The sequence below is a fragment of the Gallinula chloropus genome (genome assembly GCF_964237585.1).
Source record: "Gallinula chloropus genome assembly, chromosome: 4".
Classification (NCBI taxonomy): Eukaryota; Metazoa; Chordata; class Aves; order Gruiformes; family Rallidae; genus Gallinula; species Gallinula chloropus.
In genome coordinates this window covers 62,189,492-62,333,670 of record NC_140088.1, presented here as the reverse complement: position 1 = coordinate 62,333,670, position 144,179 = coordinate 62,189,492, and the positions used below count along the sequence as shown (strand labels likewise).

Genomic DNA, 144,179 nt, shown 5'->3' with positions numbered 1-144,179 from the left:
AGCAGGCAAAGGAAGAAGCAAAACACTTGTACCAAAAAACTTCAAGATGCACTTTAAGCACAGAGAATGAGATTACTGCTGAGTAGTATATGAAGCACACAATGAAGTCTTAGAGAAAAAATATCCCACATACCAGAGAGGACTCTGCAGAATTCCATGTAGGTCAGAAAGTAACTAACTCAAGTAAAACCTCACATGCCAGGGCACTGTGAGCAGATGTTTACAGACCCCTTTTTTTTTAGTTCTGGTCTCCTTGACCTCTCTCTCCGCAACTTAATAGGGGCTATCCCGTGGGCTACACTGTTTGAAGGAATGGGAGCCTGTGAGAGCTGGCTAACATTTAAACAGCACTTCTTCCAAGCACAGGAAGTAAGAAATCGGGAAAGAGAGGCAGAAGACCTGCATGGATGAACACAAAGCTATTGAGTAAACTCAAAGAGAAGCAGAAGATCTATGAATTGTGGAAAAAGGTTCTGAGCACCTGGGGAGAATACAGGAATGTGGTCAGAGCCTGTAGGGATGCAACTAGGAAGGCTAAAGCCCTCTTGGAAATGAAGCTGGCAAGGGACATAAAGGATAATAAAAAGAGTTTTTTAGATACGTTAATAGTAAGAGGATGACCAGGGATAATGTAGGACCCTTGCTGAATGAGGAGGGTGTCCTGGTAACGGGGGATGCTGAGAAGGTGGAGATACTGAATGCTGCCTTTGCTTCGGTCTTCACTTCAAAGGCCGCTCGGGACCCACAGATCCTGGATGAAAGTTGGAGTGTTGGGGAGACGAAGAATTCCCCTCTGGTTGAGGTAGGGGAGGTCCAGGAGTGGCTCAAAGGGATTAATGAACACAAATCCATGGGCCCTGATGGGTTTCATCCATGTGTGCTAAGGGAGCTGGTGGAAGTGATTGCTGAGCCTCTCTCATCTTCAACAGGTCTTGGAGGACAGGAGAAGTGCCTGAAGACTGGAGGATAGCCAATGTCACTCCAGTCTTTAAAAAGGGCAAGAAAGAGGAACCTAGTAACTATAGGCCAGTCAGCCTCACCTCTGTCCCAGGAAAGGTAACGGAACAGCTTGTTCTGGATGCCATCTCCAAGCAATTGGAAGAGAAGAAGGTCATGAGGAGTAGTCAGCATGGATTCACCAAGGGGAAATCGTGCTTGACCAATCTCATAGCCTTCTATGATGTCATCACTGGCTGGGTAGATGGAGTAAGAGCAGTGGATGTCATCTACCTTGACTTCATCAGGGCCTTTGATACTGTCTCCCATGACACCCAGATAGCCAAGCTGAGAAAGCACAGGATAGATGAGTGGATGGTGAGGTGGGTTGAGAATTGGCTGTCGGACCAAGCCCAGAGGGTTGTGATTCGAGAAGCAGAATCTGACTGGAGGCCTGTTACTAGCAGTGTTCCCCAGGGCTTGGTGTTGGGTCCAGTTCTGTTTAATATCTTCATTGACGACCTTGATGAGGGAATAGCATCCACCCTCAGCAAGTACGCCCATGATACAAAGCTGGGAGGAGCGGCTGACACTCAGGAACACTGCACTGCCATCCAGAGAGACCTGGACGGGCTGGAGAGCTGGGCAGGGAGAAACCAGATGAAGTTCAACAAAAGCAAGTGTGAAGTCTTGCACCTGGGAAGGAACAACCATTTGTATCAGTACAGGCTGGGGGATGACCTGCTGGAGAAGAGTTCAGTGGAGAAGGACCTGGGGGTCCTGGTAGATGACAGGTTGGCCATGAGCCAGCAGTGTGCCCTGGTGGCTAAGGGAGCCAATGGGATCCCGGGGTGCATCCGGAGGAGTATAGCCAGCAGGTCAAAGGAGGTGATCCTCCCCCTCTACTCTGCCCTGGTCAGGCCCCACCTGGAGTATTGTGTCCAGTTCTGGGCTCCTTGGTTTAAAAAGGACAGGGATCTCCTGGAGAGAGTCCAAAGAAGGGCCACGAAGATGATTAGGGGCCTGGAACATCTGCCCTATGAGGATAGGCTCAGTAAGCTGCGACTCTTCAGCCTTGAGAAGAGAAGACTAAGGGGGGACCTAATTAAAGTTCATAATTATCTTAAGCAGGGGATGCAGGGGGAATCAGCCAGCCCTTTTTCAGTGGTCTGTGGGGATAGGACAAAGGGCAATGGCTGCAAGTTGGAGCACAGGAAGTTCTGCACCAACATGCGGAAAAACTTTTTCACAGTGAGGGTGACAGAGCACTGGAATAGGCTGCCCAGGGAGGTGGTGGAGTCTCCTTCTCTGGAGATATTCAAGACCTGTCTGGACGCCTGAGTGATATGTCCTAGGGAGCTGCTTTGGCAGGGGGGTTGGACCCGATGATCACTTGAGGTCCCTTCCAACTCCTACAATTCTATGACTCTATGATTCTATGATAATCACATTGAGTGTTCTCCATTTAAAAAGGAAATTATTCTATCTTTAGTCTTATAAATCCTGGCTTCTGTGGTTTAGAAAACAAACAAATCACTTTGGATACCCACTGTAGAAGAATATTTAGACCAACACACTTGATCATTCTGGAAAACCCAGGTTCCTGTCACAATCATATATCCAATATAAGGTATCATGATACCACATCTACCATATATAATATCTGAAATAGCTGTTAGTTGCTTCTTTAAGTTATTTGAAAACTTACCAGTACTCCAGCAGCAGATATTAAAACATTCCTGAATAGGCATTTCCACACAGAAGTAAGTCTGACTCTGTTAATTGATATTGAAATTATTGAAATTGGAAATAAAATTCTCTATTCTTACACTTCATACTCGACTACTTCTGCAAATTTTTTTCCCAAAGAGTATAAAGAAAATTTATTCAAATAACTGCAAACAGAACTGTATAAAAGAAGTTGCATCCTTTCTGTCTACAATAAATATTTTGTCATGAATAGATACAGACTTTTGTGTAAAATATTTAATTACATACTATCCTATCAATAAGTAGAATGAATTCCTTCCATTAATTTCTCTTGTTATTAGAAGCCTAATATAACGATGCCTACTTTCCTGAAAAGAAAAAATTCTTCATACTGAAAACATTCTTACATTAACATGAATTATACTTTGTGTCAATCAGACATCTTAAACTGAATGGATATATATAATTCCTCGTAAGAAATTTGTTCTATGTTCTGAAACCACCTAGTTTCATTTAATTTTGAATTGAGCATCCTCATGTAATATACATATAATTTCAAGTTAAATCCATTTTGTAACATTTAAAATAATCAGAATAAATGATAAAATTCCAGAAAGCAAACAGCTATAGAAATTTAAGGGAAAAAGTTGCAAGCCTTTCTAATGGCAACTATCAGTACAGTTGAGATAAAACATGTACAACTTTCAACAGACTTGACTGTTTAACACAGTTGTTTTTTCATGACACATTCTGCATATTTTTTCGCCTCCTGAGAATTAACATCTTATCACATTGGAAGGCAGGGAAGCAGAGACTGAATTTGAAGAAAACTTTATTATGATCATTGTTCTAAAACTATATTTTATGTCTCCATTAGTCTCCTTTTTCTTCGTTATGAAAGGGCTGAAGTAACAAGTTTTTCAAGTGTTTTTATCCAAACCTCTTACTTTGCCCATCCTCTTAAGCTTCAAGGTTTTCTATTAATCACTCCATCACAGTAATGGCCAAAACTTGACAGATGCCATCTAACTTAATACCCGGAACATTAAAGTGAAATAAGTACATTCTTCATGCAATGCTTTCTTCAGTATCTCCCATTGTTAGATTTGCCTTTTCTGTGATAGCTCCACCTATTCTGCTATACTCATTTGTATTTGACTTCTCTTATGTGCAATACTTCCTACATATTGATATTGTATTTCTTCTTGTTGATTTCAGATATCTTCTCCAATTGATCACATCATTTCACTTGCTAATTCTACATATTTTGAATAAAATGTGCACTTATCCAGTAGCCATTCAAAACTATTTTTTTTCCACTCTCTACTTTGCTGATATTTTGGTGCATTTCAGTAAGTTTTCACTGTGCTTTCCTAAAGCCTATTAAATTCTCAGTTCATTAAATCTATCATTACTCTCACCATACATCTTTCACTGATGCAGACTTCTATTTTGTCTATTTTTTTCCCCCTCTATTTTAAGCATCTAAACATGCCACCCCAAATTATCCTCTTGATGACTAACTAGTTCAGTATTTCTCAGTATCAGCACTTCTATTTCAACACCAGGAACTAGAGTCAGTGCTGCCATTTATTTCTCAGTAAGACCCAAGGAAAGGTTCATTAACTTTGAAAACACGCTGCAGTCAGGAACCATCTTCTACCAGAAGTCTAAATTAAAAAGACTATTATGCTTAAAATAGTGAATTCCCAGAATTATTATTTGAAGTTTTATGCAAATTGCATTTATGTTTTGGGATTTTTACAGGCATATTTTTAACATCTCTAAAAGAAAACTGAGACAACCATTCCTAATACTTCTACTTCTTGTTGCTCTACATATTATTAACCTATCCCCTGCATAGTACTTCTCTCAGCACTCTAGTTTATTGTACTTTATTATTGAAGCATAATTAAAAGTAGATTATAGAAGAAACCTATGTAGCATAGTGGAATAATAATGGACTATAGACCAGATGGCATCAAGAAGTCCGGCATTAAAGGACTCCTCATTCATCAGAAAGTAACGCACATTAAGTTCTCAGTTTATTCTCTGTTTAACTCCATCTAAAATAATGTTCCTATAGCAACCCTATGACTATACTTATATGCCTAAAAGATATTTACTGGTAAGGATACTCATCTCTAAAGTGTACGTTGCTGTTTAACACTTCTTTGTGCAGGAGCTTCCATTTAGAGACTGCCAGAAAATCCCCTTATTCTTTCATTCGGGGGAATTACAGCCTCTGTACTAACATCCCAGGAGCTTTACCTATATGCACAAGCATCTCTATCTCTGCCTCACTGGGGGCAATTTAAAACCCAATCTCATCAATGTCAATTGGAAAAAACAGCAACTACTTGATCACAACATTGAAAATAAGACTTGATTACATTTTCCAAGGTCCTTAAAAGTATTTTCTTTTCAAGGAACATTTAAGATTTTAATCATGAAAATATTGTGATGGAAAAAGTGATGTTGATGGACATCAGAAATTTAATGTTTTACTTATCTTTAGGAATAATCTTCTCAAACTGAAGTAACTAGTCTTCCTTCATTTGTTCCTCAAAACATGAAGACATTGGTATTATGAGGGACTTGTGTATAATACATACAGAAACTTAGGTGGATTTATTTAAGGAAAAAAACATGGCACATATACCTAGAGGTTACAAAAGACTCTGAAGCTATCACACAATGCTTGAGTTATTTTTGTATGTAAAGAACTCGAGTATCAGCTACTATTCATAAATTGAATCAGGATGGATTGACTTTTAGAGTTTTCTCTAAAACACTGTCCAAATGACCCAAGAAAGTGACCTCTTTTCTCTGCTAAATAGGATAGTTATATTCTAGACCAGTATTAGATCAACAAAGGTATAATCTCAAACAGCAGCCTCACAAGTGAAAAAGATTTTTTGATCCATTTCTTGAGACTACTAATCCACTAAAATCGAACCCCTCAAAGTGCTCTCTGTATATTTGCAGGATCACAAGAAAATAAGTATTAAAACATGATCTTGAAGTCTCAAGAATGTTTTAGTGCCTTTTGAGGCATTCTTGCCAGCAACATAGCTCTTAGATGGCAGTTCTTGTCTTAGAAATATTTCTTTTTCTAAGCAAAACAAAATATTTTAAAGTAGCACCACCACTTACCTGCTTTTTAACAGAAATTTTATCACTTTTACACCATTATGGAAATTGGAGACAGTTAAAATAACAGTAATTATTTAAATAAGATTTAATAACCTTGTCCTCATTATGCAGAATACATACAAGTTATGTTAGTTAAGAAAAAGAAAGGCAAAGTCTGCTTCTGCAAACATTCCAGCAGACAGACAGAGAGGAGGCGGGTTATTTATAGCTTTGGTTATAGCACACTGGAATAGGGGTTATGAACAAGGCCTTCTGTCAACTACTTCTCAAAATGCTTTAGTTAATATTTAGTCAGGCATAGAGCTCCTACAGAGGGCTTTGTGAAGACTGTGGTGATGCTTCAGGTGACAGAAAAAGATAAAATACTAGCCTACAGAAATAGCACTGATAATCTTCAGTTCTAAAGTATTGAACTTTACCCTGACACACACTCCGCACTGATTTTATCCTGTTCTAGCCTCACTGATTTCAGTAGGGCTAGTCATGACTGACCCAGACAAAGTCAGGTAAAACCCAAGCATTTCACTTCATTCCATGAACCACAGAGCAAAATATCAATATTCATGATCTTCAATTTAAAATATTGAATTCAAATTTGAGAGCCAGCTGACCCTCAAAACCATGTGTATAAAGTCACAATTAAAGTACCTCATTTTGCCTCATTTTCCATTTCCCATAAAAAAGTAGAAAACTTTCTAATACAAACTGCTGATGCAAGTACCACAGGCTTCAAAACAAAATACCAATATTTTAGAACACTGCAGACGTGGTTCATGGTTATACTAGAAAACACCCTGGATCAAAGACAGAAATAACTTCTCCATCTAAGCAATTCATGCACTGCTACTTTAAAAATCTACCTAATCAATTAAGCATAAAGATCTTCAAGCTCATTAAAAGAACTCTATCCCTTAAGAATCAACAATGTTGGGTCATCCCAAACTGGGTAACAGCTTCCTGAGATGATAAATCTCTATGCTGAATACCAACTTGCATCACACACACACTACATGAAATGTGTAGTAGATGTTTGGGTTTTGTTTTTTTTTTTTAAATCAACCGATTTGAACTCATCCACTAAGTCAAGACAGAATTAAAATAATGTGTCATTTAATCAGGAGTTGTTGATCTTTCATTTTTAGGCTTTCCTGGTTTCCTTCTGTCTCTCTGGACTTCATGTTAATGTTCTAACTTGCATGAGGATTATTCAATCTTTCATCAGGCCATTAAGGCTGAGGAATTAAGTTTTACAACTCACAGCACATTTTCATCTTCAGCAAAGATTTGGATAAGAAAATCACAAAATGACCTTGTGTTTAAACAAGATGAGAAGCAATAGAGCATTTAGAATATTTCTATGCATTTTTATATTCTCTTGTGCAACCAGCCATCTGTTTCATCCTAATCCAGCTACATAAAGCAGCTATAGTCTGAAGACTGTTCCTGGAAAGGATAAGGCCTTCAGGCCAATGATACAGATTCTAGAATTATAGTCAAACAATGAAGACAAAAAGTTAGCCTGCCATATGTTATAAAGGATCTTTTCTTAGTAGAAGGTGTTCAAAGTGGTCAGGGTTTTGCTTGTGATTTTTAAACAATATTTATATGTAAGAGATATTGAAAGTAGAATATAAATTTGCTTTCTTGTGCTGGTAGTATTTGTAATTCACATTATTGAGAAAGTTATGGAGACTGATGCAGTAGACTTAGGGATGTTATGACACCATAGCATACACCTAGAAATTAAGAGACTTCATAGAAGACACCCTGCCTCATGGGAAAAAAATTTTAGAACTATTAATGCAAAGGAAAAAAATGAAAAAACACCCAGCTTGATGCAAGGACAGGTTTTGCTTAAAAGTAGTATCAAAACTCCTGAGAACACCTGTATTGAGAAGCCCCAGCAGACTTTAGGGAGCACTTTACCTTGCTCCCTTTAACACCAGCAGCAGGACTGAACACCCATCAGAAGCTTCTCCATACCTCTCTTGCAACAAAGTTTTAGAAGAATCAATTAATCTAGTGCCTATTATTTTTATTTAATGACACTGAACGCATAACAGCCTGAAAGTTGCACCTCCTGACAGCAGACTGTCAGGCCTGTGTATTCCATCAAATTCCGGGATCTGGGTGCTCAATTAGAGTTAGAGTCACCACATCAACACCTCTGATATGACTGATGTTTGGATAACTTTTTCCTTCAGATATCCATTGGGGAGTGAATTCAAAGCATCAGAATACACTGTGATGTGTTGATAGCAGTTCTATAAGCAATGCAGAGATAAAAAGAAATACTTTCAATATTTAACATTTAAACAAAATAGCTTTGCCAGTTTGGGTCAGAAATAAATAACAAACAATGATTTTGCTATTCACACACACACAAAATAATAAACATTCGCTAGTATTCACATCAGTCTACATGCTCCAAAGAATTTAAGAAGTAAATCATACCTGCTGTGTATTTCCAATTAAAATACAGATTAAGCTATTACATACACACAGATACCATAGTATGAATCACTGCATGTTAAAAACTTTTCATCTCCCTTCCTTAAAATAGCATAAATATATATCAGTATTTTCAAACAACGGATTAATTGGTCTTAGATTAAATTTCTTTCTCTAACTTTCTTAATTTCAAGATGCAATAGTAGTGGCAAATGCAAAATAGATGTACTAGGAAGGAACAAAAATATTTTAGCTTGCCTGGAAGGCAGCAGATAGTACATTAATAAACAAAAAAATTCTATCTTACTTTTGGAATAAATTTAGCTGACTACAACCAGTTAAAATTAACACGATTATTCTTTTGGGGCAAGTAGTTTCTGAAATAGGCTTTCTACTAAAAATACAACTCTGATTCAAAAGTTACTGAATTTCACTAGGGGAAAAAATTACCTCTGCACTCTGGGGCTTACAAAGTAAGCAAACATATTACTTATTTTAAAGCTGTATATTTTGACATACTCTTATTTCTATTTATTTAATGTGGAAAAAGCACGTGGCATCTAAAAACATTTCACAGGATGAACTACAACAAAGGAACTCCATTCAGTTCCAAATGCAATTCTTGCATTCATTGTCACTTGGCAGTATGAATACTTTCTGTTTACAGTACTGTTCTAGTGACAGGAATATTAATTTTCACAAACCTCCATTTAAAGAATGATGCACTTAGGATTTAAAAATCTCTGCTAATCTTTAAACTAAAACACAAGACAGAAAGCATCTTTACAAAGAGTTTTAAGTCACCTAAAAAAAGTTCATACAGCAGTAACTACAGACTATTCTCACCAGAGCTCCCTTCTTAAGGAGTGGCAGAACAAGACACTCTGAACAGCATCCCTGTTAACCCAGGGAACACCCTATAACTTGCCTACAAAGACAGTAAAGATCAGTATCTACTCTTTCCCAGAGGTTAAGGGGGATAAAAAAAACTATAAAAAAGGCTGCCTCTCTAACTCAAGGCAGGCTTCTTACCATGAGACTGTAATGATTTGTGGCTCAGACTTATAGATTGTGTAATACATAAGCAATACGCAGTCAAAAGCATATCCAATAAAGAAATTATGTGTGAAGTAAGCAGGGAGGCTAAGTTGTACCTGAATATAAAGAGGCAGAAAATAGGACTGGGAACACACTCTAAATCTCCTGACAAAAACTAGGATAAGCTTTAACTTTTCTACTCTTCTTAAAGAGGTTACAGCACTGTCTGTCTCAAAAATATTTAGAAAACCCGTGAGGTTTGCTATGCAAGTAGCTGTTGCAAATATATCTTGTTTATTCCAGAAAAAAAGGCAAGGTATGATTCAAGATAAATCATCTATCAGACTTAGTCAGATGGTTTGTGTGTGTTCAGCATGGTAGTCTCTGTATGCTCCGCTCAGAAATGACTCAGAAGCAATTTCAATATTTGTCAGTCCAAGCAAGGAATACAACAGAAATTAAAACCTCTAGAGAATGGTTGAGATAGATCTTGTGCACCTACATCTCATAAACGTAACAGAGGAGAATTTATTTTCTAGGACTTATACAATATCGTATCATAATATCCAAGCATCTGAAGGAAAACTTTTTTTTTTAAAGAAAGTTTAAAATTGCTCTGGTTACTAAGTTAAGTCATGGAAGTGTGAGTGCTCACTGGTAGTTGCTACCAAAGATTTCTGGATAAATAATTCTTTCTTCGAGGCTTGAATGGACTAGAACAAGAAAAACTACTTACACAAATAACTGCCACGTCTCCTACTTCTCACTGATTTGAGATCTGCGTGTAATTAAGTTTTCATATATTTACAGATATTTTCAATACTTTTATAAAAATTAGATTAAATAAGTCTTGGGCATCCACAAGTTACCTTTAATTTTAATTTTTAGGTACTCTATCCCATGTCTGAAAGTTAGAATCCTATGACAAGACTCCAGGGACAAAGCTAAATATTTCAAAATGTATAAAAAATATCTTGCACACCAATTAGGAAGTTATCTAGGCATAAACAACAGGAAGGATAAGAAAAGAAAACATATAAAAATCCATTGATTTCTTCCAGTAAGTAGGTGTCAGAACAAGGGTGTGAACTGCTTTTCTCTAACTAGAAGATAACAATACTGTTGTAAAATACAGAAAAGTACAATCCATGAACAATCACCTGTGAAAAAGAATATACAAATTCACTTGCCTTTTCTAGCCAAGGCAATTCAAATACAGCTTTAATGATGCACCCTTATAAAAAATTGTAGTGTGCTCTGGATGCTACACCCCACCCCAAAACTTACCAAATACTCAAAAGTTAATTCTGGTCTCTGTCCTCAGATCAATGACTCGGTTGCTATGCTTTTGATACCCTACAACCATCATCCCCTCTTGTGCTCTCCTCGGCCAAGTCAATTCAGAGTTATTTTCTGTTCTATTGCTCTTACATCCGCCCAGTGGATTGTAAAGTTACAGTTTTGAACATCAATCCCTTTCTGCCACTTCTAATATTTAAGATCCCAAACTAGCAATTAATGTCCTGCCTCACAGATTTTAATATTCTCTCACAACTTCTCCAAAGCTGATTATACAGACCACTTGGGACCTTGGGAAGTTCTATGAAGATACACATGCTGGGAACAATGACACAATATGAATTCACTAGCAGTTAGTTGGCACATTTTACAGGACATTAGACATATCCCATCCTAGCTTAACTTTTCATAGGTTCTTTCAAATACCTTTTTACTAATGAATAGAACAGCTAAGTTAAAATTCTACCAGCATCACAAAAGACAAAACCATTTGAAATAGCCCAAGTAGATCAGGCCAAAACATCTCAGTGCCTCAATATTAACCTTTAAAAAACAACCCACCAAACCAAACAAAAGCCATAAATAAAGACTTCTTTATGCAAAATGAGAAATATAACTTTCATACAATATAGCTTTATTATTTTTAAAAAAATTAGTCTGCAGTCAGGTAAGAAATGTCTGAGACCCCACTTGCCTCCTTTTAAAGGGAAAAAACCCAAACAATCCTTTGCCGTCTGCTACTTACCTAGCCCCAAGAGTGGTTCTAGATTAAACACCACTGTTATCAATTAAGCAATTTCAGGTTTCAGTAGTTTCTGGTGAGTTCTATTTGAATCTAGCAATTAGGTACTACCTCCTTTATTAAAGGCCTCTTCTAATGAGCATCTGGTGCTTTAGGGTTACTCCTCATTAGGTAGAATCTAGTTGCTATATACTGAGTAACAATGCATTCATTGGTCATAATGATTTCACTTCATGTGTTATAGCTGTATCCTTCTTGAGTTCAATTTTTGTATCTCAGTGGTCTAACAGATCCCCTCTGGTGGCATCTCCATGACTTAGAGAAGTTTTGGACGGTGTGGGGATTGGGCTGTTCAGAGCTGTTTTCATTTGATTTGAATATAGTACTGCAATATTATGACTGAGCTTGTATCTAAACAGAAAAAGAGCACAATTTTCACTTTCAAAGGTAATGTCTTTTTACTTCCAACAAGAATCTGCCTAGAGGTGTTGTGCTCTAAAAAAAAAACTATGCTATTTGTGAGCATTTTAACTATTTATTTGCCCCTTCTCATTTCATCTTTAAAAAAAATAATCTGTACGTACTACTGAACTGAAAGAATGGGTTATGCCTATGAAGATTTTTAATTTAACTACTCTTTTTATACCTGCTTCTGAAACTAGGTCTTGGGTACTGCTCAAGGCTAAAACCAAATGATACTGCAGTCCTTTTAGTTCCATTATGGCAATTTCTAAGGGCAGTCACTTATGAAAACTAAATGTCTTCATCTTCACCCATCAGAATTTTCATCCAGTCAAAATAAGCATTTCACATAAAGCCAAACATCTGCATTTCATGCTTTTTAAAAGGCCTGAATTTCTTTGCTTACAAAGTATATGTTGTATTTCGAAGCCACCAGGTATTACAGAAAGTACACTAGTGTACTTTACCTTGAGAACAAACCCTAAGACTCATACAGAATATTTTAAAGCCTTTTAGAATCAAGTAAGATTTTTAACCAATGTTTCATGTTAAATCTCTGATACAAAATGAATTAAAATATTATTAATAATCCTGTTATCAAAATCTGTTCCCATTGTTGAGGCAAAGGTTTATTTCCTCCAACCAGTAACAATCCCACGCACATCTTAGACAAAACAATATGAATACTTGGCTTGTTTAGATTAACTAAATTGCCTCAGTTTACCTAAGAGTGAAGTGTTTTATAATACAGCTCATAGCTATTTACACAGCCATTTTCAGATAAAGGATATTTCCAACTCAAGTCCACAGTTATATAGTTTCAATGGTAAATGTGTATAACTCGCCCAGCCTGTGCTAATGCTTAAGTCACCTACACCGTGTGGAAATGAAAACCTCCTTACAATGCACTACAAAATCTCATAAATTTCTGAAAGTAAGACAGTAGGTATTCTGTAACAGAAGAAATTACTTATTATAATAAACAGTATATTGCCTCTTTTCCAGAAATAGAAACATGTCTACAAGTCTCAAAAATGCCTCCTAGAAAAGAACTATAGATAGCTGTAGATAATCAGGAAGTTTTTATAAGAGTTTTGATATGATTTTAGTAACCATTATTCCAGCATTACAGCTCAGAGTTTACTTTCTATTCCTGCTGTTGACGGTTCTAATCTAAACCCCAAGAATTTGAACATAGGTATTTTAAATAATTTTTCAAAATCTTTAAAACTCAAAGCATTTAGAGTTTATTTAAAAATCCAATACCAATATAATGGTGGGTCACATAACAAGGAAAGTCACAATCAAACTTATTCTGTCTTCAGTTCAAGAACATTTGATTATCCCTAGGCACAGTCATGTTTTCATGAGGGGAGTAGGTCTGTAACCTTTATGTCACTTCACCAGAACACACCATTCTTAAGATTTTTTTTTCTTTCAAAACTGGTCTTGAACAGACTGCAATAAGCCTTTGCTGTTCAGCACCCTTTCCTACAAATCTAACAAGCACACAATCACTTAAGTGCAGCCTTAGCAAATAGGATCTCCCTTCACAGTTTTCTCATGGGTTTCATACTGCTGTTCCTTGGTAAGTGCAGGGATTTATACATACAAAATATTTGTGCAAAGAAATAGGTGAACCTGAAAACCACTCTGAAAAATCTGGATTCTATCATATACGTACAGAAATGTTGGAGAACTTTAAAAAAACCCAAACAAACAATCCTTCCCCCAAAGACAAACTAACCCACTGCCTGAGGAGAAAAAAAGCCTGGAAGTTGCACTCACTGAATAGGACACCATGTTGAATTGCCTGTGAAAAATATGTTGCAATATTTCATCAACAGATGATGTTTGTTTGAGTATCTGTTTGATGATTGTTTGAGTTGTTAAGGTATGCAAGCAGATGACCGGACTCTGGCATTGGGTTTAGATGTCTGAACACAGCATGACTATTAAACATGATATGAGAAATTGCCAGACATACTGAACAACACAGTGAGAACCTGACAGAAGTTGCAAATCTCACTGAGACGAGCAGCTAGATTTCACAGGTAGTGTCAAGGCTGAAATGGGGAAACCTCCTGGAAAATTAAAGGGGGGCAATGGGGATCATTTGGGGAGAAGACTCCTGCAAATCCAATGGTACAACTGGGACCGATGGAATAGAAGTAATTACCTGTAAGCTGTTAATTTTGGGAAGACAAATGTAGAGATAAGAAGGGATCAAGACCTATCAAGAAGGAACAAGAGCAGCAAAATGGAGGGGTCAGGGAATAAAAGAGACCTGACACATGTAAGGAAGCTACTCATCAGTATCCTCATCTGGCTCATGTTGTTCCTGTTTATGAGTGCTGTGTGTGTTTATGTAGGTGCCTGCAAAGGCTGGCTGTGCCTGTAATGTGTGTGTTTGTGTGTGTATACGTGTGCCCATGGGGAAGTAGCCTGGCTACAGGCTGCCTGGAAGCAGAGAGAAGATGCCACCTCACATCTAGAAAAGTTAATTGTATTTAGCTACCTTTAAAACTAGTTATGTTATTTTAACTTGGAACTGTCTGACACTAATTTCTTTAAGTTCACTGGCCCATTTCACACTTCCTCTATCACTAAATATGAAGAAAAATCAAAACGCATTCTCATGTGATACATCAGTTTTTGTGTCTCTCCTGGATAGTTTTTCTGCCTCCTCAGTTCACCAGACAAGCATCTAGCAATTATCTGGTTGTTTAAACATAGTAGGATAGCTACAAGGAAATAAAAGATTAAATCATCAGTATATTTAAAACAAATGGATACAAGCAGACCTCTATACTATATACATTAGGCTTGAAGAATCAGGACAGAGTAAGGTTTGAGTTGACTATTGTCCTGGTTTTCAGCTAGGATACATTTAATTTTCATAAGCTGTGAGGAGAAACAGCCTGGACAAAATAGCTAAAGGTATCTTCCATACTGTGATGTGCTGTGTCCTTCAACGAATGCCTGTACCAATGGACTTATGTCTCAACATTGCCGAAATATTCCATGAAGACATTTGTAAAGGGTAAGGAAGACTTGATAACAGGATGGTTTGAAGTGCCATAGTGGTGACCTCCCATAAACAATGCCTCGCTTGAACGACTCTGCCTCACTGATAAAGAAGAAACAGTTTTTAGATCGGATTTTGAGTGTACTAACTTCTACTGAAGTACAGTCTATTTATTGCAACGACACTATAACATTATAGGAGTGCCCAAGAGTTCTACCAAATTTAGCAGTTATTTTTTAAGTTGTGGGGCATATGTTTATTTTGCCTTTTGGGTTTTTTTTTTTTTTGCTTTTGTTTCTTATACCTTTGCTTCTTTGATCGCCAAGTCAATAGATTAGTAGCTCTACCAGTACTGGTGAAACAATTTCTTTCACAGTGCTCACAGAACTACATTATTAACCACATTAATATTTCACCTTCTTAAAGAATGATTTGCTAATGAGAAAGTGACATAGTTTTACATTTTTCACTTAAAGGCATATTCTAATTTGTTGTAATGCAGTGCAAGAAACAAGGTCCCTGATTGAAGCACACATTTCAAAATGTAAAAAAATACTTCTAAAGTGTAGTAGACCAATCATCTCATGAAGGTACATGTCTACATAACAGATCTTGGAGATTAAGGCTGAAGGTGAAACAAGACACATGTAACACAAAAAAAACCCCATGAAAACCTCAGTCTGCAAATAATTGACAAGTGAAAGGAATAATGACTACCTTACACTGAGAATTGCATCTTTTGGTGTACCTCTGAAAACTAATCCAGAAATGATTGAATTATAAACTTCTGCTACTACAGGTTCAGTAAAGGTTGGCAAAGTCTTTTAAAAACTGCAAGCATATACTATATATCACATAAAAATACAGAGGTTACTATAAAATATAGTAAGGATATTTATGGAAGAAGTAAGTGGGAGAGACACTGGATCTTCTGTCTATTCCATGATCCAAATACTGTTGAAGGGAAATATGTTTAAAAAGCTACAGAGATAAGCATAAGTTTTCCCTACTCATGAAACATAACTAATATCTGTATATAAGCAAAGTGTATTGTTTTTAAAAGTTTAAAATCCTAGATCATATTTATAAATGTGTTCAGATCCCAACTCACATTCTTTGCTCACAGAAAGACTTTTGTTGAAGTCAAAGAGATGATTAATAGAAAAAAATATTTGCTGTGTAGCAGTTAAAATTTTAAACAAGTTCTACTGAGGTAAGTTTCTCACATGGGAAGTTGAGTTTTCCCCCTAAGAGAGATCTATTATTTTCTGCTAATTAGAAGAAACTCAGAAGACCTACATTAGTGTCATCTCAGAAACAAGAGTAAAAAAAGTGCATTAATTAAGTACATTCAATAAGCCACCATTACAACAATTTGAATTATAATTATCTTTATAAGTTTATTATTATTTAAATTATCTCTTTGTATGCACCATGTTTCTTAATGCATGCTACTTACTGTTTAGGTAAGTCAATGAAACAATACAAGAGTAATAAACTTCAGAAACACTCACCACAAAGCAAACAGAAAGTCTATATTTTGCACTTAACTCCAGGTTTCGTAAATGAATGACATCTGTAGCAACAGCCCTAAAAGCGTTTTGCTTATGTATATTTTAATATTCCATATATCAAAAAAAATAAATTTTACTCTGATTCAAATCTCTGCAAATCTGCAAATGTCTACCTGCATCCTAAACATTTAATGAAAGTCAAAAAATGGGGAAAACATTTTCCTTAAGCATTCTGCTCTTATCAAACAATCACAATGCAAAAAAGTTCTGACTCTATTCATTCTACTTTACATTGCAGGAATAGATATATATTTGGAAAGATAATGTGTTAGTAAAGCCAGGGCTTCACATGTGGAAGACAGTTGAATAAGTAAACCAAGTATAAATATTATTTGACATATGAGAAGATTGTACACTAATAAGGCAAAATAATAGGACAAATGTCTGTTTCATTTAGAAAAACAAATACCAACAAACCTTGGCAATGACTTTTGACAGCACCAATCATCAGCTGCCACTGACTTTTCTACTGTTCGTGTCTAGGACTTCTTGGGAAATCCAGCCTTTACTCACGTGACCTTATCCTCCAGTCACTGCACTTGAATAACTTCTCATTGAACTATCTTTCTCCTCCACCTGCGCTCAGTTGTAGAACCTGAGTCCTGCATATTGCAAGTTATTCAGGACAAAAGATACATCCCATTCATTCTATTTATTTCAGAAGGAAAAACGTGTATTTGCCTAAGGAGCATTTAAAGCTATCACGCTGATTTCACGTAGATAAAAATTAGAGAACAAAACTGGATTGTATTGGATTCTTAGTATGACAAGTCTTTTCTGTAATAGCCACTGATCATTTACAAGTGCTATATAATTTGAAATGAATGCATCAACCTTGGGTACAATACATTCCTTGTTTAATGTGTCTCCCTTGACACAGATCTAAGCAGGTATATATTTAAAGACTTATTTTCTTTGTAATAAAACTGAACAGATTAAATATGATGTGCTAATGTGCTACTTCAGGATTTGTGGTAATAAAATGCCAAAGAACAAGCTGCAAGCTGTTTGTTACTTAAGATACTCAAAGAATTAATTTTATGCTGGCATATACTGTAATTAGAAATAGCTCTGTGCATCATGATTAAACTAGTAGCTATGGAAACCAAAGCAGACTAGAATAAGTGTAAAAGGAGAATACTGAATAAACCAATCATACAACTCCTTTAATCTGTTTATTTTTAATCTTTTTCGTGATGCAAATTGGAATACTAAGGGTAGATATTACTTTATTTTTCTTAACATTTGTACATTGGAAAAGAACAGTATTCTTTTAAAACTGCTTCCTAGGAAAGGTATCAGATTTTGTTTTTACATGAGAATTTCTCAACCCACACAATCTTAGGTGTTGAAAGCACACATTTTTAATGACCCATTTTGTATTAAATAATTGTATATATTTATCCCTTTATAAAATGAGAACCCTGCGATTTCAAGAGTCTAAAATCTCCACTGTGCTCCATCTCCTGAACAATTCTGATCCTTTTTGAACAAATTCCATCTGCTGAACATGTTCCAGTTTAGCAGTTTCCAGAGGGATTGAGAATGGACATAGCTTCATGCATTGCTCACCTGATGTGCTCTGTGCCCAATGAGGGGGAAGAATCACCACCTTTGCTACGCTGACTACACAACTATGGCCACCGAGCATGCAGGCAGCTTTCATCACACATATTTAAATTCTTTTTCAGTACTGGGGACCTTTGCTAAAGAGCTATTTTGTGGCTACTCACCAGTTTATGCTGTGGTACGGGGTTGTCCCAGCCTAGCTGCAGGACTTTTATGTCTGTTCTTACTGAATTTGACCACGCATCTTTTAGTCTACTCCTACAGCTAGTTGAGGGCCCTTTTAATGTTAACTCTTGTGTATAGCTCAGAGTATGGACTGCCTCCCTCCCTTCACCCGTTTCTATGTCATTCACTAACATAATTAGACTTCAAGCTGTTCACCTCTGCTCTTTGATACAAACAGTGCAGCTGCTTTTCCACCTTCATTGAGGCCACTAGTCTATAATGCTGTAAGAAACCATGTCAAAATACTTGATTAAGTCAAGGTAAACATTGCTGTTTACCCATTTTCCCCTTGTCCATAGAGCCAGCTGTCTCATTACAGAACGTGATCAGGTTAGTTGGACATGATTTGTCCTTGGTAAAGCCGCGCTGGGTATTCTGAGCCATCCTAATTACCTTCCTGTGCCTGGCAATGGCTTCCAGGTAGATTCCATAATATTTCCAGGAACTGAAAGGATATTGTCCTGTGTACTGTTCCCTGGATATCCTTCTTGAAAATGGGTATGTTATTTACCTTTCTCCAGTCTCCTGTAATGACCACAACCTTTCAAAAAAGATGGGAATATCCCCAACACAATAAGAGCAATACTGGATTCACATCTAACGGTCTGAGTTTGTTTACATGGACTGTAATTCAATCTTCTGCTGACATATCTGGCATTTCTCTCCCCAAAAGTCTTCCAGAAGGCTCAGAGGTCTGTGAGGCTAGTGACTAGAGGCCCAGACCTAGATTTTCAAATCTTAAAATGGAAAAACATTAGGTTTATTAGCTACTATTATTTTTTTAATTATTATTTATTAGCCATGTTACAGATTCAAAAACTATGCCTTCCTTCATATAAAGGCAATTTATGCCACTCTGTGACAATATTTGGTACATCATCAGGCCATTAGAGCACTGTTCAGAAAACATACTCTTCTTAGAAGAAAACTGTGGCAGGGTATCTGGTCACAACAGATGCCATTGTCTGCACTGTAGCAAATGATGAATAAACATTTCAGATATAATATTTTATAGCAGTACCTTCAGACAGACTTAAGAAGTCTTCCTGTACAAAAACACCTAACACTGACATGTTGAGAAAAGATTTTTTTGTTGATTGGGATCACGTTTTGAAATTTAAAAATCGTATAGAACAAACTGAAATCTTTTTTCTTGACTGACAAAATAATCAATACGAAACAGATAAATTCTCACACTTCTGAGTCTCTTTTCAAGAAAGCACACAGTCCAAAAGGTTCAATTTCATATTTCTCGAGTAAGCGCTCTCTTGTGCTACTCCTTCTGCTGCCTCCCATCACCAATGCAAATATTCACAAAACAATACATGCAGACCAACACTTTGAAGGACACTGACATCCTCCTGCTCCTACTATTTCTACCTCTCATTTTTGAGTCAAAAATGTGTCTCCTACTATTTCATCTCCTCTACTTCATAGGAGCTAACAGCTCTGTATCTCTGCTTTAAAGGAAGGAAATCTAGTTGAACCAGGTATTTTGACAGGACCCCATCAACATTCATCATACCAGCATCACTTGAGAAATGAAATCTCTCATTATAGTCATCTTAAAATTCAAAATCTGTGACCTGCACAGTGACTACATTCAACATTTTTTTCTGCATTTGTAGTCACACCTTCATTAGTAGAGGTAAGTTTTCATTCCCAACTTTGGAAAAAAAAGTTTACAAATATAAAACTGGGTTTGTGTTTGGTTTTGCAACTGTATTTGTACAACTGAAAGCAAAGAGAATGTAAAAATCCATATCCATAAACATATGCTGATTTGCCATGTTAATTTCTCACAACTTATACAATTTTTGCACTGAAAGATGAGGAAAAATCTCTAATTCATATGTTTACTATACCACTGGAATTAATAAAAGTTTATAAATCAATTGAAGAGTTATACCCCTCAGAGTACAGGGAAGTTGCCAATGAATTTAGGTGGTTTGGGGGAGAAAAGGAACAAAAGAAGCTTCAGTCAAATTAATTAGTATCCAAGATAAAGAAATTATACCTAGCTAGGATACCTGTGAAATTTTGCCTGTCTATTAATAAAAATGAGAAGTTCTAAATACACAAGTCAATAGAAAAATACCATTTCTTCCTACACCAGTATCAGTCCCTTCATTAATTTATACTATTATCATCTGCACTTTACCCATGCTAACAATGCACTGTATAAATCATTTATCAATGATTGCACTAGCTTTCCCTTAGAGCATCAAAGCATATCTGACAATACACTGAATAGTTCCACTACTAGAAGCAGGATTCTCACCAAAAGTCAAAATTACTCAAGAAGACTTCACAAAAATGGTTGTTTTGGCACATTCAAGAGCATTTATCTTTTCTAAGATCACCAAAATGTTGTACATTTTACAAGCAGCGATTTGGAATCAGCCTTCTCCAACATGCTCCCTCCCACTCACTAGTATCAATGTTTTATTTTCTTAAAAAGAAAATTGTTTACTGCAATTTTGTTGAGCCATTGCCTATCCACCTCAACAACATCTGAACCAACTTCTCAGCTGCTTCATAGACTTAGAAAGAAAGAAACCATCACCCACCAGGACTAAAAAAATATTGCTCATGGAAATAATCCAGGTGAGTTGGTGTGATGCCACTGGCGTTATTTACCTGCAGCCAGGTATCATTAATATTTACCTAGCACTATTTACCTGCCACCAGTCCTAGGCCATAATTCACAACTACCACCATTAAGATTTCCATCACGCTTACCATGGCTCTGCTTTTACTAAGACCAGTCCTGTGAGCAAAAAAATTTAATAAATAAAGGAAAAGTAATCATAGAATCATAGAATCGTAGGGGTTGGAAGGGACCTCGAGAGATCATTGGGTCCAACCCCCCTGCCAAAGCAACTCCCTGGGACATATCACTCAGATAGGCGTCCAGGCGGGTCTTGAATATCTCCAGAGAAGGAGACTCCACCACCTCCCTGTGCAGCCTGTCCCAGTGCTCTGTCGCCCTCACTGTGAAAAAGTTTTTCCGCATGTTGGTGTGGAACTTCCTGTGCTCCAACTTGCAGCCATTGCCCCTTAAATATTATATAAGTGACAATTTAAAAAACAGTGCTCTTACACAGGATTATCATCCTATATGAAGAGCATGATGATCGATAGTGAAAACATGCACAATTTGATGGAACTATGTTCAAGTTAAAAGTGCTGCTCAAATCACGTTTTTACATTTGTTCCTATGAAATACATACCAAGCTCATCCTGGCATTTTGCAATTTTCAGTGCATGCTGGCTGGCAGTAGCACAAACAGATCTACATGAAAGAAATCTGTTCATATGTCTTTAGGTGAAGAGGCAAAGAATACAATATAAGGAGATTGTACTTGACGCTAGATAAAGCCCAGATATGGCATCAGTAAAAGACTTGCTTTTCCTTCATTACAAGGAAAGGATTTCAGAACAGGAAGAGTAATGTACTATTATATGTTATTTTCTTCATAAGAGTGGCAGTTGAAGGCTCTGACTGACAGGGAGAAAAAATTTTCACTGTGCATATACATGAGCTATTCTACAGTATGATTCCAGGCTATACTTTGCTCCAGCTCACAACACAACATTTCCACAACTAACTGAAAATAAGCAGTACCTTGACCGGAAAATTAGATTGTAACATGATAAGCAATACTTACTCATTTATCAAAATTCTGTATTTTATCAAACTTGATTACCACATCACAATCTGCATCACACCCTTATGCTGTACCACAGTTAAAGTCCTGCCCTGGTTTTGGCAAGGATAGAGTTAATTTTCCTCCTAGCAGTTGGTGTAGTGCTGTGTTTTGGATTTAGGATGAGAATCAGCTCGATAACACACTGTCATTTTAGTTGTTGCCAAGCAATCAAGGACTTTTCAGCTTCTCATACTGGTCTGTCATTGAGAAGGTAAGGAGCATCCAAGAAGCTGGGAGGGGACACAGCCAGGACAGCTGATCCAAACTGGCCAAAGGGATGTTCCATACCATATGATTTCATGTTCCATTTATAACTGGGGGTGGGCTGGGGGGCTTGGCATCTCAGAGTCTTGCAGAGCATCAGCTCCAGGTGGTAGGAAATTGTGCTGTTCATTGCTTGTTTTATAATAATTATTATTATTAGTTGTTGTTGTTGTTTGGTTTGTTCTGTCCTATTAAATTTTCTTTATCTCAACCCACAAGGTTTTCTTTGCCCTTTTCCATCTTCAGTTCTGTCCCCCATCCCACTGGGAGCAGGGAGGGAGCAAATGGCAATGTTCCTGTTCAGCTGCCTGCCAGTTTAAACCACAAATCCCTAGAATAGAAATTCCTTACATTTCCCTCATATATTTCCCTACCTCTTTATGCCAAGCATGATATCATAAAGGCTTCTTTCCTGTATTTGTGTATCAGTGTGCTGACCTTAAAACCGAGAGAATAAAGCAATCTCTCCCCAAGTTTTTCAGAAGGACTGAGACTGAGAATCTGAGATGCTTCAAAAGACTTGCTGGGAAATAAAGGAAGCTGAACAGGACATAAGGACCTTGATAAGGTCTACCAAGATATAATATCCTGTTTCATAAGATCTGCAGGTTTTGGATAACAAAGCTGTACTGCAGGTCAGCAGACACCTTAGCGCAATGCAGACCTGATAAAATAAGTTCTGGATAAAAATGGGACAGAAAAACTATATAGGGATCCTCCCTTCCAGAACACATCCATCCCTTCAGACACTTTTCCATTCTTGAAACGCAGAAATTAATACAGAACTTGTAAAACAGCCAATGGTTAGAACACACAGAGGTTTATTCACAAATCCTTTGTTGATCCCTACCTATAAATCTGAACTGTATTAATCATTAGAGCATTAGAAACTCATACTGGAGCCAAAATGGAAGAAGGATGAAAGTGCTAAGCAGTGAAAGTGATGTGATAAGTTCTTTTTGATTTCCCTTCTCCTTCTGCTCCTCACCCCTGAAGTTTTACTTGGTTCTCTACCTCTAAGCAGAGATAAACGATGTGTAGAGAGCCCAGATAATTTGATTTAATTTCCCCAGTTTTTGAGAAAGTCTATGAGCCAATTCTGTTGGTGTTTTAATACAAACCCTTTGAATTTTAACTCAGCCTGTTGCAAGTAATGAAGACAATCTTAAAAATGCTTGGGCATAATTTCTTTTCAGAGGTGCTGAGAGATTGTTTTGTCCAGGTGCAGTTCCATAAAACAAGGTCAGCCAACACAGTACTCATCCCTCTCATGTGCCTTCCTGGTCCTCAATTTACATTGAGGTGTTACTCAGTATGCATCAGCTCAATACAGACTGCGCTCTTCCATGAACCAAGTCAATGCTAATCCAGCAGAATAAAGTGGCTAGTTTTATGATGGGCCAGTGACTCAAATGCAGATGGACAATTTTGACTTCAAGAAATTCCTGTCTGAGTGTAGGAACTGTGTTTCTTCTGTGTCCTCGCTCATGACATGCTCTCTGCCAGACCTTATCTCACCCTCCAGTTCTCCATCTGCAGGTAGGCAGGCGCACCCACATTCAGCATGTTCTGCTGCAAGAGAAACAGCATCAACCTGGCTTCCCTCTCCTCCTCAAAGGAAAAGGATTTCCACTCGCTTTCAAAACAGGTGACGTAGTCATTCCTGCCTTTTATAGAACAGAAGTAACTGCCACAGGCTACTGGAAAGGGAAAGACAGGATTAAATATAGCCAAGAAAAAGCAGAGTTCTCACTTTCCTTCTTCCTTCCACGCTTTTCAGTGCTCTTGACTGAAAACCGAACTCTCAGGGAAGGACAGTTACAGCGAAGAGGAGACACGCGGTGACGGGAAGGGGCTGTTCCAGCCGTGAGCAGCCTGTCAGCCCCCAGGAGCCCCGCCGCCGCCGCCAGCCTGCGGCAGCGCACCGCCCTCTGCTGGCCCGAAGAGCTGCGTAGGGGAGCCGCCGCCTCCCTGCTCCCCGCGCGTCCGTCCCCCGGCTGCTCACCTCCCTCGGCAGTGCCGAAGGGGAGACGTCACCAGCACGCTGTCCGAGTGTGAATTACCTCTGTTTCGTGCGATAAGTAAACACGACGGAAGGAGCTGCAGAGTTGAGTGTGCAGCCACCAATACTATCACACCCCCCCCCCTGGCGTTTTACACGGCCAAGTACCACTGCTCAGAAAAACACCCCAGCCCAAAGGCAACATGAGCAGCTCACCAGAAACCAACATCAGGAGAATCAAACCCAAGGAACACAACCCAAACAGCAGAAAGCAAGCAAACAAAACCTCCCGAACTAGCCCAGGGCTCTCATTGGTGTCCTGACTCCTCCAAGTCAAAACTCAGTATCTTTTCCTTTAATCTTCACGATTTCCCAGTCAAACGCTCCTGACAAGCACACCCCCCCAAAAGCCAACACTGCCATTTACTGCATGTCCCAGTGTCGAATGAAACCATCTGCCTCGACAAGCAGAGCTTGTGAGGTGAAGAGATGGGGTCTCTCAACAACAAGGCAAAAGCTTTGAGCCCATTACTGGAGACGAGTGTTCTGAAAGCCGCGAGGTTTGCTGTCAGAGAGGAAAACTCACTTGGCTTGTCTTTTTTGGGAGCTACAGGAGAAATAGCCTGGAACAAAAAAGGAAAAAAGACTGCATGAGAGAAAGAGATACAGAGATAGATAGCAAGAAATTGAAAAATATTCTGAACTACCTCAAGAGAAATAGGAAAATTATAATGTTGCCCTAATTTGCCTCTTCAGCTTCAGATATGGAGCAAAAGGGACATTATAATGATCCCAGAGTTGATAAATTATATGATACAGAGTAAGTACTATATTTGGCTTCTGTTGAAAGTAATGAAGTGTTTGGGGTTGTGTGGCAAAGTCGGGGGCGGGGGGGGGGAGGGCTGCAGAGGTGACTTTGCAAGAAGCTGATAGAAGTTCAGCCTAGGTCTGACAAAGCTAACACCAGCTGGTTCAAGGATGGACCTCCTTCTGACCAAAGCTGAGCCAGTCAGCCTCTGCAATAACATAATTAAGAGAAAAAAAAAAAAACACAAGCAGATGCTTTTTGCCACCAGAGCAGGTCAGTGAAGAAGGCAGGGGAGGAAGCACTCCAGGCACTGGAGAAGAGAATCCCCTGCAGCCCATAGAGAAACCCATGGTGGAGCAGGTTGTTCCCCTACAGCCCATGGAAGATGATGGGGAGCAGAGATCCCACCTGCAGCCCATGGAAAGGCCCCGTGCTGGGGCAGGTGCATATGTGTAAAGAACACTGTGACCTAATGGGAAGCCTGCACTGAAGCAAGCTCCTGGCAGGACCTGTAGCCCATGGAGGGGGGAGCCTACACTGGACCAGGTTTGCTGGGGGGGATTTGTGACTCTGTGAGGGATCAAGCTGGAGCAGTCTGGACCTGAAGGTCTGTACCCCATGGAAGGGAGCCACACTGGGGCAGTTCATGAAGAACTGAAGCTCCCATGGGATGAAGTCACATTTGAGAAGTCTGTGGAGGACTGTCTCCCATGGGTTGGACCCTATGCTGGAACAGGAGAAGAGTGTGAGGAGTCATCCCCTGAGAAGGAAGGAGCAGCAAAGACAACTTGTGCTGAACTGACTGAAACCCCCATTCCCCATATTCCCCATCCCCCTGTGCTGCTGAAGGGGTAGGGGAGGTGGTGTGGTGTGGGGAGAAATCATTAATGAAGTTGAGTCTGGGCAGAAGGGAGGGACTGGGGGAGGTGTTTTAAGATTTGGTTTTATTTCTCATTATTGCATTCTGTTTTGGTAATAAATTAAATGCATTTTATTCCATGTTGAGCCTGCTTTGCCCATGACGTTGATTGTGGAATGATCTCTCCCTGTCCTCAACTCCAAAGCCTCTCATTATGTATTTTCTCCCTTGTCCAACTGAAAAGGGGAGGGATAGAGCGGCTTTGGTGGGCATCTGGCCTCCATCCAGGGTCAAATCACCACTGACATTGGATTGTGCAATGTTCAACATTATGAAAGGTAAAATTAGTTATCTTGTTGAAGAGAACCTTACTCATTTAGGCAAGTCAAGCACATATATCTCACTATTTAGCAAGAGTTCGCAGACATAAAAAATTTTTGACCCTTTCTCAATACTGCATTATAACTTATGAATCATCAGCAATTAAGATATAAATCCTATTATTGGTTTTCAGACTCTTTCCTTTTATTTACACAAATACATCTTCTTGCTTATAAATTACAGAATGTAGGCACTTCCCATGATTTTTTAAACACTTCAATAAACTGAGCAAGACCCAGCCACAGAATAGAAAAGACTTCTTTAGAGCTATCAGGCTGCCAAGTGTGAGGATTAGCAATCTGTTTAGAGCATACCAGGCAAATTCAAATTTCTGTACTATTGGACAGAAAAATACTCTCATCCTTCACCAGAAATACATTAGTTTTCTAATTGCATATAAAAGCACATTTCCATTGTTACACTAACATATTTAAGATGGTAATTACTATGAAGAATTAGCATTCACCATAAGATTAACTAGATTAACTAGACTCTATAGTCCAAAACCTGATCAGATCTCCCAAAAATGTTAGTAGCCAGCAAAAAAAAAATTTTTTTTTTTCTTTTACTAAATGACAGCAGTATGTAGGTGTTATTCTTTAAACCTTCCAAGTAAGCTATCAAGATTTTACAAATACATTAGTGGAAAAAATAAGACACGCTTTCCCTAGGAACTAGTTTAGTTTCAGGGGATATTTTCCTATCAGAGATGTTCAGTTTCATCACTTGCTTCTGTCAGTGGAGAAGATGATTAAAAATTGTGTTCTGTAGGTAGTTGGAAAGTGTCTGATGAGAACTGACAGTGCCCAAGATCACTTCTTCAATTAACCCCACTGGCAGAAGACAACATGAAAGCCCAAGAACAAAACAATTGGAGCAGCTTTCTGGACCCCAGACAAATTCTTAAAGCTGCCAAAGAGTTTTTAACTACCACGGTTATACATTATCAACTGCTGGCTCTGAAATACCAATAGAAGGCAACATCTAATGCTAGTAAGATTTCTAGTGTAGTTATTATAAATTAGCACATTGATAATTTTAATGAATTATGAAATAATGTACTTTTCAAAGATAATAAATGTGTGTTAACCTTTCCTAACTGTATGTTTGATGTTTCAGTAAATTCTGAATAGTGACAGTGCCTTCAAAACAGACCTTATATCTCTGTTTCAAGTATATCCACACAAAATCTTTCCCCCCTTGAAATCAATTGCAGAATTTTGAAAGGCAGGATTCATTACCCTTGGATCTTACTTCTATAAACTTCTCTAAAAAGCAGGTTTTTTTTTTAATGTATTACTTCAATAAAAAAAAATAGTTGCAGTACTCTTTATTTTATATAGATGCTATAATTTTCCAAATTTGAAAACAATATCTCAGTTCTGGAATTTGGTCGTGTTGCAGTTACATCCACAGTTAGCTCCCAGAGATGAGTAAGCAAGCATGAAGAAATTATTCCTGCATGAAAGCACCTGACAAGAAATATGATCTCCTATTTTATTCAATAAAAACCTGGAGGGTTTGAGTGGCAACATCGGGGTCAGGGTGGGAGGATGGACGTGATGGCAGGGGCAATGAAAAAGATGGAAAGAAATGTGAATTAAGTGGAACTGTTCTTTAGTAGTACATTCTCCATATATGAAGGATTAATACTCATAACATTTTACTACAGACAACAAGAGTGTGTGAACTCCAGCTCTTTAATTCTTCAAGAGAACTGTTACAGGCTGACATCATGTTACTAAGTTACCAACCCTTACTTAAAAGCTGACAGTTGCTAAATTGTAATCAATAAGTAGGGCTAGGATAAGAGAGTTCAAAAAAAAACAAGCAAGAGAATTTCTGCCAAGGAGACGTTACAGTGACGTAGATTTAAACACTGCAAAAAGCACACTAAAGAAGGAGGGCTAGAAGCAAATAACTAGCTATGCACCTGGCCCTGAAAAGCTACTGTATCTAGACACAGCCACAGCTGTTTGAGCCTGACAGAAAGGCTTTTCTAGGGAAAGGAATTTTGGCCTTTGTGTCTCAAAGCTGGGTACTCTGTGCCAGCATGTTTCTCACTCTCTGATAATAAAACATGTGCAGGTTCAGCATTTACAAATACACCTACAGAAGCACACAGCATCCACCTTGCCTAAGTGAGTGCACATTAAGAGTAAGATTTTAAGCACACATAGGTGTCTCTGCAGCATTTTTGGTAATGGCCAGACCTTTTCTCTCGAGCCTGATGCTCAAGAGTGGTGTTTGGAGCAAATATCATTCCACTCCTATGCCAGCAACAGCCTTGCACAGCACCTTGAAGGGAGTCATGGTAATGGTCTGTAAGGGCACCGCAAGCCCTGCTCCTGCCTACCACGTCAGAGGCTTTGTCCTTGGAAGTACACAGAGGAGTTTGTCTGCCAGTGGTTCACCCACCATGATTTTTCTCTCCCCTCCGAGAATTTACACCACTGCTGGGACTTGCTCCACCTCACCAAGCATCACCACACCTCATCCTGGACTGTGGCATCTCCTTCTCTCCCATGGCATCTCAAGCCTTGTTTTCTTGTGATTCAAAGTTGGAGTTACTAAAATTAATTGTGTTAAGAGTTTGCAGCATGAATAAGTTTAAACAATGCAAAATAGTTGTAATAGAGCAGGTAATATAATCTTTCTACCAACAAAGAGTTATTGAAACTGAGCAGAAATGTTGTCTTTCATTAAAGACATGAACTTACTTCTGGTTTCTGCAATTATCTAAAACTGGAAAAACCTAGTGCCTAGTCATTAAAAGCAACACATATCACATAGCTTCTGACTCCACACAAATGTTTCTATGATTTCTTTACCAGTTCAAATCAGTGCCAAGATATTCAGAAAAAAAAAAAAAAAAGAAACCTTGTTAACAGGATTTCATTTTATGCAAAATGTAATATGAGAGTAATTGCTTCAATTTTCCTTGGAAGTGTATGAAATAAACCACTTGAGAGAGAAATATGATGGCTACCTGTGAAATAAGAAGTGTTATTAGTGGTATTGAATAACAGAATACCTTTCTCTCTCCTTATCTCTCTGAGAAGGGACATGGAGGAGAGGAAGGAAGTGAGACAAGAGGGAGAATACAATGTCTCCTTCTAAATCAATAGGTCCATCGAGTATATTTTGTAACATCCAGGAGAATTAGAAATGTTAGTTCTTGGTTTTATCGTCTTAGGGTTTTGCATTTGATATTTGATTATGCAAGATGCTGCAATGGGCTACTGCAGAACAAGGGTATAGTGATTTCAAGGAGAATCTCAATCACTTAATCATAGGCCTTGGTTGTAGAGTCCCACATGTTGGAGTGACTCCTATAGACCTGAGCACATACCATGATATTAGTATGCGCTGCTTCTGACAAAAAGACCTGTATGTACTTGTATGTACTGTTTGTAAGAGTTCATTCCTACACAGATGTGTAACAGCATAATGCTCTTAGAGAACCTCTATTAGAGTCTATAAAATTTATCTATTCTGATCTATAATAAAAGTGGTCACAAATAATGGTTGCCAGCTCTTTGTTTTTTCTATCTTGAAGGAATTCTGTCAAGTCAGCTGGAGCTACACAACAGCTGGAGAAGGAGACAAAATCAGCCCAAACAATTTTTTGATTCTAAAATATTTTTTAAAGTAACATTAATATCCCTCTAATGTTACTTTTTCCCAGTAGGCTAGAAATCCTCCAAGTATTTAAAAAAAAACCCCAAAAATCAGAAAAAAAAGGTGGTTTTGCACCAGGAGATGTTGGTCAGATTTCTGGTTAGAAGTGCTCTCAGACACTGTAAAGTATCATTTTAAAAGTTATTTATTAGAGCCAACACCACAAAGAAAGAGAGAATAGTACAGATAATGTAGCCTCCATTTAGATGCTGTGAGCCCTAAGTTATGCAGCATCAAAAGGGCCTCTGATCAGCACACAGCAAGCTGCCTGTGGAAGGGATTACCCCAAGTTGGTCATTTGAGCTACTGTAGGATTTTCATACAAGAAAACAACTTTATTCATAATTTATAATTATAAACAAGAAGGATATTCACAGAGAACTTCTTGCTGCACTAGTAGAAAGAGGGCAAAACCAGGCAGGTGGGGCAATCCCCAATACCAAGCTGGAGCAGCCCCCATGCTCCTCAGCTACAGCAAGCTGAGCATGTCCCACAGCACAGCACAGGTCTGTACCTTCTCAGGTTCAGTGTTATGTGGGCCAGGAGCTTTGCAACATGCAATGGTCTTGTGTTCACTGCTGGAAGGTGGCACTACCTGGGTTAAATATTGTCTGCTATAAATATCTGGGGAGGGATTCAGATGGCTTAAATTTAAGTTTCTAAAATTCCTTTTACAGTCAATAATGATCTAATCAATACAGACCACAGAAAACAATTCTTTTTACCTGTAACACCTAGTCTATAGTAAACTAAGCTGTTCTGTGAGAGACAGTGAAAGATCTTGTGGGCTTCCAGTGAGAGATTAATGGTAATGGCAGTTTACATAACTACTGGTCCAGCACTTCAATGCAAGTGCCCCAGTCTCAAAGTGAATCTCATCCTAATACTAGATTTTGTAACTAGAGTCTGTCTGCCAGTTCAGAGTAGTGAGTGTACTGCTAAAAAAGCTGCTTTTTGAAAACTACTGGTATTCATCAGCCAGGAAGAGTCCATCATCTTGTGCTTCATCAGGTCCCACAGAACATCTGTGCTCAAAATTCACCCAGTACAAGCCACAAAGGGCAAGTGGGCAAGTGAGATTTTCAGATTTTGTCTGATCTCATTTGCAACTAATGGATTCTGTGATAGAACTTCCATTTCCAAAAATAAATTGGAGGCAATCCTAATGCCATGACTGCCAACACTGCTGGGGTGGCAGTTCCTCCATTTAAGACAACTTATTAAAAGCAATTGACTTTAGCCACAGCAGAGACTGTATGCATCTAATAAAACAACTGCATGAGTATAATGAATGAAATGTCTTTCAAGTATTTTCTTCACTTGATACCTCTCAGTAAGGACTTCTCAGCAAGAATGGAGAAATGTAATCATCAGCCTGAGTCCTACATGAAATCTTTTGCTATATGCAATTTCACAGTTAACATGAGGTAGAAAAGCACATGATCTCTGCCAGGCAGCAGGCAAATAGTACTATAGGATCACTAGTGGGAAAATAAACATTCTTAGGGAGAAATTAAAATATTTGCTGACTCCCACCAGAGGTCAGTCACATCATAGGAATAAAATTAAAGTTACCACAATTTTAAGTACCCAGTGATTCTATTTATCATGGAGAGCAAAACTCCAATTTTAGACCAAATTTAAATTTCTACTTCTACTTGTTTCATTGTATGTATTGTGATATATATATACTGCTTAGTAATAATAATAATAATAATAATAATAATAATAATAATAAGAAGAAGAAGAAGAAGAAGAAGAAGAAGAAGAAGAATAACAACAACAGGAGAAAATACAAAACTCTGGTAAGAAGCAGAAACAACTAGTTGAATAAACTTCAGTTTAGCTTTCAGCAACTGATGAAGAATAAGAAACAATCCCCTAAAAACCTAAGGCACTGGTAGCTGTAACTTATGCTCTAGATTAGGCTGTGGATGATGAATGTGGATGGCAATAAGCTATGACATTTAACCATGGTACTCATTTCTTGAGCTGAAAGTCAGTATGTTGTGTTCCTAAGAGTGTGGTAGAGCTACACACCTTCCACAAAGGAGCTGTTACGTATGGCTAGATAAATCAAGACTCCCAGTGGTCAGTAAAAATTGTGTTACTTTTCTGAATAACTAAAATAGAACACAATAGATTGCAGTGCTAAATATAAGCTCAGAATCCAGAGAACATTACAACTTTGTACAGTCATATGTGAGTAGTCCTATTTAAATAAGAGGTTTCTATTCTTAACATGTGAAAGAGCATTAAAAGATTTATCTGTTATACATATTTAACTTTTATTCCCCTACTCAGCACATCTTACACTTGTAATACTGCATCCAGTTTTGGACCTCCAATACAAGAAACGCTTCAATAAATGGAGTAAATTCAGCAGAGGACCAACAAGATTAAGCCATGAGCAACCTGGGCTGAACTTAGCTCCCTGTGCTTTGTACAGGAGGTTTGACTAGATTGTCTGAGAAGGCTCCTTCTAATCTGAGTCATCCTCTTATACTATCTTATGATCCTATGAACCTGTCCTATGACCCACAGACCACGTCTTTTGCAGGAAACATCTTTAAGCAGTTCTAGTCATCCTATCTCAAAGACTGAAGCAGAACTAGAAAAGATAAAGGCAACAAGGATGGTGAAATGAATTTATAGATCAGGTCTTATCTAGGAAACAAAATAGGCTAGATCTCTTCAACCTGTCAGAGGGTTGGCAGAAAAGAGCTATGAAAGCATGAATGACACAGAGAAGTTTAACAGAAAATTATTTGCTACCTGTCATTAACAAGGCAGCACATGGATGTTTTAAAAGTAACAAAGGCAGATGCCCTTTCTGCTGAACTTTAAAAGTAGAATTCAGTGTGATGGGATGATTTGGAGATCAAAATTTAGAGGGATAGATAAATAGGGGGGGATGAGGGGGGCACGGGGGGAACCACAGCCGTGATCTGAATGCAACATTTAGTACAAGAACTTCATAGTTTATAATTGCTAAAAAATACCATATAAAGAGGGAGAGAATGCATTTTTTTCTTCATATTCTCTCCAAGCTCCATTTACAAGTTTTGTTGGAGATGGAATATAGTGCTTCTGGGACCTTTTGTATGACCACTTCCCTGACTCAAGACGTAAGAGGGAAAAGCTGTAGGGCTTTGTTCCTTACTTTCTCTGTGCCTAATTCTTGTACTGACTATTGCTGGACATGGAATATAGTGCTTGGGACTTCTAGTATGAACAAGTACTAATTGTGATGGTCTTCACAAGATGATATAGGTGAAAACTTAGCATAGGCTTCTAAGGAAGGAAGTCAATTGAGCAAAAATTTTTGCTGTCAGGTAACCTGTGTTGGAGATATACACTTTCTGCCCAGTAAATCCTACACAAAATGAAACCCCATCAACCTCTTTTCAGTTCCTTCCATTAAAGAAGACTGCATTGGCAAGGTCAGGAATTACATTGTGGGACAGATATCCTCAAGCAACAGGTCCTTGTCCAGAGTAAGGCAACATTTTTTCTTATTTGAGCATGCATATGTACCAGCTACTGAGGGATGAGTTTTCGTTAATGAAAGAAATCAACAGGTATCTTTGGAGTTGTAGTTCATGGAGCTACTTCCCTGTTATTTTCTTTGCACTGAACACAAACACACTAATGGTGATGTAGTGAGACAAATCTGGAATTTGTTCTGGCTGAAAAATAATCCATGGAAAACTAGATGTTTGGTTAACAATGTTCATGCTGGAGGATGGGAAAAGTAGACGAGAAAAACAAACAGCATTGTCCAATAAATGCCCGTGGATTAAAAGCTGAAGGATGTGCTGGATGACTCCAGGCTAGTAGTGTTGGACCAGAGGAATGCATTTTGCGACTCATAATTGACAGGATTAGCGTGTAACACGGTAGTCTGCAGTTCTTTCAGCACGGGGCTACGGTCTTTACAAACAAGGCGCAGCTACAGCTAAATAGCTCAAAATTTATGTCGTCTGGGGTTATGATGTCAGCGTTCCTCGGAGACCTTCGAAGAAGTAATCCGCCAGTCCCTCCGGACACGGGTTTCTGATCCCCTCACGGTAAGGGGGAAGGCGGCTTGCTACCTCTGGAAAACCCCCCCTCTACCGCTGACCTGGTCGAAAGCCGGTCGAAAGCCGCACGAAAGGGCGGGTCTGGGGCCGGGGCCGGGGCCGGAGCCGGCCCTTCAGCGCCTCCCAGGGCAAGCTGATGCTGAGGCGCGAACCGGACCGCGGCTCCGCAGAGGGCCGCTCCTCAGGGGGCCCGCAGGTAGGGTCCGCGCTTCCCTCCCCGTTGCTAAGTAACGCGGTACCCGCTTCCGCCCGCCGGCGTCTCCCTCCAATGAGCGCGCGTCGGGGGCGGGCCCGCCGGGTTGCCTGGGAGACGGGGTTGGTTTCCCCCCGGAGCGTCGGCCGTGGCGGACGCGCTGTCGGCGCTGCGGGCGGACAGGTGAGGGGCTGGCGGTCGTCACCGGGGAGCGGGCCCCGAGCCCGGTAGCCGGGTTGGGCAGAAGGTGTACGCTACGGCGTTTCTTGCCTCCACGTGTGCCGTCGGGGGCGGTCGGACTCGGGCGGCTGAACCCGGTGCGGGCCCGGCTGCCCCGCGGGCGGCGGGTCTGTGGTGCTCTGCAGGGCCGCGCCGCCCTGCGCCCACTTGCGGCCTGGGGATGGAGCGGCCCTGGAGCGCTTTCTGGGCTACAGGCGGGTCTCTGAAGTACCCAGGAGCGGGCTGGCGGTATTGTCAGGTTTTGCGTTGGTTATAGGACTTCTCTGCGCTCTGTGTATCCCTGTGCGAACGTGCTCGTGTGGGAACGTAAACTTAAACTCGAGTAAAGGCGGGGACAGCGGTCTTTGGAGGCAGCGAGCTGTGTGGAAAACACTTGCCCTCCGCAGGGAGGGAGAGCATTGGGCTTGTTTATGCTTCGAATGCTGCTCCCAGCTGGGACAAGTGTAGGAGAGGGAAGTGAGACCAAGCTTAGAAAATATAAACCATATTCAACTACAAAAGCAAGAGACAGGCTGAGAAAACCACAGTTATGAAAACAAATTTAAGACAGCAGACTCTGCAAATGAAGAAAGACATGTTTAAAGCTTTATCTGTTAAATAAATCTCTCTGATACCTTAAGAGATGTTGCCTTACATAGAAATGGTTGCGTGACAATTTGAGAAACTATTTTGGAAGGCTTGAAAATTGTAACAATCCAATCAAAGTCTGAATAAGACCTTTAATGACCTGAAATGCTATAGTAAGTGTCGTGATCCTGGATTTTAAATTTGATGAAGACCATAGTATTCTAACTTTTGGCTTAACCACTTCATGATTTAGTACATAAACACTTGGAAATCTCCCTTTCAAGCCCCCAAGCATATATATCTTTGATATATATGATACCAATTCACTCAGTCTTTCCAAAACTTCGTAGGATCTTCCTAACTAAATTTGGAGTTTAATTCCCTTATATGTTAGGAGTGTAGAACTTTCTGGTTTTATGCCTGACTTAAACATTTTTTCTGTGACATTATGCAGTTTCCCGCTATTCGTAAGAGTATTTAGAGGGAAGAATTCTGGTAATAAACACACAGAGTAAACAATAAGATGTTCTTCAAACTTTAGCAAAGTATTATTTTGCTTGTTATTCACGTTAAAGCATGTTTCCCTTTATTTAATATAAAGTTCAAGTAGCAAACCTTTGCACTTTTTTTTTTTTTTAATGGCCTTAGAATACAGGAAACTTATTTAGATTGTGCCACTTCCAAATAAATTCCTGATGAAAGGCACAACTGGATAGGTTACTTAAATATTTCAAGGTTTCTGTTAGAGAACAAGTGCCTTGCACAAATCAGTCAAGCTAACCTTGTGTTACCTTTACATTTTGTATATTGGAACTGTTCAAAGCTTCAGTTAAGACTGTAGTCATCCCTAGCTAATGTCATAACCCATATGGAGATACAGTCATCTAAAGAAATTGAAAAGGTGATACAGAGTATATGTGTAGTAATAAAGGTAACAAGATTTTTAAATATCTTGGGAGTATTGTTTTACTTAGTGATTTTTTTTTTGTTAACTTAGTAATTATTCTCCTTGACAAGATAGCTGCCATCTTCTCCCAAAAGTGGTGTTCTGTACGTTATTACACCAAATCTTTGACTCATGGAGTAGATCTGTCTGTTTAAAGGACCAAAACCACAGTGATAAACTTGTAATTGGGTCATTTGCCATGAGGAATGTTTCTACAATGCAAGAGCAACATAGGAAAGTCCTCACTGAGTTTGACTAATGGTCCATTTAACTCAGTCAGCCGATATTTTATTTCTAATACTGGTAATAGGAGATAACTTAGGGAAAGCAGTATTTCCTCTTCCTGCAGTCTGTGAGTCAGAGTTTATGTGAACGGTAAGAATTACTTCAAGTCCTGGTGAAGATTCTGTGTGACTTGCATATTTTGTTATACAAGGCAAAAGATACACAATGCAAGAAAAGTAAATATCAATATAACATTTGAATTATAGCAACTGTCTAGGAGAAGTGAGGATTCACTTGTAGGATATAGGCAATCCGGTGACACAGTGTCGTTCAGGCTAAGGGTTATTTATGGGAGCAGCTGATCTGTATTATTAGCACTGGGAGAGGACAGAAGCTTTGTGTGGTATTCTTTTCCCCATTTGCTGGTCCTATAACCAGTATGCTGTGTCTGAATCCACTGGGGCCATTTATTCCTCACCCTGGTTGCAGAATTGAATGGGATTCACTAGACTAGCAGTAAAGGCTTATGCAGTTTTGCTGACTTTATTTCCATATTGTTAATATTGTATCCTAGTTCAAGACAGTCTTACCATGAAGTGTAGGAACTCACTTCAATTCTTTATGCTATTCGGTGGTTTCATTTGTGGTCATGACCTTGGCTGAACCATCATCTCTGCTAAAGCTCCTCCTTAGGTTTATTCACTTGGGCTACTTAATACAGTTTTATATGGGAAGCTGTGTGCTTAAACAGACAAGTTGATAATTAGTAATTTCTAAAATCTTTGGGGAGGGGAGGTCTGTATATTATAGGTCATACGTTGGTGAAGCTAATACTGCCTTTTCCCTACCTAATGGTTCTTTTTCTTAATGCTTTATCTGACTAGAAATTCGCTTCCTGTACAGGAGCCTTCATCTATTTTGCAGCCTATGTGGCTAATTTGAACCCAGCTGCTTAGCCTTTATGGTACTTCTATATCACTGATAATGACCATCTCCTTCCATCACTTTTAAAACACTGTATCTAAAAGTTTAAATCCATTTATTTCAGACTCTTGAATATGCTGACCAAATAGTGCTTGAGTGCCTGGTATAATGGTGTTAAACTTCCTTCTGTGATGAAAATAGCTTTCCTAACACGTTGTACATCTCTTTTCATCACAGAATCACACAGAATCACAGAATCGTAGGGGTTGGAAGGGACCTCGAGAGATTATCGGGTGCAACCCCCCTGCCAAAGCAGCTCCCTAGCTCATATTGCACAGATAGGCATCCAGCCGGCTCTTGAATATCTCCAGAGGAGACTCCACCACCTCCCTGGGCAGCCTATTCCAGTGCTTTGTCACCCTCACTGTGTAAAAGTTCTACCACATGTTGGTGCGGAACTTCCTGTGTTCCAACTTGCAGCCATTGCCCCTTGTCCTATCCCCACAGACCACTGAAAAGGGGCTGGCTGATTCCCCCTGCATCCCATACTTAAGATATTTATAAAAATTAATTAGGTCCCCCCTTGGTCTTCTTTTCTCAAGGCTGAACAGTTCCAGCTCACTCAGCCTTTTCTCATAGGAGAGATATTCCAGGCCCTTCATCATCTTTGTAGCCCTTCTCTGGACATTCTCCAGGAGATCCCTGTCTTTTTTATACCAGGGAGCCCAGAACTGGACACAATACTCCAGGTGGGGCCTGACTAGGGCAGAGTAGAGGGGGACGATCACCTCCTTAGACCTGCTGGACATACTGTTCCTGATGCATCCCAGGATCCCATTGGCTCTCTTAGCCACCAGGGCACACTGCTGGCTCGTGGCCAACCTGTCATCAACCAGGACCCTCAGGTCCTTCTCCACAGATCTCTTCTCCAGCAGGTCATCCCCCAGACTGTACTGATACAAGTAGTTATTCCTCCCTAGGTGCAAGACTCTACACTTGCTTTTGTTGAATCTCATCTGGTTCATTCCTGCCCAGCTCTCCAGCCTGTCCATATCTCACTGAATGGCAGCGCAGTGTTCCTGCGTGTCAGCCACTCCTCCCAGCTTTGCATCATCGGCGTACTTGCTGAGGGTGGATGCTATTCCCTCATCAAGGTCATCAATGAAGATATTAAACAGAACTGGACCCAACACCGAGCCCTGGGGAACACGACTAGTAACAGGTCTCCAGTCAGATTCTGCTCCACTGATCACCACCCTCTGAGCTCGATCCAACAGACAGTTCTCAACCCACCTCACTGTCTACTCATCTATCCCGTGCTCTCTCAGCTTTGTTATCAGGATGTCATGGAAGACTATCAAAAGCCTTGCTGAAGTCAAGGTAGATGACATCCATTGCTCTTCCTTCATCTACCCAGCCAGTGATGAGATCATAGAAGGCTATGAGATTGGTCGAGCACGATCTTCCCTTGGTGAATCCATGCTGACTACTCCTCATGACCTTCTTCTCTTCCAGTTGCTTGGTGATGGCATCCAGAACAAGCTGTTCCATCACCTTTCCAGGGACAGAAGCGAGGCTGACTGGCCTATAGTTGCTAGGATCCTCCTTCTTATACTTTTTAAAGATTGGAGTGACATTGGCTATCCTCCAGTCTTCAGGCACTTCTCCTGTCCTCCAAGACCTGTTGAAGATGATAGAGAGCGGCTCAGCAATCACTTCCCCCAGCTCCCTCAGCACACGTGGATGTATCCCATCTGGGCCCATGGATTTGTGTGCATTAATCCCTTTGAGCCGCTCCTGGACCACCCAGACCTCAACTAGAGAGAAGCTCTTTATTCCCCAAACACTCCTACTTTCATCCAGGATCTGTGGGTCCCAAGGGGCCTTTGGAGTGAATGCAAAGAAGGCATTCAGTATCTCCACCTTCTCATCATCACCCACCTCCTTCAGCAAGGGACCTACATTATCCCTGGTCATCCTCTTACTATTCACGTGTCTGTAAAAACTCTTTTTATTATCCTTTATGTCCCTTGCCAGCTTCATTTCCAAGAGGGCTTTAGCCTTCCTAGTTGCGTCCCTACAGGCCCTGACAACATTCTTATATTCTTCCCAGGTGCTCACTCTGTGTTTCCACAGTTCATAAACCTTCTGCTTCCCTTTGAGTTTACTCATTAGCTCCCTGCTCATCCACGTAGGTCACCTGCCTTTCTTTCCCGATTTCTTACTCAGAGGGAGGCACCGGTTCTGTGCTTGGAAGAATTGCTGTTTAAATGCTACCCAGCTCTCACAGGGTCCCATTCCTTCCAACAGCGTAGCCCACGGGACAGGTCCTATTAGGTTGCGGAAGAGATCAAAGTTTGCTCTTCCAAAATTCAGGGTAGCTATCCTGCTTTTTTTTCTTGCTTCTTCCACTCAGGATCTTGACCTCTACCATTTCATGGTCGCTTTGTCCTAAGCTGTCCCCGACCTTTACCTCCCTAATGAGCCCGTCCTTGTTAGTAAGAACAAGGTCCAGCACCCGCCCTCCCCTTGTAGGTTCCTGCACCATCTGTAGCAGGAAATTCTCTTCAACATACTGCAGAAATTGCCTAGACTGCATATGACTGGCCATATTGCTTGCCCAGCAAATATCTGGGTAATTGAAGTCTCCCACAAGGACCAGCGCCTGGGATCTCGAGGCTACCTCGCTGCTTATAGAAAGCGCTGTCAGCCTGCTCCTCTTGGTCAGGGGACCTATAGTACACACCCACAACAGTGTCACTCATACTAGCGTGACCCTTGAGTCTTACCCACAAGCACTCGACTGATGGTTCATCTTTCCCCAGGTGGAATTCAATACATTCTACCTGCTCTCTAACATAAAGAGTAACTCCTCCACCTCGCCTCCCTGGCTTGTCTTTCCTGAAAAGCACATAGCCATCCATGACAGCATGCCAGTCATGCAGGCTGTCCCACCACGTCTCTACTGCATTCTGTTGATGACTCATATTTTCCCATGGCTTATCATGTCCAATGTTTGATTTCTGTTTTCCTCTCCTTTTGTTGTACCCTACTTATGTGTAATTTTTACTATTTGCATTTACTTGTGTGTACTGGGCTCGGCTGGGATAAAGTTAATTTTCTTTGTAGTAGATAGTGAAGTTATAGATAACTCGGTTATGTTTTGGATTTGTGCTGGAAACAGGGTTGATAATAGAGATAGTTTTGTTATTGCTGAGCAGTGCTTACACAGGGACAAGGCTTTTTCTGCTTCTTACACCACCCCACCTGTGGGTAGGCAGTGGGTGCACTAGAAGTGGAGTGAACCCCTGCCCACCAATGGGAACTGGTGAATGAATTCCTTATTTAGCTAGAGTTGTTGCGTTGGGTTTTTTGTTGGGTTGTTGTTAGGGGCTTTTTTCAACGTAGGCAAATTAAGGTCTAAGGACACTAATTAATATAACTGTTTTCATTGTCATAACTTCCTTTTCAAATTGTACTGGCTGAAAATGCCTGTAGTTGGAGAAGAATGATGGTAGAATGAATCTGTCAGATACTGGAGATCAGTTTCAGACATAAGTTTAAATGCTAAGAAAGGCTTCCACTTAGAAGTGTGAGGTTAGTGTTGAAGAGTTCTGTAATCATTTGTTACTAACTTATAGGATGTTTTTATACTTAACCTGCTGGCTACGAGCATACACACAGTGGTATCCCCTTCAGATTTCCAGAGAATGGAGTGCAGTCCTGTTGCAGTTAGAGGTGTCCTTTTTCGAGATGGTTGTAGTTTATGTTTATCCAGGGTTTTTTGCTTTTGTACTTATCAAAGCCCAAGTGGCCCCTGAATTCAGTGTCTGAACAGAAAGGTTAAATTGCCTGCTCTGTAAAAATCCTAGGGCAGAAAAATCTCTATGCTTTAAAATATTACCTTGGAGACAAACTTTTCAAGAGTTGATACGCTTCTCCAGTAAAATCTTGCCTGAGTCCACCTTTAGCTAGTTTTCCAAATTTGGAAATTAGTATTAACAGATGTGCAAGAGGGCACAGTTTGTACAGGATGATACACAGCTAGATGTCATCCACACTTTGGCTATTCAACCTCTCTTAGCTCACCGGATCCATTTACAAATACAGAGATGAATAGCACAGGGACATGACCAAGATCCAAGGGATTTTAAATATTACCTTGAGGTTCACAGTTAAGAGAGAACTTGAAAGTATGCAAAAAAAAAAAAAAAGGAAAAAAAGGAAATAATTATCTACTGTGTGGGGATGTTTGTGCTTCACATGCTGAAATATTTTTCTGCTAAGGAATGTTACATGGTACATTAAGTTAAATATATTGAGGAAGAGTTTTTCTTATCTCTGCTAAAGGAATTTACTTTTGATTTCATTTATATTTATCTTAACATCCAAGTCAGCTAAATATAGTTTGAAAATTATTATTATTAAATCATTTACTTTAAAATGTGTTATCATTCCAGGCAGAAATCTGCACTATTATGGTCTAACTTGTTTCTGAAGAACATGTTAGAACGGAATGACTAGCGATCCTGCTAGACATAGATGAATCGTACAAGCATAATAAAATAATACATGCAATGTCTTTCTTGCCTTATTAACTGTCTGCTGACAGACTTCCTTTTTTAAAAAACATTATATTTTTACACAAACTGGGGCACTTCAGCATTGAGTGCGCATGGATTTTCTATGTGCAGTGATTATGAAACAGAGATAAGCATGTCAGTATAGATATAGCTTCATGGATAAGGTTATGGTTTTTTCTCCATACATATGTAGTGTGCCTTTTTGTCTCTTTTGACCAAGGAATTTGAAAATCTAAGAAGTATTTGATTTTTCCTTTTCTTAAGTGTACTATGACATCACAGAATTTGAAGGGAAGCATCTACTAAACTATAGTATTGGTGGTATTTATATTGTTATTAGATGTTTAGATTGTTTTCTTAAGAGATGCTAATGTTATTTTCCTAAAAAGAAAGAAAACCAAAGACTATAAATGCTTCAAGATCCAATTATGGAACATCCTTAGGAAGATAAATGATCAAATCCAATCCACTACTATTGTTGGCAGCTAGAGCCTAATCTCCTCCATAAACTGATAAAGCTCAATCTTAAAAGTAGCTATGTTCTTGTCCTTGTACTCCTGTGGGAAGGTTGTTCTAAAGTCTCATCCCATTGACCTGTTCTAGGGAACCTGCTTTGGCAGGGGAGTTGCACTCAATGATCTCTGGAGATCTCTTCCAACCCCTACAAATCTGTGAATCTATGAATCTGGTGATGATGATGATGGTATTGCATATCTGTTACTAACGGTTTATTTTAATTCATACATCTTGTTAGAAAAGAGCAAATAAGGAACAAAACTAGAAAGGGCAACCATTCAGAGCCCTGCTTGCATTTGTACCATTAGTAGCCTGGCAGGAATAGGGGAAATTTAATTCTCAACTGACCTCATATGTCATAGGATTACCAAGATTTAGGTCTGCTATGTCATTATTATTGCACAGCCTTACTGTAAACTTTTTTGTTTTTGATATTTAGGATCATTACATGCTTCGTATTCTCAGTGTAAAGGTTCTTAAAGCATTAATTAATAAATAAAACCTGAGGCTTTTTAGCTGATTTCTTTGCTACAGGTATTGATGTAATGAACATACATAATACCATAAAAATATGAAAATAATTAAATTTTATATCTGTGTAATTAAATAACTTTTGTACTTTTTTACTTGGAGTGTGGTTTTTTTGCTTTGTTACAAAGACATTAATTCCTGTAATAAATTTTGTGGTTTCAAAATGTATAAAAAAGAGAGAATGCAAATTTGTAGAGTGTAAGTCTTCAGCAGATAGCCATTCAGTAGATATGTTTTAGTGCTATGGTGGGGCATATTATAAAGTATCCTCTTCATGGATTTACAGAGAATTAATTTTGTCATGGAATTGGGTACAGTGAATCTGGAGACAAGTTTAATAAATACTGATTTCTATGAGATATAAATATAGTTAGTTTAAGATAATTCTTAATTTTGAAACATACCAAGTGCTACTAAATTATGGCAAGAGTACATCAAATCAAACTCATTTTAATGAATTATACAGGCAAATGTCTAAAAACGTATGTATGATTGAGGCAGAAACATAAGCACTGGTTAGAAATGTATTTGGAAAAAAAAATGCATGGTTGATTTGGCACAGTATATCAACTACAGATTATTAAAAAATAACAAATGTGGTGGCAAAAGTGGAGGATCAAGATAGGAAATGTTTCCTACCTGTCTTCCCTTCTTGAGGATATTTCTCCATAACGGAAGTATATTGCTGACTGCAGATATTGCCAGATAACATGGTAGCATAGTGTCAGATTGTTAATTCCAGTGGCATTTAGATTATTATTTTTAGGCATAATAGCTTATCCTTTGTTTTCTAGGTAAACTATATATGTATGTTATATTTGGGAATATGTTTTTGTGTGTACAGATTGAAGCCTCTATACTTTTCAGCATCTCCTTTCAGATTCTTACAAGGCCGTATCTTTGTAGAAAGCAAGACTCTCATAATAACAAAAAACCTGCAGTGAAGTGTCTATAAGACCAACATAAATATCAAATACAAATAGAAGATAAACATTGTTTTTTGTTTGGGTTTTTGTAGTTTTTGACCTGTGTAGTGATGATCTTGAACCACACATTTTAATACCACAATTTACAATACCACTTCCATTTTATCATTCTGACTGTTTTAGGGTTTTTGTGTGTATGCCTAGCCCATCTACCTTTGAAGCCAAGAATTCAGCTGTCTTATCTGCAGTATTGGAGGTTGAAACCTCTGCTAACCATCACTACTCTCTAATTACGCATCCTGCCTTATTATCATGTAAGGCAGAATCATTGAAAGCAGTTGATGAAATGCAATTACTATCTTATTCCTGCTGGATTGTATCTTAGAGGAAGTTTCATAGTGTATGGGCTTTCTGTCCCTGTCCAGTGTCCCCATTTATGTCGAAGGCTGTCACCATCAGTAAAGAAAGTCTTCACTTGGAATTAAATCCTCTCCTACCTGAAGCTAGATCTTTCTGATTGTGAAATCCTGTTGAACTTCTCAGTATTCAACTTTTTTGAGAATAATTTGGTTCAAGAGTTTATAAGGATTAAAGAACCTTGTATTAGTAGCTGGATTGATCCATTGTCACTTTAGACACTATTCTTCACACAGCAGTTCTGTGAATATGTACAATTTCTGTTACCCTTGATAGAGCATGCCCATAAACTTGAGAACAATTTTCCTCTACAGTCTCAATGTCTTTGAGATTATTCATGTTACTGACTGGTAAACCTGGAAAATTTGTTTTTTAAATGTTTAGCATAAAGTATAGACCTTTTTTCCTCAGTATCAACACCTTATATGAAGGACTCCAAAAGTTATTTATTCAGTCACTATACAGGTACATATAGCTGCTTGTGGTGGCAGATCCTAGAATTGTGCTGGCTACATGCATTAAAACTCTCATAGGGGTTGCTTGTATGTATAAGTGGAAATGCCTGACATGAACAATGCTACCTCCTGTACTCCATCGTACTCCTTCCTCTGCACAGTTTATGCTCTTCCTCTTTAGAGCAAGCTGCTTTGAATCCCTGTAATTAACAGTTTCAGAGCTCATGGCTGTGGGATCTGTTGTTTACAACCATTTATAGAGTGATCTGCTAGTGGGTCTAGCTCACTGAGCATCCAAGCAACTGTTTGTGTACTCGCAAGCTCCCTAGTCCCAGTCACTCCCCATCTCCACAGCGCAGCTTTCACTTAATGAACCATCTCTTATTCTACTTCTATCTGTTCTCCCCGCTTGAACTCACATGAGGTTGCGAAGTTGAGAAATGGTCTTCTGGAAGAATGTTTTCTGTGTTTTCCAACAGTGGAACGAAAACCTGCCAGGATGGAGGACACTAGAGATTTAGTGAGCAGAAGCATGTTCTTAGAACCCATGTCTAGCTGAATGTTAGGTTCTCAAAGGTAATTCTACCAGCAGCAGCCACTTCCCACGACTGAGTGTTACACTATGAGAAGATAAAATTGGCCACAGGCATTCAAACTGAGGCTTTTTAGATCAGAATGCCAGTGTAGTGACCTCTTGTGAACTTAAGACTGTCTGACCTGATCACGATATGGCATAGAGAGTGCTGCACCTCTGCATCTTCCATTCCACCGATGAGCAGGCTCTAATGGATCTCAGCAGCCTTTACCTCTTGCTCTGCAGTCTCCATCTGCAGGCAAGCAGTATAAAAAAGCTGCAGTGCTGAGGCTTGCAAGGTACCTTGGTTTTCTCTACAGTGTGTTCTTATAACAAAATATATTTCTCTAGAACTCTTACAGCATTAGTAGCTATTTTAATTTCCACCTCAAATGACGAGAAGTTAATGTGTTTGAGTGCTAATTAGTAACAAACCTTTTTGACTCATAACATACATTGATAACATTATTCTTCTTATATCATATATTTACATATTAGTTATAGCATAGGTATAACAACTTTAGTTTACTAAATGTAATTATTTTACCAGAATTTTTGCCTCTAGGAGTTAAGTCCTGACCCTTAAAAGCGTAAAATGATTCTATGACTCACTGAGTGTAGCTCCCAAAAAGGGAGGATTGTGAAATACCTGCAGCATAGGCTTAATCATAGGATATCTTAAGTTGGAAGAGAGCCATAATGATAGAGTCCAACTCCCTGGTTTTCATAGGACTGCCTGAAAGAAAACCCTGTGAGTAAGAGCGCTGTCCAGATGTTCCTTGACCTCTGACAGCTTGGTGCTGTGACTGCTTCTCTGGGGAGCTGGTCCACCCTCTCAGTGAAGAACCTTTTCCTTATGTCCAATTTGAAGTTTCCCTGATGCAACTTCATTCCTTTCCCTGTGTCAGCTCAAGAATTAGATAAGTGGTTCTGCGTAAAATGAATAGGATCTATTTTATCTTTTTATTGGGCAATCTCTTGTAAGCCTGTATACACCTTAATGATGTCTCTTTTGGTCTGATCTATTAAAAATCTTTATTAATATTCAGTGCTTGAACAAAAAAAAATTATTTTTTTTTTTTACTTCAACATCACAGTACAATTTGTTGTCCCTAAAACTGAGAACAAAGAACTCTTGCTAGATGTACTAACTGGTCTTAGTTCAAGTGCATAAGAAGTTATTTATAAAATATTTAATTAGGTTAACCTTAATTACAAAAATAAATAAGAGATTGAATACTTTGAGATTTTTCATGAGTATATTGTATATATTTAGTACATGGAGTTTCATTCATCTCTAACTGCTGGAAAAAACACTGTACTGTAGGTATAATATTATTCCAGTGGAGGATGAATGATGGACTAGGCAACCAAACATAATGAACCCATGATGCATTTGCAGCTACTAGTCTTTCTTATCTTTATTTTCCAAGTATAATTTAGTGCAAAGCTTTTTACTTTTTTTACAGGTAATTGTAACAGATTGTTTTTAACAGTTTAAGTTCCCATCTGCTATCGTGGAGATTTTGTGTCTGTACATTTGAGCTGATGCTATAACCAGTTTATTGAAAGGATAATACTGTATCCGTGTACCTTGATTACATGCTTCCCTGATGATGCTGACACTAAATGTGAACCACGCAGTGCTAGTCTCTCTGGAGAACCTCACTGTTCTAACAGGTTCATATTGAGACTAGAAAATTCAGTTCACATACATGGTGGCACAGCTATAGGTGTAAAACAGAAACAAGTTTGTTACTCTTGAAATACGTGGAATTCTTTGCTCAAGATTTGGAATGATGCCATGTGCCCTTGTAAAGAGACAGAGCAGTGTGAAAGCAGAAGTTGTCCTAAATGCATAAGTATTAACTTACTTGAAACTGTGATTTTGAGGTGTAACAAGCAGTAATAATGTGGCTATGATTTGTGTAGCAAGTTGTAGTATTTTTGTTGATAAAAGTGGCACATGAGTAACATTTTAACATTTAGTCATACATTGTTATTATGTTCAGGCATTTCATCAGCCATATGATCAGAGGTGTCTGAACTGATCCTGTGTTTCCCATGTAGTGTATGAGGCTGTGCAGTCCTGAGCACTTTGCATCGTTGTTGTTTGAGCCAAAGGCTTAGAGGGCAAGTAATCTGAACAACTTCATCAGTAAGGGGGAAAGGTCCTCTGTGTGTTCTCTTGTATGTATATATTTATCTGGAGGACTGTATAACCACAAAAAAAAAAAAAAAAATAGATCTGCTAATAGGGCAATGCTACTTCCCAGAAATATGGTGGGTGTTTTGATTAAAGTTTTTATTATTTTGTGTGTGTGGTTGGTTTATTTGGGGTTTTTTTTCCCCCTTGGGTGTCATAATTTCTCAGTAAGAAATTGGAAAGCAGAAGTGTTGCTGCTTTTCTTTATTTCCCTGCTGTGTATCTGAGAAAGTAGCTTGCTTATACAATAGCCTTAATGGAAATGACATGTGCTAAAATAGGACTTGTAATAACACTGAAATGCTCTTTGGAAGTGGTAAGTCTAGTTAACTACTAACTTCAGGTTAGTATGTGGTATTTCCAGCTATTCTTTTCCTACTTCGCTTTTTTTATTTCGTGATTGAACAATTGACTTCACAGTTGGCTTTTGCATTTATTATATTACCAATTTTAGGAAACAGCTTGTTCATCCAGTATAGAAGGGCATGCCTGGGTTCTAGGTTTCTTAAGAAACTGTGTGTGTGTGTGTGGGGGGGGGGGGGGGGGGGTGTCTCTAATCTCTGTTGAGGATGATAGTTCCTGCAACCATGCAGTCAGGAAGATTTGTATGGTAATGTCTCCTAACAGCCGAGCCGATGAAATGTGCTGCTGCAGTGCTGAATTGTCATGTGAGCAATACGGCTTTTATTCCTCTTTTTACCTCTTGATTTCAGTGGTACGATACACTGTGAAACTTGGGGAGCCTACAAGAAAAGGGTAACTAGCTGCAGAAGGAATAAGTACAGCCAGGTAATGTGAAATTTTCCCAAAGGAAGAAAAAACAAGCAGATGCTTTCCGATGAATTAGTGAAAAGTAGATTTTTAAAATTTTCTAGTCAGGGCTGGTGGCTGAAGCTGAGCCCTTCAGGCTCTGCTGGCTGCAAACAATGGAGAAGCAGGTCTTTTTCTTTTCTTGCCTTTAAAAAAAAAAAAATCCTAAACATAAAATGCTTGTCACTTGCGATAGCCATGGCCCCTCCTACTGTGTCAGTCGAAACCACTCCCTGCATAACCAAAACACATCACTCCCCATGACTCTGAAGGTATTTTACATTTCAACACACGCTTTTGTACACTGAACCACACTTCTTACAGACAGCGCATTTGAAAAAAACCCAGGAAAATTAATTTTTTTAGGAGACAAATAAGAATGACTCTAACAGAACCTCATTTTCAGAAGCACTGTGAAATTGAGCTTTAAACACTGAGCTGCTTTAAGTGGAGATACTGGAAAAGCTAATCTAGTAATTGTTTTAGTGTTGATTTCTGTTTTCCAGTTCAGAATCCAATACATATAGTATTTAAGTTGCTGCTAAAAAGTATTTCAGATTATATATTTATGAATGCAAAGCTTATTACTGTAGAATCATATGACAGAGTTCAGAACTGATCTTTGGAGACCGTGTTGGAGTTTTGAGTAAATTTTAGCACAGGACTTGTATTTACATGTGCTCAGGTTTTTTTATTTCAACTGTGCTTTCTGTCATGGCTTGGATGACTTACATTTCCCACTGGTTTGATGAAGATGATTGGTATGAAGGACAGCAACGAGTAAGAATTGTTTGAATTAATATTTATTCTTTCACTTCCTTTATATTTTTTCTTCTTTAAGCTGCTTTTGTTATATTCCTAGCACCAAAAGTAGTGTTTCCATAGTGGTACTAAGGAGGGATTTTTAGTAGATTTAATGAGGTCTTGAATCATAAATACATCTAAAACGATTTTTTTGAAAATTAATGTTGCTAGCTGAATAAAAGATACTGGAATTTTGGTGCCCATGTAGTTGCATGAGATAGGAATCAAGCATTTAATTTTATTTTACTAGTAGGAATGAATATACTCTGCATGGAGCAAACTAAAATAATTACAAGCAGTAATTGAGTAGAACAAAAATACTTGGGAGATACTTATTTCACCTAGGGTGATTTCCAATTTATACCTTGGATGTCTGTATATTTTTATTAACATTTTTTCCAAGGAGGAGGTGTTGTTACTATAGCAACATTTGCAGGGTATTGTGGATTTGTTTTGTTAATGTTTATTAACAGCATCCTTGGGCAAGCTTCGTTTACTGCTGCTTTCATAGATTTGTGGTGGGAGGTGATTATAGTCACATTTCTTTTAGTGTATCTGGCTCCTTTATGTAACGATGCATTTCTGTAATTTCTGTTTCTCATTTTGATAGTATATTCTCATCTATTGAATCAGAATGCTGGAGGTGCTACTGAGACATAAGGGCCAGAATCTGCTTTGATTGTGTTGTGATATATTAGTTTGCAATGGCAGTTACATGCTCACAAGTATTAGAAACTACCAGATTTTAATACTTTTCCATTGGTCTCATTTTACATATCACAGTAAGACAGTTTCAGATATGAAGTTGTCTTTCAATAGCTGCTCATCAGGGATTCAGGTGTGATAAATGTCAAGGGATAACTTTAGCTGAGAGCCAAAGTGTTGCCTTGACACTTTGCTAGCAGAAGAGCAATCTTCTGTTGATTGTGGTAGCTCCAGGTTGGAAAATGGGAGCAAAATTCTTACAGAGGCTCTTCTATGCTTTATACTTACATCAGACACGGTTGCGTATGCACTACATACTGTATCTGAAAACTGGATTTCTGGTACTGTATGATTAACTAATACTCTGTAGATGACGGTTTTAATACCACTGCTAGATATGATATCTCAGGTTGATTAGGTATGTAATTCAACATTGCTGGTGATGCATTGGTAGAAATTCCAGCATTTCTCCTGCTCTGTTTCAAACCCAAGTATTGCTCTTTATATTATCTTGCTAAGTTGCACGATAAAGAATATTCTAGTTAAACCATACAAGTAGTGTAGTTGAGACAGTCAAACACACTCCCTTTGTAAGACTTAGCCCAGGTTATGATTTTTTTTTAATGTTAAATTGTTGGCCTTGGGTTTTCTAAGTAGGGTATCTATTTTGGATTAGTGTATTTGTTTTTAACTTCAACTATGTGTTCATGTCTGTAAAGTACAGTCTCAGACAGGGATTTAAAAATCCAGACTTTTTCCAAACTTCAGCAAGAGGTCCACAACTTCACTTGTGAAGCCACAAATACTGTGGTTAAATAATTTCTTCTAGTATTTTACCTCTGAGTTTATTGTGGAAGTTCTAAATAGTTGTGAACACTAGTAGAACATTGTTCGTTTCAAGAACACTATTAATTAAAAGAGGTTTTTTCCTAGTCAGCATCCAAAGAACTGAACACACTCACTTTGAACAATGGCTAGGTTATCATAAGTTAGGAAATGGTACCTGAAATGGTGCTTACAAGAGCCTAGCCAAGGTGTCTGGTGGTTTTGAAGAATCTGGCTGAAATTCAAAGCCTTGTCCAAGGCACTATCTTCTTTCCTTCGGTAAATCTTTTGATTCTTAAGGAGCTTGAGATTGTGTGCCATGAAATGTATACAAAAGCAGAAAAAACTTTTCTAATTTTTGAAAAATAGCATACAAGCTCTGTCTATACTTCGCAGTGGTAAGTTAGCAGCCAAACCTGGTGCTTTAACAAGCAGTAATCTAGTATGTTAGATCCTTCTGGGGAGTGTGAAGGGGTTAACTTCTGCTTAGAGCAGCACGTAAACCTGTATATTTATTCTATGTTATGACCATTATGATTAATGTAGTCAGTCTTTGCTCATCTTTTACCCAGAAGCAGTTGCTAGAGGTAGTGTGTGTTCAGTCTCTGTAAGGTCTTCTAGACCTACCTTAGTAACTGCAGTCTGATTGTCTACATGAAGAACTGAAAATGTTTTATCATCTTGTGGTATTACATACAAAGTAGGAAGAATTTTTGTTTAAGGAGAGTTGCTCCGCTGATATTGATATCTTATTCTTAAGAAATTATACCTGAAATATGATGCCATCTATTTATTTGCTTCTAATCTTATTTTTTATGGATCTATTAAAGTCCATAACAGCTGATCTTTGACAACACGCATTTTGTCAAAGTTTTTGTAGTAGAAGATTTCTTCTCATCTTCTGATGTACATACATTTACTTTTGAGATTCATCAAGTAATAAATACATGTAAATGGATAGATAGAATAGAATAGAATCTAGAAAATGTCCAGAAATAGTAAAGGTTTTGGAAGTTTCATTGCTTTGTTTAGTCTTAGAAAATTTGTTTGTTGGTTTTTAAGTTGCATATGTGCCACAATATTTTCAATTACCATTTATTTCAGGTGTCTGGACATAATAATCAGAATTGAATTTCTTAAGGTGGCTGTAACATGCTTGATGTATTTCAACATCTCCCACTGGAAGAGGACTAGTACCAATTACGGTTCTGTTCTTATATCAGACTCTGCGGGGTACTACTGAGGCAGGCACAGTGGGGAAGAAATTGGTTTTTGCTGTGTCTTGCAGACACAGAGATTTCTGTGTAGGTTTGAAGGCCTTCATGTTTTTAACAAGATAAATTTATTGTCCGTTACCCAGTGCTTCAGACTGGTCCCATTGGATAGAATAATGAATTTGAAACACTGTGGTTCACAGTTCACATGTTCATCTTCAATGGATGTTCCCACAAAGATGGCTAAATATACCCAATGTCGTTAAGGAAACAGGTTTTTTTATGTGACTTTAATTATTACATTATCATTGACAAAACTGGTACCTGGGGACAGCAGTCTGGATGAGAGATCACAACTTTACATGTCAAACATACAGAACTGCCACCCAGGTTTCCACAAAAGAAAACATACAAACTAAATTGGAAAATAGTAATGACAGAATGAACAGAACAAGAGGATGCTAACACTTTACTACATATAGCTGTTCAGAAACTCACTGTTTGTATATGCAGAAGCATGTTGATTAACATAAGAATACCATCTATTCACTTCTGTCTGTATGCCATGTTGTATATGTACTCACTGGGACAGGTCATACACTGTATGGACCACAGTCACTAACAGTGTAAGCGTATGTGTGTGTGATGGTCATAAATTTATGAACACTTATAACATGCAAGTGCATCTCTTGATAATTAAAGGATGCTAAGTGATGGATTTAAAGAGCTATTTTTATTCCATAAATATCACTGTAGTACAGTTAGGAAACAGAAGAAGCAATGAAGCACAGAGTAGCTGAAGCAGAGAAAAAGGAGTTAGGTTGAAATTAAAATGGTGCCTGTTAAAGAGCTGCAGTTGCCAGGCTACTGATACTGCTGCTCTCTGTGTGTGGTGCGACACAATGCTCAGTCTTTTCTCCTGCATCCTTTAGTAACTGCATTATTCTGTGCACATCAAGGTTTAGTTCCTTCATCTGTCAAGTAAAGTGATTTCACTCTACAACCAGAGCAAGATTTTGCTTTTTTTGGGAACAGCGAGGTGTTGGAATGGACATGGAAATTCTTAAGTGGTTTACAAAAAATGGTACCTATGCTAAGGTAGGGATTATTAGGCATTTATCTTTAAGTTATTGATATATAGCCACGTCTATGTATCTAGTCCATTCAGTTGTTATTTTTAATATTAACTCTATGGTATACAGAATTTCAGTTTAATATGTTTTTTGCTATATTTAGCAACAGGGAAAGGCTTAGAATGTTGCTGCTCATGCCAATTGAAAAGAAGGGTTTGTGTTGTCCTTCCTCTTCCCTTCATCTCCTTGGAAACTGTGGGCATCTGTTGATAGCTTTCCCAGTGTGGTATATGTTTTTTACATGCACAGGTTTTTTTATTATACTTTAAGTCCAATATAATTACTTATTTTGAAATAAAATGCCTTTTTAACAAAGCATGAAAAATCTCCATGGTATAAAAAGGCAATATGTATGATGGCATACATATATATAATTATTCAGTTCTACTGCATTTTTAGTTTTCTGCCATTTTACTCAAGCTGTTCTGATGAATGCTGCTTTCTCCCTTATACTGTACAACAGAAACCTATAATGTCTGAAAAGATCTGCAGGAAACTGCTCTAATAGACAATTCTTACAAGACAGCATGCTATACAATTGTAATTTCTTCTTTTAGATACTATTGCACTGAATTTCAAAGCAAATGCTTCTTCTCAATTACAGTACTTACTGTAAACAGTATATAACTTTTAACAAGGAGCAGGAAATATTAACAAGTTTAAACCAGCAAATATTAATAAATTATTAATTCATTTCTATAACACAGAATTTTACATACATAATTTTTTAACACCTACTTTACGAAGTAAAATCTATATGAAGAATCCAACTTGAATAATGCTTCTTAAGTATGAATTATAATTCAGTAAAATAATGATGTATCAAAAAGAAGCATTTTTCATCTAAATGCTTATTTATTTAGGATATGTTTTCATTAGAATGTCAGACTTTAAGAAAAATAGTACCTTATCAAAATGTTCATTTGATTTAAAACTTAGAAAGAGGCTTCTACTGGTGAATTTCTTCCAAAACATCTTAAAGCTACCTTTTGTCTTTAATGTAAATGTAGAACAAAGAAATGACAACTGTGTTCTTCTATTTCAAATGCAGTACTTAATATGGCATATCTAGTAATGCTTAAAGACATATGTTTTGAACTAGACTGAAATAATTTCATAGACATTTGATGACAATGACTTTTGGTCATGTTTAATCTTGCCTGAATTTTAATCAGGGACACATGCCCTTGGAAACCATTAAAAAATCCTGAACTATGAAGGTGTCCTGATGACAGGGGAAAATATATACAACAGTCTGTCTATTTGTTAATCAGCTGCATGGAAAACATGGAAATAGTAGCGATAGTAGTGGAACTGTCTCCAAACCTGAAGCACTCATCTGTCTTGTGTGATCGTGGTAACTGTAAAACCAGTGTAGAGGACCTTTTTGTTCTAGATTTCAGCACTTAGGCTTGGAGTCAGCAGTCAATACAATAATATTTACCTATAGACTTGATTTCCTGTATTCAGGAATAACCTCTCTCTCCTATCAAGGCAAGATCTACTGAATTATATTAACAGATTTTTTTTTTTTTAAATATAGATTACTGCAGAATCCTACAAGATAAATCTGCTGTTACTCTGAAAGAAACATTTGTGGAACTGTGGTTTAGCATCAGTAAGATATATTAACTTTACAGAATTTAGAAATTTAAGATATTTTCTTACAGACTGAACTTCTGCAAATCAGGAACCTCTTAGCTCCCATATGAGAAGGTAAAAAAGAGGACCTTTAGAAAATGAGACAATGCTGTTATCACTGTGAAATAAATCTTTGTGTATTCAGTGTCTTACGAGATGTTTATTTTCAATCTTATGTTAATTAAGCCTAAAAACTAAACCTTTGATAATACAATATTGTGCATCTAATTCTCCTCTACTTCACCATGGCTTTTAAAATGTTCTTTATCTGTTTGCTGACATACCTAGTGCTTTAACCAGAATTTCCCCTGGAATCAATAGTGAAAACCAAGAGTTCTAGCTCTTGAAAAATGTTTGCTAATGGTAGCAGTTATTTTTTTCATTGTGACTGGGGAAAGTGTGTGTTGGAGTTCTGTATGCCTCAAATTTCTGAACATATGTGATTGGTACTTCAGTTGCTCAGAAGAGACTTCTGGAATTTGTAATTTTACTAGACATTAAAAGAATGCTAAATGGCAAAATCAGAAATTTAGAGGCTATTTTTTCTCACTTTGTGATCATGATGATTCTTTAAATAAGATATTTTATTTTTGTGGAACTGGTGTCACTTATGATTGAGGTTGATTGTGAGATGGATTGCAATGAACTGTAAGGTGATACAATGTATAGAGCTGTTCTCTCTAGAGTGTCTAATTTGTTTGGTGAAGAAGTCGGAAATATTAATTTTGTTGGCAGAGACAAAAAGGGAGCCTTATAGCCAAAGCACTAGTCTGTAGCAGGGCTGTATCTTGTAACTTGTTTTTTTGTATATTTCTGTTCTGTTGTACATTTAGAGGTTAAACATAGGTGTTTCATTTTCATTAGGTATATAGAACTCAGTCAAAACCTTTAAGCACCATAACTACAGTCAGTGGTGATGTCTTTGAGATGATGAGTACCAAACATTCAATCTGATCCTGATCTTCTGCTAAAGAAGCACCCAGAATGTCTCTCTTAATTTTGTTTTTCTTTCACACTTTCCAAAGCGAGAGAGACTTACAACCTTGTGGAGGTTGCTTCTTATATGTATTCCTTTTTATTTTTCTGACAAGTAGATACCCCAAGCAGATAAGAAAAATTGGAGATAAAGTTCATCATTCAACTTCATTTTCAGCTTTCTTTGGATTTATTTAACTTCTGTGCAGAAGCAGTGAATCCTTATTGCAGTTATTTGGACCTTGTTCTGCTGTTTGGACCACCACAGTGTTGCAGATATTGATCAATGTACTCATCCATCATCAACCTCAGTTGTTTGGCCACTGGAGCCTTCTGTAGTGGTGGTAAATCCATAATTATTTCTCTGTGTTGGTGGAGTAGGCACTGCATGAGTTGAGAGTTGGTTTAAACTTGGCGTGTTTGTGTCACAGAGAGACTAGTTTCTAAGTGAATCCAGAGCTGCTGTAAAAAACGATGGCCTTATCTACTTGTTTTCTGTAAATACAACAAGGCTCCTTTTGAACATTTTCTTAGATGGCAGAATGGTTGAGGTTAGAAGGAACCTTTGGAGGTCACCTTCTACAATCCCATCCTGGAGTTGTTTTAACAATACCTTTGGAAATTGTGAAACACTGGCACAGGTTGCCCAGAGAGGTGGTGGAGGCTCCATCCCTGGAGACATTCAAGGTCAGGTTTGATGAAGCTCTGAGCAACCTCATCTAGTTAAAGATGGCCCTGCTTAGTGAAGAGGGATGGACTACAAGATTTTGAAGGTCCCTTCCAACCTAACACATTCTGCGATTCAAATGTGTGTGTTCGTGGTTATAGTAGACTTGTAAATGGATCTCAGAGCATACGAGTTTAGCCATTTTGTCTCAGTAGCACTTTGACATCATTGTGAATTAGGTACAGGCTTGGCAGGTAATTGGTCTGGCCCAGCAAAACATCTCTTGTGTTTTTATCTTAAACTTGGTTGTTGCATCATTCTGAGCCGAGACGGTAGTTTTGAGTCTATACAGTGATGTCACAATAAGTTTTGCTTTTCATTTTCTACAGTTGCCTTCAACTTTTTTGTAAACCAGTAATTATTAAGAAAATTCAGAAAGCTTTTCCAGAAATGATGATGATAATAAATAAAGCATAGTTTTATGCAAGTGGTTTGAAGACCTTTTCAGCCATGGGCTTAACTTAAAACCATTAGACCATTAGCATATGATCAATTTTGTCCAGATATCTTTATGGGGGATGAAGTGAAGAAAAGAGCAAAGAGGCCTTTACACTGTAACATAGAAAGTGTTGAACCAGGCTGCAGAAGAAAAGGAAAGTGATTAAGAACAGCTTTAGCTAGTACAAATCAAGAACTATTCAAGTTTTCATGTGCTGTCCCCCCTTTTTTTTCCTCCCAAATGCATTCCTGTATTAGAATCCTCTTCTTCTGTAACACTGAAGCCTGTGAACATCTGCCTGGCTTTATTTCAGCTTCACTTCCTCAACACGAGATGTTGCTGTTAAAACGTACAGTCTAGCTATATTTTAAAGGTACATATGTATATGTTATTTACAGGGACAAAAATATGTTATTCTGCTCTTTAACATTTTGTTGTATTGTTATTAATGAATTTGTGTTTTAAAGGCAAAAATGTCACACGTTAAACAAGTGGGACTTTTAGCTGCTGGATGTCAGCCATGGAACAAGGATGTATGTGCTGCTAGTGGGGACAGATTTGCCTACTGTGCTACCCTTGCTATTTATATTTATCAGGTGAGATTATTTAACAGACTAGTTATATTTTTACATTCTTATCTATCTCGCTTTGAACCCTTTCACTAATTGTTTCTACAATATTTTTTAAAAATATGATTGCTGCTGAGAGCTGTCTGTGTATAGCTCAACATTCCTTTCAGGATACCCCTTCCAAATTATATTTTCTTTTTTGTTGTAACTAGTGAAAAAGATTGACATTATCTTTATATTTAGATTTGTTTGTGTCAAGAATTACGTGTATTAAACAGGCTCTTAATCCAGCAAACACTTGGTAAAATGTGGTGATATAAAAACAGGTTCTGAAAGAAAAATTAAGCAATTCCATGGTTTCATTTGAAACTGTAGTATATCAGTAGTCCTTTGAAGTAGTTTAATCAACTATGCAGAGTTGGGGATTCAGTTGCTCACCTTTCTTTGGTTTGGAACAAGTTACTACTTTCTTAATTTCTGAATTGCTGAGCATCATGCTCTTCTGAAATTCACAGTTACTGTACATCAACAGGTAACAATAAAATAGGAATTCTGTGGAGTGAAATGTTCAGACTGAGCAGTATGTCAGGAAATAAAGGATTCGCTTATTTTAGTGTCATGAGTTATACTACGAGTAGGATTAAAATAAACAAAATTTACTGTGTCAGTTTTGGGCATTTAATTTATTTATTTTTTAAAAAAATTGTACCAAGTTATTTAGAGAATTAAAAAGTATTATAAACTCATTTTCATATTCTATCCTGTTTAATACCTTGCAGATTACTAATTGTTACCATATTTATAAATAAAGCATTTTAAGGTTGTGTTTGAGTGCATTTATTAATGGAATATAATAGTTTGCAAGTGAAAAGAGGATGGACTGCTAATGCTGGTTTGGCTAATTGAGTATTTAACAACTCTTCTGTCCAAATCAAATGTATGAGAACTTATTTTATTGAGATGTCAGGTCTATTCTCTAGCCCAATAGTACTTAAAGTGAGTTAATGAAATATGTATTTCTAAAATGAATTTACTTTTTGTTTAGCTGGATCACCGATACAATGAATTCAAGCTCCGGGCAATTATGTCTGAGCATAAGAAGACAATCACAGCCATATCCTGGTGTCCTCACAATCCTGACCTGTTTGCAAGTGCCAGTGCAGATAGTTTAGTGATTATTTGGAATGTGACTGAACAGAAAGTTGTGGCCAAGCTGGACAATACAAAAGGTACTGCTGACATGGAGATCTATTTGATCCATATACCTTTTTCATCTGCTGGTATCAGAAATATTTTATATAGAGTAAATTCTAAGCAGTTGGTAGGCCAACAATTTAACAATTGCATAACGCTATTCTTGTCAGATTTGTTGTACTTCATTTTAGAAAATGATGATAGTGTATTTGAGTACATTGCTCTGAATTATCTAGTAATTGGTAAAGGTTATTCCTTCTTTTAGAGTATTCAACTGATTGATGAATTTAATTTTTCACTGATTTATGGTTGAGCAGGAAACAAAAAAGACTTTTTCCATCACCATGTGAAAGGTTAAATATATACATTTTAAACCTCGTGTGTTTTCATAACAATTCTGTGGAAGTGAAAGCAAATAAAATGTAGCCGTCAACAGACTGAAGTATAAATTATCAGTGCTTTTGAAAAACAATCTTTTTCATTTAAATACCCTAATGCTTGTCTAGCTGCATCTTCTCTCGGGACTTGAAACTGCTGAATAGGAGACTGTAGTAGAAGTTTAGGGAGTTAAAAGTCTGACCTGCCCAATTCTGATTCATTCCCTTCTGTCAAAAACAGTATCTATATTTCTCTTGTTACAGTCAATCTGTCAGGTGTCCTTGACTCCTACATTTGTATTCTTGGAAAACAGGTGCAATAATCTGGATCTTCTAAGATGCTTTGGGACTCCCTACTCTGTTCTTTCCAGAGCACTTAGGGTACCTGTGAAAATCTTCTGCCTCTTGCATATCCTGCAAAAAAAATTAGTGGGAGAAAAAAAAAAAAAACATTCTAAAAGGAATATAGTATGAAATTATAACTAATATAAAACCTGGTATTTTTTCTTATATATTTCTTTTTTTAACAAAATATTTCAGCCAATAACTGTATATGAAATAAGTGTTATTTTGATTTTTTTCTAAAAGATAATTTACTTATAGAATAATAGGATAATTCTGCTTTTTACTCTGTTTGATGCCGCCATATGCAAGTGTCTAATAACAAATAGTTTTCCATTTTGGCTTGAGGAGTTTGTTTTACTGTCACTTATTCCTTCAGACACACGCTGTTTAATTATGAAGGCTGGAGATGTTAAGATATTTAAGATGGAATGCATGCAGTTAGGTGTTTGGCAACTTACTTAACTCATATATTCAGAAATAAGTTGTCAAGAGTTCCATCTGATTACAAAGCTAGCTTTTCAGTTTTGTCACAGATACTTACCTGATAAATTTGTTAGATTTATCTCTAAATGTCAGTGTTTTGCAAAAACAGACATCCTAGTTTTCAACATTTTGCCAGCTTAATTACAAATAAATTAGAATAAAACATAATGGTGAATGGTATTATGAATGATTGAAATTGTTGTTTACTGGATCAGGCTTATCCCCTCTCATATTTGTGATTGTCTTTGGCACTAATGAAATCAAGCACAGTTATCATAAAATAATACTCAAATAATTTGGGAAATAATTCTACTTCCTGCCTATGGATATGTGTAGTTTACTTTTACACCATGAGATATTCACCCAGTTATGTAAATTTCAGTTTAATCATTGTTATGTAGAATACTTATGTTTACAGCTTTTCAAGACAATTGCTGATACTGAGTCTTGCAGTAATATACTGAATTTCATATCCCTGTTCTTATAAGATTTACCTGTATGTTCCAGGAATTCCTGCATCGCTTAGCTGGTGCTGGAATGCAGGAGATGCAGTTGCATTCGTGTCCCACAGAGGTCCGTTGTACATTTGGACTATCTCAGGACCCGACAGCGGGGTAACTGTACACAGAGAAGCACACAGTTTCTTGTCAGATATCAGTCTGTTTAGATGGCATCCAAAGAAAAAAGGAAAAGTAGTATTTGGACATACTGATGGAAGCCTGTCTATTTTTCAGCCAGGTAAAATCTGATATGCTAAAATCTTCATATATATGTGTGTGTGTATATATATATATAATCTTCTTTTATCTTTGTATATGTGTCTAATTCGACACTCTTTTCATTTAGGTTTTATAATGTATGGACACATATAAAACTTGTTCTTAGTTCACAGCATTCTTCCTCCTTCCATATTGCAAAAATATGTTTTCTTAGATAAGGAGTGCAGAACTTTTTCTTCACGTCTGCTCCCTTTTGTGATAAAAAGAACATTGTAATTGTCCCTTCCCCAAGGGAAGGGACACAAAGAATTGGTGCTCTTAAAGAAATAAGTTATTTTTTTTCACTTTGGGATCCAAGGTCGGTCCTTACCTACCTCATGTCAGAACATGTAGCATGACTTGTTATGGTACCAGAATTTAGATTGTCACCAAGTGAATTTTTTTATTCTTAGTTTTTAAATCCTATTCCTGACTTAAAGGTTTCAGTCCTTTTGTAGGACAAGTAAAATACTATCTGACAAAACACTGTCTTGGGTGAACCTGAACATCTAAAAGTTGCTGTTAATTCCTTGAAAGTTCAGTGTGATTGACTCACTGAGGGCTCTAGTCTTTCTTTTTAGGTGTGAGTAGGTTTGAGTCACTGATGCATAATTTGTAGGTGACAACCTTTTTTTATTATTGTTACCTACCTTTTCTCTCATGGCTGTATCTTCTTTAGCTCCAGACTATTTGTTAATGTAGCAGAACATTTAGTGTGGTGAAAAATATGCAAGGTTTTAAGATCCACAGCCTGTGCTAATTTACTTTTCACTTGTTCTCAAAGTAAGCCAAGCTTATTTAAATGACCTGTGACTCAGTTGCATGATTCACAGGGCTGATGTCTTCTTCAATGGAAAAAAAAATTTAATAGGTTTGACATTAGATTTGCTTCCAGACCCTAATATAGAGGAGAGGCAAAATGGGATAGCAGCTGGATATTGATTCTCCCCTGCCAGTTGATTGTGTTTCCTTGGGACTGCAATGTTTGAACATGACCGACTTTGGTCAGTTGGGGACTTTTTGCCTTTAGTTTTTGCTAAGCTAAGTAAGAATTACAGTCCTGCTATGTTGTCAGTTCTTGGGTTTCATTCAACAAAATATCTGAACCAAAGAGTAAGCAGGGAATGTTGTTGAAGGAGGTGGGAATTCCAAAGTTCTTACCAAATTTAAACCTTTTATCTGATGAAATTTCTGATGCTAATCCTGATGCTTCAAATGAGACACCTGCACCTTTACACTAGCCCTATACACAGACATAAATGGAATGGAGAAATCAGTTTATGGTATTAATTTTTGTGTGGTCTTAAATTATTTCTCATTTCTGGTAGTTACCTAGACATAATGTGCACTAATAGCAGTTTCTCTACAAAATTGACAGCTATTTTAATATTCAGAGGGTTCCCTGGTAAATAAAAATTTTTCAGTGTTTTTTTTAGTATGTATTGAAATGCATTTTGTTCTTTATCAATCTTTAACGAATATGCATAGGTCTTGGCATTTATTGTAATATGGTAAACTAATTGTATTCGTTATGGGTCCCTTCCAACTCAGTATATTTTATGATTCTATGATTATCAAAATTGAAAGTTTTTTATATATAAATGAATAGTGGAAGATATCAATTGATTATTTATAGAAAAGGGGTAAAATATTAGATTTATTTGTTTATTTAAAATACAAGATCACAACTTCAAAAATACAGATATATGTTATAAATTATTCATTTGGACTGTGCATTGTCTTATAAAACTAAATACCAGCTCTCCGTGAAAATTAAAAGTGTGAATAACCATGATGTTAAAATTGTGGTTCTCGATAATGTTGCTCATCAAGTGAAATAAGTTTTCTGTTACATGGGTGTCAAATTAGGTATTTAATGACCTGTTCTGGTTTCAAAAATCTATGAAACTTCACAATTGCACACATAGTTTTAAGGAAGGAAAAAATATCATGACCATTGATCATAAACACCTTTGAATGCTAACTTTTTTCTCCTGGTACGTACTACCTTTATTTTGTATTTGCTGTGGTATGTAAATTTACTTGTATTTTAGGCTGTGCTACAGGCCTCTACTCAATGGATATTGCTAGGACAATGTATATGGTTTAACATACTTTTCATTAGTATAAAATTACTTTATAAACCTGACAGTTGTTTCTATATTCTGCTGTATTAAAAAGAAAGTTGAATCTGAAAAAGCCAGAACTATTTTAAAGTCAAATATTGCAAAGCCAGCTTCAGGAATTTCACTGGTGGAGACAGTAGATTAATAAAATAAAAATTTCACTAATAAAAATTTCAGAGAGATGCAAAAGTGGTATTTGCAAACCTTGTAACTAATGAAAGGATACACTTGGTTTTCATTTTCAAATAATCTGTTTTCTCGTGTTCTTAAAGGTTCTAAAAATCAGAAACATGTCTTAAGACCAGAGTCTCTTGAAGGAACAGATGAAGAGGATCCAGTTACAGCTCTGGAGTGGGACCCTCTGTCAACTGACTACCTTCTTGTTGCTAATTTACATAATGGTATTCGACTAGTTGATTCTGAAACTCTGTCCTGTATCACTACTTTTAATTTTCCCAGTGCAGCAGCATCTGTTCAATGTTTAGCCTGGGTTTCTAGTGCACCTGGAATGTTCATAACTGGAGGTAAGCCTGTTATTTCTTGAGTTATACAAAGGTAACAAACGTACAACTGAGTCTTCAAAATGATTTCAAGTTTGATCTTTCAGTTTCTTAACATTTGTACAAATAAAAGCATACATGTGTTTGTACAAAAAAACCTAACATAAAATTGTACAGAACAGAAAAATACACTGAGCAGTTTTTACTTATTTTGTATTTGTTGAGCACATAAACATTGACTTCAAGCTATTTTTTAGACTAAATATTTTCCTCGTGCATTCTTTAGGAACAAATATGAGAGCTACTTTGGGAACAGGAATAAAAATGTATTGTACTAGTGGATGTCACTTCTTACTTGCTCCCAAGCTTTTCTTTCTCTATTTTTTTATATATATATAAATATATATAAATATAATTTAAATATGTATATGTTTATTTACATATATATATCAATTTCCTGCCTCTTCTACACCAAAGATGCTAGTGCTTAGGTTGAAGAACTAGTGAATAAAGGAAAGTGAGACTGTGAGAATATTTTATAATGAGAGAGAGGTTCCATAGGGTTAGTCTACTGAAATTTAAATAACTAATGCTAGTAATTATTGTTGCTAAGAGTGATACTACCATGGAGATGACAGTGCTTGTTTTTAAAGTTCTTGTTAGGATTCTAAGCTTAATTCACTGTTCTATTTTTGCTTAAATCAGTCCTTAAACTGCATACCTCTGTGTATGGTAAAAAGAAAATAATAAAGAGAAGAAATGGCTTTGTATGCTGGTTTGTTGGGTTTTTTTTGTCTTTTTTTAATTCTCAGATTCTCAGGTTGGTGTGTTACGTATTTGGAATGTTTCACGTACAACACCTATAGATAATTTTAAATTGAAGAAAACTGGTTTCCATGGTTTACATGTGCTAAATTCTCCTCCCAAAAAAAAGTGTAAGTGTTATTTGTTATTGTTATTCACTGCAGTGGCTGCAAGTTAAGATAATCGTGTTTGTGAATCTTACTGCATCTGAGTCAATCTCTCTAAGTTTGTATTTAAGAACTACAGAGCCATCAAAGTACCTCTGGTGTCAGTGGACTAGATCAATGTGTAAAAGGGTGAAGCAATTAATAAGGTCCTTCTTTAGTAGGTCAGGATTCATGAAGTAATTCTCCATTTCTTTCAGTTTTAATTTCATTGGAATATGAAGTATTTTTCACCTTATAATTGTTACTTATTATTAAATTAAAAAATCTTACCTGTTTATATATTTTGCTTTATTTTATTAAGCATCTTCATCGCAGTATCCTACTAAAAATCACCATACATCCTCAACAAGTGAGGCTGTTCCTCCTCCAACTTTAACACAAAACCAAGCATTTTCTCTTCCTCCTGGTCATGCTGTCTGTTGCTTCATGGATGGTGGAGTGGGGCTTTATGACATGGGAGCCAGAAAGTGGGATTTCCTTAGAGATTTGGTATGTTTCGTCTCTGTCTTTGGAATGAGAGTTTATGTGCTTTCTTCTAACGGGAAAAAAATGTGTTCTCAGAACTGTAAAACAGTTTCTATCATTAAAAAGATTCCAAATTACTATGAAACAAATGGGCAGTTCTGAAGTTTAAAGTAATTCTTTATTGCAAAAGACAATCCTGTTGGAAGTATTCTGACAGTTTTCACACAGAAAGGCTTTCTTTTTTGTGTGTGGTGTGTGTTTAACCTGAAATCTTTATTTAATGGCCTCCTCAGAAATATTACCTGAAGGGTTTTCTAAAAACTAGAATAAAACTACTAGTCAAATCAGAAAGAAAACATATCCAACTCATATGGTGAAGTCATTCAGTTTAAAATGACAAAGACTGAATTTTTAAGTCTTCCTCAAAGCAAAAATTCAAAACTGCGTTTGTTGGGTATTAGGTGAGCTGCTTCCCTGGGCTTTTGGTTGTTCTTCAATATGTTTCTGTTCATCCTTCTTTCCTATTCCCTTTTCATTAGAAAAACTTGAATAATTTTCAGCTGTGCTTCACACATGCTGCAATATAGGCTGCTGGTTGGTGTTCTTTTTCCATTTTTGATGGTCTTGGTATTGTAAATCAAATGAGGCAATAAAAATTTCTTACATGTTATCTGTTTCTCCTGTATGTATCAAGTTAATTCTACAAACGTCTTAGAAAACAAGCAGTTGATGTGAAATTTCTCATGGATTGAAGTTTAAATTGCAGTGGAGCATAGATTGCGTTAAAACATAGAAACCTCAATGGAATACTAGAAAATGTGTTGAACATGATCATATAGGGGTTTTTTGGGTTTTTTTCTGTTGTTTTTTTATAGCTCAAATTTTTAAATTCTGTATTTTAGCAATGCAATACCAATGGAAAACGCTAACAATTCCCTGACAATACCTCACCCTGTTGTTTCAGGATAGAATTTTTCTGTCTCTAATAATGATCTCCAAGCTATTTTATGCCTTTAAATTTTGACCGATGAGCCAGGATTTTTGAAACTCGTAATTGATCTGACTGGTTATAAATGATGTATTTTAGAGTTTGAGCTAGAGTTGGACTTCTGAATAAAAGCAAATATAATAAAAATGGATTAAATATTTGTTTCATTTAAGGGACATGTTGAGACCATCTTTGATTGCAAATTCAAACCTGATAACCCTGATCTTCTTGCTACAGCTTCATTTGATGGCACAATAAAAGTTTGGGACATAAATACTTTAACAGCGGTTTACACATCTCCTGGTAATGAGGGGGTTATTTATTCCCTTTCTTGGGCTCCAGGTAAGAATATTTTGTTTTAGATCTAAACATTCTTTGAATTAGCATTGACTAGCAGCAATTTCTGTTACAGAAGTACTACTTTTAGATAGAAGAGTATGATGTAAACTGAACTATTATCTGTGAAACCTGAAGAACTTGATGCTTTAGGCCTTGTTGAGGCTTACCCTTTTGAGGAATGATCTCAGTGTTGTATGCTGACTCAGAATGGAGGGAGGAAAATCTCTGGAGCCTTTCTAACTTTACATTATGCAGACAATGAAAGGCTTTCTTTGCATGGGAAGCAGCTGGCTAAAGGAATTCAGATGCTTTTTTGTGCTGAAAAAGTGGAATACATTATAGCTTTCCCTTCTTTGTGTAAGATTCTAATCACTCAAGTAAAATCAGAGCTCTTCAGTGATTTCTTAGAACAGGGAGCGCCTTTTCTGTAAGTCATCTACATTTTCTTAGAGATGTCACTGAAGTCAGTGGGAATTCTTAAAACTGTTCTGCAGCCCACTTAGGTGAACCTGTGGGTATGTTTCTAATAGTTACTGGTGTCAGTAGTTGATGATAGCTAGGTGTTCTTGCTGTGTTTTAATTCTTTGGACAGCAGATGCATTTTTTAGTTATTTTAAAAAAATATCAGCTGACTGCCTTTCTCTCCCATGCTTTAAAAAATTAAGAAATAATAGCTGATGAGGAAAAAATATTGTGATGGGAAGCCTCATGTAGTTTGTATATGTGAAATTAATTTATACTTTTTTCATTTAGTTTTCATTTCATTTCTTGTACCTTCGTTTCTCTTCAAGGATAATTGTTTGTTGTATTGAAATTATGGCACTGTGAAATGCCATGTTTTCTCTTGTGCTATTTTGCTTTGAGACAACAGTTAGTTCACTGGGGGGATACTTTTCAAGTCTTGTATTCAGATGTGGTGTTTTGGTTTGATTTTGTGTTTTGGTGGGGTATTTTTGTTTGGGGTGGGTTTTCTAAGTAAATTTAAGCTTATTGGAAGCACATGCGTTGATTCAGTTTCTTACCATTCTGTCCAAAAGTTCCTGTCAATCCCAGACAGAACTTTTCCTTCTTTCACATCCCTTATACCTAGAGAGTTCTCCAACTTGTACTATCATTTATCTTTGTTTCCTACCTAATAAATAATCCAATTCACACCACCGCTTATATTTGATCCTAAAAGACCTTTGAACATAGTGATAGTGCTGCAGTGGTGCAAGATTAAGAAAACAAAGTGCTGGTGTGTTCTGTCGCATTCCAACTGATTTATCTTTGTATGTAGAGAACACTAAGAGAAAATGCTTTAATTACCACAACTTTAAGCTAGAAGCATTGAGTTTGTATCTGTCTTTCAGTTTGAGTCCTATTATTTTCTTGTCACCTTAACTGCAAGACTTTCAGCAGGCATTGAGAATATGAAATCCAACAATACAACTTTTATTTTGCCCTTTTCTCAAACTAGGATTGTAGAAAAGCAGGTCAAGCTTTTGTTGAAGTTGGTATTTGTGACTTAGTATCAAATGCTGTCCTTAAGCTATGAAAAACAATATTGTGATCTTATTGTGAAATCTTACAAATATCTTTCTCTAAAGGAGACCTGAACTGCATAGCAGGTGCAACTTCCAGAAATGGTGGCTTCATCTGGGATGTCACAAAAGGGAAAATGATAACCAGATTCAGTGAGGTAAGATGAGTTTACATCTTGCTTTGTCTATGTGAAATATAAGTCAGTTGTTCCCTCTACTGCCAAGAAATAATGAGTCTAAGTTCATATGTTTTTAGAAGGTGCTATGATATAAAAATCTATAGAAAGAAATATATAGGTGCCAGTTTATCTCTGAGGCAGAAGTATTTCTACTGCCTCAGACTGGGTTTGTGACATGAGAATGATGAAGCACCGGATGGTCTCCATTATCTTAAAATTGGTCCTGTAGTGATACACAGCCAAAGCTTAGCTGATTGTTTTTTAAATGTGCAAATGTATGTGGTTATACAGATTTCAAGCTGGGTACCAAAGTGTAGAATGATGTTGTGTTTTCAAACATAAGGCCCAGAAGAAATCTTCAGTCCATAAAGGCTAGACCAATAAAGCTCCAGTTTGAAGCACACTAAACAGCATGCCTTATTCGGAGTCTTGCCTTGTATCACCTGAAATCTGTGCAGTCATTTGTGAGTCTTGAAACAGTAGCATGATTGTTACAGCAGAAGGAGCTGTTTAGTATTGTGTTGTAGTGTTCTATACTACTTTGTATATTGTGGTATATAGCTGTAATCTTCAGATTATACAGGCATAATTAACTGTGGCATTGTGTCACAGGACAACAGATGCTCTTTAAGAAGACAGATGAGGGGCGGGGGTCAGCACAGAAAACAAATATACACACATACATACATTCAAGATTTCCTGAGTTCTAACGCTTAGAATATTTGCACTTGTGGTACTAAACATTTTTTTCCAAACACTTGTCCTGATTAAATTTTCACATACCACAATTAGCTGTTCCTACTAACTTCATTATTCAAACAAGTGACTAACCTTTATTCAAGCTTCAGGTTCATATAGTTATGGGTTGCTCTTTTTCTCAATTTAGCCCACTTTTGTCTCTTGTATCATGGAGACTATGGCAGTTTTACTGCCTTTCTGTTTAGTCCCATTTTTCTTTGGACTTGGATTCTCAAGCATCCCAGCTATATTGAGGATTCTTATAATGTGATTTTGTACACTGGGAGAAAAGGGCTAAAGCCCATAAGAAAGTAAAATTAAAAAAGATGAGTCAATAGATGAGAGAAAAAAGGGGTGAATTATTTCTTATTGATAGGTATTTTGCATTTTTTGAAGCATGGAAAGAATGGAATCTTCTGCATTGCCTGGAGTCATAAAGATTCCAAAAGAATAGCAACCTGCAGCGGTGATGGATTTTGGTGAGTGTTATTGGAAGAAAAAAATAATTGCTAAATGCACTTTTCAATTCAGTGAACTTTGACTTTCCTATCAATGGTTAATTTAAAACTGTTCATACTGGATTGTATTAATCCCCTGTACTTGTTGAGATATTTTTTCATGATTTTAAATAAATAATTTTTTTAAAGTAGTAGTTTGCAAAAAGAACAGTGTCTAAGACACTTTGATAGTGAAACTGAATATTGATTTTTATGCAGATAAGAATATTCTTCTAGGTTTCTTATCTGTATATATGGAAGACACTTTTCAAAGGCTGTCCCACCGTACTTCTCTTATTTTTTTAGTTTATTTCAAGGACTAGGAATCACTGTTTTAGAACAAAGTAATTGCAATCGTACTATTACAGGAGCATAATAGTTAATTAGTAAAAACTCACAAATTCTCATTAAGAACAATTTTGCATGGATTTTGTTTCATTACATTTTTAAACCCTTGCTCATTCTTTTCCTTTCCTACCTGTTATTTCAATTCAGACATAACAAGAGCATGAATTTCAGAAAAGAATTTATTATGTTTTATTTTAAATCCCTAAAGATCTGTTTGCACTGAAAGCCATAGCTACAATTTAGACTGTAGGCTGTGACAATACTTTAAGGGAGTTAGACACCACTGTGGACATATTTACAGCCCCTCTGAAAGAATATGGACTCTGAAGTCCACTTAAATGTTTTGTTGGCAAATATGTAGTTAGTCTTGTAGTTTCTTTCCATATAGTTTTTTTTGTTATCTGGCTTATTTGCATAGAATCAAACCTGACTTTTGGATAGCCTACTCAAAATGCTTTTTCATCTTAATATTGTATTGTAATTGCTTTCAGTATTATTCGAACCATTGATGGCAAGGTTCTTCACAAGTACAAACATCCAGCAGCTGTGTTTGGCTGTGATTGGAGTCAAAACAACAAGTAAGTAAAAATTAGCTCAAAGCATTGATATTTACTATTTAAATTGATTTCCAACAAAGTAATACAAAGTTATTTAAAACATGATATTTACTGTGATTAGAGCACTGAAATTTTCTCCCACTTTCTTGTATGACCCCTTTAAGTATTGGTAGGCTGTAATTATGTCTCCCTGGAGCCTTCTACAGGGTGAACAAGCCCAACCCTTGCAGCCTGTCTTCATAGGAGATGTGCTTCAGTACACGATCATCTTCGTGGCCCTCCTGGACTCACTCCAACAATTCTGTCAGTCTTTCCTGTACTGGGGACCCCAGAGCTGGACACTGTACTCCAGGTCTCACTAGAGCAGAGTAGAGGGACAGAATCACCTCCCTTGACCTGCTGGTCACACTGTTCCTGATGCAGCCCAGGACACCGTTGACCTTCTGAGCTGCTAGTGCATACTGCCACCTTATGTTGAGCTTGTCATCGATCAACACCCCTAGGTACTTCTCAGTGCTGCTCTTAATCCATTCTCTGCCCAGCCTGTAGTTGTTCTTGGGATTGTGCTAACCCACATGCAGGATCTTGCGCTTGGCCTTGCTGAACTTCTTGCAGTTCCATGAGCCCATCTATCCAGCCTCTCAAGGTCCCGCTGGATGGCATCCCTTCCCTCCAATGTGTCAACCTCACCACACAGCTTGGTGTCACTGCCAGACTTGCTGAGGGTACACTCCATCCGACTGTCTGTGTTACCGGCAAAGATGCTGAACAGTCCTGGTCCCAATACCGACCCTTGATGAACATCCCTCATCATGGACCTCCACATGGACATTGAGGCATTGACCATAACACTTTGAGAGCAACCATTCAGCCAGTTCCTTGTCCACTGAGTGGTCCATCCATTGAATACATGTCTTTTCAATTTCGAGACAAGGATGTCATGCTGGACAGTGTTGAATGCCTTGTACAAGTCCAGGAAGATCACGCCTGTCATATTGATAGGAGGAAGAATAATTCTCTGGGTGTAATGTTGGGGAGGCAGATATTCGCTACCTGGAAAGCTGTTTTTAGAGTGGCTTCCTTTTAATGCCTGATAAGCTAAAGATAGAGCAGGAAACTAAATACACCGTGATATATAACTTTCTGTCAAAAAAACAATTATACAGTACTTCAAACTATTAATAGTTGGATTGGCTGCTTAGTCAGACTGTAGTGCAAATACTGTTCTCTTCTGTGACTACTGGGTCTTTATCAGTTTTTTCCTGATTTAGTATATTTATTAATCAATAATTACACCATAAAGGGACAAAGAAGAAGAAAAAAATAGGATATTTTTAAAGTAAATTGCCAAATACATGTAATATTTATTTTTAAAGTGAAAAAAAAAAAAGGTATTTCAATGATCCCTGTGACCAAAGACTTTTTTATTTTTATTTTGCAGAGATATGATAGCTACTGGTTGCGAGGATAAAAATGTTCGTGTTTACTACTTGGCTACCAGCTCAGATCAGCCACTGAAAGTTTTTACAGGGCATACTGCAAAGGTGTTTCATGTACGGTGGTCTCCCCTGAGAGAAGGTATCCTCTGCAGCGGCTCTGATGATGGGTGTGTATTTCTCAACTGTTAGAAAACTTAAAACCTCAAGTAGGACTAATAGAGAAACTTCAGGTCATTAGTTGTACTGGTGCTGGCACCTTCTGATACTCTGTGAATAATAAAATAATCTAATAATGCCTTGTCCAGGTTCAGACTGTAGCTTTGTTGTTAGCTTAATATATTATTTGGGTAACACAGACAGTAAGCAGTCTTTTGAGCTTATTGTACTTGGTAACACTCCTGTTCATAGTCAAACTTGGAACTATCTCAGATGACCTGTTCAGCATCTAGTCTTGAGCAGTAGCCAGGGGTCACACAATAATACATATTGTTGCAGGACAATATATACTGCTGCATCCCAATCACTGATAAATATATTGAACTAGCCTAGAATTGAACCCTGAGGAACACCGCTAGTAGACAGTTGCCAGCCAGGTGTAACCCCATTCACTATAACCCTTTGAACTCTACACTTCAGCCAATTCTTCACCCAGACCACTGTGAACCTGCTTATCTCACAGTTGGAAAACTTGTCTAGAAGGATGTGGTGAGGGACAGTATCAAAAGCCTTACTAAAATCCAGAAAAGCTTCATCCACCACTATTCAGCTAAAAGGCACGTGACCTTATCATAGATAGATATCTGGGTAAAATGTGAACCCATGTTCACTGTGCCTGATGATTGCATTATTCTTTAAATGTCTTTCAGTAATACGCAGTAGGATCTTCTCCTTAATTTTTCCAGGAAGTGAGGTTAGACTATCAGGGCTGTAGCTTCCTGGGTCTGTTAGAAGGCTGTTAAAATATAGGAAAGAGAGAACCTAAAGTTATGCTTTGTTTTCTTTCACTTTTTTCCCCATTTGAGAGTCCTGGCAGACACGTTTATTACACATACATGCACGTGGGCAAACTTCTTTTCTCTAACTGACATCTAAGATAGTGGCACATGTGAGATTTTGAAAGACTGTGGTGGATGGAATAGGTTCTTAATGTGGTGTTGCAATTTTGCGTGGCTGTGTGCTGGTGGAGAAGGAGGGGCTGCAGGACTGGCTTCTGCAAGAAGCCGCTAGAAGCTTTCTACAGGCCCAAGAGCGCAAACACCAGCCAGCTCAAGGCCGCAGTCATTGCTGACCAGTGCTGAGCCCATCAGTGATGGTCACAGCGCCTCTGGGAGTCATATTTAAGAGGAAAAAAACCTGCAAGCAGCTGCTTTTTGCCACCAGAGAAGAGAGTGAGAAGATGCAAGAAACAGTGCAGACACCAAGATCAGTGAAGAGGGGTTGAGGAGGCGCCCTCAAGGTGCTGGAGAGAAAGATTTCCCTGCAGCCCATGGAAAAGACCATGGTGGAGCAGGTGTCCCCCTGCAGCCCATGGAAAAGGCCAAGACCCCACCTGCCGCCCATGGAGAGGACCCACGCAGGAGCCAGTGGAGACATACAGGAGATGCTGTGACCCACATTGGAGCAAGCCCCTGCCAGCACTTGCAGCCCATGGACAGAGACAGAGATGAGTGAGAGAGAGATCCATGCCGGAGCAGGTTTGCTGAGGGATGGGGTGGCCCCGTGGAGGACCAGGCTGGAATAGTCTGGGCTTGACAGACTGAAACACATTTATGTCTGCACCCCACAGCAGTGACCCATGCCAGGGCAGCTGGTGAAGAGCTGAAGCCCTGTGGGAAGGGACTCATGTTGGAGTGATGGACTGTCTCCTGTGGGTGGGACCCCATGGTGCAGCAGGGGAAGGGTGTGTGGAATGCCCCCAGTCCCAGCCAAGAAAGAAACCAACTTGTGAGGAACTGACCGAAACCCCCATTCCCCCAGTACCTGCCCCTTCCTGTGCCACAGTGAGGGGGGAAGAAGGGAATGAAATCATGACTCGAGTGAAGTCTGCTAAGAAGGGAGGGGTGGGGGAGGTGCTTTAAGATCTTCTCGTGCTTCTCATTATCAGACTGGTGTCACTATGTGTGTAGTGTAATAAATTAGAGAGTTTTCTTTCCTTTATTCTGTGTTGAGTCTGTTTTGCCTGTGACGCTGATTGTGGAATGATCTCTCCCTGTCCTTATCTCGACCCCTAAGCACCTCAATAGATATTTTCTCCATTGTCCAGCTGAACAGGAGAGTGATAGAGAGACTCTGGTGGGCATCTGGCCTCCAGCCAGGGCTAAACCACCGCATGTGGTGAACTCTTTGGCATGTTTTCTGCCCCATCCTAAACATGATGGACATTGACTCCAATGTGTTCTATTACAACTTTTATAAACACATTGCAAATAAATATTCTGGTAAATCTGAGGTTTAGAATGTTGCAGACATGAAGAGATAATCATATTTCAGTAGGTGTTTTGATGGACATAAGTCTTTTTTTTATCCTGTTTCAGTACTGTTCGTATATGGGATTATACACAGGATGCTTGTATAAATGTTCTTAGTGGACATACAGCTCCAGTACGGGGACTGATGTGGAATCCTGAAATTCCTTACCTTCTAATATCTGGCAGTTGGGACTATACAATTCGAGTCTGGGACACAAGAGATGGAACATGTTTGGACACAGTTTATGATCATGGTGCAGATGTATATGGTAATTTATTTTTTACAAGTTCTATATTGAATTGCATTTTAAAATATTTTAACACTTATAAAATAATGTAATCAAATTATCAAATTAAATATAAGTATATAACTACACTTTTAAATGTCCTGTCTGCTAGGATTAACATGTCATCCTAGTCGTCCATTTACTATGGCATCTTGCTCTCGTGATTCCACTGTGAGACTCTGGTCATTGACACCTCTCATACACCCTCTACAAATAAATATTTTAGCAGATAGATGTTGGGATGACATTATTGGTAATACAGGTAAGAAAATTGTATATAACATTGTTTTAATTTTCTGTATGTTACTTTTTGTTTTGTTTTTAATCTTCATATATACATCTTTGTGTGTGTTAGATCGTGCTGTGGAATCTGGTGCTCCTCCTTTGCTGTGTGGTAAAGTTTCCAGGGATATTAAACAAGAAGTGGAAAAATTGACAGGAAATCCTCGAGGAAAAAAATTAAGGTGGTTTTCAGAATGTTTTTCAGTAAGTATTCTGCAAAGGATGTTGTCAGTGTGCATGACTCTCTTATGAAGTCAGTCTCCAAACCTCAAATTTCTTTCTTCTCGACTGTTTCTTTTCTCCCTTTCTTAGACAGCTCAGAAAATATGCAGAAATTAATTATGTCTCTTAACAGTTCTGCATGTAAAATTGTCCATGACTCAATTGTTTTAGTTGTGAACACTGATTTTTAACAAAGTGCAATAGGTGGCATAATTTAATTTTCCATAGGAAAAGTTTAGTTTAGACAGAATTTTCTATTGAAGAAAACTGAAAGATGTGTTTTATCAAACTACACTGGAGTTTTAAATTTTAGTCCACCAAAGTGACACCCTTATTAAAAATAAAGTTTGAAATGCACAAATTTCTGTACCAAAACTGCTGTATTACCTTCTAGGTGCTGTAAATCTGGATGACCCATGCTCCACTATACATCTATTGCCTTTTCTCCATTGCACAGTAGTATTTCCTATAAATCACTGCAATCTCTCTGTGCAATTGAGCTAAAAAAATAAACTCTGGGTCCCTGTGAGTGCTTACCTGCCTAGGAGCTGAACCTTAAGTATAACGACGACAGAGATAACCTAGAACTACAGCTCATGTCAAGCACTACTGTAATTTAAGTCAGTACACTGATCTACAAAGACTTAGTTTATCCAAAATATTTGTTTTGATTTCAATCTAGATTGAAGTTTATGACTTAAAAAGCTGAAACAGTATTCCTCAATTAAAAATACTAACTTTTCATGATTTATTAAAAATATTTTTTATGGAATTCCTTTTTTTATAGAATTTATACATTTGGATGTCCCATGTTGATTCAAGAGTAAAACTGTTAGTAGAATATTGAAATTTTCCAAGAACAAAAACTTTTATTCATCAGCTGTGTTTGGTGCTTTTTGAGTCCAGAAAATAGTTTTGTGCTTAAACTATGGGGACTCAGAGCATTAAGGAACTGTAAAAAGAGGGGATAGTTTGGCTTTTGTGGGTTTCTTTGTTTGTTGTGGGTTTTGTTTGGGTTTGTTTGTTCTAACAGGATCTTATGTTTTTTACCAGCACAGAAATATAATGGGACATGTAAACTTGAAATCTTATTATCCTTAGAAATGCTTCTTCAGCTTAAAGGTTTAATGATTTTTTTTAAAGCTTTTAATTACTCACTCTCTTCTAGACCTCATTGAATGTTAAAAACACTGTCCTAGTTTTACAGAAGGATTGATTAAAATGTCAGACCAATAAAAATGCTTAAAATTTATAAAAAAAAATCTCACTTTGGTAGCCTGTTAGATTTTTGTGCCTAAGCAGTGATACCATATGTGTCTGTTTCAGGATTTAATATATTGAGATAGTAAACCAGATTGTGGCAGTCAAGCCTTGAAGTTGTTTTTCACCTTGCCCACGTCTTTGCTTTACAGAAAATGTTAAACAAGTACTGGGGCAGCTCCTGCATCCCAGTAGCTGAGTGTTGTTTTATGCCAGAAGTAGCTTGTGTTTTTCTGGGAGCAATAGGGGAAAACTCTAATGGCAAGCTCTCAACTGTGTCCACATATAACCAGCTTCTTATATTTGTGGATCTTGCTGTATCTTCGTAATCTTCAAGAAGACTGAAAGAGTTGTAGTAATTTGAACTCATTCAGTAATAGTTGTAAATTATAGTAGTAAATTATAGAGTAGTAAAGCTCCTAATTATTAAAATGGTTTGAAATTGCCTTTCTTGGAATTTACTGACAAATGTTTTCCAATGTCTTTGTAAGTTCAAGTTTTTCTCTTGGATATTGCTGTAACATGTTTTTCTTCCAAACAATTTTAGCCTCCAGGAGGCAGCAAAAATTTATGGGATTTGGTTGCTGTAATAAAAGGACAGGATGACAGTTTGCTTCCACAAAACTACTGCAAAGGAATTATGCATATGAAACATCTCATTAGATTTAGAATGGTAAGTGAAGCGTGAACAGTATGTGAAATGATTGTTTATCCATGTAGTATTTCATTCTTTAAAAATAATATTTAATGCTTTGCAAAAGGGTCACAGTTTATTTCATGTCCAATGATACTTGTGCAATGTCAGTTCTATGTGCAATACTAGCCTGCTGGAACGGTAGCATCTGGTGAAGTCCCAGTGACTTCATGCATACTCAGTGTTAAAATGCTAGGTTGTGTTTTTTAACTAGAAAAGCATGTTTGAAAATAATGTAAAGAGCTTGCAAAGTGAGCATCACTGCAGCCTGAGCTGTTAAAGCAAGTTTCTCTTCCCTATTATAGACACGTCGTACTTTTATGTTCAGTACAGTCAAGTTCTTTGGTTGTATAAACATGAATTTTGTAATTCTGTTAAGATGCAGGGGAAGGGGAATTCATGACTGAAAATTGAGGAGGGTCAGCAGAAGTGTGTTCTGTAGCTGTCTGGAAGAAAGAGTGGAAAAACAAGAACCTATCATTAATACAGATAGGCAGCTTAAGAGTGACTCAGATGTGAGTGTGACATTCAAATGCTAAACCATAAATTTACTAGTAGCTGAATGTATGAATATGCAACCAGGCATACAATCTGTGCAGAATATGGGGCTACATGGTTCTGCCAGGGACTTCATAGAGATCCTAAAGGATCCCATCCTCTGACTGGATTAGAAACAGAGGAAAGACATCTAATGGTATGAATTAGGAATTGTGTCACTGCCCATCTGCAACCCCCCGGATTCAATACCTACCAGGTTTTCTGTTGTGGGCATTCTCCTTTGCAAAACCACAAGCTCTTTGAGTGTCCTGCATACCTTATGACTTTTAAGTGACAGAAGGGTTTTTATTGGTGATGTTAACTGTAATAATAGCCGTTGCTCTGATAATACTATGAAGCTTGGGGGGGGGGGGGGGTGTCCAAGCCCCATTTTTCTCAGCTAGTTAGCCAGTGATGACATTCTTGACTCAATGCAGTGCAAGCGATCTGTTTAACCCTGCAACCTGGCTCCTTGCTTCTATAACTCAGGTGACGTAGAGTAACTGCAGCAATTGCTGATCAGTCTGTACATCGGGATTAGGTGTTCACATTAATTAAAAGCATTTTCTCCCCTTTTTGCTGACTCAGAATCTTGCTTGAGAACTTTTAAGAGAAAGTAGTGATGAGGTTATGCTATCTGCTTGTGTATGGCTGCTGATACCGTTATTTTCTGAGGAAACAGCATAACACCATTGCAGTACCTAGGCATTTCAGGATGAAGTGGGGACCTAGAGCAAGTATATTTTTCTGTTTCTAGCAAAAAGAGGATACACTGCAGCCTTCAGTATGAAAATGGTGAGAAAGATAGAGGTGCCAAGTGAAAAATAATGTAGGCTGTTTTAAAAAAACATATCCTTTGCCTTTCTCAGCAGCTGCCATTGGTCTACATTGCAGTTTGCTCAGTCTGTTCTCAATCCTTTGTACATGGTACTGTAAAGCCATGAGTAGGCAAACACCATCTTGTGTGCATTGCTGAAGGAGAGTTAAGCAGAATTGTAGAAATGTGAAGCACAGCACCTATTATATATATTTTTTTAATGTTAAATGTGATCCCATTGCAGCTTGTTTCTCAAACTCTTCCAGATGGAGAAATTTAGTCTTATTTCTTCAGCTAACATTGAAGTTGCAGTGTTTGGGAATAGATGTCATTTATTGATCATGTGGTTAATTGGGTAAAACAGATCAAGACACAGATTGAGCCCATGAATTAGTATTACCTATGAGATAAAGATTAAGAAAATAATATCTAAAAGAGATTAAAGGAAGATAATCAAGGAAAAATGTATGTGCACAAAACACTAACACAGTTACTTGAACAATAGTTCTCTGCAATGGCACTGCAAACTCTTCTAATTAGTTCACTAATCTCACTGTAATCTCTTCCAATTAGCCTTTTCTCAAAAGGTGTTGTTCTTAAAGGATAAACTTTTATATATCATTGTAATGTTTGACTGTAGGTAGCTCTTAAGAAAATTTGTTTTCATTACAGAACACTCAACTTTTCTTTTTTTTAACTTTTTAAACTTTTTTAATGTTCTTCCCCCACTTCAGTCCAAGGCACAGGAACTGACAACAGTAAAAATGTCCAAGTTTGGAGGTGGTATTGGTGCACCAAGCAAAGAGGAGAGGCTTAAAGAAGCTGCAGAAATACATTTACGATTGGGACAAATTCAGCGATACTGTGAACTAATGGTAGAACTTGGAGAGGTAAAATATCAGAACATTACTGAAAAACATAAACCATGAAGTTTTCTGAAAACCAGCCATCCTAGCAAAGATGGGATGGGATCACAAAAAAAATATAAGTCCAGAAAAGAGTCATCTTGCTCCATTCATGTTATTTTCAACTATGCAGTGTAAAGTATAGCTCATTCCTTATTTAATTTCTTGATGAATCTATTTTTAATGGAAGAAACATGCAAATAGTTAAAAACATAGCTGTTTCTCTGAATAAAATGGTCAGGTTAAACATATTGCTGCTTCCTTCTAGTGGGACAAAGCGCTCTCAGTTGCACCTGGTGTATCGATGAAATATTGGAGGAAGCTAATGCAAAGGTAATAAAAATATGATGCTGCATTGTAGTTTCTGTCCACAGACAAGTAGGAAGAATGGATATCTAGGACCAGTTGTATTTGGCTTTTGTTACAGCATTCTAGTGATGCTACTTTTTGTTCAGTAAGCTTTGGAATGGAACTATTGAGGTTTTCAATGAAGATTTTGTGTACAGGAATCGAGTTAAAGGGTTGAACATAAACTGCATGCTTAACTCTTTAGTGCAGTATCTACGCTTTGCAAGTCTTCTGAGGTCTGGAAAGGCAGATGGGTTTCAGTGAACTCTACACGGCTTCATCTAACATCTGTATGATAGAGATAAGTTTAACGATCAATTATATATGTAGATCTTTCTTGTTTGTTTATTCATTTCTTTGACTAGGCGAGCTGATCAGTTAATTCAGGAAGAAAATGATGACGTCATCCCATACTGTATAGCTGTTGGAGATGTGAAGAAACTAGTTTCTTTCTTTACTTCAAGAGGCCAGCTTAAAGAGGCACTGCTTGTTGCACAGGTATTATTACATCTAACTGTGGGAGTTGTATTTAACTGTTTGTTTCTATACTCTGAAGATGACAAGCATATTTATAGGGATGGCTCTGCTTGGTTTTGCAAAATGGCTTTCCTATACTGTTGGACAAGTTTTACATAGAAATCATTAAAAGAAATCATTGTGCTTACAGATTTTTCTTCTAAATTGCAATTAAACTCACAGAATGAAAGTTGATATATTCAATTTTGGCTGAAATAGAAAAATAAACATGATTTTTAGCAGTCATTATTAGATGTCTTTGGTGTCTAAGGCATATAGGATTTCTCTTGCATTTCTACTGAGGTCTTGGTTATACTCTTCCTGTAGAATCTTTGGGTGAAACTGCTCAATTGCAGTAGTAATCAATACAGGAATTCAAACTTCTAAATGAATGCAAAAAACAGTACAAGGAATAACAAAAAGTACATCTTTTCTGCTGCAAACACAGGTTAAAGGGCATGCAATTTATATGAGACTGCTACTTGGTTTCACCCTCTCACCATTCCTTTATCCTTTTTAAGTAATTTCTGAATACATAACAGCATGTGTTAAATAAACTATCCAGATTTGTCCCTCTAATGCCAACCTGCCCTTGAATGTTCAATTGCCTCAGAGATAAGAAAATTAATAATGCATGTGAATGTCCTTTACAATTGTCTATTTGTATGTTGTTGTTCTGATAGGAGTGCACAGATTAGAACTTTGAGGTGTTCTTAATCAAGTTATAATATTTGAACCTTAAAGCTTTAGAAAGATCTTCATTTTTTTCTTGCAACAGAGACACTGCAGAGGTTGCTTTTATTAAAATTCATCGAATAGTCTGTCTTAAAGGTTTAATCAGATAGTATTAAGCAATAAAATAACTGGACATTCTTTCACTGTAACTGAGCCCTGAGTTTAATGTTGTTATCCCAGCTCCACCTTAAAGCACATGAAAGAGTTTCCTTCTAAGCCACACAGATCTCTTCTCATTTAATGTTAGAAATCACTTATTGCCAGGGACAAAAAAGGTTCAACTTATGTGCCACTATGTAAACCTTTCCAGGTTTGCTGGTATGCTGGTATACCTCCTGAGAAGTGGCTAAGGAATTCCTCCTTCACTCAGAGCCACTTGCTCCTAGGGGTGAAAAATCAAGATTGTAGTCCTCACTGTCCATTTAAAATTTATTCAAATGTTGGAAATTTCCTGTACAAAATTCATAGGCAGGAAGAGGTCTATTGCTTCTGTAGAATTTCTTGTATGGCTGGCTAAAACTAGGCTAAGATTTAGCCATGAGTAAGTTCATTGCTTTAAACATTTACTTTCTTATAAGTGGACTTTAGAAGGATTCCTACAGATCTTAGATATTTTTTGTGGTTGACAAAAAATCACATTTCACATTCATTTTTGTTGGTGCATTAATCCATTTTTTTTAATTCACTTCTAGGCAGCTTGTGAGGGAAATATACAGGTGTCGCCACTCTCCACGACAAGTGGATATTCAAATTCTGGTGGAAACAATACAGATGATTATAATGAGTAAGTTTTAGTTCATATCTACATATTTAGTGCAGAATGTAAAGCCATCAAGGGACATAAATCTGAGCAGTATCATTTGGCATCAGCAATGTAAATGTTGACAACTAAATATTACATCTTCTAGTACATAGTTGGTAGAGTTACTGACTGATGCCAAACTGAAGAATTCCCCCACTGTACCATCTCCTAGCACCAAATGGATCTTTCCATGTATCATAAATAACCTTTTCATTTTCTTAATCTTTGTGGTGCTTTTCTGTGCACTTAAATATGATTAAAGATGTAGCATATTAACTTAGGACTTTTGGTAAATTGAGAAAGGTCCAGCATTAACAAGTGTCTGTGAGACTGTTTTATGCATCTTCTCCTGAAGCTTCGCTGTTTATCATCTTTGAAGCTTCTGACAATGTACGACAACAGACCTATTTACATTGTCTATGCCCATAAAAGAAATCATTTGTCTTTCCTTGCTTAGAACCACTCAAAAACCTAAATCATATTATCAAGTTATTTGTGTAGTAATGAAAGCAACGTGGAGGCTGTGTAGTGACTTCATTTACACTTGCAGACTTTTAGCAGTGGGAGAAATACTTACGTAGGGTTTGCAGGCACAGAATGAATATTCATGTATTTGATTTTTCTTCTGTCAATCCAAAGAGACCTTTCCATCCTTATGTAGCTTTTGAGAAACTGATCCACCTAAGTATGCAGCAATATAAGTAGTGGATGAAGCTCAAACAATGTTCTGAAAACTAGTGCTGTCATTGTCTCTTAGTCAATAGATAATGTGGTGACTTGTGTATAAATCAAGAGCCAAAGAGTACCAACCTTCTAGTAACCTTGAAGAATTTGTGTTTTGTTCTTGTAGACTCCTGCACAAGGTCAGTGAAGAACTGGCAGAATGGTATTTCCAGGATGGCCATGCAGTGCTTGCAGCATGTTGCCATCTGGCTGTTGAAAATATAGAGGTAATTAATATTTTTTCCTATTTAACTATGGTAATTAACTATTTTTTTTCCTATTTAACTATATTAACTATTAATATTTTTTTCCTATTTAACTATGCTTAAACTAAAGTTTAAACAAACTTTAACTTCCTTTTTACTCCTCCACCTGTTAACTGTGTTTTTTTAAATGTGCATGCCACATTCTAAAATGCATTACTTCTACTTGGTATTTACTTTAATCCTTACAATATTGAAGATAGTAGCAAAACCCAGCACGTACTTCCTCCTCTGTCCCCATCTTAATGAGTTAACATTCCATCTTATGAATTGTTCTGAGAGAAAGCAATAATCAGTAAATGCCTATATTTCAAAATACATGTTTCAAGTGCTGTAGTCTCTTACTGTTAAGATTTTATTGTGCCAGTCAGCAAATTCAGTGGTCAAGAGAAAGTAAGAACAGGAGATCCGTCCTGATTTGGTTGTGGGGTTCTTTGAGTCCTCTTTCATTAAAACAGAGGACAAGTATATACTCTGAAAGCTGGTGTCCCTACTTAAGACTAGGAGGGATTGCTACCAATCTTTTTATGTATGTGTATTCTCTATGGTTGAGTAAAGGAAGATTCTGCTGAAGGAGATGTATTTGAGTATTTAAAAACTGATTAACACATGGTACACAATTATTGAGTCATTCAAGAGACCCAAATTATATATAAAGTTGCTTTAATTAATGCATCTTCTTTGCTTCTGTAAAAAGCAGTCTCATAAATAAATGTCATATGCTCAACATGGTGAATCCCCAAAATTGCTTGTGTCCCTTAATGATATAATTTTTTCGTTGAGCAAGCTTGCGATGGCAAACCTGATTCGTGGAAATGAACTGGAGTTGGCAATCAGTGTGGGTACTGTCTTAGGAGAAAGTGCAGCACAAGGAACACATTATGCCCTAGAATTACTAGCAAGAAAATGTATGACAGTAACAACATGGTAAGAATTTCTTAATGCAAAGAAGATTGTTTTCTTTTTCCCCTGACAAAATGCTAAACGTCTTTCATTCTGAAGCTCTTATAGACACCAAATCACCATGGGTAGGTAGAATAAGAATTGCTTCTTGAATAAGAATTGCTGTATTAAACCTTTGAAGCACAGGGCATGCAAATGTTCTGCTTTAATCTCAAAAGATATTATGTCTGTACTGCAAATGAGAGAAGAGTCATTGTCAAACAGTATGAAACCTACTGAAAAAAAACCTAGATAGGCAATAGGTAGCATAGTACTGAGTAAAAAGGATTGCTTCAGACAAAGTAAGGCTGGAATTGAATTATAAAGTCAAAAGGAGCAGAAGCTTAAGTAGGATCTCTGATTCTTTTTCTGTTTTTTTTTCAAGTACTTGCTTGAAATTATAAAAATCTAAGAGCCTGAGGAATTATTGTATATTGGTATTGGGAATACAAGACAGCTGACAAGATTTAAGGATGAAACAAGATTGCTGTTTAATCTGCAGGAGCAGGTCATTTCCCTGTTGTATTACAGAGGAAACTACTAAATTTTCTTTTCCTCCTTGTAGTGGTTTTACATTGAATGATATAATTTTGGTCTCATTTTTGTCTACCTGTAAAAGGAGAAGAGCATTTCAAGGTGTATTTGGCAGCAGTACAAGTGTTCCAGAATTAATATTTCATAGAAAATGTGTGCTTAAATAGATACTGCATTTAAGCACTAGGTTTTCTGCTACAGTTGGTATTTGCTTTAAGCATCTAAAGGTAGTTTGAGAGAAACATAGCAGAGCTCCTCTCTGCAGAGCATTTAGCCTGCCTTAGCCAATGAAGCATTGCAGAAAAAGTTAAAATAAGCAATAGATAACTTGCTGTGTTGGTTTTGCAATGATTTAGCCTTTCTCCATTGCAGCAGTTCCAACAGGGTTGTTTATATAGTCCTTTTTTTTTTTCCAGTTCCATAACAAAGGCTTGTTCTGATCTCAGTGCTGTCACAAGTACTTATAGTGGTATGGCAGGTTTTATGGCTGAGGAATTTTTAAATCAATTTTTAATTTAAGAAAAGTTAAAATTTCCTATGAAAATGAGTACATGTAAGCAACTGATCTTGAAAATAGTTTCAGAAATTGTAAATTATATTATATTCCTAAAGAGCCTTTTTGTTTCTTGGAGAAGTGGCTATCGCATGGTAACTAACAATAGAACAGATTTACCAAAGTCCTTTTGGCCTTAGCTTCTTTAGGTTATCAAAAGGCTTGGGAAGATTTATTTATTTATTTGGTTGGTTTATAAACAAATTTGGTTAGCGTGACTCCTGAATTTGCTATTGCAGTTGAATTATTTTCTGTTAGATTTTTTTCCTCTGTAAAGTAAGAATTCAAAACAAAGTTTTGTTCATTTCTGTTTTGATGTCTTCCTTTTAGCTTTCCATCACTTGGATACAGGTATTTTCCTTGTTATAGAAAGAGAGATTTGAGAAGTGTGTGACTTCACTAATGTTAAAAATAAGCTCAAACTAAGTATTACAACTTTTTGTAATTATACTCAATACTTGAAAGTGGGATAGAAAGTTGCAGATACTGGATGGTAGATTACTCAGGCATTTTTAAGGCAAGGACTGCGTTCTGAAAATCCAGGGAACTCCGGAGGGGCAAGTCAGCCTTGTGGGTCACCAAAGAAACAGAGGTGTCACAGAACAATCAAAATAATCAGTTATTAAAAGCTCAATAGAATAATTGTTTCCAAATAATTTATTTATATTTTTACATTTTTTCCCTCCAGCTGCTTTTTGTGCTAAGGACAGAGCAAAAAACAGTAAAAAGTTAGGAAAATTTCAGAAATACCAGTTTGCCAAAACACAATTTTCCTTTCAGAAGGGTCAAATAGGTACCCCATTCTTTTCTTGTATAACCTGTCTGTTGCAATGCCACAGAAGCACTAGCTATTCTTCTAACCAAGAGGTGCTTTGTGCTCATGTCATGGAGCTCTAGAAGCCTGGAAGTTTGAGGATGGTTTCATGACACAGCCACACTAATATCTTTCCTTCTTTCAAATAGGATAGGTCCTACTCCTTCCTGTCCTTGCTCACATAGTATTCCATCTCACTTTGAGGTTGTTCTCTAAACCAGGATAGTTTTAGAGACTGAGGTTCTTCTGCTCTTCTCTGGAAATAGCTTTTTGTCAGAAAAATCTGTGTTGTAAAAGGCATGTGTAAGAAGACAAGAGTTTCCTCCTATTGCAAACCAGCAAGAATAACGTGTCATCATCTTTTTATGCAGGGATTTAGCAGCTGATCTTCTTATGATGATTCCTGATAATAAACTGCAGTTAGTGAAGCTCTGTGCTTTTTATCCTGGATGCATAGCAGAAATAAATGACCTTCATGAAAAGGTACAATGAAAAATAATTTACCTGAATGCTATCAAGAGCTTATGTATTGATTTTTTTTTTTTTTTTAGTAATGTCAGAAAATTTAAGGCCAAATAGATCTTTACAATGAATTTGGCACCACCAGTCTTCTTGTATTTTACTTACTATTTTTTGCTCTTCTAGTCTTGATTGACTTTATTTTCAGTATCACACAAGAAGAACTTCAGTTCTTTAATTCTACTCTGTATTGTTTCCATGACCCAGGTTACTTCCTGATGTAGCTTATGATTTTAACAATTACCCATTCCTGTGATTGATAACCTCCTCATCACTGATGTGCAACCTAATCATGTCTTCGCAGATCAGCTGTGCTGTCCTGAATAGTTTGACATCTTATGTCTGTAATGTCCTTAAATCCTCCCTTTTCTCTTCAGCAGCAGAAGGGTCTGCTCCACTAGTTCCCTAAATGTTCAACTCTGAGTGCACATCTATTAAGCAGTAGTAAAAAGTAGTAAAAACCTTGGCAATATAAACTGATTAAAGTTACAGAACCTTCTCCCCCTGTAGTGTTCTCTGGCCTTCTTACACACATAATATCCACATGTCCTTCAGATAATGAGTCCATTTTCAGAGAGAGTATGATCTTATGTGCAAACTTGATTATCTCTTCGGATCTTAGAAAACTGCTTGAACATTGCAATGATTCTCTGGTAAAATCTTTGTTTTCCAGTGTAATCTTCCCAATGTAGAAGAATGCATGCGGTTGGCAGAGACAATTCAGACAGATGGGGATATATTCGAAACTATAAAGTACTATCTGTTAAGTGCAGAGCCTGAAAAGGCTCTCCCAATTGGCATTCAGTATGTGAAAGGTAAGTACCTGGATGAAGAAACCTTTTAAAGCATCAGTCATGTGTTATGGCTTGTCTCTTAAGATATTTTTCTTTCTGTTTTTCTAACAGAACAAATTTGTGGCTCAGATTGGACTTTAGATTCAGTCTGTCCATACCTTGATCTTCTAAGTTACATACGCACTGAACGATTAGTGTTGCATAAATGTAGTGAGTGAGTATATTTTCCTTACTTACAAAAGTGGAACTTTCATTAAAGAGAGCTTTTCAAACTTAAAAACTACATGTGCACTCTGTTAGTATGATTTTTTTGTTTACCAGAAGAGGGGTACAAAAAAAGTTGCAGCAAGCAGGCTAGATACCAATCTGGAGAATAGAATATGGAATTTTCATAAAGATATTTTACTGCTGCTTTCTCGGTGAGGCATTCACAATGGCTGAATCAATGCTGGCTCATTTGAGGAATCTCACTTTGATCAGCTCAGGCTTCAGTTTACTGAAGAGCAGTGGTACCACACATAATACGGGGTTTTATGTCCAAGTTTTAAGGAAACTTAAGCTGTCACTCACAGAATTTATTCTGAAGTATTTGGGTAACTGTGGCTCGCCTGTATGACAGGTGGTTGCAGCTAAGCCTGAGTGCCTGCACAGATAGGTGTACCTGTGAAGAACTGAGATGAGCAAAAAGCTTTGCCTGTATGGTCTGGCAGGAAACTTGGCAAAACCGAAGTCGATGCTGATATGTGGGGCAATTTTATTTACATTTAGTGTTTTTTCATGTTAAAAAATCAGAGGGATACTGTTTTTGTAACTTTACGTGATTGTGCTTAATGACTGTGTTGTACGTGGTATTTAAGATCTAATAATTGAGATCAGTGTGAAGCAGTCTGATTTTAACAATTACATCACACAGAAAGTAAGCACAATCAGCAAACGCATATTCTCTACAGAAGTTGGATGGGTAAGTTAGGTTTTAAAAGTATAATTTTAATAAGACTTTGGTTTAATGTTTTTGCAAATGTCTGTTATTGTTCATGATTAATATTTGTAGGTATCGAAATGAGTTGCTGATTTTGTGTGGTTACACTGGGGCGTTACTTGCTATCAGAAGACAGTACAATAGTATTGTACCTGCACTTTATGAGTATACAAGGTAATACTATGTTTACAGTATCACAGAGACATTCTGTTCCCTATAGTGACCTATGCCAATTCTTGATATTCCCAGGCATTGATACATTTGACCTGCCCCACTTAATCTGACCAGGCCTGGTCCTGCCCATTTGGGTCAGCACAGTCCCAACCAGTCACCTGACTTGACCTCACTAGACCAACTTGACTGACTTGAACCAGCTCAGCCTGACCCAATTGACTTGACTTGCTCTCACCCATTGATTTTACTTCACTCTCTTCATGTGACCTGTCTTGGCCGGCTTGATGTGACCAGACTTGGTTGACTTGACCCAGATCACTTGACTTGACCAGACTTGGCTTAACCCAGCAGAATCCAGCTTGGCCTGACCCACTTGATGCTACCCAGCCTGACTCCACTTGTCTCTCTTGGATTTGAACTGACCAGCTTGGATTTGAAAGGAGAAAGATTAAGATCTATAACCTTTATCTTATCTGATAAGTAAATTAGTTTGTACTCTAAGGATGGAATACCAACAATGACTGTTTAGTGTTCCTGTCTGGTTTGGTAATCCAGCTAACTTTCATTCCTCCCTCACAAATTGGGACGGTCAAATCCCCACCAAACAGGACTGCTAGAAATCTTTTTTCTTTTTCTTTTTTTTTCCCTCAGAATGCCTAATATTGTAATAGGTATTTAGATTCCAGCCCATCTTAAACTGGACTCTTATATGCTTAAACTGGATATCTTTAATGCATCCCAACACAAATGGAAGTTAGCAGAATTAATTCAGGTAGCAACTGCCCCTTGTATTATATTTTTATAAATAAAAAATGCATCCATTGCAATGGGTCTGAAGCCACAAGTAATCAGGTGAATCAAGGCTGTCCCAGAGCATGTGTTGAACCATGTTACTCTAAGTGTATTTTATTGTATCTGCTATATATAGGCAAAATGGGCCCTTAAGTTTTGTAAAGTTGTCATTGCCAAGAAATAGGAATGCATATATCCTTAAAATGCAAAGAAAAAAGTGGAGATAAAGATGAGGGAAAATAAGCAGGTGTAGATAGGGATTATTAAAATCAAACTTAAACAAAAAGGTATAATTCTACATCTAGTAATTTAATATTTTCAAGGTTTAATATTGTGATTTTCTTGAAAGATTAATTTACTTTCATAAAGCTATTTCCATATCCAATCAAAAATAATTTTATTATACTGTCTGTGGTTTTTTTTCTTTTAAGTAAGTATCCAAGGCAAGAATTAATTTGAACTTTAATTATTTGCATTCCTTTTCAGTCAGCTTTTAAAAAGACGGGAAGTATCTGTACCTTTGAAAATTGAACAGCTTTCTGAGGAACTAGATGCGTGGAGAGCTTGTACTGAATTAAACAAGTAGGTGGACAAATCTAGAATTCCCATGAATGAGACTATTAGTATTTAAATGTTTAGATGTAATGCAGTATTTATTTCCTTTGTAAAAACTGAATATGAATGTAAAAATTTAGTATTTTGTGGCTCATGATTTCTGACCCAAATTAAGATGCATAGTTGACAAACAGGTGTCTTTTGTTTATAGATCTACCAGTGACTTGTCATGCACCCCACCATCTGAGTCGCAGAGGACGGTGTATTCAACGCTGATATCACGAATACAAGAGGAACCTCTGAAAGGGATGGTTGGGCCAGACTACGTCACTGGGTCTAATCTTCCCAGTCATTCAGATGTTCACATCTCTTGTCTGACAGGACTAAGGATACAGGTATGGTTTCGGGCGCTCTTTCTGAGTGATTGCTGTGACTAGTTGTGAGGTTGCCGTGAATCAAAGGTCCTGCGCATCATTTGGGAGGAAAAATGTTTTCCCTGTTGCCACACAGTAGCAGAAGTTAAAGAGGATAAGTGCTGATACTTTCTATATAGAAAGGCTATGTAGAATTGTCGAATCAAGTATTTCCCCAATTTCCCAATCCCAATTGTTTTAATTTTCATGGGAAAGACATATTTCCTTTGTCAAATGTTCTGTCTAAAGTGCTTGTAACTTACTGCCTGCTACCTCGCCATAGCTGGAATAAAACCCAGGAAATTACTTGTTTTCAACCACATACCAACATTGTTCTGTTGCTAGTTTTTATCGTTTGGAAATGCATGCTAAAAGATGTAATTTGTGGTTAATTAAAACTTGGTATTAGAAAACTAGCCGTTCAAATACATATATTCATCACTCGGAGAGCTTCGCAGTCAAAACATACTAGTCCTTACAGCACCTTTGTGGTATAGGTGGCTGTTTCCATAAAGGGAAGACTGACAGAGCCTGAAAACCCTGCTGCCAGGCTCCTGTCTCCAGACAGTTCCTTGCTGGTGGGATTTTTGAGGTAAACAGAATTCACATGCCACTGAGGCAAGAAAAACTTGGTGCTGACACTTCCACATCAGACCAGTGGTCTTTGGCTGTGGCTATACGCTCCGAATTTGCCAACAGCCGCATATCGCTGTCATTGTTATAAACCATTCAACAAGATGAGCAAATATGGTGTCACCACCTTGCCTTATTTCTAGACTGGCAAACCCTAGGAATTCTTGCTTGAGGCATGCAGAGCAGCTCACAAATCACTCTATTAATATGGATGTACCAGAGCCTAACTGCTTGGCTTAACAAATTTTAAGTAGCAGGGTTCGGAGAGCATGACTCTTAAAGAAGGCACCTTAAACTGAATGGTAGCTTTGAGATCATACCTTGTCAAATGAAGAGAGCAGCAAATAGGTCTTGTCCTCTCAGATAAACTAGTATTATGTCCTTTGCACTCTTCACAGTGAATTATTCTGTAGGCTGCCTATAGACTCCATATTTTCAGACAGTTCACAGAGGTGTTATGCTGGTGGCTTTTACAGATTGGGAAGTGTCCACATCAGCACAGGTGATGACTGATACAGTGGAATGCATGCAGTATTCTGAAGGAAAAACATTTGTTGCCTCAGACTCTAATTCAGGCTAAACTTAACTCTGGAATAATTGACAAACATAGATAAGATACCACAATTGTTAAAAATCAAACAAAAAAAAATTAAATGTTGGGTCTCCAGATTTTCCAATGTAAGAAACTACTTATAATGTGTAACTTTTACCAAAGCGTTAAGCCAGCGGGGTACAATTTTTGCAGGACTACAGATGATAATTGTACCTGAGCCTGTGATGCACTCTGTAGCCAAACCAAACTGTGCTCTCCACACTGGCAGCCTTCACACAACACACGTGAGCTTTCTTTTTCTTTCCCTCCCCAAACATTTCTGCTGTGCAGGGTCCAGTGTTCTTCCTTGAAGATGGAAAATCTGCTATTTCGCTGAATGATGCTTTGATGTGGGCCAAAGTGAATCCTTTTTCACCGCTGGGAACAGGGATACGACTTAACCCGTTTTGATGAGCTACTTTCTTCTGTACTGTGTAGTGCTTAAAATACCCCTCTGGGGATAATATGGCTTTAACCTTGGCTGTCGCAGGACAGAAAGATGGCAGTTGATTCCTTCTGAAGGGCAATTACTTGGACTTCAAAAATTGTAAAATGAGAACAAGAAAAGGATTTCTATACAAAGGTTTGTTGATAATCCAAAGAAAAAGTTATTTGAGAATCCAAAGAAGACAAAAAAAAAGTCCTGATTTCATAGACAGCCATGTCTTTTTTTCCTTTTTTTAATAATAGTGTTGTCAGACAATGCAGACATGTCATACTCAGCTCTGTGTAATCAGACGCCTTGTAAAGGAAGTAAGAACTACCTGCGCGTTCTCAAAACACTGATAACAAACTGTGACATCCACAAACACGTTTTCAAATGCATAATAATGAAATGACTTTGTCCACAGCCGCTGCAGCCTGGTTTTAGAGTGACTGGAATCCTGCAGCTGTTTCACTCTTGTGTCCCGCTTTATAATTTGGACTAAGTTTTACACACAGGATTCTATAGCAAAAGTAGAAGTTAAAAAGTGCTGAGGTGATTTTTTTTTTTTCATCCATTAGTTATTGTGCTTTACCAGCAGTATGAAGATGTTTACTAAGTTTTGTTTAAATAGGTTTGAATATCTAGATTATAAAATTCTATTTTCTGATAAGTTCGTATTTGGCAACTGTCCCCCTTATACTGGAAGCTAAAATATATTTATACAACTTTTTTTAAAAAGAAAAAAAGAACAAAGGGTTTGTAAAGAACAAACAGCAAATGTATTGAAATTATTTAAATGTTCTGTACATTTAAAATACTTGTTTTCTTTTTACTTTTTGTATTAGTTATAAATATATACATATTGGTATGATGGACCAGGAGTAACTATTTGTGCATATATTTTATTTACTAAAGCTGGGCTAAAATGGAATGAAAATTATGGGAATAGAATACTGGGAATATTTAAGTTTTAAAGCAGTGTCTAGTATGTAATTTAATCATAATCTTGCACCCCTTCATGTTAATAATTCTTCTTACCAATAATTCTTTTAATTACCTGTAGAAAAAAATGCCTTGGTTATAAATATTCTTTATTAGCTTAATTGATGGTGCACAAGCAGAAATCTCCTTTATCTGTTATATTTTTTTGCTGCTGCTTTAGAATAAATTTTGAAATCCTGATGGTTACATAAAATGTAAAGGAGTTGGGATTACAAACTGTCAGAACTATTCCCAGAACAGCTGTTACAGGACTGGAAACAACACAAGGTCTCTCTAGGAGGCCCTGTGTCCAACAAAGACCTCACTGTAGAGGAAAGCATTGCTGTCATTTAACTAGAAATAACGTCACACTGTGGCACTGGAAAGGTGGGGTGGAGATTAGAAATCAAAAAAATGCCTCTCTTCCCCCCCCCCGTCCCCCAACTTCTTAAAAAACTTCTGCTGCTGTTTTAGGGTGTAAGAATGTGTGGGGCTGGGGGGCAAAGCTTAGCTGCTTTAGGACCTATCCAAAAACATTTCTGTACACGCTTGGATGCTGGAACAGAATGTTCTCCTTTCACAGGTGTTGTCGGGGAAATGTTTTCCTTTGTTTAACTCTGTGGAGCTTGGGGAATGAGAGTTGGATTTCAGGAATAAAACCACATGGTTTTGGAAAGAATTCTCTAGCAGTCAGTACCTGGCGGGTTGCTTCTGTCAGCTCTTTGAGCACGTGCATCGTCCAGCCTCAGATACAAATGTTGTTAATGCAGAATCAGAGAGCAAAGGCAGGAACAGCACCCGCAGCCCCATGACTGCTGGTTGGCTCAACTGCCGCTCTATTATCTTGAAACTCTTTTGCCATGTCCTAAGGATTTTTACTGAGTAAATATCTTACAATATGTAGTATAAATGCATCGATTTGTTGTGTGTAAGTTGTGCCTTAACACAGAATCTTAGATGCATCTACTGCCTCTTTAAATTAGAAAGTGAGTGCTAAGAGCTCTTTCACTGCAGAAATACAAAAATTAAGCCAAAGGGCACTTTCTATATCGGGACCCCACCGGGTAACAGTTACTGTGAATAAAACAAGGTTGCGTTTTCTTTAAGCTGGTTGTACCACATGGGGTGAGTGAGGGGAACGTGGAGAGAAGGTGTAATCATGCCTGCAACTGTCAAACTATAGATTCATAGTTTTCAAAAATAATTTCAGATTGTTTGCTAATGTGTGACTTCATTGTCTGGCACAGCTAGTCCAATACAGATACTTCCCCTTAATATTAAAGAATCCTTTGTCTTCAAATGATTGTCTGACTCTTCCTTCAAATAGAAACGACTTCTTCAGAAGAAATTTACCAGGCTACACAGCTAGTGCTTTCCAACTGCTGTTAAATCTCAGTGAGGTTTAACATCACTTCATCCCTGCAAAATCAGGTCATTGTTCTATTGAAAGAATGGGACCAACATAACTGATGTGAGTATGAGCTTCTTGGGCTGCAGGCACATGTGCAACTTTCCCAGGTGAGTTCCAAAACAGTAAGAAAATCTGACATCATTCTTATGGCAAAGCCTTTCTTGGCAAAGGAAAGTGATGCTTTGAACCCATGTAGTTGAACCCAGCAGCAGTGAATGTCCAGGCCGCCAGAGTCAAATTTCACTTTTCAATACAGTTTTTATTTACAACTCCAGTGTTTCTTGTAACTGGGGACAAGATATGAGTCTGCTGCTCTCACCTGCCAGTTGTTCCCTCCATCAGTGACCAGCTGATGTTCAGCTTCTGTTTCACAGAAAATTTCATCTAACAGGAATACAAGTTTTGTGCATGAGGTGGTGCGCAGGAGATGCCTGAATGGTTTGGGATTTCTTGTTGCCCCAAAAAAGAAATTTGACTCACCCAGTGGGGCTTTCAGGCCTAAGCCCTGATTTGTACAAGTACGCAAATAGTCCCAATGTTTCCAAACCAACAGCTTAGCCTGGCTGTGTTCATTTGATACATCTGGTTGTTGTGCAACAGGACCTCAAACTGAGAGAATTCAGGCCCATGTTGTCCCCCCTCCCCACTCCACCGGCTGTGCAAGCAGCCCTGCTGCAGCCAGGCTCATCACTGGGACCAGTGGCCGAGCTGCCTGCCCACATGCTCTGGATCTCAGCCGCCAGCCCTACAAAGACAGCTCCCTGGCCCTGTAGCAGTGCCTGGGACAGGGGCAGATGCAGAGGCTCCCCAGGCAGTGAAGCACTGAGCAGGGCAGCCCCAGATGGACCTGGTGCTGCCAACACACCCTCCCCAGCAATGGAGGGCCCCTCGGGGCTGGCAGCGGCCATCATTCTAACATTATCTTCCGATGCCTTTATTGCTAGTCTAGTAATTCATTACTAAGAGCTGCTCCAACCAATAAAGGAGGTGCCTTCCAAACCTGTTTGTCTTGAGTAGTGCTCTGACATGCTGGTCCCTACTGTTTTAACTTGACATTTCATACCAAGACCTCAACACCCCAGAGCCCTGTTGTACCACCAGTTACTAAGAAGAGGAACAAGCCTGTTTCCTTCCTTTCTGGCTAAGCAAGGGATTGGTTTTTTGGAAAGAATGTTACCAAACGTGAATGTCAGGTATTTCATTACTACGTATTTTTGGTATGTGGCATGAGAGTGGTCTGACGTTCCAGCACTTAGTCCTGCCTGGGCAGCAACGTCCTTTCCCTATTTTGTTTGTTCCCGTTACATAGTAACAGAAGTGATGCCCATCCAACTTGGCTCAGGCTGCCAAAGTGACGCTATTTTCATATAATTACCTGGTAGCAAAAGATTACAGATTTTGCTGACAACTGCATATTGCCTGAAACGGGAATCGTAGAATCCCTGTAAGCAAGTTCTGGATTACTCTTCTGGCTGGACTACTGTTCCGCAGAGGTAAGCAGACTACCTGTAAACACTTACCGTGATCTTGTTTGCTCTTTGGAGGACAGCGAGGATGAGTGGGAATGGTGGGACAAGAGGTTGCAGATGCCGTGAGGGCATGAACAGGGATGTTTGAACGAGACAACACAGGCTCTGACATGACTCAGCAGAACTTCCAACATCATCAAGTTTTGTTTCAAACGGGGTTTGGCAGAACAGCCATGCCTGCTGAAAGCTCATCTTACTGCGTAGAACATGAAGAGGGGGATAAGACACTTTACCTGAGTCAAACTTGAAGAGCTCTGTGCACACTTGAAAGTGAGGGTCTAAATCATCTTATTCCACATAGACAATAGTGCCAGGGTCGGCACACCCATGTTTCTCAGGGTAATGTGCAGCAGGTACCTGCTTTTCTGGATGAAAACCAAAAGCACCCAACTTGCTCCATTACAGAGCATGTACAGCTCCTCTTACCTGCATCTGACCTCATAGGGACCCCAGGACAGGCCCTCCCTAGAATTTTTGCAGGGAACAGAAGATAAGTAAAGATTCCAAGGGTAGGTGCCAGACAGCTGCTTTTTTATTGGGTGGATGTAATTTAGCAACTGTTTTCTTTGTGAAAACTACCCCCTACTTCCCAGCAGGAACATAAATACTGAAAGGAATCACTGAAAAGGAATGGGAGAGAGTGAATCACCCAGGCCATAGTGGTAAATTTTCAAGTGTCTTGTGATTTGTCTTGTAGGAATTGAGTATCAGTCATGGAGGAAGTAATCCGTTCTCAAAGGAAGACCAAAATGGAAAGGCTGAGAGAAGAGGGCTCTATTTCGATGCCAAAGTCAGATGACCTTTTCTGACATGACTGGCAATCATCATGATGCAAGGGCATGAGCAAGGCAGAAGCCCTTTGGCTTTTCTAATGTCTGCGCTCCTCGGGCTAGAGAGCTGAGCAAGAAAATTCCAACCTGAGGCCAGAAAAGCCTGCTAGAGCATTCTGAGATTCTGCAACTCAATTTTCAGAGCTGGGGAATCACTTACACACTAGACAACAAGAGAAAAAATGTTCTTTTCAGAGCAATACCTGTCCTGATAGAGGGAACGGATGTATTCCTAGAGCCTTGCATCCACCTCCTGAACCTGAGGGTGGAGATTTGTATCCACATCTCCCAGGCAGCGCACAACAATAGATGCCTTTCTCTGAGGCCAAGAATAACTTGATATGCCCACAAGTTGCTACAGCATTGTTATGAAGCGTATGGAAACACCCCAAAGAATTCTGGTTTACGAGAGAAATTGAAAGTATCTCTGCAATTAGGCTTCTGAGGAATATTCCTCCAGAATTTTTCGAGTTGCTAACTGTAATAATAAAGAATCTATTGACTCTGCATGTCTGAAAACCCGTGGTTATGTTCACAGCCATGTAATTCCAATTCCCAGCACAGGCAGTGTTGAGAAATTGAGCAAGTTTCTCCCTGTCATAACTGCATTGTCCGTATAAAGAAACTGAAGAGAAGTTGACATGTCTCTGATTTATTTTCATCAATATATATGGTGCACCTATCACTAGATATTTATAGGTACACCAACAATAGAAATTTAAAAACACATGAAATAATGACTCAAAAACTTAATAACAAACTTAACAAACAATAATGAAGAAACCCTTTGTGGTTCAGGTGTGTCAAACACATTTTAAAAGTATAAATACAAATAAAATTACCAGCACTAAAGCTATTTATTTATTAAGTGTTAAGCTAAAGCTATACAATCATTCCCCAGGGTATCAGCACACTTACTCAATTCAGCCTTATTAGCACCTTCATACCAGTTGCTGAACAGCTCCCAATTATCGTTATTATAACCCAACACCAGGAGTTACATGTATTTATTTTTTAATATGAAGGCTTTGTATCCGCCCAGCAGTTCTGCAGGTGAAACATAGGATAAAGAGAAGGAAGAAAAAGGACCTGCTGCTCAAGTTTCCAAAGGTCCGTTGCCACGTTATCTATACTGTAAAAAATTCTTCAGTATCGTTGGCAGCTGGAGTTGTGGGACGAGATGAAGTCTGGCTCTTCCTATGTAATTGCGGATACACAGCCGGCAGAGCTGGCACAGGGAAGCTGGTGTGGCTGCAAACAAAAAAGAAGGAAGTGCCATAACACAGCTAGGAAAGACAGGACTTCATTTTACAACAGCCTTGGGCAGTAATGAGGTTTCTAAAAAATAAATAAATGTTCAAATTTTGCAAATTTATTCTTTTCCTTCTACGCCTTTTTGCCCTCAAAGCTGAAGACTACAGCACATGGAAGTTCAATAACAATGCAGGAAATAAAAAAGCCAAGGTCAGGTCACCAAAGAATTTGTGCTTTTAAATTAAAATCCTGTTTCCAGATGCCAGCAATTTTAAAAACCCTGGTGTTGTTTCTTGGTTTTGTTTTTTTTATTCCTAGAACAGGTGAAATACCTGCTACACGGCACCACCAATGCATCACTGCGACGAGAATAAGCAGGGAAAATACCCCAAAATCCTGGGCCATGCCTAGAGGTCTTACTAGCTCACTTACCAGCCTTTGTCCCTGGGTGCCTCCCCGCTCCCTCAAACTGACCATGCTGCCACCTGTCTCCAGCATACACCTTTCCTGCCGATTCATTTTCTGGCATCTGTGCTGTGGCCTCGAAAAATCCTACCGGACTCCGTAATTTCATGATACACGACTGGTTTGAGGGGGGGGTCCCAGCATTCAAACTTGAGTTGGTGGGGCTTTTTTGGGGGGTGGGAATTATGAATAGAAGTTAACATTTGCAAAATCACGGAGGTAAAACTTACCTTCGTGGAGAAGCAGCAGCCTCTCCACCAAACTGCTTGGAGCGGCTAAGTCAACAGGCCTCTCAAAATCTGTATTTTTGGCATTGATGTCTGCCCCGAATTCAAGGAGTAAGTTTACAATCTCTGTACTAGAATGCTGGGCAGCAGCATGGAGTGGAGTTTCCAAATGCTTTCCTTTCTGGACATTGGCACCTGGTGAGCAGATGCACACACAGAGACGAAGGAAGGGATTAATTAGAGCTATGACTTAGTAAAAATGATGTTACAAACCAAACAAAAAACCCCAATGTCCTAGAATGCCACCATGAATTTGGCCACTTCATTCATTTTATGACATAGCACTACACCTCATCCTATCACAGGGCTGCATTTTTAAACCCATATGCCTATCCTAACGTTTTTTTACCTAAGCACAACTAGATTCTAAAGGAAAATAATTTCTAAAAAGAGGAAAAGAATCAAATTGGGTCATCTGAGCAGCACTGTTGCGCTAACTGGCCGTACCGGACAGTTTTGTTTAACTCTTGTATGGATTTTTTTTTTTTTCTTAAATATGAATGCATTTTTTCAAATTAATTTAGTCATTTTTAATTTAAAATATATTAGCAATTCCATATTAATATAAAAGTGTAATAATGAGAATTTCGTAGATTGGGAGAATTAACGGTCTGGGGTCTTTCCCCTGGTAATTTTAATTAATGTGGGGTATGCAGTCAAGAAAACAAAGTCCTGTACGGAAAAATTCTTGATAAAGATTGGATGGGATGAGAATCTATTTCAAACCCTTTGCCAACTTAAACATGTGAAAAGCTATAAAGCATCCAAGTTAGATTCTTTCTTGAACTGGTGTATGTACAAAAATATAAATATTGAACTTCAGTGATTCTGTTTAAAGCCTTCAGTAAGGGAAGTATATATTTTGGCTAGCTGTCCCAGTATTTTAAAAAAATGTTAAGTGCATATAAAGCATTTTATTTTGATTCTGGGCAAAAAGTACAGTAAGTTTTGTTTTCTAGATTTTCTTGAAATATCAGTACTTGAGAAATAGCAATGTTTTATTTAAACCATGACATACCGGCATAAAGGAGCTTTCGAATACAATGGATCTGCTGTGAAACGCATGCTACATACAGAGGTGTTCCTAAATGAGGAAGATCTTGGTCAACATCTATACCCCAGGATATCAGCACCTCCAGACATTCACTGTGACCTGTCAACAGAGAGTTTGCTCGACTTCAGTAAGCTGTCTCATAGACAAAACTGGACAAGTTTCTCAACACTGTTATGGAGACATTCAACACCTGCTCTGTGCTTGCTGAGCCGGTAACTTCTTACCTCTGCTGGCTGCCTCATGAGTTGGTGAGGGCAGACAGGACTCCCACTGAGCTTTGGCACCGTACTCTAGCAGGAGCTCAGCACACGCTGCGCTGCCTCTTGAGCACGCATTAAACAAAGGTGTCACTCCGTCAATTGTCGTTGCGTTTACCTGGAACACATAAAATCTGCTTAGAAGGAGCACTGAAAGAAAGGTGAATTTGTAAACAGGATGTGGTTAGAAATTGCAACGAAATAAAAAATATAAAAATTACCAGTTAGAATAACATAGCTTAACTGCTTGGTCCTTGTCCTCACCACACCTCTCAGTTGCAATCACTTTACTATTACTCTCCTTAAACTATATGGAATACACCAAGCTACTCCTGGAATACTAAAGAGCACCCATCAACATTTGGGCAGGAAGTCATTTTCTTTTCACTAGGCTTGCCTTGGGGATACAGAAAATCTACGCGTTCTCTGCCAAGAATGCAAGCTCCGTGCTAATTGGGACAATTAGTTGGAATTTTCTTCCATGGCTTTAATCTACACGTTGGAGTAGTATTTCACAGGATGGAGACAAAGCTGGTAGTAGAGGCTCGCTGGTTTAATACTGACCTCACCACCTCACTGGGTAACAGAGTATTCCCAGTGTGAGAGAATGAGGAGATAGACTGTGGAAATCTGTCAGGGCTAAAGACACCAAAGGAAGGAGCACAGGTATTTGTAGAGGGCTCCTTCCAGGGCTCTAGCCTATTCTCTTCGACGCACTCCCTAAACCCACCAAAGTCTCCAAAAGCGCTACCAAACTTCACCTAGGCAAATTAAATTTGTTCTTATGGTTTTGTCTATAGCATCTCTAGGTTTGCATCTTCAGAATCCTTGTGCTAGCTGCAATGGAGAGAAATTGTTTTTGGAAAGCTTTTACATATTTTTTCCTCTATTACATAGACATATTCTGCGTGGTTCTCAACCCTGAATTGTAAGGACAACAAATATTTCCATCACAGAGATCAGAAATTTGGGAAATGATACATCTGAACACTACTGTCAGCAGAGGTTGTAGTCAAAGTGGGCTGTGAGATCCCATGTCTGTTTTGGGATGACAGTCAGCCTCTGTCAGGAGTACAGAAATGAGCAAGTGCTTTCTTGTACTCTCATCAAAAATAACTTCAGAACACAAAGGTGCAGTGTGACCAAAGATATTCTGGAGATGAAAAGAACAGTCCCTTGCAAGCCACTCAAAGCAAGAAGAAACCAGTAAAGGGATGTGTTCTGTACTTTAGAAGAGAAATAATGTAATGAAATTCAGAGAAGAAATAAGGCTGGTGACATACTGTTCTCTCCAGTTCATTGCTCTGTCTCAGTACCTGCCCAACTCCCATCTATTTTCACTGTTACTGTTCTTCAGTTTGATAGCTCCTCTTACAGGCACAGTTATGTGAGTTGGTTTTTTTCTTTTAACCTCACATGTCTCTAATGATGTTCCTTTGACCCATCTCTTTCCTTTACTGGCTTTCAGATGGCAGCATTTTGTAACTGAGATCAACTCAACCAACAGGCAGAGGGAAATGCCAAAAAAACCCAAACCCTTCTCAGTTAAACCAAGGTTAACACTGGACTTTGTATCCAAAAAACACCCTTACATTTGCTCCTGCTTCAAGAAGGATTCTTGCACATCCCACATGATCTCCCAGGCAGGCTTCATGAAGTGGAGTTACTTGGTCAATGGTTAGTGTGTCTACATTGTACCCCTAAAATAAGACATGAATGACATATAAAGACCATGCAAAAGCTGCTAAGAACCATTTGCTCACTCTACTCTTTAAAGGAATAGTTTACAATACTCTAAATAGGCTTAAAACTCTACTTGCAATAAATCTTCAGTGAGCATAAAAAGAATCTTTCAATCAATGTATAAAACAATTAAAGTTGTCAGCTCTTCTTTATAAAAAAATTGGAGATAGGAACAGGATATGGAGAGGGACAAAGGCTGTTGCCATACGTAGTGATAGGACAAGACACATATGACACCAGTCAGAACATGGTGATGTCCAATTAGTTGTATGGGAAAATAATGTCACTGTGGGGGCTGTGAAACCCTGGAACAGGGATCCAGAGAGGCTGGGCCATCTCCACACCCCCTGTTCTCAAAACTCAACAAGGCCCTGAGTCAGAACTCTCCTGTGATTTTATCATGCTGACTTAAGGTCTGAAATATCTGAAGTCAGGAATTTCAGCAAGGAAAACACTTCTTTGATTGATAAAATCATCAAGCCCTTGAAACTTTCTGCAGTAGAGGTTGCTTGACTCTTAAGAACTGATAATTGCATCTGTTGGCTTTCACCAAACATAATCTGTAGTATAATTTTTCAGTATTGTGGTAGCTAATATGACAATACTGTAATAATAAGCAGTTTCCAGTGATTTCCTTTGGTTTTTTGTTTTGGTTTTTCTTTTTAAACCCCAGAACTTTTCAGTGACCCGCTCAACAACGATCTTCCTGACTACCTCTATTTACCTCAGAGCTTACAGCACTGGAACTACACTGACTTCTACCATGCAAGAGGGGAAGACTGATACACATTTAGGTACAGCTCTGGTAAAGAATTTTTTTTTTTTTTTAATTTGGGGAGGGAGGAAGTTTTAAAACATATAGGGGAGATACTTAAAATATTTTCTTACCATAAAAAAAATTCTTAAGTGTGTATTGCTCTGAAAGTTTCAAGTGAAAAAGCAAAGCATACTCAATCTGCATTAATAATCTATGCTGAGAAGTTAAGTAAAGTTAAAAATGAAAGCAATTTTAAGAATACAGCCTTCACCTGTGACAATAAAGTCTTTAGAGAAAGAAGACGTCCTTGACTGGCTGCCTCATGCAGAGGTGAGCGATCTGCCCAAGAACCTATATAATAACAACATTTATTGAGTAAACCATATGAATTAGAAGGATTTTGGTATGCATAGAGCAAAGCAGAAAATATAATGCACAGAATTAAGTCAACTGTCCTACGAAATTACTTTTTCCTCTTTAGAGACTGTATTTCTAAACAATAAAAATTGCTCTATTATAAACTTAACATTTATGATAAATAATAATGTGGTACAGAGAACAAATACTGATGTATTGGTTTAATAAATCCATCAATTGCTACATTTTTGCTTTTTTTTTTAATTATGTAACTTATTGTTTTGCAACTGGCATGCAGAAATGTACAGAATTCAAAAAAATGTTATTTGAATCAAAACCAGACGCAGACCTGCCTGGAAAATTCCCAAAAAAAGCTGATGCATATGAAAATCAATACAGAAATCCCTTTGCATGATGAATCTGCAGCTACTACACAAGTGCAAGGAAATACAGTGAGAATCACACTAAAAAAATTGCTACAGTAGAAATACTCCATTAAGCCTAAATTCTCATTCTAGCAGGCTATTAGGACTAAAACCAGTTAGATACGTCTAATGTAAAGGTTTGGCATTTATTTTCATTTATTTACACTCTCTGAAAGAGAAAGGGGAATAAAATAATAAAGGAACTACAACAGCCCTGCCTTCACACACATCCTCCCCCTTAACTCCCACGCAGGCCCCAGAGTCATCCCGTGGCTCCTCTCAAAGAACCAGCAGCTGCTGTTCTTCTACCCAGACAGGGCTGCAGGCAACCACTGGTGCCAATTTATTGCAGGAATTTTGCAAATCCGCTTTTGAGAGATCGTGCAGGGAAGAACCATCTTCAAAATATACTGTGAGTTACCAAGATTTATTCCTGTTAGAAGAAAATCACTGGAACTGTGAAACACTAATACAGTCACTCAGGTGAGTTAGATCAAGTCCCCCAACATCCCTGGAGAAACACAGCGAGAACCAGCCACGGACGATGAACTGGTAAACATGGCAGATGAATCTCTGGCGCGGAAACACCTTTGGCTTTGCCCACTGCAATGGACTAGGCTTGCCTGCAAAGCCAGGTACCGCACCTCAGCGACCAGGCAGCGAGGTTTAAATGAGATGGCTATTGCTCAACCACCAGCAGTGACCACTCTAAGCTCTAAGGTAACTGCTCACTAGAAAAAGACCCTGTTCCCATTTCCTACTGGACCCCTCCTGCCCACGAGCCTGTTTCAGAGTGCACCCTTTTGCTTCCAATAAACAGCCCCCTTAAATCACATGAAGAATGGCCAAAAATATTAAGACTGATCAACCTGAATAGAAATTGGGTCACAGTTAAAAACATGAAACAGCACACAATATGGGAACTGAGATGAGACCTGTTTCCCTGGAGGTGCTGGCAAATGACACTAAAACGTCCTCCAGTGTAAGTCTGCATCTTCTCACACGACATGCAACTGCACTGTGCCACTCGGCAGCACTGGGTGCTGCTGAAATCAAAAACTTCTCAAAACGAAAGCACGGCTGAGATTTTATTTAAACTACCATAAGAATGTTTAAAGCTGATCACAGAAAATAAAAAATACAGGAGACTAAAGCTCTGTAAACTTCATTTTTAAAGTGCAAGGTGATTTCCATTATGTGAGAGTATCCAGTACCTGCGAAGCTCCTTTCATCTGTGAGACAAGGACCACAGGAAAGATCCAGCTTCCAATACTCTTTCAGAATTATTTGCACTAAGCTCTGATCATCTCTGTGTCCATGTGTACGTACATGCACATACACTCATCCCTCAACCTTTTACTTGAGGTTTATTAAATGCAGTATTTTGCAATTCTTATTGCTAGTCACAATAACAGCTGAAAAAACCACACACACGAAAAGAAAGGAATTTCAAGGGGTCTTATCTTAAGATAAGATTTTTGAGCTTAGAAATCTTAAAAGTGACTTTTACAAAACATCAGTGTTTCAGGTGCTCAAATATATTTATCCTACTATAGGTTGCAAGTGTGCAATCATCATGAGATTTTTTGACCAGTGTTTTACTACTTCTGGAGTAGTATCTGAACCAGCACTCAAGTCATTTGAATTCATATTAATTAGATCCATTGAGTTCTCCTGCTGGCAGCTGCAAAACATTCCTCCAAAATAACTAAAATCTATATATAGAAGATGCTTTTGAATTTTTTCTCCCCCTGTCTCTACAGATGAGAACTTCTCTCCTGACAGTTTATCCTACTTCTAAATTAACAGGGGGAAAAAAAACCCAGACACTTATGTACTATGAAAAAAAAAATTCTAATAAAATTGTGTCATGAATTTTTTTATGCTTGTTAAATGCGCTCCCATTTTGTTCTAGGCATGGGCAACTCTAAACAGAACAAAGATTCACCTCTTTCCCTCTTGGATTGCTCAAAAGAATGTTTGTAAATGTCATTACTCCAGTCATATATCAGAATTAAACAACCTTGGATCCCACTGTGAGCTCTGTTTTGCACCTATACACAACTTTCATCTTCACATAGAGACACCCAGCAGCTAGGTGGTTCTGCTAAATCCTCTAAATACAAAATGCCTGTGTCATCTCTACATCTATAAGCAAAATGATGCAGAAAGATTTTGCAGAAACCAAGCTTGGAAAAAGCTTTCCAATTCTAACTTGATCTATTGATAAACACAGTAATTCACCATTAAAAGACCACGGAGACAAGAACACATTCAAAATAAATACCTATCCTAAGCAAACAAAGGTGTCAAAGTAAATTGTCTAGATTGCTGCCCTCTGCTAATCCAAGAACTTGCTGTGTCTCTCACTAATGAGAATATAAATGAGGGCGTTTTTCATTCATTGTTGTCTGTAAGAGCAGAATTAGCAGGCAGTCTATTCCAAAACTGTTAATGCATTAATTCCCTACTTATGTGTCTCTGACAGATGCTGAATACAGAGTATCTCTTAACTATATTTAGAAGCCGAGTTAGTTCCAAGTTCTCTGGTGTATAGTTTACCAGGAAGGGCACAGCCTACACTGCTTTGTAAACACTAACAAGAAAGAGTACATACAGTCACTGCAGTAACAGGCAGGGTTAAAAAAAGAGAACCAACAAAATGACAAAGTATCATACAATACCTAAATCTCCATCTCCCCACGGCACTTCCAGCCAATTGCAATTACAAATCCTACTCATTCCTTTCAATCTGGAAAATAAAAATAAAATTTAAAAAAAAAAACCCAAACCAAAACCCCAACCCAGCTCTGTCCTTCCCAGCTGGGCCTGTTCCCAGTCGCTGCAGCTATGTTTGGAAGGAGATCGGCAGCTCAGTGCAATATGAACTTTCACCCTTTGCTGAACACAGCCAGCGCTGAAGTGACCTGCGTCTACATGCTGCCAGCTTCTTTTCCTACACCAGAGGGCTGTGGCCCTTTTTGTTCACTTTTCACATTTCTTTTTTCATCATAACAGCTTTCCAAAGTGCTGCTATCTCTGCATTTGCCTCCCAAGACAGCTTAACTGGAATTTCAACTCAGGAGAAACTCCTAGTGAAATCCTGAGAACACTGACCTGAATACGAGTTGCAGGACAAACGCCTCCCTTTTTAACCCTTTTTTAACCTCACACAATGGGACACATTGTTTTGTATCCTCCAAAATAAGCCTGAGTACCTAGACATGTAAGGGAAGCACTGCCAAGTGTTCACAGGTTATTTTACTTACTCATAATCATTAGAAAATAAGTAAGAAAAGATATTCTGAATATGTTTCAAATGGCATTTCACCCCTATGCCAAACTGCGTTTTCCTTTTAGCACTTCTCTTCAAATAAATTCTTTGGTTGTTAAATTAGCAGTTTGATAACTATTCTGAGCAGTGAAAATCCCCAAAATTGAGGATTTTCAATTCTGGCTTTGATCCATTTCCAAGTCATTAATGTTATTTTCTTCATGCTTTCCTACAGACTTCACTCCTTGACATCTACCTGCAATTACCTGTAAGTCATTCCTACAGTTATAGCCAACATTCCCAAGAAAAAACATTTTCCTAAAAGTTTCCTAAATGTTTCCTAAAAGTATTAACTCCAGTCAGCCCATCCTTTTTATTCCTAAAATTCATGTAGACTTAAAAACAAACAAATAAACAAACAAAAGGACCCCCAAAAAACAAACCCAAAACTACTATAAAAGGTACATTAAACCACTGGATTTTCAGAACAGGGAGGACTGGGAATGAATTAAAGCTCTCTCACTGGCTTCATTGGGTTCCCATTTCAGAAGAAGCAGTAGAATCAGAGAACTGCAAACAGAAGCCTGACATGGTTCATTACTGGGAGATAAGAGACTGTTTGGAAAGTGTTGTCACTACTATTCATTTCCGCAAAACTAACGATGCTATGGATTAAGCTCATCGCTGTTACCTTTTATTCCTTAAATTGTATTCTGAGTGTTTCAGCTTGTAGCAACTGAAGCAGCACACAGGATCAATAACTCTACCAGAAAAACGGTAGTCCCCAAAATCAATGGGCTCACTGCTCTCCCATTGTTAAAACTGCCTGGTACTTTGCATTATATGCAATTAAGTTTCTTAACAGATTCTTATTGTGGCAATATACAACTACCCATTTGTCTAAAGCCCTTAAAGGATATAAAGAAGTGTGTCATCTACCTTAATTGGATGTTAAAAACTATTGAAAAACATCCTAAATCAAAGATTTAAAGTTAGGAAATGCATCTGTGGTACTTAACTACTACAATTAGAGATGACCAGCAAAGCAGATGCCACTTCTTTTTAAAAAAATGAAATTCCAACAATCAATAATGAAGAACTCTAAGAGAGTCAGAACTATTAGAATATGTCTGAGCAAGAAGATGTAGTTCAACTGGCATTTAATATTTCAAATAATCTTGGGTTTAATTTGACTGAAAATTCTCACAGAATCTCAGAATCGCTTAGTTGGAAAAGACCTTTGAGATCATAGAGTCCAGCCAGACCTGTCCTCTACTAAACTATCCCTAAGCAATGTAACAATTTATAAATATATATATATGCATACACACACATATATATATAATTTTTTATAAATATGTACACATAAATACAAAAAAAAAATTAAACTTTAATTGGTTCAAGCTAATATATATTCTCCAGTGTTTATCATCATGTAGACTTTCAAAATTCGGGGATTTCATTCCAAACACAAATGCCAATGTTTCCTACTCTTGAAAACCATACAAAGCAAATCTATTTTCCCTCACAGTTCTGTTTATGCTACACCCACATTATGTGATCACACATTCATTTTGCCATTCCACTGCGTTTAAATTACTCTGTATCTCCACATCCAGTATGATCTCTTGCTCTTTAAGACACATTATCTAAATCCCAAATTAACTTGACTATAATGTTGTTAATGTTATAGTGCCTTTTTCATTATACTCTTCCAATAACAAAAGAGTATTTCAAATCTCTTGTTGAACCCATCTTCATAACATCATCCATTTGTACTACTTCATAACTAAGGAACCAAAAATCAGAGAGCTTTAATGCTTAAATTGTAAAACCAACCCAATAGCTTATTTTTTCCAGGGTACTTAAGCATTTGAGCATACACTGAAAGCATAGTTTAATTACAGTTATGAGGGCTTTGAGCTTCTGAAATTTCAGCCTTAGATAATAATAACCATGATCAGTCAAGAAACCTTTAGGTTTGATGACTGGTCTTAAAACACACAGGTGCCACAGCTAAGACAAAGATAGTATTTGCTTTTAGACACATTAAGAAGTTAGCTCATTTTTCCTACCATTCACTAACCTTGGCAACATACAGTAAAAGGTAGGGTGCATTTTTCCTCAGTATAAACCTAATGCATTCTCAGAACATCATCCATCTTGCACAGCCAAGGAAGCAGCCTTGGTGAAGTACAGCATGTGACCACAGTGTCAAATACTGGGTTATAAGGCATTAGAGGGTCAAATCAGTGTGGCACAGACAGAACAGCTTCTAACAGTTCCTAAAATTCGAGTGCTTTGGCACTGCGATTTGACACACTTCTCACAGGGAAACATGAGCCACTAAACTCTATTAGAAATTCTAAAAAGCCAAGCTGGAAAAATCACAACAGCTTCTAAATTCCGTAATCCATTAGACCCACTTCAGATTTGACCTGAGCACGTGGAGCAGCTGGCAGCTCTCCTAGGCTGTCATCATTTCCTTGGACAAGCCACTGAAACAAAGTAAGGCTTTTCAGTGGCCTTCACAACTAGAAGCTGTTAGAAAAAGTGCAAGGATATTCTGAGCTGAGTTCAGGCTTTGGAGGACTGCCTGGAATAGTTCTGCCCCTTAAACACAGTCTCAGCCTTAATTCAGACTGCAAGCAATTTTCTCAGCACTTTTCCAGCATTCTCAGTATTTTGCCAGCCTGCAGAGAGCGAATGCAGCACGTGGTATAATCCCTAACCTTAAAGACAGTAGCCTGCTACTACAGCAAAGCTGGGACCAGTGTGCTCATTTTTGCCACATCCAGGACATTTTGGTAAAGTAGCACAGTTGTGGACCTTCATGCCAGTAGGTTGAAGTCCTCTTCCTAGCCTGACTCTATCCTTTCTCCCTTCTACTTAATCTTATCTTGATATATTCCAGTCCCTGAACCACTTTTCGTCCTTTTTTTAATCAGCACGTTTAATCACATACTGTACTGCTGTATGACTTCCTCTTCCTTTGCTCTGTGGGGGATACTTCCACGGATGGGAATAAGAGGGAAGAAAAAAGCATCCTTCAGATTTGTTACTAGACATACCCGCTATCCAAAGTGAACTGCAACAACCCTCAATTGCAAGGGAAGTCTCTCAGGGCTTCAAGATGTCCATGAATAAATATATAAACCCACTTAGGCAATGACAAAGAGGCTGTAAGCAGCTGGACCATGTTAATATGGAATCTTTGGGATAATTTACTTTCTGCATTTTACTGTGTTTTTGGAAATTTGAGTAACTGTGGCTATTTCTTTGCAAGAATGGCAAAGGAGTAACTCTGACCCACATCGAGGAGTGGCTACTGCTAACACTGATAAACTCCTGTAAAACCTCTCTTCAGTCCGAGGGAGAATGTCCCAGTTTTTGGAAATACTGACCTACCTAGCCAAAATGTTCTTAAATAAAATTTACAATTGGTCAGGAAACCTTAGTCCAAACAGTGAGCAAGAGGAGGGCAAAAGATACATTATCACCTTACAGTACCATTGCATTCCTGTATCCTCCTTTTCTTGACTATCTTATCTTCATTTTTTTCATTTGACATCATATTGCCAAGAATTTAAAGTTTTGTTTTCCTATTTTTTTGCTTCACTCTAAGCCTTATGATATGGTCAATATTAAATGAAATTATGATCCCTCTTTAAAAAAAATCCTATTAGACTCTCACAATTAGTCAGAGTTGCATTTACATACTTGTATTATGAAAAAAAAAAAAAAACAGGAAAATATGACACAGATGACAGCAGTCCTAAACACTTGTTCTCATACAGTTTGTTCCTCATTGCTGAAAATGTCAGTGTCCAGCAATTTAAATACCTCCTCAGTACTTCCCTATTTAAGCCCTCACAATTATATCCTTCTCTTTAGTATTAATACAGGACAAGAATTCTGTCACCTGTAGTTCCTCCATTGCCTCCTATTTCAGCTACCTCTAAATTTCTCTCTACATATAAAGTTATATGTGAAGTTTACTCCTCCCCCTCCTTTCATTCCCCAGTTCCCTGTTGTAAAAGATTAGGCTTCAGTATCCAGTTACCTTGTGACAGGACAGCAAAAGTCAGGGTTAGTCAAGCCTTAAACACTTGCATAAAACAAATAGGGCAGATAAACAAGAAAAGGTATTTTAGATCAGCTGATAGGAGTGCAAAAAGAACAAAAATAGCTTTGACAGCCTTGTGTTAACCCATGCAAGACTAGACAGTGCCACTAACATAAGCATGCATTTATATACAGCTAGAAAAAAACCTGAAAACAAAACAGTTTAGTGCTACAACATTGTAAATTGGGTCAGCTTAGTACACAGTTTCTGAAATGGCTGCTATACTAACCTTGGCTGGTGAGAATACCCCAGCTAGCTTTTCGTTTCGCAGGACACTCCCCTACCCTTTCTAGGCGTCTTTTGGGGAGATTCTGTCTCCTCCGAGCAGCAGTGTTTGTTGTCATGATTTGTTTCTGGAGGAAAGCCTGTCAGTCATTGGTGCAGGTACTCTGGTCTGACGAACGTCCCCAAATGGATTTCTACCTTGTCTCCTCCTTTCACTTCTCACAAAGGATCTTGCAGTACTCGCCGTAGAATGGCTACAACACTGAAATCCATTCAGTAACATTTACTAGCTTGGACTAGTGACTACACAGTGGGGGAAGGGAAGAACTGCTCTAGCATTTTCTATTTTTAAAACAGAGAAAGAATCAGCTTAGCTACAGCATGAGTCTTAACTATTTACATGATTTAAATGGGAAGAAGGTGTTAAATTTTTAATGATTTCACCAAAATAGCAGATTCTTAACATGTAAATAGTCAAAAAGAAACAGATTCTTAATGCATAAATATTCGATTTGACTAAGAATCAACCTAAAACCAGAAAAACTAAAACTGTTTTATCAAAATGGTAACTCTTTTAATAGTAGAAACAATAATTATTACTGCATTAAACCTTAATAATATGTAACTTGCTGTTAAGAGACATTTTAGAATTCAGAAGATCTAAGAAACTATGAAGCATTTCTGTCCTTTTGTGGTGTGGGTGTTTTTCTGTTGGTTTTGTTTGTGTTATTTTTATATAGGGGACATGGTGGCCTACAGATGTCAACTAGAAACGACATCCTGAATAAATAAAGGCATGGTCTGACTACCAAAAAACCCAAAAAATCATCTTACTGGTTTTGGCATTATGATCACATGATGAAAATACGGCAGTAGACTTTGTCAGAAAAAGCTGGTCTTTTTTCTTTTTTTTTTTTTGTTTTTTTTTTTTAAATAATGAAACCAAGGGCAACCAACTGCTAGTGGATTATCTTTCTGTGAGAAATAACCAATGGCAATTTCTGTACTTGCCATGGCTCTGAGGCTCATCTCAGTTTTACACTTCCTTTCCAGTTGGAGTGGAATCCCAGAACTTTCAGGAGAAGGTAGTGAGGACTGAGATCAAGCAAGCATCTGGCACTGCTAGGCAGGGATTGACTGTGGGCTGGGAAGATGAGACCTACATGTTTTTGTAGGAGTTTTGTGGGTGAGGTTGTCAGCTGAGAATGAAGCTGTGTTGTTCCAGAAGAGTGGTACAAACCTGGAAGTAGTTCACTCATCCAGAGTGGCCTAGCAAGCCACGTGCTACCAATGGAGTTAGACTACCCCAAAATCTGCCACAATCAAGCAATGGTACTAGGAAAAAACATCTCTACTCCATAGACACTTGCCACTCATTATTATTATGTTACTTGTAATTCTTTGGAGGGCATCAGAATGCAGTGCACAATAATATGCACTTTTTTCATGCTTTAAAGGCAGTAAAGCTTATCCACACCAGGACTCTAGAAGCACCTCTGCACTAAATTCTTTTAGGGACAACTATTGATCCTCCAGGCAAAAGCCATCAAAATGTCCTATTTTAAAAAAAATAAAGCTAGATTAACACCAGAAATCAACTGGAAGTATCTTAAAAATAGAACTGAGGTGTTGACATAAAGATGGGATGAACATGCAGTTAAAACTGTAGAGTAAACATGAAGAACTCACTACTTCACTTCCACCCCTGACAAGGTATTTCTATGCAGTCCTCCTCATGTCAGTCATCCCATGCACTGGGTTACATTAGCTACAAAGTAAAAATCAGTATCTCCTGACTTCATTAGGCAGTAAAACTATTAATATTTGCAAATACTTAGGTTTGGTATTCAGATTCTGCTCCTCAGATTTTTCTTTCTACAAGACACTCAAATACTCCCCAAATCCACCAGAAAACCTGGAACAGAAATCTGAGTAGATCCACAAGTATGTGGAAAACACAGTAGGCCATGCCTTTCCCTGCCTCAGTACACAAGCAATTAGGACAGTACTCACATTCCAGTTACCCAAAGAAGCAAAACAGCTACCTGCAAAAAAGCAGCCAGAAGAAGGGGCAGATGCTACAGTCTCAGAGCAAGGAGACTGGAGGATTTTACAGATAAGTTTGGAATTCTCACTTAATTCAGCAGATGAGCATTAAATAATCCACTCTGTTGCGTTTCACTAATATTTAGTTCTACTCAACTATTATAACCCAGGGGAAGAATTGTTAAAGGAAACCTTCAAGTGATTTTCATCACAATCTTTTTCCTCAGATTTTTATAAAAAGAAATGTCTGTACAGTTTCAACATTTCTGTATCAGCAAATAGCTCTGAGTTTACAGGCACAGCAGTCTCTACAGGTGGGAATAAAATGGAAAGAAATTTTTGTTCCTCCCTTTCAGTGAAGAATTCAATCTATGTTGAGGACAGTTCTTAAGGCAGTAAAGATGTACTTGTGATAACACACAAAAAACTTCCGTAAAAAAAGCCACAAAAGGACCCCCACACCTTTCAACAAGTGATGCAGCTTGATGCAGTACAGTCCAAACTCCCAATAACAACAATTTATCTTAGAAAAATGGGATAAAATTGCGCTGTTTTCGAATGTCACCCTCCTCAGGCTAGCCAACTGATGAGCCACCTTGCTTCTCAAACTGTTCTGGACTCTCAGCTTCACTCTGCTCTCATCACCAGGATTATTATGACGTCACAGTGACTGCATGGAATTTGGCACACTGAATTCTGGAACACAACTAGAATCTGCCTTTTCCTGCTGATCCACAGACTACAACCATGGAGCTGAAATGCCAGGTAAGCTCCCTGGATCTCAGTGCCAACACCCCAAGTGCTTCCTGTCATTTGGCATTGCCAGAAATGAACCAGCAGAGATCCTGCCTGCAGGAGAAGCCAAGGCAAAGCAAGTTTTAGAAATATTTACAGAAACATGATTACTGACAAAATTATATCATCCTGAGAGGCCGCAGTGGCCGCAGTTACATCCTACACTAGCAGCTCAAAGTGAAGGAAGGTAAATGCACCATAAAAGAACAGAGGCAAAGCTCTAACGGCAGGACAGAAAACGGACCGGAACAGTTTGGGTTTTGGTTTGTTTTTTTTTTTAACAAATTCTTGCATCCAGCCATACTTCATGGCTGATAAAATGATACTGTAAGCCATTAGCAGTCAATCAGAAGCTCAAGCATTACCCAGGTGTCACCGACCAGTCCTCTGTTCACATCTTGACAAATGCCAGCAGATACGCAGATAATTTTTTCAAATGTCATTAGTTATTTAAGCATAAAATGACATTTCTCTATGCCACTATAAGCAGTAGAAAAGCCTGTTACACACTCCTGCTCTTTACAGGGCATTGTTACTGTCTCTTAGCTAGAAATCTAAATTAATATTAAGGTGGCAACAGCATGGATGGCTCAAAGTTTTCATCTTTCCCTGAGATTTTTACAGTCTGGCCATGTATCCTTGGATGCTGGGAATCAGCAACACAGGTTTAAAAAAGATTTTAAATTCTGATATGATAAAGGCTCTGTCTAAGCTACCACCAAAGTCAAACATACAACAATATATTTACTACATTTCTTAGGTTATGGATTTGCAGTGTGTACCTGCCAGACATCTTCATGCAGACAGGCAGTGGTAACACAGAATATTTGCTAATATGTGGGCTGAAGAAAAACAAAGCACAGCAATTATGATGACGAGTCCAGCCAAATCATTACCAAGCAGGCCTGGGCTTCAGACATTGACAGAGAAGAAAGACACAAGGCATGGGCCCAGTAATTGGTACAGGGATGGTATAGAGCACCAGAGAGTGACTCTTCAGCCAATTACCGTAAGAAAACAGCCATAAAGGGAGAGGTCACACCTATTGCCAGAAAGACTCTAGACATAGCAGAGAATAACATCCACTAGTGCAACAGATGCAGCATGCCACAGTGGATTTATGATCAGCCAGCAAGCACTGCTGCAATCATGAACAGAGCTCAGTACTTCGGCATGCAATGCATTCCCCCAAAGCCATCATCATCTAGCCCTGGCAGAAGTTCACTCGCTGCTTGCCTGCATTGCAAATGTTTGAGAACATCCCCTACAAGAGAAGAGTGCGAATAGCAGGACCCTGGCCATAACAGGTCTATGGGTGAGGGAAGGAACATCACCTTCAGGGATACATGCTATTTTGGTCTTAGCCTGTCGCTTTACGCCCCACTGCTGCAAAAAGAAAGACCAGTGCAGATGGTATGTTAAGAGTTCGCCCCAAGCCAGTAGTGGAGTTTCCCAAAAGCTTTTCTTTTTTTAACAATAGTCCTCTTTGAGGCCTTGCAGGCAGATTGCTCCAGGATTATATTTCAGTCTTATTGCTATGTACCTTAAAAAATCCAGGTTTTAAGCTACATCAGAGCTTACGATGTTTCTTTTGTACTTGTCTGAAGTTCAAAAGTTTATCATTAATTTAATCCAGAAAAAATAATCAATTGAAAGGTATTTCCATGTGAGTTAAGACTGTGCACATCAAGCAAGCCAACAGGACCTAGGCTGGTGACAAGTTGAGGTTCATCTTGAGAAAAGACACAGTTCTAAGAGGCACACATAAATTACACTGACTATAAAATACACCTCATGGCAATGCTCTTCTCAAGGAGGTTCTGACATACAAATACAGATAGGAGTAAAAAAACCCCAACAAAATCACACAGGAATCCACATGATAGGGTATCTCAGTTCATTTCAGGGAAGCAAACATTCAAATAGGCTCCAACAGATATATTCACTAGAAGTTTCTGTACCCTCAGAGATTTTCTCCAAGGTGAGGGAAGAGTCAGTGTTTACCAACAGATGTGCTTGGGTTTCGTTGCTGCAAATAGGTCAGGGCTCTGGCCATGCCAGTCTAGTTGCATCATATAACTCTTGCCAAAACCCCTTTAAAGTAGATTATGTTCTTCAGAGAAGAATGGTTCTGGTATCTTGATGATATGTGGTGCCATTTGCTTCACTCTAAGTGTCTTCTTGAGATTTATTTTGAAGTATGACTCTTTTTTGGCAGTTACTTGTCAAAGTTGTTTAGCATATAAGAGAAGGTGCTGAGGTCCATAAAAAAAACCCCTCTCTTCTGAACTTTCAAAAAAGAACATTCCTGATATCTTAAGCATTTTTACACCATTAGCTTACGTGCTGCATATGAAAAACAAATGCTAAATGCGGTGCCTTACACCAAGTGGTATGGCGAAGAGGTATGCCATACAATATTCCTATCATTACTAAATGAATCTCTATTGTATCCAGGAAGCTAGTAGAGGTCTTCTATGGCTTTTATTAATAGAACAGTGATCTCCGTGGAATGCAAGTTGAGAAAATGCCTCGTGCCTATCTTCCCTACCTAACAACTGTTGCTGAGTGACATTATCAATTGCAACTTGTTAGAATAAAATAATAGGAAAACTGCTCTAATTATTCGCTGTAGTTCAAAATGTAATCAAGCTTTCCAAACAGCGGACCTTTAACACTGAACCACAGCTTTATTTCCTCTTTATGAGTTGTATTTAACAGACCAGTTTGTTAGGTACACTCAAGCAGCACTCCGTGTACAAGAAAAAGAAGGAAACAGAAGGCTTCAAGTTTCATAATTGTGAAAGGAGATGGGGGCCCCAGTCTTGAACTACCTTAATCCCCTGGATGGCTTAATTCAGGGTAACTAGGAATAACCAGTGCACTGGCCATTCCCACCATGCCCAGCCAAGGCAGACACAGCAAAGACAGATAGCTTAGAACTTCTATGTCCATTCAAGAGTAGACTTCTTTTTTAAACTAAGAAAACAAGGCATATTAATCTCTCCAGTTCCACAAAAACAGTATAATATATTTTGAGAAGTTATACTCAAATGCTACAGCTACAAATTCTGCTTTCAAATAACCTTCAAATATTACTTTAAAATAGTACCGTTTTCTGAAAAGACAGTTGACATGACTAAAAAAATAGGATATTAAAGAAAAAGCATTTTATGTTGCCAGAGCTACTTAGCTTATGGGTAAGACCCCTGTTATCTGTATGAGTCCATGACTAGTTGTCTGTCATTTATGCTATATTAACTTCTGCATGATTCATTCATAAGGAAGTTCCTCCATACCATCTTCTGCTTGCAGCTGCAGGCATTTTGGCAGTTACTATCACGTTTAATTTTTATAAAATAGACACTTTTTGCCTTATTAAAAAAACTTATGAATGGGAACTACCCCTCCTTCTATGCAGTTATCTGTATTACCAAAGCACAGACTCTTCTATACAAGTCAAGCTCTTACCTCTATTTGTCAGTAAAGTTTATACCTTGCAGACCCAAAACTATGGACAATGAGTTAACCCTTAAGATTTGATACACACTTACCACAGTTCTACTACCGTATCCTAAAGCAACTGAATTATAAAACTCAGCTGAAGCTCCAACTCAGTGCTTGCATATGCAGAGCACTTTTCATGATTTGACCAGCTAAGTGGTAGTGTAGCAAGAGTCTAAAGGTTGCTTTGGATCCTCCAGTTTGTATCCAGCAACAGCAGAACAAAGGGTAAGTTATTAACTCTTCACCACTCTGGAAATACAGTGGGAGAAGAAATCTTACTGTGCAGACCACTGTCATTGCAGACAGACAGCCTGCTACTGAGCTAATTAAACCCAAACTTAATTTGCAATTAAGTTCATTGTTGTAGGTCAGTTTATAGGGCACAGAATTTTAGAAGGGAATAAACAAATATGTGCTATGACTTTTTCCATAAAGAAATCAATAAAATGTTGGCTTCTGTGAATTTTCTAGCCTAATGAATAAATACATGTTCACTTCAACACAATGAAAAAGAAAAAAGCTAGGCACCACAACCTGTTTACAACACAGCCACAATCCCTAATTGCAAAGCACTTAATCTCTAAACAACCACTCAGTCCCTTTCAATTCCATGGGGCAAGTATGTAAACCTGAGTGTTTACCAAATCAGTGGTAAAGTGAAAAACAACTCAGTCAATGAGACCTTTATAACAGAAGGGATCCCTTTTTCACTTAATTCTGTTATGGTAATAATACCACTGACTTCAGTGGGGGGAAAAAAATAATTACATTCTGATAGTTTATTATGGGGTTTTAATCCACTTTAACCACATGTGAAGGACTGCAGAGTTGTGTCTTGGATTTACTGCTGTTCAAGTTTTTTAATACTGCGGATGATAGAATGTTATTATAATATCAGTAGATGACACTGAACTGCAGGTGCTGCAACTGCTCAGTGGGAAACAATTCAAAGGAGACTTGAGTAAAATGGAGACATTTTCTGATATCAAGAGCATTAATTTAGCTGAAGGCCAGTACAAAGTATTGCACTTAAGAGAGGAAAAAGCAAATGCACAGTACAGAGATTCTGTTTTAACATGGGGTTTGTAGTAGGCTACAGGCTGTATCCTTAATAATTTACTGATGCAGCAGTGGGATGGACACTGAAAAAAAATTAAATCAAACCATAATTCCAGGAGGTATTACATAGGGTATCATATATGACATCACTGTTCCACTTTTATACAACCAATGGTTTCACTAGTTTTCCACTAATAAAACCTCAGTTGGAGTATTCTGTTTAACATCAGTAAATGTCTATGAAATGTATATGAACTGGCACAAGTCCAAACAAGAGCAACCACCGTAATTCCAGGTCTAGAAAACAAGACTTAGGAGAACAGACTAAGTTAAACCCTTTTTTCATTACTGTAGAAAAAAAAATAGTAGAGATAGGAAGATGCATTACAATAGTCTTTAAATTCATTCCTTCTCACACATGGAGAAAACTGATAAATTCCCTAGTCCTATTTTATGTATTTATTTTGCAGAAATAAAAATTTAGGTAGGTCTTGGAGGGGAGTGAAAAGCATTCTAGAGATGAGAACAGAAAAAATTGTAATTGGTTGCATAAGAACACTGCTGAAATCACAAAGCATTTTAGAAACAGGTTAGATAAATACCTGCCAGACAGCCCATGTATATTTGACCCTAGGGTGTTCAAATTGCCTCTCACGGTGCATTTTGGCTGTATGGAAGAAAAATGTTACTCCAACTTCATCTCCACAAATTAACGTGACTTATAATTAATAGAGATTTTATATGCACTTTTCTGGTCTTAGCTGATGCTGAACACTGATCTAGTTCTTATATTTCAATGCCACATACACAGTAAAATAATTTCTAATTAATTATTGTGACACTATCCCTATCCAGCTGTTCAAATACACGTGAGAGCCAAAGGATAGATTTAACTCAATAGGCTCGTGACGATCCCTACGGAAGAGAACATACTCCTGAAATATTAAGGAACACAGTATGATGTGTTTCACTACTAATATCTAGCAACAAAACCACAGCAGGCAGAAGACACAGGTAAAACGGGCCACAAAACAAAGTCAATCAGCAATGAAACCTGTGATCCCTGGGCCTCAAATCCTGTACTGACCTATAAACCTTCAGCCTGATAAAAGGAGTTTCACCAAGTACTACTCGCTCATTACCTAAAATGTCCCAAATTATACAGGCTTCTTAAAAGAAAGGCTTATTTTAACTCAAGAGCTCACTTCAGTAAACATGAGATAATGCCTGTGCCTAGCAGCACAGTTTCCAAAGGCTCTTCTTTAAAACTGTAGCATTCCATCCTAGTCAAACCATTACGATAGGAAATAGTAACTTTGCAGTATTACACACAAATGGAAAATACCAGCACTAACAGGATTTTAAAAGCACAAAATCAGGTTAAAACTAGAAAATTAAAACTAACATTTCCTCCAATTAGAATCAATTATTGAAGTACTATAAACTTCAATTGGGCAATGACAGGCTATTTTTCTGTTTTAAGTTTTTTTCTTTTCTGCTGATGCTTCTGTATTATTTAATAAAACCCACAGAACAAGATCGCTTATTAGGAGGATACTCTATTTAATTTTATCATTTAATGTTACAACCTGCAGCTTCACAATATGTATTGTACGTCTTCTACATGTTACTTTGAACAGGATGTTTTGTGCACGGTAACACAAACTCTGCTGAGGTATCTCTGTACCATATTTAACAAATATAAACAAGCCAAATCTCACAACGTGGTGTGGGCTGAGGCAGTATCATGCCTGGTTGTAGTTTTGCATGGCTGGGTGCTGGTGGAGAAGGCAGGGCTGCAGGAGTGGCTTCTGCAAGAAGCAGCTAGAAGCTTTCTACAGGCCCAAGCCTGCAAACACCAGCCAGCTCAAGGCCAGAGTCATTGCTGACCAAGGCTGAGCCCATCAGTGATGGTCACAGCACCTCTGGGAATCACATTTAAGAAGAAAAAAATGTAAGCAGCCCATGGAGAAACCCATGGTGGAGCGAGAGTTCCCCTGCAGCCCATGGAAAAGGCCCCACGCTGGAGCAGGTGGAGACATACAGGAGATGCTGTGACCCACATTGGAGCAAGCCCCTGCCAGCACTTGCAGCCCATGGACAGAGACAGAGATGAGCGAGAGAGAGAGAGAGATCCATGCCGGAGCAGGTTTGCTGAGGGATGGGGTAGCCCCGTGGAGGACCAGGCTGGAATAGTCTGGGCTTGAGAGACTGAAACACATTCTGTTATTTATGTTTGCGCCCCATAGCAGTGACCCATACCAGGGCAGCTGGTGAAGAGCTGAAGCCCTGTGGGAAAGGACTCATGTTGGAGTGAAGGACTGTCTCCTGTGGGTGGGACCCCATGGTGCAGCAGGGGGAGGGTGTGTGGAATGCCCCCAGCCCCAGCCAAGAAAGAAATGAACTTGTGAGGAACTGACCGAAACCCCCATTCCCCCAGTCCCTGCCCCTTCCTGTGCCACAGTGAGGGGGGAAGAAGGGAGTGAAATCATGACTCGAGTGAAGCCTGCTAAGAAGGGAGGGGTGCGGGAGGTGCTTTAAGATCTTCTCGTGCTTCTCATTATCAGACTGGTGTCACTATGTGTGTAGTATAATAAATTAGAGAGTTTTCTTTCCTTTATTCTGTGTTGAGTCTGTTTTGCCCGTGACGCTGATTGTGGAATGATCTCTCCCTGTCCTTATCTCGACCCCTAAGCACCTCAATAGATATTTTCTCCCTTGTCCAGCTGAACAGGGGTGTGATAGAGAGACTCTGGTGGGCATCTGGCCTCCAGCCAGGGCTAAACCACCACAGCCCACTACTACAAACATAGAACAAAGGTACAGAAAAGGTAAGATAACATTGTAATTTTCAAGAACCTTATTTGCATCCCAAAGAACAAGGATTGGTCCTGTTAACAACGAAAAATGGCTTAATTAGCAGATTATGTAACATTAGCTGAACATGTACTTAGGACTGTTCCAAATCTGGGCCCAAACACTGGAAGTTGGGCAGTGAAAAATGAAGACACACTGGCACTGAGTTGTAAAAAGTACATTTTAAGAACAAAATAGTTTGTTTTCTTTTAATAAACCAAGCATAAAAATAGGAACTCTACCACATACTGTAGCCTTTAAATCAATATAAACTGCTACCTGAGCAAAACAGTAACCTGTGGGAGCAACAGATTTTCATCTTTTGCATGGGTCAGCTACTAGAATGATGAATATAAATTTGTTTAGGTATAATACTTCAGACATTTGACAAGTGACCAAAGAAAAGTCTTCTGGATTCAGCAACAGGTAGCAATGTGAAGACTATTTTATGGTCCAACCTGGTGCATGTCATTCTTTTCCCTCGTTTTTCTCAGTCTTTTTTCTTCTTTAGATTCTGTGCCAGCTGTGTCAGAATGAGCTGGCTCAGAACTAGCTAGCAGTTCTTGACAAAAAAAAATATCTTGCTTTCAAGTGAGGGGTATCACAGTCACTGCAAGTATTTCTGCCAGTGGGATAATCAGTCAGACCTTCCCATCCTACTCCAGTGAGTACACATGCACCCACCCCACCCACCACCACATACATATATAGCTGCATACATCCTCGCATGAAGCAGATATGTAATGGTTCAAATTATATTATTAACATACTCAGATGTAAAAACCCTGTGTTTCTGAACTTTCTAAACTGTGCACAGAACACATAACACAGATCCACCTCAAGTCAATCTTCTGCCAAGCAAGCTAATTCCTGCTCTTTCTGGTTTGCAAATTTAAGTACAGACACATAAAATGTCTAACTTTTGTCCTAACATTGAAGACTTGACAAGATCTTTACATTTCAAGTTTTTTCTCACTCATTTCTACACTTTCCCCCTTTGCACTTAACTGGCGTTACTTATTGTTCATGGTACCTAGGGATGAGTGAGGAAGGTGGTAAGAAGCAAGACAAGTTTTCCTGTTCCATCACCTAATCCAAACTTCTTGTCATCCCAGAATACAAGGAACAGCAAGCAGAGACGAGCGAGGCAGCAGGGATTCCAGGTTGAGAAAAAACATGTCACCCACTAGGATACCACAACCGAGAAGTGGGAGTTTTCTGTGTTCTGTGACCCAGAAAAAGAATTGAATGAAAACGACTCTGGTTCACCACCGATGAGCTTGGGGCAACAGTACTGCCCAGCTCTGCCAAAGTTCTGCTTGAGCAAACTGGAAAAGGAGTTTTCACAAGATCTTTCAACCCCGTAAAATTCTATGGCTTTCCACACAGATGCCCAAAAGTTCACCCTGACAAACAGTAATCTTTCTGATAGGTGCCAAGACAATAGCTAATTCAAAGTACATAAGGACTACATCTTCTCCAATAAATTATTATCCAAAAAATTTAACTTAATCAAGGATTAATTATTCAGAAATATTTGGACTAGTAGCACTAAAGTGTTGCAAAATAACCACATGCCAAGCGTGGAAAGTTTCAACCACAAATGGGTAAGCAAAGGAACATTTGAAGCAATTTGAAAAATCATCTTAGATTGGGAAGTATTTGGCAATCTTAAATACAGTCATCTTAAGTACAGGCCTCTCTCCTCACAGAACATTGGCTGTAATACTTCAGCTTCACTCTGAATTTAATAATCTTAAAAAAAAAAAAGGCTTAAATAATCTAACAACATTCCATCACATATTTGTTGTTAAAACCCACAGTGAGAACTACAGAAAAAAAGTCACTCAGGCATATCATTTGACAAACTGAATATAAATGAGGTTAGCAGATAAACAATTACCTGGGAATAAAACCCAGTAAAAACAGAAACCCCAAACAGTAGTGATAAGATAGTAAGTACAAATTTACCTTGTCCTTGAGGAACTCCGTAAAATTCAGCAGCTATCCTTGCTGCTTCCTTACGGTTTCCTTTCACGATGTAGAAATGACTTAGGATAGCGAGGCTGATCTTCACAAAAAGTTTAAAACAAAAAAGGGAAAGTATAGTAAAGTAGACATTGGATAGCTGCTGGGCAAAAGGGCGACTTTCTTCTATGACAGTCATTGCTGCAGCAAAATCTCTCTCAGTGTTTGGGTAGGGCTCTCAAATGTGTTGATAAGATCATATGGCTCCAGCCACGCACTCTTGGGAACAACTGGTCCTGAGGAAAGAAAATATCAGCTGGTCATGATGCTTGCTGCTCAAAATATGACGATTATTTATACTGTACATAGTATTGAGTTCACTACCGCTCCTGCTGGCCTGGTGATATTCTAGTGGGACGGAACATAACAGACACAGGTTACAAGCCCTGGATTGTACTTGTTTCACTTAAAAGGTCTGTTGCAATCCAAATTCTGAATTTCTAATTATTTACCCTATTAATATGTGTTTAAAAATACGCTGTCAAAAGTATTAAGAACTACAGCTTCAAGTACTAAACCAGGTAACTTAAGTAATCAGTTTTTGCTTAAAACCTTTTGCTTCTATACTAAAAAGTACAATTACTTTTTTGTGCTGCTTCATTTTATGTCAGACTACTGTTGTGTGTTTTTTTACACAACTAGAACCACATCAGTAAATACCTGAAATGAACATTAGTAAGAAACAGAGATTTTTGTATCAGCTTTGACAATCTCTTACTTCATTCAGGCTGAATGAAAGTATGTAGTAGACATAGCTTACAGCATTATACAAAAAAAAGTATTCAGAGATAACTCCTAGATGGTTTTATAAATAAGATCTCAGACCATCTAAAATTATACTAATTAAAATGTAATTAAAATTAAATAAACATAATGGTAAATATACAGTATGGAAAATTCCAAATGTTTATGATATACATTCCGTTGTGCTGCATCGTATTATTTTAAGCCTATTGCATGACAGACTTGATTTCTTGGCCAGTTTTAGAGAGGGGAATCTAAATTCCTCAGATTTTTTGAGAATCAATTTGCTTATACACTATAAAGTTATTACTCATAGTCATCAGCAGTTAGGCACAAATTGTTCCCTTAGCATGAGTAATTGCTGAGTAAATGATGGTGTCACAACATGACACAAATTGAGGGGCTGCAGGATGGAACTAGATGCCCATAGTAATCTTAAAATGAAACACCCTTTCCATTCTACTCTGGATTCTCTTGTTTGATGGTAAAAAAAAAAAAACCAAACCCAAACCAACAAAAAAACGTTTTAGAAAGTTGGTAACAGTCCATCAGGAACAAAGGGCAAGATCCAAATGTCACCGTATCCAGATTTCCCCTGACTTCAATGAACAGTGTAGAAGACATTAAGGATATGATAGAAAATCATATTTCTGAAAGGAAAGTGGCAAAATACAGGGCCTCTCATCATCTGGTTCCAGGAGTAACTTATTAGAGTAAGAAACTATAATGTTTTCTGTAAATTACATTCAAACAAATCTTATATAAATGATGAAAGACAATTATAAAAGAAAATCTGCTTGGAAATAAATACTGAGATTTTTAACAGAGAGGAGCTGAATTGTGCTTATTTTGAGGGAAACAGACATTCACTCTTTTTCTTTGAAAAAAATGTAATCCACATAAAAGTCAAAACAGTAACTAGAAAAAGTGAATTAAAAGCAATTGACCCTGTAAACTATATTAGTACGTGAACAAAATATATGCATTTTCCTCTAAATTTCATTTATAGACATTTTCTCATCCAGCCAGAATAGGAACTGCTCTCCTCATACCATAGTTAGAAGCAGAAGTGAGTACTTAAAATGCCAAACGAAAATCCCTTTTTATATTTGGCACATTGTTATCTGACACTGAATTGAGGTGTCATGTTTTCCATAAGGATAAATAGGCATTATGTTCTGAGCCATTGCTGCCAATTTCCGTTTCAATCATTAATAGAAAGGATATTTTCCTTAGTAACACATCCAGTATTGGAACTTCTTACTTCTTCCATACTTCTACTAGTACTATTAAACCTAACTCAAGCAGTCCACATAATTCCACAGTCACCCTAAGTACCTGTTTTGCAAATTTACCATTTGCAAGAAAGAATTGTAATTATCTCATGGAAAACATTTTCCTTCTTTATAGTGTTTTACCTGATCAGTTCTTTTTACCTGACTCCACACCTGTGTCACCTGGTAACTATGATTTTTCATCTAGACTGCTCCCTCATTTTACTAATAAACAAAATAGTCTTTCTTTGTAGAGGTGACAATCCAAACCACAATTACTATAAATAACAGCTGGACTTAAGAGCAGCACTCAGAGTGCTTACAATTCTGTTTCCTGACTGTTATAAGTGCAGTAGATAAATCACAGAAAAGAAATTTCTGAGTTGTTAGGTTGTCTTCTTCAGGTTGAATTTTTCTGTAAAGGGTCAACAAAAATACCAAAACTCTTTTCAGAAATAATGCTGTGGATACATGTAAGGTGTTGTAAGGAATCTTTCAAAAATCTTTGTTGATCTGTAAAAATTCTGCTTTTAGAAACATCAAGAAAGCTGAGCAGGAGGGTTATTCCTGTATTAAAGCTTGTCTTCTGTCCTCTCAAAATTTTCCATCCTTAGCTGTAAACTACATAAAAATGAAATAAATTTAAAAGTTTTGAGAATTTCTATTCACACATGCTTATAAGAAGCTGGCAAAATTACTCTCCTAAGAGTATTATTTTTTATTTAAGTTCTATAACTCAGATGTGGCAGCTTAACTGGAAACTGTCCCAACTGCACAGAACAACGAAGTTTATCCAAATCTAAGGCTAACTACAGCTCTGCAGAAAGAGCCATTAGAGCTTGTTGGCAAACCCATGCTACCAGGCACCCAGTCATGAAAACAGAACAACTGTTCAGATGTTAAGGCTCACACGGCATTTGGGAAGAATCAACAATGCGAATACTGAGACTTGAACACAAAATAGCTGAGAGAAAGCCCATGCAGACTGGAAGAACCAGGAACAGAAAGCTATAGAAGTTGCAGTGGAAATCTGAAAGTAGAAGCATAAGTAAACAGAGGATCTGACAATCAGTGTAATGCCACAAACCGGGGAAAAAGCTGGCAATTGACTGCTCTGAATTTTCCACTGGATGGCAGCGTGAAGCGAAGGGAGTCTGGTCGTGCAGCAGCGCAGAATACTGAGCCTCCCAACAGAAACGCATCAGTGATATGTAACAAATGTGCATACAGCGCTGTACAAACATCAAAGCACTTGAGAAGATCAGTGGTGTGATCTGGACATTGACTTTTCCCATACAGTTTTGACTTCTGGCAACTAAATTCCTCTGCCTCGTTTTCTCACTCGTAAAATGCGTCTAAAATGACCACTCAAAAGGAGTATTCTGAAAATCACTGCACTGGTGTCAACAAAACACTCATATTCTGGTGAAAACAATACTGAAACTAATTAGGTATCTAGTTTGGGTTTTTTCTTTAATATAAAATTTGAATTAAAAAACTAAAGTAAAATGAAATATTGAAGTCTCATTCACTTAATGGCTACAAAAGGGATAGAATGTAAAATGATTGTAACATTTAAGGTTTTACCATAGCACAGAGGAGAAGAGCACAGAGAAACACTGCAGGTAAACAATATTAGGGTTTTTGTTCGAAGAACATGGTCATACTGTGACAAAGATCCCCCCGGTTTGACACACTAGTATATTCCCAGAAAAGAAAACAAGAACAACATTTTCATTTCTCTGGCATGCTTTAACTGTACCTGGCAATTAACTGGTTTTAATGTTAAAACCATTTACATTAAATTTAATTTTTATCTTAAAACCATAAAAAAAAACATTTAAAAAACTTTGAATACTGGAATTTATGGTCTTTAAATCCCTTTAAATGTAGCCTAGTCAGTTATCATTTCAAAAGAACATAGTCAGTATATTCAAGATAGCAATATTGACATTTATAATGACTATAAAAGTGGTTCATTTCAAACTCCAGTGCTCAGCATAGCTGGCCCTTTAATGCCTTACTGTGCACTGGCCAAGTGCAGAAAGAAAGTATTCAGCATTGGCACCTGTTTATGCTAATTCAGACTGCTTGTGAAATCTAGTGCAATTTACCCACAACCTAAGTGAGTAATTTCTACAAAAAAGCATGCCCTACCTTCTAGAATTAATTACATAACCACATTAATAAATTCTTTATTATATCCTGGCAATTTTTCCTCAATGCTTTAGAAGACTGCTGTGCTTAATTTAAGTTACATGACTAAAATAACACATTTGCTATGATAGTCTTTGAAGTAATTTGTTAATATTAAAGCCTGTAAGCCCCTTCAAAATTCTATTTCTTTATAGGATATACTTTGTCTTTAGTTCTGGTAAATATACTTACTTCTCATTAAATCTTTTAAAGTCATATCCTTAAATTAGATTAATACAGGCTACAGAAGACTAATCATAACCATGGCACAAATTCCATTACAGTCTTTAGAGTTTTCTTTGGTATTTTGAAGATGCATTTAAATGTCTGAAAGAGAAAATGGTTTTTGAAAGATGAGATATGCAATACAGTATGGGGAACTATTTCACCTGCAAGTCCATCTCCTCTTATAGGAAATCTGGCTAAAAATAAGAAGTTAAGATAGTCGCCCTGTTTTTGAAACTTCTGGCTAATAACACATGTAAGAGAAGATGATTTCATGAAATGGGATGCCAGGCAGAGGAATGGGAACTCTTAGGTGCTTTGAGGAATGCATTATTTTACACAACATACACGACCCACCGGGAGAAACCTCTGAAACAATGACCTCGAAACTGAGTTTAAAATCAAATCAGTAAAAAAGCACTAGTTCTGGTGCTTCTGACATGAGCATACAGTGCTTGATGAGTGACTCAAGAATGCTGAGAGGCCTGAGCTACTAAAAAGGCAATGTCTAATTCAGCATGAAAAATGACCTTCATGACCTGCTGACCTGTATTTTAATAGGTGTATGGGATGCTAATCCTCAACACTTAAAAATTTATCTGACTCACCAAGTTATTGAATACTGTTTATGTAATTTCTTCCTTGATTTATGTTTTTATGCTAATTTTTATATTATTTTCTACTCAAAGCATCTGAACTGGTTAAATCTAGACATAGCGCACCTATTTTTAAAAGCATTTGCTCATATGTGTTGTTATGCAAAATGTTACCTTAAGTTAATATTGAAGGTAGGGTTAAAAAAAAGAAGACAAGACACAGCAACTTTAAAAAAAAAAATTAATTTTTCTTTTTGGTATTACCCTTCATAAGGTGAGGATACTATGTATCTATGCTTAGGCCCAGAAAAACAAACAAATCATATTTATATGATAGCTACAAGAAATTCAAAAATTGGAGTGACTGGAAGACATCAAACAGATGCTTGAATCTTTTTCCAAACAGGAACTCAAGCCCTGTAGCACAACCCAGGCACTACTCTTTCTTCATAAAATATGAAGACAAGAGGTTGCCAAAGTACAGACTTTCTGCTACTGTTTTGGAGGAACAAGAAGAAAAGTGAGAGAACACAAACTTTTGTTCAGAGAAGACCAAGCTCAGTTCAAATCTCAACAGCTTTTTCACTGCACCTGGTTGCTATCCTTAAAAAAGTCCAACTGACTTATTCTACCACAGGACAAAGCCACATTCTCAGCACAGAAAAATTAGAGTTGTGTTGCCAACTGAAGCAAACACAACACTGTAAAACAAACAAAAAGCCTAAAAAAATCTCCTTTTTTACAGCTTTTCTTCCTGAAGTACCTTAATGCCATGTATACCCAGAATCTACACAAACAATGCAGTTATAAGTGACATCCAAAGTTATGTTTCATTCTGCTTTCTGCAGCTCTCGTAATTGTCTCCTGATGACCCAACTAAAGACTTTAACCAAGAGCCTCTTTCAAAATGCAATGCAATATAAGTGTCGTAACAGGGCAAAATCAGAGCATGTGTCATAAAACATGTTACCCTCCTCGGGCTCCTAGTAGTCATGTTCTGACTTCGGACATTGACTCCACTGAACAGCTATGTACACACCATTCCTCCTCTCTCTTAAGACTATAGAACACAACTGGCCATGCTTCTGGTGTAGCACATTACTTCCATCAGTTCTCATATCACCCCTCAAAGTCCAAATTCACGCCTTTGGGTGGATACAGCAGTACCATTTTTTTTTCCCTCCACTGTTTTAAAATCAGTGCTCTGGTACAGTTTAAGCTCTATACAAATCAAGTTCTTCTGGTACATGAATGATACGAATTTTCATTTGTAACGTCATTAAAAAATTGCTTTTTCTTCTGCTAACTTTCAATTAATTTAAATTGGTTTCACTCAGGTGTTTTGTCTTTCCTGTTTGTTGAAAATGCTACTACTATCTTAGGAAACAGTGCTAACATACAGACTTGCATATCTGGTCGAGGATTTAAGTGTCAATCAGTATCTCTAAATAAAAGAGAAATCCTCTATATCGTGTATTTTTAAAAAAACATAAAAATTAACTCAGATATTTAAGCAATTACAAAATTCTAGTATTCTAACTCGGTTCTCTGAAAGAATACAGAGATATTTTAAAGCTGTGTCACTTTGTTATACACCCACTGGATAGCTGCTTCTCACAATGGTGATAGATTCCACTACAACTACAAGTCTAATATCAAACAATCCCTGCTACTAGCAACGTTATCATATGAGCATGCTTGATCTGCTTAACCAGTCCATTTAATCACTAACACGACAGTTCTATACAGAAGAGAAGCAGCAATTACTGATTGGCTTACAAGTAAATTCAACCTGAGTTCTGCTAAGAAACATAGTTAAGTTTGTCCCACAGTATTTGTTGCAGTCCTCTTTGGATACCTAACACAACCCAATTATGAAGAGTATTACAGAAGAAGATTCCAAAATAAATCACATGCGTACTTGGAGTCGTTACTAAAACCAGAAACGTGTCAGACAGCAGGCACACATGGACTGCTGACAGACAAACTCTAGCAAATCTTGCCCCCCGGGGTTTTAAAAAGTTACCACCTCCAGCTGCCCATTCCATTCCTCAGTTAAAGGTTCCTGCCCCTCTTTCTCCCTTCCTGGAAATCAGCAGGAAGGAATGTGTATTGGTCTTCAGCCACTTCAGTTCAAACTCTGGCAATTTATACTGTTGATGAGTTTGAACTAACCTTTTGGGCTTCACATTGAAAAAAAAAAAAATACTCACACCTGTTAATATACAGGAGCAAATTTATGAGGGGAGAGTAATGTAAAAATGCACGTAGAAGCCTCCTCTCAATTAGGATATTCAGCCGTAATTTTTGGCGTCTGGATGTACATCTGACACAGGTGTGTTAGTGAAACTCTGAAGTCCCCTCATTTCACATCTCTTTCCCTTTGTAGAAATTCCTTTTTTTGGTGCACAGAAATGTTTCGATCACCAACTACATCTATAGAATTTCACATGTTCTTTCTTCAGCAACTAACTCACTCTCTCCCTTAGTATGTGGTACGATACTACAGCTACTGTACTTTTGATATTTAAACTAGCTTCACAGAACTAACTTCATTTTTTCCTCATTTCCCTAATGGGTGGAGCAACCACCCTGTTAATCTAAATTCATATAACTGAACCTGGTATTTCTGCAGTTTTTACAGTTAATCTTTAATGAACTGCAAAATGTCACATATTCTTATTAAATAGCTGTCTCTCAATCAATCAATCGGTAACATTCAAATCCCAGACGAGCCATTATGTGAAGATTTGTATTTCGTCACGTACACAGTTAGTACATGAGAAATGAACAGAAATTTTCTACTTCAGCTGAATAGTTTTCAAAAGATAGATGTGCAGCTGTAACTAATGCCTCTCTGCCACACTGAAACCTACACAGGCCTCTTCAGCTGCCTGAATTAATACTACATAGACTTAGGAAAGTACTTTGGGTCTGCAGTTATTTATTTATGTGTAAGACCGTTAAATTATGTCATCAAGATGAAACAATTCTCAATTATTCTCAAGTGAAAAGTTCGCTTGAAATAGTACCTCTGAGTTGTGAATGTTTTCTGCCACCAATTTGAATTCCTTTCAAAACTGATTTCATTCTAACGTTATAGTTTGTATTCTAACAGATTCTTTTCTTCATTACAAACTGCTTCTAAAAACAGTGAAAGTGTGTTACCATTAACTTTATACACACTTTCTTCAAACTTTTCCCAGATTTTCTTCTTGACTAAGTAAAAGTGGTTTCATTTGTCTCCTTTCCATGTAAAGCATACTCTTGTGCCTATGAATGGTACTAATAACAGCAAATTACAAAGTCAATTTCATTAACTGACAGGGATCAGAGTTTTTTGACTATTCTGCACGTATCTGTCACTATACATTGATTCCCACGGCTAATGTTCATATGACAAATGTTTTTTCCATCCACTAAAATTGGTATCTGTTAGGTGATATCATCATGACAGAGCTAGCAAAACATTCTTTTCCTCAAGCCGAGGCGTGACAGTCTCTGCTTGGTGCTTTCACAAGAGAATAAAAATAATTTGTGATGAAGAGCTTGTAACTGACATAGGTAATGAGGTAAAAGTAGAGTGAGGAGGATCAGGAGCACCATGTGCTACCGTGCACAGTGTGCAAAAAGTATGCTTCTTGCCACAGAATGCGAAGGACAATGAAGTGTGGAAGCTTCTGCTGAATCAGTGATGTATAGAGGACTTTACCTAACATGGCTTCGTGTGCCATGGAATGGGCAACAGCAAATTTGCCAGGAGCCAAAAATGAACTGTGCTGGGCTCCAAAACATACATACAGTTGGTTTTGGAGCCAAGAATACTTGGTTCCATTTCTGATGAAGCATTCTTTTGCTGCTAAAAGAGACAGTGTTATATCAAGCTCTCTCTGAAATCAGAAATTTAAAATTCCTTGATATTACCTTGCTGGAGGACTAGCAGTAAGAATACAGGCAAGTGAAAACATCTTATTCTCCATACTTTTTAGATCCAAAGCAAAAAAAAAAAAAATGGAGGTGAGAATAAAGTTAGAAACAAAAATGCTTCAATGCAGCCCAGGCAGACTACTTCTGTTACTCACAGCCTTTTTGTAAAAACAGCCCACCAAAAGAGGTGCTAACTGAAAGAAAGCTGTTACAATAGAGATAAAAACTCCCCAAGTTGCTCATGTCCACATTTATTTTCATCTTCATCTACACACCTAAGAGGCTGTGTATTGCCACTGTCTTTTAAAGAGTTAATACTTCAATAATTAATAAAAGACCAGTTCAGTAAAGGATTGTAGACTTCTATGGTAAAACTAGGAAGTATATATATGTCTCTACGCTAAAAAAAGTTATCTAACTAGCTAAGTGCTAAAGATGCCATAGGCACCTAAACTTTCACATGTAAAATTATTTAGAAACTTAAACCCCAAGAACTCTGAAGGGCATACCACCTGGTCTGAAGTTAACACCCCTTCACCTGGAATTCACAAGCCATACACCCTAAACCATCACCACGTCAAAGCTCCTATCTATGCGTATCATGTCAGAACCAAACTGACTTCAGTGGAAAAACAAAGAACTCACGGCTATCTCTGTTGATGGTCAATGTCAACACTTGCCATTTTGTTTATAGATGATTAAAGGAATCACTCACTAACTTAAACACAAGAATAGAAACATCTCAAGCAAAGCAAGCAAGCCACTGTCTCTCAGAAGACTACTCTAATCATCAGCTGCTGACTGGGATCAATCCTGTTGAAGTGCCAACACTATAAAAAAAAAAAGAACACATGATTAATAGATCAAAGAGCGTGTCCAGAATTGGATAATTCTGAGGAAGGACAGAATAAGGAAGTACTCTATGTTTCAGACCTGATGCCAATCCCACCTCTGCATTTTGTCCAGTTAGTTTGTAATGAAAAACTATGAAGTTTCTTGAAGTAAGAACCAGCCTGATTACTGCCACACGCTGGGTGCTCTGCTGGTCTGGGCCTGAGTACATTGCTCAGGCATAGTGAATACCACCCCTGTGTCTTGTAAACGGTTTGACACACTTTTATGCCTTCCCAAGATCCTATAGGTTTGCTTTCATTCTTACAGTATTTGACCCATTTAGACTAGCACAACTTACTTAGCTGACATTGACTTCTGACATTAATATTATGCCACTATAAAAAAAAACCCAAAACCAGATTTTTCACAGAGCTATGTGGAACTTACCAGCAAACACCTATTGCAAATAATCCTCTTCCCTTCCTCCTTCACAAATGCCTTCCTTCAAAATTTTCCTTCTCTTTTGATTTTGCAGGATTTGAATCATTAAAAAGCTATGGAAGGTTTCTTTGTTCTGAAACAGTAACAGATCAGACCTTGAATAAACTACACCATCTGTTTTCCCCAGCATATGTGCTTTTACGTGACTTTTTTTAAGAAACTGCATAATCAACACCCGTATTTATTTATTTGCCTTAGAAACACATGGTAGCATGAATTTGGCAAAACTTTTTGATTTTGATCTTCTTCGGGTACTTTGACTACTGCTTTGGAAATCTCACTACATTCCTCCTATATGTTCTGCCTTTGTTACTTTACTTTTTCCCAACAGCAGAAATGTCTGATGAAAAAACTCTAAATATTAACTATAAGAACTAAAAGCAAGAGCAAAGGCAATTCAGCCTTTTGTTTGTAGATACAAGAAAAGAACAGTGTTCATATTTGGAACTATCGTTTTGATTACAGCAGAGATTTCATAACTTCTGAAATGTTTACATTCCCCATTTTGCAGTCAAAGCTTCCCTGGTGCTTCCAAGTCTTCAAATATTTCGGGGGAAAGTACCCACTTTTCACTAACACATCCATGGTTTTAGTAACACCACATACCAGGCCATAAACAAAAAAGCTTCACCTCACAGCAATTAATGTTTTGAACAGCAAAGACATAAAATAATAACAAACTGACAAAAAACTTTACACAGGAAACTTTCTGTTACTCTTCTGGAATATCAGTAAAGACAAGAACTACCAAATGCAAGCTAGGAAAGAGCTTCTCATCAGTAGCTTGCTAAAGAGCCCGTCCTCTTTGGGCCTGCGCCTGATTGCTTTACGCTAAAATTCACAGACACGCAGAAATCAATAGCGCAGTGACAGAGAGTTCCCAACTGCAAGGAACTTCCTCATAGGTACCTTCACACCTTACATTTAATTACAGTACTTAACAGAAATGTGCTACAGATATTCAAGCTGGGTACAAGCACAGAGCACCAGTACTATCTTTTTCCTCTTCCATTCCTCACTTTTATATGCAATAACTTACTCCCTGAACCACTGATCTGATTCTTAGTTACAGGGGAGGGAAAGAAATAGCACCATCATTACAGAACATAGGTATTTCAGAATGGCCTGACAGTCCACACCTTCTCCCTGTCATTTCAGTGCCCATGAGCCCTTCTGTATTTTTAGACCCCTATCTCTGAGCTCCTGTTCCTACTACCCCTATTTACAGCATTGGAATTTTTAGGGCTGGGAAATGAAATATAACTGAACTGCTGCTGACACCTGTTGTCTGCCCCGAGAAATCCCTGTTCATCAGGCCTGATCTACTTAATACAGTGAAATATGTTATGAAATACATAAGCTAAACTTTCCTGACATCTATTTGAAGTAAAATTTGAGCCAACTCGGAGGAGTAAGGTGAAAGACTGCCTCATTCTTCAAATGGTGTGGGATCACAGAGCCATCTGGTAAAGAAAAATGATTCCAATAACATGCCCTGCTACTAAAAGAGGTTTCTAGACATGATTTACATACTGAGTATGTATGTAACAAAGTGGAAATGAATGGGAACATCCTATAGGAAACAGAGTAGTGAACAGCAAGGCACAACACCAGTGGAAGCGCGATACAGACATCAAGGAACAGAAGCAAACCTTCACCTCAAATGTTATTTGCAATTTCTTACGTAAAATGCAAGAATCATATAATGGCTTGAATTGGAAAGTACCTCAATGATCACTGAGTTCCAACCTCGCTGCCGTGAGCAGGGACACCCCCCACCAGCCCAGGCTGCCCAAAGACCCATCCAGCCTGGCACTGAACACTGTCTGGGGAGGGTACAGCCACAGCTTCTCTGGGCAACCTGTGCCAGGACCTCACCACCCTCAAAGAGAAGAATTTATTCCTAATATTTAATCTAAATTTACCTTCCAAATGTTAATGCCATTAGCCCTTGTTCTATCAGTCCATGCCCTTGTAACCAGCCCCTCTCCAGCCTTCTTGTGAGCCTCCTTCAGGTACTGAAAGGCTCCTCAAGGGTGTCTCTGGAGTCTTCTCTTCTCCAGGCTGAACAAGCTCAACTATCGCAGCCTATCTTTATCAGAGAAGTGCTCCAGACCTCTGATCATCTTCGTGGCCCTTCTCTGGACTTGCACCAACAGCTCCATGTCTTTCCTGTACTGGGAACCCCAGAGTTGGACACAGTACTCCAGGTAGATGCACTACTCCAGGTGAGGTCGCACCAGAGCAAATAAGAGGGGCAGAATCACTTCCCTTGACCTGCTCTTCACACTTCTTTTGGTACAGCCCAAGATACAATTAACTTTCTTGACTGTAAACACACACTGCTAGGTCATGTTGAGTTTCTCATCCACCAAGTCCTCCTGCATCCAAGTCCACTAGATCTACAAATACCAACTTCTGTCCAAAATAAATGCTATCAAAACATAGCAGGTGGCGAGCAATAACTCAGAAAAATTGCTCCAACAGGTATCAACCCGTGTTTTCCACAGTTACGAAGGAACTAGAACAAGACTATACACTGCTGCTAACAACAGAGAGAGCACCAAGCGGCAACCCAAGAAGCCTCATCAGGGATGCTCCCAGGGGATACAGATACAGGTGTGTCTCCATTACACACAGTCCCGAGGGCCCGTGGCTGTGAGCGAGCACCGCATCCTTCCCACTGCCACACAGGAGACAGACGTGCCACGAAAAGGAAATCACCCACAGCTAAACAGGGCAAAACCGCGCAGGCACATCCTGTCGTCAGCTATTTTTTTCCTTCCGTAAACCAGGCGGGCGCAGGAGGGGGCACCGTACAGGCTCTCGCGTGGCAGCCAGTCGCCCTCAACAGGCGACAGTCAGAAGGCAGCACGCTGTTTTCTTCTCCAAACTCCCGAGTCGAGAGGTGCCTGAAAGAGTGGGACGTCTGAAGGGGCATCGCAGCCCAACGGTAACGGCTGGGCGGTAAGAGCGGACACGGGCGGGCAACAAGCCGCCTGTCAGCCACTGCACCGCCGCCATATCGCGGCCGGGCGCCGCGCCACGCCCCACAGCAGCCCAACTCCTGGCGGAAGCGGGAGGCGTCGTCCCCGTCGGGCGCGCAGGCGCAGAGCAGGACGCGTGTGGCCCCCCGCGCCGGCTGGGCGGCCTCCGCGGCGAGGCCACGCCTTTTCTCCCGCCAGCCGCGCGCTCCCCTTCCTCCGCAGCCCCAGCGAAGGCTGCCGCTCGTTTCCAGCAGCGTCCCAGCGCCGCCGGGACCCCTGGAGCCGCCCCCCCCGGCTCCGAGCAGCGGCTGTAGCCAGGGAGCCGGCGCGGCGCGGCGGCCGGACCGAGCGGGGAGATGAACACGGTGCTGTCCCGGGCCAACTCGCTCTTCGCCTTCTCTTTGAGCGTGATGGCGGCGCTCACCTTCGGCTGCTTCATCACCACCGCCTTCAAAGAACGCAGCGTGCCCGTTAGCATCGCCGTCTCCCGGGTCACGCTGTGAGTGCGGCGGGGAAAGGAAGGGGGCGGCACGGAGGGCCGGGCCGGGCGGCGGCGGCGGCTCGCCGGAGAGGGGAAGGGGTTGTCGGAGAACCGCGGCTTTTCTCCGCATAACGACTGGGGGGCGCTTGGGGGGGGGACGTCGGGGCTCGGCCGGCGCAGACGCGAATGGGGTCCCGCCGCCGCTGTGGTCCTCGCCGCTGCCGTTCCGCCAGCCGTTTCGGCCGAGGTCTCAGCTTCCGGCCCGCTCCCTCGCCGCCCGCCTGGGCCAATGAGACAGCCCCACGACGGCGCTCCGCCGCCTCACGCCCTGGCCGGGCGGGAACCGGGGCGGTGCCGCCCGCGTTGGGCGGTTTGCTGCCGGTCTGCGCGATGAGCTGGTGCCCCGCTGCAGATGCTGGCGGGGGGCCGCTGTGTCGGGGCGCGCTTGCTGGCTGGCGAACGCCACTTGCGGTCTCTGTGATGCGGTGACGATGTACAGGGGAGCCGAGCGAGCCGCTTTGGGCAGCAGGGGCGGGGGGGAGGCAGGGATCACGGCCTCACTCCCTTGCACAGCGTTTTAATTATTCGCCCCCTTAGATTTTTCCGCTGGTAACATACTTTATCTTCCCACATGCTGTGACAGCCTGGGATGGAGCTATCGCTAGGTGTAACACCGCATCAGGAGCCTGTCATCCGCAGGACACAATGTGCTGATGCCAACCCGTGTAGGGGAACCTTTTCTAACTTCCTTCACTTTTAAGAAGCTGTCACAGGAAACTTCCATCGAGTATGTGTGGTGTAGAGGGCCGTAGTTGCTGTAGTTGCACAAGGAGTTGAGCAGCTGCCACTGCCACCAAAAAATGGAGGTCTTTGCCCCTGCTTCTAGCAATGTGGTCCTTTGCCAGCACTGCACGGGAGAATGGGGCTCGCAGGACACTTTACCGAGCTGCTTTAACTCAATGATGAGTTTGTTAGCTTTGTTATTGGTGGTGGTGGTGAGGTAAAGCATCTAGGGGAGCTTTGGAGCAACCCCAAGGTAAGTGGCAGGAGTGAATAGCTAGCAGCATGGTTTGAATACAGATAAAGAGTGGGCACTGCAGTGCTCTTCTGGATTGGTTTAATACTTCAGGAAAACAAACCCCATGTTTCTGCTAGATTGAGGATTGCAAACAGCATAAAACTGGCACAAAAGCAGATTTTGTGAGTGCTTTGGTAACTTGACATGTGAGGTAGCATGCTAATGCCTAATTGGGGTGAATTTTATATTGCCAGTCCCTTCTGTGATGCACAGATGTGATATTAATGAGAATCATTATATCTCAGTTGCTTTTCTTCAACTTCTAAGACGTTCTGCAGACCCCAAGCTTAGTGCTAGTGATTCAGAGATGAAATCAAGTGCTTGACAAGGAAGAGTTACTGCTTAAAAAGATGGAGTTGTTTGGATTTTTTGGCAGAAAAAAAAAAAGGGTGGTGTTTTTCTTAACAACTGTCTCCAAAAGTAGGGTTTTTTTTCTGCTAGTAAACTTTTTTGAGATTACTAAACTTAGTTTTAGTGTAATTATATTTTAATGAACTGATAAAAAGTTAATAATTCCTAATATTTTTCTTCCACAAGGAGTTAAGGTCTGTAGCTGATTGCAAGTCTCCTTTTAGTATTCCTCTTTGCAGAGGCTATGTTTGGTAAATTTATAATGTATGAAAATATCTGTTATTTTCCAGTTCCTTTGTAATGTGGTTTAGTGTGGTAATGTCAGATATTCCTCCAAAAGTGAATTTCTAATTGTCTTCCAAAAGATAGGATTTTCCATTATATAAAGAAAATAAGCGTTGTCTTTATACTGTTACTTAAATATATTCCAGGGGAAATCTCCTAAGTTTTGTGAACTACAAATATAAACACTGTTTTATCAGAATGGTTGGAGTGTCTTGTATAAGACTGAGCACTAGAGGTTGGAGTGGTTTTTTCAATGGAAAGTTGAGAAATAATGTTGCAAACAGTTGCCAGCAGTCAGCTAGGCTACCAGCATTCCAATCAGCTTTATATACTTGGGGGTGGCTGACAACGTGTTTTACTATGGTGAAGTGCAGTGCGGTTTAGGTACACATAGATGCAGACTGTTGTGACACGAAATAGGCTGTTTGTATAACTTAGGCTGCTGTGATGTCAAGGCCTGTCTTTTGAAACTGTGATTCTGTGATTTCTGGAAGGCAGGTTTTATTTTGTAATATGCATTGTATTTCAGCCAAAAGTATGTAAAAGAAAGTACAGAAAACAGGCAAGGGAAATACGTAATAAGAATAATTGTGTAAAGCCTGAAAGAGAAATAATGAGAAAGGATAATCATGTATTTTGTTTTGTCTTAGAAAAAATGTAGAAGACTTCACTGGACCTAGAGAAAGAAGTGATTTGGGATTCGTCACATTTGACATTACTGCAGATATCCTTAATCGAAAACATGGTTTACGAACACTCTGAAATAAGAACATCTTGACATCTACTCTTGTTAACTTGTAATCTTGAGGTATTCAGAACTTGAGGAATACGAGCAATTTGTCCTTAAAATCTAAATTTAAAGGACTGAAAAGTAGTATTTTACATAACTGGGGCAGTAAGATAGAACTTGGAATAGCTGTTCTGTCTCCAGTAGGTGACACAGGGTGAGCTGTTTTATTTTAATGCCAGTTTTTAGAATGAGGTCCGGGGTGAAGTGCACTGAGTTTAATAATGGGAGGTGCAGTTTAACATCTGGACATTATTATCATTAAGTACAGTTTGTATTGGTGGCTTGAGGTGTGAATTAATTGTGGCATTTATAAAACGTGCTATTTTGACTGTTACACTGAATCTTGAAACTGATGTAACTTTCCAACTAATTTTGTTGTGATTTTTTCAAAGTTCTGGCCCTGTCATAGTTGCATACAAGCACGTATCTTCCTTTAAAAATATAAAGATGTTAAACTAAAATCTTGAACATTGAATTGTATTAAATTCATTGGGAAGCATATGAGGTACTATAAGAATTACAACGTTACTTTTTGGACTCTTTGTCATTGCTGCCATCTTTTTAAAACTTTTCTTTTGTTTTTCTCTGCTTCCCTGATAGTCTGGTTTTTATTGAGGAAAGAGTTGTGTGTTTGGTTTTGTTTCTGGTAGGTTTTTGACAGCAGAAGGGAATCATTCTTAGGATTTACGGTCTTGATAGGAAGAAAAAAAAAATCAGTATTTTTCTGCAGAAGTTGGTACCAAATATAAGGCAGTGTGCTTTACCTCACGTGATTACACTGAGCCTTGCTTTGCAGCTGGGATGAGATTCCTGGGATTTTTCCTTGTCTGATGATTTTCTTGTCACCTTATTAGGTAAGACATTGCTTACCCTCTGTGTTTCCTCTTCCCTCTTTCAGAGAATAGTACATTGTGTAAGCAAATAAAACAAAATACAAATCTTGAGGGCATGTCAACGCTGGAAAACAGCTTAATCGGATTTTTTGTAGGTGTGTGTTGCACAGGAATATGAGACGCTTTCTTTTATTGGTTAGAAACAGGAGAGGTGAACTCCTAAGTCTGAGTTGTACCTCTGAAATGCTTAAGCGTGTTAAAACCAGAGAATAAACTTCTGAAGTAGATGAACTGTATGCGGTGTATTTAGGGGGAAGCAGAGCAAGGCAGTTCGGGATCTCAAAAAGGAATGTTCTTATTCAAGGATTAGACTGAAGTATGTTGGTGTAAGATTCCATGTTTTAATAACTTTTGATAATAGCAGTAGTTTTAAGTTAGTTTTTTATAAAAAAACCCAAAAAAACCAACCTTCTAATCTTTCACTCCTGGCATAAACAAACCTCGGAGTGTATAGAGGTGTGAGATACAGCTTTCTGGTTGGTGAGAGGTTTTTTTTGGAAGACATTTTTAAGGAGATACAGGTGAGTAGACTTGACTTAACTAGCAGAAAGATGATGTTAGGCCTAGGAAGAATGAAATAAAATGACAGAAAAAGAAACTAGAGAAAGGAAAAGGGAGTAGACAGTTTTCACAAACTCTTTTTGCATTACTAACTTTATCAAGTATTATTTTGTAATAATACAATCATGTAAAGTGGGTCTTCAGACTGTTGTTTGTTGCTTAGAGTTATGTGATTAAAAATGTTCAAGTAAAATAGCTCCAGCTACTCTTACAGCAACAGTATCTAATTCCTTAATTCTTTCCATACTTGACTTTTGAATTAGAGGGTTAAAAGCATGTTCCAGTCTTGGGATGAGTGGAACAAGATAGAACAGATTTTGAGGCTATTTAGAAAATCTGTTCCATTTATTTTTTGAGATAGTGGCAAACAGAATTAAAAAAAGTTCTCTTCCTTAGCAGTCACACAGGGTGAATTTTACTGCAATATAAACAACAGACAAATTTAGAATATAAGCTCTTTTATATCAATGGTCTTAAATGGCAGTCATCAGTAGATAATTGAATCTGCTAGTTCCTGGTGTCCCTTTTAACATGAAATACTTCCCATCTACTTATTACTCTAATGTGGGTATTACAGGCCCTTTGAACTCTCTATACTCCCCCAATTTCATATTTATATATTGCTTAATGCTATTGTGTCTTGATCCACAGTTGGATACCAGGGTTCTTTGATCGTATAAGTAATCACTTTGAAAATATTTACTGAAGAATTCTGTCTTGCCTTTTATGTTTAAGGTTTTATAATAGATTGTCTAGCAGCAGATTATGGTTACAAGCTGGTATTGTCAAAATATAGAGCTCTTATGTTATTGGCAGAAATAGCTGTTAGATTTCATAAGTAAGTAAAAAACCAAAACCCACTCAAGAATGTGTTGCTTTAATATGATTAAAATCTAGGTTAGAGCTCCTGGAAGTGCTCTGATTTTATAAATAAGTTGAGGTATGTTGAAATATAAGAACTCACTATAATAATTATAGTCTACTTAGATCTAGTAAAAATAATACAAGGTTATATAAGTACAAGATGTTATTTTTCTTAACTCGCATACATCTGCAGAGTATATTTGACTGGAATGTTAAACAATTGTTTCTATATTTGTCTGCAGAATATTCAACAAAAAACAATGTAAGTATCAAAAAGCAAGTTGAAGCAATTATCCATTTTGTACTGCAGCTATTTTTAACATTCTGAAGTTCTGCTGGGAAGAGCTAAGGCACCACCATTTCCTACCACTGTGGACTGTTTTTACTGCCCTTCATGACTGTTTTCTTGACAGTTTAACTGCGAGGTGGGACGTTCACCCTGATGAAAACTAACAATATGGGCCCAGCAGAGTGGGAGAAAAGTAACATGTCCCTTGTTCAGAGGTGGACTGTAAATGTGTTTTTTTTTCCCCCCCCACGTCTTTGGTCTCTCCATTTTGTTTTTCCCCAATGTTCAGTGGTTGGCTCTTGTTAGAAACAAGTTACAGGGGCCTTTTTTTCCAGCCAGGTGTGGTGGGTCTCTCGTTCATCAATCCCACAGTACCAGTTACTGTAGCCCCGTAATACATTTATGTAACCTTGTCATACTTTTCAAAGTGATTGGTTGGGCTATGTTTAAATTGGTTGCTACTGATTTTTCACTTTGGTTAGCTTTTTTCACTGATTGGAACTGTGTGGAGCAGACTATAGAAATAAATTATTTTAATGGCAGGCTGGGCAGCTGCAGTGCCACTGAATTCTTGCTTCAGCTGTGGTCACATTGCAACGAAGGCAGTGTGAAGGCTTGGCGTTTTCTCTTAACCTGATGCACAAAACTATCTCCCTACTTTTCTTTTTTTCTTCTAGAGTACCTTAGTTATTTCATACATGCTGGAGGATATTGTGTTTTGTACTAAAATAGTTTTTAGGGTTCCTTATTAAAGTCTGGGACCTCATTGTCTTGTTAAGTCTTTTGCATTATCTCTATTGTCCACATAAATCACCAGTTTTCACAAATTTTTGAAATAGTTTTTCTCTAAATCACTCTAAGTTACTAAATGAAACTGCTTAGTACCTACCTACTTAAAAAAACAGTATAAAGTTTCAAATATTATAGAATTTGGGATGTGTCCTTTGAATAGTTCATACAATTCTTGGGGTTACGCTTCCAATTCAAGTAGAGATTTTTTACAATTAAAGTTGGGAAAATGTTAATTAAACAGGCAGTATCATGATAGCTCAATTTAAGTCCTTTACTTGAAATGAAGTCTAAATAGTGCCTTAAAAGTGAGTTACCTTTGCAATTCAAAAGGAAAACCCATTATATTCTGTAAGTTTTTCTAGCTTATGACTTTTAAATGACTTTCTCACTTATTGAGCTGATTTTTGTTCCCATTTATTCTGTGCCACACTTAAGTGTGTAGTAATACTGTCATGTTGTGTCCCTCATGCACACCCTCCACCCCTCACCCCCCATTCCTAAAGCATTATTTTGTTAAGTTAGTTTTGGATTGCAAGCATGTGCTTCAGCTTCAGAGTTTTTAGATGAGTAATGCTATGAAATTCCAGTGACTGACTATGATCTTGTTAGGATCCTTGCTGACTTAATTACAATTGTATTTTTAGGCTCTAAACCAGGTGGTCCTTTGGGACAAGATCATACTGAGAGGAGAAAACCCCAGGCTGTTCTTAAAAGACATGAAGTCAAAATACTTCTTCTTTGATGATGGAAATGGTCTCAAGTAAGTAAATGCTATCATTATTCACGGTGTCTTTATTTACTTGCTTAGTTTGCATTTTATATGTTTTTATTGCTGTAGTAAGGTGCCTACATTCTATCTGATATTCTGTCAGTCTATCTGATATTCTGTCAGTCTGTTGCATCTTTGTAATTTGATTGCCTAGAAGATGTACTGCTGTTACGAGCAGTAGTCTTCTGGGTTTCTGCTTCCAATATTCTTGTCTGTGTAGAATTGTTTCTGGGATGCTCTTGACTCCAGAGGACCTAGGTAACAGTAACATAAAAATCCTATCTGGTAAACCAGGTAATACTTCATGAAGTAACTATATAAAATTAAAATTACTATTGTTTCTGGATCAGGAAAACAATTTGTATCCTAATTTATTGAATATTAGTATTAAATTATTAAATTAGTTAACTTGTGTATTTGTCCTGATAATCTTTGTTGCTTTTGCAGGGGAAACAGGAATGTCACGTTGACTCTCTCCTGGAATGTTGTACCAAATGCTGGCATTCTACCTCTTGTAACAGGATCAGGACATGTGTCTGTACCTTTCCCAGATACCTATGAAACAACAAAAAGTTATTAAATTATAATACTGATTCCTAAGCAAGATATTTTTATACTTGTATATTGTGAATAAATTTTATTGCAGTTTCTTTTCACATCCCATCCAACCCTTCAGTGAAAGGTACTTATTTTCCTCAGATCTAACAGCATGGGAAAAGGAAACTTTTTTTTTTTTTTTAAATAAAACATTGAATCTGAAGGGAAAGGTAAATTGCCGAGTAATGGGTTTTGGGGGGAAACTGAGGAATTTTGTTTTTTATTTCTCCTGGCCATCTGGGTATAGATCTCATTTTCTTCTAAATAAACATTTTTAAACCAGAAAATATTCTTAGTGGGTTTTTTGTTTTGGTAGGGCTTTGTTTTTAGGTACTGTATGGCTACTTTATCTGTGCAGAACTCAAAGACCCTGGAGTTACTTTCCTGAGAGTGCCTAAAGGAAATTGCTATTCTGTTACACCATTTTGCTAAATGTGTGCTTAGTGTGTTGCAATAAGGTAAGCTTATTCCTTTCTAGGGCTGCCAGCAGCTGCTTTGAAGACTCATAGTTCTTTATCTGTGGTGAAGCCTGTAGATCTTGTTTCGAGTGCTATTGATATACCCACATACAATTCTTTATTATAAAACATTTTAATAACTGCTTATAGTGCAGCTCATTGGAAGGATAAAAATACATCTTTTTGGTGTGTTAAGCATGTCAGTAAGAAAGGGAAATGCTTTAAGTAAAGACAGTCTGTCTACAAAGCAACCATTTGATCTTCATTGGGCTCTGCTCAGCACAAAGAATGAACATACATGTTCCAGAGGGAGCTGGGACAGCTAATATTAGAGGAGGCCTTCTGTAGCATGGAATGGGGTAGATGTTCTCTAAAACAGTCTGGGAAAGCATTAAAGGAATAGACGATTTCCCAGGGGAAGACAGAGTATGTAGACAGCCTGAATATGGGTAAGAGTCTACCTGCAAGACTTCCTCACTTGCATCAACCAGGAATGGTAATGAGCAACAGTTTCAGTCTGCGCCTCTGCTGGAGGGGTGGCCTCTCTGCGGCTGCACATCCTGTTCCTTGTGTCTTCCTGTACTTGGCTACAGCCACAGAAGCTTGTCAGAGATGAGGTGCAGAAAGAAGAAACAGGGTATTGGGATGCCCCTTGGAGAGAACAGTTTATATCTATCAACTAGTTTTTCCTGCCCATCATGTGTCTGGGGGGAGCGTTTGCCACTGTCCCCTTCCTCATGTAGCTCTTGATTCAAACAAAGTCTGGTGGGATTGAATTTATTGCTAGAGGTTGAATGTTCTGGGGAGCTTCAGAGAGAGAGTCAAAACTACAAGGCTTTTAGTACTGCAAATCAGAAAAAGTAAGTTAATAATCAGAAAAATTAGGAGA

At 38.3% G+C, this 144,179-nt stretch overlaps 3 protein-coding genes across 3 annotated transcripts; 2 read left to right on the top strand and 1 right to left on the bottom strand.

Moving 5' to 3' along the window:
* Positions 1-48,768: 48,768 nt before the first annotated feature.
* On the top strand, positions 48,769-90,516 carry WDR17 (WD repeat domain 17; the record flags this gene model as incomplete). Its single annotated transcript, XM_084263714.1, has 30 exons — positions 48,769-48,873; positions 57,024-57,152; positions 58,171-58,354; positions 60,032-60,262; positions 62,681-62,932; positions 63,721-63,843; positions 64,181-64,368; positions 65,506-65,674; positions 67,261-67,352; positions 68,508-68,590; positions 69,448-69,534; positions 70,955-71,119; positions 73,487-73,689; positions 73,820-73,969; positions 74,063-74,193; positions 76,019-76,144; positions 78,254-78,409; positions 78,693-78,757; positions 79,138-79,270; positions 80,716-80,807; positions 81,676-81,775; positions 82,599-82,738; positions 84,171-84,191; positions 85,026-85,137; positions 85,847-85,988; positions 86,079-86,181; positions 87,019-87,120; positions 88,399-88,494; positions 88,679-88,862; positions 90,397-90,516. The coding sequence occupies 30 exons, from the start codon at positions 48,769-48,771 to the stop codon at positions 90,514-90,516; spliced, it is 3,984 nt and encodes a 1,327-aa protein (XP_084119840.1).
* Positions 90,517-95,919: 5,403 nt separating this feature from the next.
* ASB5 (ankyrin repeat and SOCS box containing 5) lies at positions 95,920-121,937 on the bottom strand (the record flags this gene model as incomplete). Its single annotated transcript, XM_084263900.1, has 7 exons — positions 95,920-96,534; positions 97,233-97,424; positions 98,308-98,442; positions 98,568-98,718; positions 100,193-100,300; positions 101,372-101,451; positions 121,742-121,937. 7 exons carry the CDS (start codon positions 121,935-121,937, stop codon positions 96,407-96,409), a joined length of 990 nt encoding a protein of 329 aa, XP_084120026.1. The 3' UTR covers positions 95,920-96,406.
* A 13,373-nt stretch (positions 121,938-135,310) lies between these two features.
* On the top strand, positions 135,311-142,835 carry SPCS3 (signal peptidase complex subunit 3). Its single transcript, XM_084263472.1, has 5 exons — positions 135,311-135,581; positions 137,928-138,003; positions 140,573-140,647; positions 142,111-142,226; positions 142,683-142,835. The coding sequence occupies exons 1-5, from the start codon at positions 135,439-135,441 to the stop codon at positions 142,813-142,815; spliced, it is 543 nt and encodes a 180-aa protein (XP_084119598.1). The 5' UTR covers positions 135,311-135,438; the 3' UTR covers positions 142,816-142,835.
* Positions 142,836-144,179: the final 1,344 nt, after the last annotated feature.

Bases quoted from the DNA above. Each gene is read 5' to 3' on its own strand.
- SPCS3 (XM_084263472.1), top strand. From the start codon at position 135,439: ATGAACACGGTGCTGTCCCGGGCCAACTCGCTCTTCGCCTTCTCTTTG. The intron at 138,004-140,572 runs ATCCTTAATCGA...ACTCGCATACAT, and splicing joins CATTTGACATTACTGCAGAT to CTGCAGAGTATATTTGACTG. The intron at 140,648-142,110 runs GTAAGTATCAAA...TTGTATTTTTAG, and splicing joins AATATTCAACAAAAAACAAT to GCTCTAAACCAGGTGGTCCT.